Source organism: Ceratotherium simum, chromosome 6 (genome assembly GCF_057802395.1).
Source record: "Ceratotherium simum simum isolate JZ-2026a chromosome 6, ASM5780239v1, whole genome shotgun sequence".
Classification (NCBI taxonomy): Eukaryota; Metazoa; Chordata; class Mammalia; order Perissodactyla; family Rhinocerotidae; genus Ceratotherium; species Ceratotherium simum.
Genome location: NC_141905.1, coordinates 23347968 through 23492146, shown reverse-complemented (window position 1 = coordinate 23492146; position 144179 = coordinate 23347968).

Here is a 144179-nt window from a genome sequence, read left to right as displayed (position 1 = left end):
GAGGCCCGGAGGGAGAGGGGATTCAGGGCAGGAGGTCCAGCCTCCTACAGCAGGGCAGCCAGGGCTGGCCTTGTCCTTTCTGGGGTTGTGGATAAAATCCGGCTCTTTCTCATGTGGGGCTGTCATGGGTTCTCCGATGAGTCCGCTGCTGGGAACTCCATCTTCTCTGCTCTGGCTGATCACCTCCAGATACTTCCCTAGCCCCGGGCATCCAAGGGTCCTCTTGAGGTCACACTGCCCACCTGGGCCTGCTTCTTTGGAGGAGTTCCACAGCCAGCCCCTAGAACGCCAGTGCTCCCCTGAATCTTCGCTGGCGAGAGAAGGCAGCTCCCCTTCCGTGCGTGCCTCATTGTCCCTTCTGCTGCCCCAGACCCTTCTAGCCCCAGCTGCTTCCTTTAGACTTCTTGGCCATGGAGCAGACGCCTAGCACTATATTTCCCAAACTTTGGGGCACTCTTATCAAGCCCTCCACGAAGATTAATCATATCAATTTGACTGAGTTAAGGGACACCCTGCTAGCTGGTAAAACCTTATTTCTGGGTGTGTCTGTGAGGGTGTTTCCAGGAGATTCACATTTGAATCAGCAGACTGAGTAAAGAAGACCCACCCTCACCAGTGTGGGCAGGCATCAGCCAATTCCTCGAGGGCTGGAATAGAACAAAAAGGGGGATGAAGGGCGAATTCTCTCTCTCTTCTTGAGCCTGGCCGTCCGCCTTCTCCCGCCCTTGGACATCAGAGCTCCCGGTTCTTGGGCCTTCAGGCTCGAGGGCTCACATCAGCACCCTTCCCCGAATCTCAGGCCTTCGACCTCAGGCTGGGAGGTGCACCATAGCCTCCCCTGGCTCTCAGGCTTTAGGACTCTAACTCAATCATGCCACCAGCTCTCCTGGTTCTCCAATTTCCAGACAATACATTGTGGCATATCTCAGTCTCCATAACCTTGTGAGCCTATTCCCGTAATAAATCACCTTTTATATCTCTCTCTATAGATAAATAGATAGATAGACAGACAGACATAGATAGATAGATAGATAGATAGATAGATAGATAGATAGATAGATAGATAGATAATAGTTGGATAGATAGATCTATATGTATCTATGTCCTATTGGCTCTGTCTCTCTGGAGAGCCCTGACTAACATACTCTCCTTGAGAGCCTTTTACTAGGTGGGAAGTGAGGGGGAGGATGAATGCCCCAGCACCCCCATGCCTCCCCACAAGGGGACACTTTCGTTGGCCTCTTCTCTATCGCTTCTGGAGGTGAGTGGTGAGCTAAGGTCGCAGAACCTGCTGTCTCCTGTCTCCCCCGAAGCCCAGCTGGCCGGTCTAGCGCCTCCTCTGGAACTGGGGGCTACTCAGCATTGCTTGCGTGGTTTTCAGCCTTGGGCAGCTCAGCAAAACTGAGACACAAAGAGTCACATCTGCATTTCCTGAGCCTTTGCCACACCCTGAAGGGCACATCTGATGATTTCCATTCACAGATGAGGCATCTGAGGACTCCAGAGGCAAAGCCCCACGTACAGGCAGTGAGAGTGCTGAGACATAAGCCCTTGGCCTCCTGCCTTCCCCACAGGCCAGGCCAACTCTTTGGTGGCCATCTAAGAAGGACACTGTTAGAATGGACTGTGAGTAAACCATCAGCCCTAAAGGGGAAAATGCAGGTGGCTGTGTGTGGGGATGAGGACGTGACCAAGCCACGTGTCTTTAGTAAGCTCCTGCTGTTTGCCCAGGCTCAGTCCCTGACCTCAGTGAGTGTGGAGGCCAGAGGACCAAGACTGACCCACACGCTAGGCACGAGAGGAGAGCAGCATAAATCAGAGGCCCCACCTGCGACTCCATCCTCGAGGACCAGAGAATCTACAAGGGACGGAGCAGCCCAGGAAGCTCCCTGGGGAGCTACACCAGGGCCTGGGCAAGTCCAGAGGCCCCCAGGTGGGGACTCCTAGTATTTGGAATGTGATGTGGGGGAGACTCTGTCCTCTTCAGCCAGACACAGGCCCCTCCTTAACCAAACACACTGGCTAAGCCATCCGGTTTAGGAGCAGGCCGGGGCTGTGTGACCTCCGGCCCATTACCTGGCCTTTCTGAGCCCCTGAGCCTCCACTTCCACATGTTTATACAGTAGTCCCCCCTTATCTGTGGTCTCACTTTCCACGGTTTCTGTTACCCGAGGTCAACCCCGGTCTGGAAGGAGATGACCCCCCTTCTGACGTATTGTCAGAGGGTCAAAGGTAGCCTAACGCTATGTCACAATGCCTATGTCATTCACCACACTTCATCTCATCACATAGGCGTTGTATCATCTCACATCATCACAAGAAGGAGGGTGAATACAGCACAATAAGATATTTTGAGAGAGACCACATTCACCTAACTTTCATTACAGTATATTGTTATATGTTCTACTTTATTATTAGTTATATTGTTATATGTTCTACTTTATTATTAGTTATTGTCATTAATCTCTTACTGTGCCTAATTTATAAATTAAACTTTATCAGAGGTATGTATGTATAGGAAAAAACAGTATATACAGTCATACAGTCATGTGCTGCTTGACGTGGAAATGCTTTGAGAAATGCGTCGTTAGGTGATTTTGTCGTTGTGCGAACATCAGAGAGTGTACTCACACAAACCTAGAGGGTACAACCTACTACACACCTAGGCTATGTGGTACCAATCTTATGGGACCACCATCGTATATGCAGTCCATTGCTGAAACGTCATTACGCGGCGCTTGACCGTATAGGATTCGGTACTGTCCGCGGTTTCAGGCATCCACTGGGAGTCTTGGAACATGTGCCCTGTGGATAAGGGGGGACTACTGTGTAATGAGGATGATAATCATACCTCAGACCACAGGGCTGTGGGGAGAGTAAAATGAGATGATGCACAGGGCCAAGCGGTGTCTGGCACACATTCAAAATTACTTGACTATTAGCAAAGCAGTGCCTCCAGCTGTGTGCCAGGGTCCTGCACCCCCAGAGGGCGGGGACGGGGACCACTGAGCAGGGCCCCATCTGCACTTTCATGAAGGAGAGGGGAATGTTGTCCCAAGTGCTAACAGATCAGGAATTCACTCAACAACCACCCTCCTAAGGCGGCCTTGGACCCAGTAGGGGTAGTAGATGCCATCCCACTAGTAGATGCCCCGTAAGCACAGAGTCCCTAAGTATAGCTGATGAGAACAAAGCTGGTCCAAGGGAGAGCCTGGTTGGAAAGGGGGTCAAGTAGGCCTTCCCAGAAGAGGTGCTGTTGAGCCAGGCCTTGGAGAGTGAATGGGAGCCACAGGAAGACAAGGCAAGGGGAAGAGGGAGCAGCCTCCTCAGGGATCCCCAGTCGGAGGGTCGCTGCCCGGCTAGCGGGGCAACTATAGGTTCTCCGGCCACAGATGAGCGCAAGGCTCTGCTCCCTTCTCTGTCTGCCTGCCCCATTGCACAGTGCACTCGCTGGGGGCAGGACCAGATCCACCCTGGGTGGCCTTGGCCTCCAGCCTACTGCTGCCTGCGGTAGGTGCTCAGGAAGTGTTTGTCTAACTGCTCGTAGGCCTCTGGACCCTGAGCCGCCAGTGCGTGCGCCGGCTCTCCCTGGAGCTCAGAACCATTTCTTCATTTGCTCGGCGGTGTCTGTGGAGCACCCAGTGTGTGCTGCACCTCTGCGGGTGCTGGGGTACAGTAGTGGGCGGGGCCTTGGGGCTAAGAGTCTCCAGCAAGCTGACTGTGATGACCCTGGGAACTGGGGCCTCCAGCGGGCAGGGGCTCCCCAGGCTTGGTGGGGCCTGGCAGTCTGGAATCTTAAACTGCAGAGAAGAGGGGAAGCAGATCTGCAGGTGGGAATGGCGGGGACCACAGGTGGACTACATCAACTTTAAGGTCCCTTGTAGCCCTGACACACTCTGAATCCTCGACCCCTGCACACTTGGAATTAAAGGAGAATTCCAGCACAACTAAGGCCTGCAAGATTCCAAGTATAACAAGATGGAGGACCCTGGGCAAGTCCCTTACTTGCTCTGGACCAGCAAAATGAAAGGCCTGGGAAACGTGGCTGCAGGGTGCTCTTGGCACAGACATCTCCCAGGATCCTTGGCTCTCCTTGGGGCAGGGGAACCTCCTCCTAATGATGCTAACTTAACAGTGTCCACAGAGAGTCCTGGAGCTGCACTGGGTGTCCCCCAAGGCCCCAGTGAGGACCAGGCAGTCATCCAGATGGGGAAGGGGCCCTGGGGCCAGACCCCGGTGGGTGATGGGGTCTCCATGTCTGGCTGTGTGCAGTGCTAAGGTGTTGATGAGAATTCCAACCCAACACTTTGTCCCAGGCCCACGGACGTCATCACCCCGGCCACCTTCTGCCCAGCCTTGTTTCAGAAACTATTCCCACTCTGGCCAGGTCCCAGGTTATCAAGCCACTGGGGAAGACTCGGGCCACCTCCCCCACTCCCTGCTGCCATCCTCTCTTAGCAGCTCTGGCTCTTCCAGAATCTCTCCTGCCACCACAGCCACGCTCTGCACCCTAGTCCCTCCAGAGGCATGAACTCCCCTTCTCCACCCCAGTCAGGGGCATTTCCTGCTCTACCAGAACCCTCCCTCCAGTGAGAGATTTCAGATCACCTATAAGCCTCCCCACTACAGTCCACCTCTTTCCACAGGGACCCTGGACACCTGGACACGAAAGCCTCCTCATGTGCCCAGGGCTTTAGTATCTACAGAGCACTGAGCATTCATCACCTCCTCTGGCCTGACAGGTGGCAGGGCAGGTGAGCTAGCAGATGAGCAAAGCAAGGGGCAGAGACGGGAAGAGGCTTGGCCACAGCCTCACGGCCAGCAAGGGGCCAAGCTGGGATTTGCTCCCGCTTCTCCAGAAATCCAAGGCAGGACTTTTCCCACAGTTCCACACAACCTTCTGTATAGTACCTGGCGTGAGTGTTCGGGGCGAGGGGGCAGTTGTTGCAAACTTGTGACCCAAGGGCCCAAATGTTTCATTTGGCTAATAGCATTTTCTTTAACGTTGCATTCCAATGCCACTGGTGGGTCATACTACTCAGTTCTCCGTGAGCCCCACCGCTCTTGATGGTGTCACTCCTGCCTCCTTCATGAATTTCTATTGCCTGCCCTACTCTTGAAGGCATCACAGTTCATCACCCCAAGTGTAACCCCAGCGAGCTGTTCTTTGTGTCTGTGCCCCTCTACTCCCCCGGTGCTCTCTACGTTCCCTCCCAACCCTGCTCTCCGGGCTCCCAGTTCGATACTAACCTCCCAGCCCCATCTTTCCACCCATCTGGGCTGCTCCTTCCACTAGTGTGCCTTCTCCACCTTCCTTACCTGGAAAATGCTCATTCATTCATTCATCCCATGAACATGCACCAAACACATTATCCCAAGGCCCAGGCACCGTTCTAGGTGAGGAGAATTCAAGGGTAGCTAGGACAGGGTCCCTTCTCTAAAGGGGTCCGCAGCCTCTGTGGAGACACAAATACATAAGTGGACAAACTTAGAGGAATTTTTAAGTGTGGTGCTGGAGATAAGCACAGAATAATCCAGGCCTTGCCCAAATATCACCTCCTCCAGGATGCTTTCCTACCACCAGTCAGAGGCCCCTCCTGTGTGGCCCCATAACACCCTAAATGAGCCTCTAGTAGGACATTTATCACACTGTATTATGGATACTTTTAAGCTGGGATCAGAAACAAAGATATACGCATTTCAGTATCCCCAAGACTGAGCACAGGTCCCGGTGCCTGTCAGGATTGGTTGAACGAATGAATGAATGAATGAGTGAGTGAAAGCAGACCATTATCAGCTTGTTCCTCTGTGGGTATTTCTATTTTCACACTCTCTAGTGTGTCTATGTTTCTGTTAAACTAACTGTCCCCATGGACACTTACTGCCTGCCTGCTCTCTCCGTGGGGCCTCTCACCGGATCCTGGGGCCAGGGAACAAGTGGGATGTGGCTCCTGGCTGCAGATGGCACAGGTGGCAGGGCAGGCAGGCCCGTAAACACACAGCGGCATCAGGCAGTGCGTCCCGACCCTGTGTGGGTGTTTGCATTTCACTGGGGCCGTACCGTTTCCCCCTCGTCCCCCAAGTGAGAACTGGGAACAATGTGCCTGGCGAGTCCATCCGCCCCGGTCATCTGGGAGTGATTTCAATGACACAACAACCTGGCCTTGAGCAAAACACAAAATGAGGAGAAAAAAGGGAACTTCCGTCCCTGGAGTCGGAAGCTTGAGTGTGGCCCAGGGAGGCAAGGACAGGCTGGGAAAGTGGCAAGGGCAGAAGAGAGGGAACGGGCCTTGGTATCTGCCCCGACCAGACAGTGCCAGGGCCATACGTGGACGGGGATTGTAAAATTGGAGTAAATTGGAAAATAAGAGGTGCCAGCTGCAGGGTGACCAAACCCCGTGGGCGGCCGGCCCACTCCCTCTTCTCCCCTCCCGCCTTCTCCCCTCTGTGTCACCTCCCTGAGGTGCAGAGATGAAAGGTCTTGCTCCCCCAGCAGGCAGCACGTGGACGGGAAGTGGCATTTGGTGGAGCGCTGATCAGGGGTGAGAACACCACCGCTTCCCCAAATTGGTTTTCCGACAGTAAATTATAATTGCTCTAAGTGTTCTAGAACTCGGGGACTGAGATTAATTACAGCTCCGTATCCTATGGTGCTCTGAACTTTAAGCACAGCGTGGTGTGCAGATTGTTAATAAGAAGGAGGATCTGTGAGAACTTTTCAGATGAGCAGATAAAAAAAGATAAACAAATCGAATTGGCTTCTGCACCTGCCAGGGAGAGCCCTTTGGGCCTGGAAGGATGCTTCCAACTTTCCGACCTAGCCACAGATTGTATTTATGATGCTTGGAAGCACAAAGTGGCTCCAGGGAGGGGTTCCTGTGGCAGGCCTCCATCCATCTGGCCCAGAATAGATCCAACCATCAGGCTGGTCAGCCCCTCATGGGACTAACGAGACCAGCAGTCACAAACTTAGATGTCAGTAAAGTCAGGAAGGTAAAGTAAACAAGTGAGGCTTGCAGGCAGGGGCCACAATAGGGAATGGTGGAGACTGGGGAGCTGGGGAGCTGACTCCCTCAAGAGGCAACCTCATCTCAGCTCCAGCCAACCACTGTTACATGGAAATACGGCCCTGGGCTGAGGGGTCTTTAAGAGCAGAATTCCAGGTTTCTATGTAAAATCTTTCTATTTTTATAGTTGAAAGCTTATTATAATTTTAACATTCTTTATAGGGACAAATAAAATAGACCCATGCTGGAATTTGGTCCATAGGCCGCCATCTTGAAACCTCTACATCTGAAAGCAGTTTCTTCCCTCAGGTGAATGGTAGGTTTCCAGGGAGAGGAGAGCTTCCCCGCCCTTCTGCCTCCTGGTTCCTTCTCTGCCACTGCTTTCTTCTCTGCAACCCTCACCATGGGCACTGTCCTTATCTCTCATCCATCTTCCTATTAAATTTTGAGCCTCTTGACAGGCATGGATTATACACCCCTGTACCCAGAGCAACTAAGAAAAAACAAAGTAGGGGCTCAAACAATGTTTGCTGAATGAAGAAATAAACGTGCTGCACTTTTAAGCCTGTCTGCTTTTGCTCATTCTCTTCCTTCCACCTCAACGGTTCTTCATTCAAAGACTGACACATGCATCCTGTCCAACCCAATGTCCCCTCCATTCCTGTGGCCATATTTCCAGCTTCCAAAACTGAGATCAGCATCACCGAGGGTTAGAAGCAGAAGGGACGCAGAGTCCGTGGCCGCCATGGTTCAGACGAGGGAACCAAAGTCTGGCAGGAAGAAAAGATTTGCACAAGCCAAACTTTGAACTAGAAGCCCAGCCAAACCGTGAGTCTGGAGTCAGGCTGCGGGAGGGGGAAGCTCTGCTGTCTCCTGTCTGGGCCCTTCCCCCACCTCCAAGAGCTCTCACTGCCCACGCTTTGGGGGCCGAGCCTCCTCCCCGCCCTGCCTCATCCTGGGGAGAGGTCTGCAGCAGCACAAGGTCCCCAGGTCCCGCTTCCCCAGCAGAAGGCCTGAGAGCCACCATCCCCCCAGCATGCACTCAGCTCGAGATGTGCTGGGAAAGCCATTTGTATGATATAAAACAGAAATTACTACTTAGAATGTGAAATTAATTTATTCTATTAAACTATGTGCTGGAGCCAGGCCCCATGGCTACTCTCTCTCTGCTGCTGGGCTCTGAGGGTGGGGCCCACTCTGAGGACACTGACCCCTGCAGCCCAGTGCCTGGCTAAGGCCGTGGCCATAACCCACACTATCCCAGGGCAGCTGCTTGCTGAGACAGTGATATTCGGGCTGTTTCCTGGTGACAAGAAAGAGACTGGAGGGAGCAGCACGTTTGCGCTGGGGGCTGGCTGGCTTCCTTTCCTCCCTCCTTCTCCCGCCTGGAAATGCAGAGAAGGAACCACCCAATGGGAAATGGAGGCAGGCAAGTGTAGAGGTCAAGAACATGGGCTTTGGAGTAAGGCAAACACAATTTGAGGTCAAGCTCCAGGGTTTACTAATGCGTGAGCTTGCACCAGCCCCGCTATCTCTCTCTGCTTCAGTTTCCAGCTCTACAAAATGGAGATATTGAAAAGAGTACAAACCACTGTATTTCCAGGTGGAAGGATATTTTAGATTGTTTATTCCTAACAATGCTATGGGCTACGTTCTGCTATTAGAGGCTCCATTTTACAAATATGGAAACTGAGGCGCAGAGAGGCAAGTTGGCTTGTAAAAAGTAACACAGCCAGTAAATACTAGAACAACTCAAACAATGCTAGGCATAACTCTAAAACTCATGTCCATCTTTCCCTAATTTTTAAGAAACCATAAGCATGATTCAAAGCCCAGAAAGTATCAGATATGCAGAACAAAGTCTCCTTCCCATCGCCATCCTGCATCTCCAACCACCCTCTTCTCAATAACTACTCTTCTACCTCTCCTATTTTAACTTGCAGAGGGAGGAGTATACAAGCAGATACAAACACAAATTGTATTCCTGCCCTTTTATATAAAACATCACATATTACACATGTTGCTCTGCACTTTGTTTTTTTTTTTTTATTTTTAAATAATTTTAGACCCACACAGAAGTTGCAAAAATAATACAGAGAATTCCCATGTACCCTTCACCCGGCTTCCCCCAATGACAAGACCTTAAATAACCAGAGTACAACGATCAACCCAAGCCTGACCATGGTGCAATACAATTAAACTATAGACCTTGTTTGGATTTTACTGGGCTGTGCCTACGCCAACTTTCCAGGCTTTTGGTAAATAGCTCCATGAAGTTTTGCCATGTGTGTAGATTTGTGTAACCACCACCTCTATTAGGATTTGGGACTGTTTCATTACCACAAAGAAAATTCCCCGTGCTATCACTTCACAGCTGCACTCCTCTCCTAACCCCAGCCCCTGGCAACCACTAGGCTGTTCTCCATAACCATATTTCGTCACTTCAGGAATAGCAAATAATAAATGGAATCCACAGTATGTAACCTCTGAGACTGGCTTTTGTCACTCAGCATAATGCCCTTGAGATCATCCAACATGTTGCCTGTATCAATAGTTCATTCTATTTCTTTGCTGAGTAATATTCCATTGTATGAATGTAGCATGGTTTGTTTATCCATTCACCTGGTGGAAGCCCCTTGTGTTGTTTCCATTTTTTAGCTAATTCAAATAAAGCTGTTACCAACTTTTGTGTATAGGCTTTTGTATGAGCATAAGTTTTCATTTTTCTTGTGTGAATACCCAGGAGTGGAATGGCTGGGTCATATAGTTTGCGTATGTTTAACTATGTAAGAAACTACCAAACTGTGTTCCAGAGGAGCTGTTCCATTTTGCCTTCCCACCAGCAAAGTATGACAATTCCCGTTGCTCTGCATCTTCATTGGCACTTGAGATTGTCAGTAGTTTTTATTTTAGCCATTCTAATAGATACATAGTGGTACCTCATAGTACACCTTACTTTTTTGACTTAAAATGGTTTGGAGCTCTTTCTTTATCAGAATAGAAAGCTACTCGTTGTTTTTCTGCAGCTGCATTGTACTTCCTTGTATGGATACACACCAAAATTTATTTAACTGATCTCTTTGTGGTCGGCATTTGGGTATTTCCAATCTTTGCTATTTCAGATGTTTGAACCCCAACTCTCAACCACCACATTTAACTGCCTTTGCAAATATCAAAGGAGCTATGCATGTACATCTTGTGTTTTTCAGCAAAAGATTGTATTAGCAATTCTTTTGATTGCAAGTGAAAGAAATCTAACTTGAACCAGCTTAAATTATAAGGGCAAGGGATGGGGGAGTGATTACATCATTGATTGCAAAGTTGAACAACCAAACTGCAGGAATAGTGGGGCCAAGAGACAGAACGGGGGCCCCAGGTGGCACCAGGGCTCTCTCCACCTCCCTTGTCTCTCCTTTGCTATGTCTGGGTCTTTCCCCGCAGTGAAGACTGGCTCTGTCCACTGGGCAGCAAGTGTGGCCACCAACAGCTCCCAAGTGTTACATCTGATAGCTCCCTGCACTGTGGGGAAATTCCCTTTCTTTGCCAGATCTAAATCTAAGGTGTCAGAGAAGGGTTCCAGCCCAGTTTGGGGTTGGGGGGCAGTTCTAATGCAGTCCTGGCCATCTCAGGCATGTCAAGCAGTTCCTGAGATAACTGTGTGTGCAGAGGACGAACTGGAGAACAAACCCAAAGATGCAAAGATTTCTCCTCTCTTGGGATTTACCAATCAGATTCATTCCCACATCTCCCAACACAAGTAGCCACACTCAGCACACATTAGATGCTACAGGCATGCAGCTGGTCCTGAACAAGATACATGTCCATCAATCAAGCATTCTAGTAAATTGCCTCTTATTTCTTCTCATGCTGGGGGAACCCACCATTTAAAATAATTCCGTTAAATTCCTCCGTGAAGCAGGCTTTCTTCACCTAAATGCTCACAGCAGGATTTTCTTAAAGTGGGGCATGCCTGTAGTCCCAGTTCCTGGGGGAAACCTTTGATTTTCCTGACAACCCACTGAGAGAGGCGAGGATGCTACGAGGGCAAATGGTTAATGGACGTGAAAGCTTTCTGTGACCCACAAGTGGCATAGAAATGTAGGACCTCACCATGACTATTATGATTATCCTTATTTCATCTCTTCTTTGAAGAGCTTTACACTGTAATTTTGGAAGTGGAATTGGAGACACCTCTCTAACAGTTCAACCTCATACTTCTCCTCCAAGGCTCAGTCCTGGGTCTCAGAGCATCATTTCCCACCAGCCTATTGCTTCTATTAAATGCAACATAAAGAGATTTCTGCAGCCAGAGGCCTCCTTGGATGGGAGTATAGGGAGGCACTGATGCAGGGGTTTCCTGAGGAACATTTAACCATCTCTAAACTACCCTATGCCAGAACGGCCCTTTTTTACCCCAAATTTAGGGATTTGATTTAACAGTCTTCTTGGAGCACCTAGCTCTATGCCAAGCCCTGTGCCAGTTGCTGAAATCCCAAGAAGCCCACAGCCTGGGAGAGACAGTGCATCCAGCTAACTGTATGTCCAGGCAGTGAAGGGAGATGCAGAGATCTCCAGGACAGGGGATGGGGAAGGTGCTATGGGAAAGACCCCAGCTCTGACCTTGACAGAGAAGTGATGAGCATTTGAATGACACCGCTGACTGGCAACCTCAAGCCTTCCCCAGCTGCCCCTCAAATCCTAGGGCCCTTGCAGCTACACAGGGGTCCTTGTAGATTTACCCCCAAATCTTTCCTCTCCTTCTCTACATTTTCCTTCCCTTTCTCCAGATTCCTTCTCCCTGTTTCCCAGTGCCTTTGCCTCCCTTCCAAGTCAACCTCCATCCTAGCACTCTCCCATGCTTGGTTCTGCAGAGACTCCCACCACCCTCCCTTCCTCCCTTGCTCTGCTGGGCCACAACAAAGCTAGAGCCTTTGTCATAAATCAGTATCTCTGGAGGCTCAATCATTTTCATTGCTCTTTTGTGAACATCCCGTCATTCCTCTCCGTTTCACGTATTGGCAAGCTTGGCACTCACAGCACTTTTCCCGGATACGTCTCATTAGAGCCCTGCCGATGGCTTTCTGCCTTTGCACAGTGAGGCTTCTCCAGCCAATTATCTTGACCCCATCATGACTTTTGGCAGACACCCCAAAAAAGCAGTTAGGGTCGAATCCACATTGTCAACTGGGAGTTTCCTAGGACCTCACCCTCGTGTCCTTCCTTCTTCCTTGTTCCCCTGGGGCAGCATGTCTCCCGGACTCCCAGACACTGTGGCTGAGACCAGACAATGGCATGGATGGCCATCCTCAGCCCCTCACCCCAGAAAGAGGCTAAGGGGCTCTAACATGTTGAAGCAAACACTGCACTGGAGTCAGGAGGCTCTGCAATATTTGTGGTGCATAGAAGTGTTGATGAGTGTGCAAGAGTGATCAAAAGGAAATGAATTCTATTGAAGGGGTAACATCACAACAGTGAATAAACACAGACTGACCGGCGTCAGTGGAGTCGAGGGAAATATACAGGTTCCTAGGACCTTGAGGATGTACATACAGAACAGGGACGGGAATTGCTGCAGACCGTTTACATCCTTGCCACCTCAAGAGCGAGGTGAGCTGAGAACCTGATGGATTTGGACCCAGTGAAGCAGGGATTCCATCAGAGGCTGGTCTGCGCGTGAACTCCGCCCCCCATCTCCCCGTCTTGGAATAGAATATCACAATAAGAAAAACAACACGTAAGTGTAGTTATTGGAACTTGGATGTGGTCTAATTAGTTCTACCTTAGGAGCTGGGGAAAGGTCTGTGCTGTGGACAGAGGAGTCACAGGAGGAGCATCTGACAGCTATGTTCAGCTTAAATGGATCTTTGCATTGCATTCAAGAGGCTGTGATTTCTTCCACTGACTTGGGTTGAAGTCAGCCTAGATTATGTCACGTGGTCACACATCCACACAGTCCTACCCATTCTATTGATTGGCACTCCTGCCCTAAAGCACTTTGGTCCAGGGGCCCCTTGTCAGAAGGCTTCATTGCAGAGCACTTGTTTCAGTTTGATGCTTAAATGCTCTACCTACCCTATTGCCCAAGAGAGTTGGACCCACCTGGAGGGGGTTAGTTGGAATAAGACAGGGAGTCAGTAAGTGGAATTCACTTATTCCTTCAGATCTCAGTTATCGAGTATCTACCATGTGCCAGACACTGTTCCCGGGGCCAGGGAAACAACAGTAGACAAAACTCCAAAAAATCCCCGCCTTCATGGTGTCCATGTCCTGATTCCCTGAACATTTTCTAAAAATCAGATGACCCCATGGGTAAAATTGAAAGTGTTTTTCTTCCCTAAATCTGTCTGCCTTCCCTTGCACTCCCAGCTACAGAATGGTTGATACAGTAAAACCCCTAAGCCTTAAAATGTAATTTAGAGAGAAAGATAAATACGTTTCAGTTAAAGTGGGAACACTGTTAAGCAAATCCACTCACTATTTCATAGTCAAGAACTGAACAGCAGTTTCTATGTTAGGTATAAACAAGTTTAAAATAATTAGCATGACAACCATGCCAACACTGTTCAGGAAAAAAAACAAAAGAAAAATAAGAACCAGATAAGGAACTCAGTCTGGAAAAAATAAACCTGAATAACAGAAGAACATTTCCCCATTATAATAAAACTTGATAAAAAATAAAATCAAATAAATGTATCAAAATAAGAACCTAGGGGCCAGCCCCATGGCCTAGTGGTTAAGTTCAGCATGCTCCACTTCCATGGCCCGGGTTCGCTTCCTGGGCATGGACCAACACCACTCGTCAGTGGCCACACTGTGGCGGCGACCCACATCCAAAATAGAGGAAGATTGGCACAGATGTTAGCTCAGGGTGAATCATCCTTAGCAAAACAAAAAAATAAGAAGAAGAAGAACCTAAAGAATAGATTATTAAACAAGAGAATAACAACTTCCACTTCCATCCAAGATGAAGAAATGGGGACCAGACTTACCGTCACCTGAAACAACCAAGAAAACAGACAAAATATATGAAACAACAGCTGGCAAGACACAGGACAGGCAGCAGAGGATGGTGATCTCTAAAAGATGGGAAACAAATGAGATGAGCCTTACAATTGCCCCAGATACTGCCTACAGGGTTTCCAGGCAACAACACTCACAGGTGCTCAGACAGGGTGGGAGGAGTTCCTGTCCTCACCAGGCAGAATCCACAGGCATTAAATAGAGTACTTAAGAGGGTTTTGCTTTGAGTAGTTAGTGGAAAAAATTAGCTCAAGACTAAATTTTGCTCTGGTCATACCCAACAGATCATAAAAGCAAGATACGAAAGGACTGAGTTTTTATGAAACTTAAGTGCATCCCAGAAGAATGCTCAATAATATATACAGGAATACAAATCTATCTAGCACCAAATAAGATAAAAATTCAAAATATCTGACATCCAATAAAATCTATTGGAAAAGATAATCCATAATAAGGAAAAAATTTGATCAATTAAACTGACCTATGAATGACACAGTATAATTAATACACAAAGACATTAAAATAGTAATGATAACTGTATTCCATATGTTCAAGAAACTGAAGGAAAGAGTAATGGAGACTGAGGACATAAAGACCAAAATCAAAATCCTAGATATGAAAATTACAATGTCTAAGATAAAAAGTACACTAGATGCGATTAACAGCAGATAAATCATCACAGAAAAATAAGATCCATACACTTTAAATATAGCAACAGAAACTATCCAAAAATAAACATGAAGAGGGGCCAGCCAGGTAGCACAGTGTTTAAAAGTTTGGCATGCTCTGCTTCAGTGGCCCAGGTTCGCGAGTTCAGATCCTGAGTGCAGACATACACCACTCATCAAGCCATGCCATGGTGGCAACCCACATACAAAATAGAGGAAGATGGACACAGACATTAGCTCCGGGCCAATCTTCCTCAAGCAAAAAAAGGAAGAGAGGCAACAGGAGTTAGCCCAAGGCCAATCTTCCTCACAAAAAAATAAAAAAATAAAAAACAAGAAGAAATAAAATTTAAAAATAAATGAACAAAGCATGACTAAGCTGTGGGACAAACTCAAGTAGCCTAATAGACATGTCATTGGATTCTGATAAGGAAATAGGGGGAAGATATTTGAAAAAATAATGTTCAAAACTTTTCCAAATTTGATAAAAACTATAGACACAAAGATCCAAGAAGCTCAACAAACCTCAAGCACAAGAAACATGAAGAAAAGTACATCCAGCCATATGATAATAAAATGGCTTAAAATTAGTAATAAAGAGAAATTATAAAAGCAGCCAGAGTTAAGACAAGTGTGCATCATATAGAGAGGAATAAGGATAACAACAGATTTCTTGTCAGAACCAATGTGAGCCAAAAGTGATGGAAAACATCTTTAGAGTTCTGAAACAAAAGACTTGCCAATCTATAATTCTTTACCCACCAAAACTATTCTTCCAGAATGAAGGCAAAGTAAAGACTTTTTCAGACAAATAAAAGCTGAAAGAATTTATCACAACCAGGCCTATCATGAGAGTAATGGGAAAGAAAACCATTCAGACAGAAGGGAAATGATACCATAAAGAAATTGAGGGGCTGTCCTGGTGGCATAGCAGTTAAGTTTGCGTGTTCCGCTTTGGCAGCCCGGGGTTCACTGGTTTGGATCCTGGGCGCGGACCTAGTCACCGCTCATCAAGCCATGCTGAGGTGTCCTCCCACACAGAAAAACTAGAAGGACCTACAACTATGATGTGCAACTGTGTACTGGGGTTTTGGAGAGAAAAAAGAAAAAGAGGAACATTGACAACAGATGTTAGCTCAGGGCCAATCTCCCTCAAAAAAAGAAAGAAATTGAGATCTACACAAAGAAACAAGGAACACTGGAAATGATAATTATGTGAGTAGACATAAAAGATTTTTTTTATTATTTGAATCTATTTAAAAGATAATCGACTGTTTAAAACAAAAATAATCACAATGTATTGTAGGATTTATAACATATATGGAAGTAAAATGTGAAATGAGGATAGATCCAAGGCTGGAGAGGAGAAAGGAAGTACATTGTTGCAAGGTTCTTATACCATACGTGAAGTGATACAATATCAAATGAAGGCAGGCTGTGCTAAGTTAAAGATATCTACTACAAACCCTAAAAGCAAGACTAAAATAACAAAATAACTAAATAAAGAAGTATAGCTAATAAGCCAACAAAGAGATAAAAAGAGTTCCAAGGGGTACAATGAAGCTTTTGGGGGTGACGTATATGTTCATTATGCTGATTATGTTATTGGTTTCATAGTGGATTCACATGTCAAAACTTATCAGACTGTCACTTTAAATATGAGCAGCTCATATGTTAATGATATTTCTGTAAAGCTATTTTAAAAGGCAATAAAACAATGTGAAAAGGGAATTGCAGAGCCAATGAAACAAAATGAAAGCCATCATAATAACATTATAGAACCAGTAAATAAATCATAAAAAATTAAAAACAGATAAATGCAGATGACAAATTAGTTCCTTCTATTAAGTAGAGAGTTGAGAATGTGCTGCCAAGTTGTGCAACTCCAAGGAAGCCCATTCGTAAATCTTAGTCCATATTATGAATGGGGCCCTCTGGAGTTCTGCAGTCCACTGCCCTCGTGGCCCTATGCAACCCCTTTGCTTGAGATGATCACAGTGAATGTGGAGGAAAAACACAAGAAGATCAAGGAATATAGTGAGATTTTAATGGATCTGGAGGACAAAATTGACCTTTTATTGGAATAACTGATGGTTTCATAGTAGAAAGCATAATAAATGAAATAGAAATATAGAAATATAGAAATAGACATAAATTTTTTAAATCCCTGAAAAGAGAAATCATAGAATTTGTTGATTTAAAAAACAAAACAAACAAACAAAAAAACACACACTATTCCCAAGGGACTTGGGGTAAGAGGCAGGGAGATGATATAGCAAAATCAACATCAAGACATAGCCTGGCAATGCTGTTGAAGTTTATGGACAAAGAAAGAATTCTTCAGGCATCCCAGGAGGAAAGTAAGTATCAATAATCTGCAATGAAGCCCGCTGGCCTCAGAATCCTTGGTAACAAAGTATAATTCCAGAAGACCAGAGAGGAATATATCCAAAATTCTGGTGGAAAGAACATGTAAGCCAAGATTATTATATCCAGCCAAAACGTCATTCAAAAATAAAGGCCACAGGAATACATTTCACTAGGAAAGAACTGAAGGAATTATAGTACTCCTGATCTCTTGTTGAAAAGCTATTTGATGATGAAATCCAGCCAGTAGTGGTAGAAATCTAGTGGTAGAGACTTATTATTACCTCCCAATGTCTACTTTTCCTCCTTCTTTGATCAGAAGAATCTTAATGTTTCCCTGGGCACATTGTCACCCACCTGTAAAGCTACATTCCCTAGCCTCTCTTGCAGCTACTTATGGTCAAGATGTGAAGTTTTAGCCAACAGTATATAAGCAGAGGTGGTGTGTGCAACTTCCAGGAAGTCTAACGAAAGGGACGAAGGACATCCATCTTCAGCCCTCATCCAACCTGCTGCTTAAAAGATAGATGTGGTGAGTGGAGTTTTCAGCCATCTTAAACCATGAGGACAAAGGCTAAACCCTAATGATGATGGAGAAGTTGGCTAGAAGGAGCCTAGCTGCCTAAGAAATTTGTGGATCTGCCAAACCTTCTTTGAACTACTGCTTCAGGCTTATTTTATATGAAAAAGAAGTACACTTTTATTTTGCTTAAACCACTATTTTTTGTTGTTGTTCTATACAGTGGAGCCAAATTCTGATCCATGCACCAGTCAACTAACAAAAATACCTACATAAATGACTTAGGTACGGAGAAGCTGTGGGTGAAAGTACTAGTTTTATACACAGAGTTCATTAAATTCTTTTCTAAGACTTAAAAATTGACGAAATTATGCCTACAGAAGAGAACAGAAATGTTATAAGGTTTAAAATGTAAAAATAATAATATAAATAACGATATCAGGCAGTGAGAAGAGGGAAATGGGGGAAGAATAAGAGAGCTGATCTCCTCATCTCTCTCAGCAGGAAGTCAATCAATACTGTGTAAATTTAAAATACATCATTTTAAAACTGACTCCAACCTCCTAATGTTTTCTACAATCCCTTAGAGGGAATCTGTTAGAAAATAATATCTCTGTGCTGAAGAAATATTTGTCTAAATGGAGCAATTCCTCCCATTTCACTTTAGTTTCTTTTCTTCCTTTAAACTAAAATAAAATTAAATCTAATACTTTCTTATTAAAAAGTAGCTCATGTGGTATGATCCCATTTTGTGCGCCTATGTAGGGCTTTTATCAAGATTTCTGCATGTGTTGATTTCTGAGGGTTATATTCTGTGGGGATTATTTACCTGTTTCTTAGTAGATTTCTTAATTTCTTGAATTCTTTATAGTGAGAATATATTACTTTTTTTAAGATCAATGAGTTGATGGTGTACATTCTGCTGTACTCATCTAGGAATTACCAAGGCACCCCTCCACATCGCTGATTAATATTCTATAGCATGGATGTACGTTAATTTATTTAAACATTTCCTTACACATGAACATTCAGGTTTTTTTAAACATCTCACCTCACCTTCTTACATCATAACTTTTTGGAGCCTAGATTTCCAAAGAGGGGTTTCTGATCAAAATAACATGCACATTTTACACCTTAATAGTGAAAAGATTGTGCCCTAATTACACTCCCACCTACTAAGTATGAGAGCGCCCATTTTCCCTTTCCAGTAATGGATACTTGCAACACTTTTAGTTGTGCAAATTCAGTTTAAAAACTGGTATTTCATTGTTATTTTAATTTTCATTTCCTTGATTCTTTGTTAGGGTGAGCCTTTTTTTTTTATTTCTATGTTATTGGTTATTTGTGGCTTTTCCTTGTCCATTTATCTATCAAGTTATTTGTCTTTCTCTTATCAACTTGTAAAAAGCTCCTTTTAGATAAAGGCTATCCATTTATTGTAATACATATTATAAATCTTTTCTTCAACATTTATCATATGTCTTTTGATTTTCTTTATGGTACCTATTTCCTGACATAAATGCTTAATTTTTATGTGGCATATATCACTTTTACCATAACAGTGAGGTCATTTAAAAAAAAAAAATGCTCAAAAAAAAACCAGAAGCAATGCTCCTGCCCCATTGCATCACTTCCCACCCCCACCCCCACCTTTGAAGTCCAAGTTCCCCAACGGCGCTGCGCTGAAGAAGCCGTTCAGGAAGGCCGATGCACTGGTCCATTGACACTGCCCCTCCTCCTCCGGAGCCTGGATCCTCCAAAAGGGCAAGTAGCTCATAGTTACTGTCTCACACACATCAAGGGGCCTCTTGTCTCTGAGCTGTGCCTCTGCTGTTTCTTGCTCTTGGCCAAAGCCGAGTTTCATCCAAGACTCTCTCGTCCTCTAGGGAGGCTCCCCTGAAGCCCGCCTTCACGCACAGCAGCTAGGGGACTCTCATCTGGGAGTCATGCCCTGAGTCCACCTGGTGTCCCTCCACTGTGCACCTGGATGCGCTCCTGCCTGCTGCCATGCTGCGTCGTTGGGTCCTAGGCCCTATGTGCTGTTACTCATTTTTAACATCCCCCCTGACCTGAGCACATATCTGTTGCCCTTGTTAAAATTTTAATTATCTGTTTAGTCATGTCTCCTAGACTACCAGCTCCCTGAAGGCAGAGTTATGTCTCCATCTTTGTGTCCCCAACTCTTGCGCGGTGAGATGAAAGGATGAATGAACAGAGGAGAGTCCTTCAGAGGTCTGTCAATACAAGAGTGTCCGGATAGTCTCAGCAGAGGGCAAAGGCTGGACAAGATGACTTCTAAAGCTCAGTGACATGCCCACCTGATATCTAAAAGAGGCCTCACCTTCCCTTCTCAGTACCTCCACTTCCAACTTTCCATCACAAAAATAAATGAAACAAGACAACAAAATAAAACACACACAGGCTATTGCTTCTCGTCTTTCTGTCATCACGTATGTTCTCAGCTATTCCTATTCTTCAAATCACTCTCAAATCCATCCATCCTTGGAGTCCCTGAAGACCACGATGAGGGGATAATATAACCACCTTACAGAAGAGAAGACTGAGCCTGGGAGAGGCCACATAAGTGGCTTGAATCTTGAGATCTGGGATAATAAATCACAGCCTTAGCCACTGGAAACAACTCCAAGATATCTACTTGTTCAATGCTACATCTCTAGATCGGGAAGGTACTGTATCTTAAAGCACCGTCCCATAATAGCTTACCCATTTTCTGGTTTGATATTTCAAGTACCTTGGGATATGAGATTCCAGAAATCAGGTATGCTCCAGTAATTAGCAGCAAATGGTTCTATCTGTGAACTTTCAGCAGTTTGCCAAATGCCTCCTAATCTGGCCACCTTAATATAAATTGTTCTAAAATATTATTTTATGAATATACAGTATCCAATAACAAATAGTATCTTTTTGTGAAATTAATTTCAATTTAGCCTTAACTAATACTAAATTGCTATGGAATTACATATTACATACACATTACTACAGAAAGAAGTTCATCATGATTAATGTTATTACAGTGAACACCAAAGGAATTAATAATGATTTGCAGTTATTATAAAATGGTACTGGTGTAGGAAAAAAGGTTAAGTCTAATTAAATTCTGGCAACCACTTTAGGGCTCTGCAGCAATGAGGATGCTGGGTTTTATGTTAATTAATTCTATATGAAAGGTTGCTGAAGTGTTTTAATATTGTTCAAAGAGCCACGTTTTACTACCAGTGTGTGTTTTGATTTTTTCCCCACAGTGACCTGTTGGCATGGGTGAGGTGTTAAATTCTTGGGAATCACCAGGTGTCAGGAGGCTGGGGGTTTCTTATTCTGATCTCAGAGTCATCACGCTTGGTGGTGAGACCAGTGTCTCCAGTTCCCTGCAGCAGCTCATGCTGGAAAATGGATGATGTTTCTTTAGAAGTGGACCTTGGGTTTCCTGAGTTGCTTTCTGGGTTAGTCACGGCTCCTCAGTTGCTCCTTCACATGGTGGAGCGGGCAGCATGGACATCCCAGAAGGCCCCCACCTTGCCTAAAACAGGACTTGGGTAATACAGTGCCTGATCTTCCACTATCATGCATGCAAGTCAGCATGGTGAGCTCAGGATTTGGGAGAATCTGAGGATTCAGTTTTCGTCATGGTTCTGTAGCTCATTTCCTTTGTAACTTGGGGCAAGTCATTTAAATTCTGAGTCTGAATTTTTTCAGACTTCACAGTATTGTCTTCAGGATTAAATCAGAAAATGGGTAAGAAAGAGAGGTGGGAACCTCCAAGAGCTAAACAAATTAGTGTGGTTATTTGTGACCTTGCCCTGGGTGAAATTCCACTCTTAACATGTCTAATTCTGATACCCAGCCTTACAAGTGCCTCAAAGATGGGACCAGACCTTAAATTTACATATTCCTCCTGTTTCATGCCACACAGAAATATTTAATCTAATATTTCAAATAATGATATTTGGTGGGAACTTGTTTTCATTAAAGCAGATCTTCAATTACTTGATTTTGTAAATTAATCAAAGCACACAAGTTGGTATCTCTGGTTGTCTCATTTCTGCATGCCAAGGGCATCACTAAAAGCCTGCCACAGAATAAGTTAAAATGACAATTTTATTCAAGTAAATAAATTTTAGTTGAAAGAAGGAATGGATGGATAGGTGGATGAATGGATAGATGGATGGATAAATAGATAGATGGATGGGTGAATGGATAGATGGATGGGTAAATAGATGGATGGATGGCTGGATGGATGGAGGATGGGTGGATAAATAGATGGATGGATGGATGGATGGATGGATGGATGGATGGATGGATGGGCATCCTGATTTCTCTGACCCAATACAGACATAGCATTTGTAATAACCCAATCAAAGTCAAATCTGAATCCTGACCTGGCCTCAGTGATCATTCTTCCAGTCTTGTGGGCATTGGTGGGAGCAGGTCAGGCTTTGACAGATCTGGCTTCCACATTCCCACTCCTGAGCAGTGTTCCTGTCACCCAAATGCTTCCCCAACACCCAGCAACTACTTGCTCTCCAATATCCGTTTCTAATGCCATAAACCCTGGAATCCTTCCCTGAGTACACATCCCCATCCACCATGACCTTTCCCTCCTTTGGGCCCACAGAAAGGAAATGCTAGCCCAGAGGGTCTCAAACTTAGGGGCCTTGAGAACTGCCTGGAGCGCTTGTTAAAATACAGCTTGTTGGGTCCCATCCTCAGAATTTCTGATTCAGTGGGTGCAGGATGGGACTTGAGAATCTGCATTTTAACAAGCTCCCAGATGATGCTGTTGCTGCTAGTCTGGGGACCACACTTTGAGAACCTCAGGTCTAGTCCATCAGTCCTTGTAGAACTTACTAGAAGTAGTAACTTTTTCCTCAGAAGAGGGTTATTTTGAGTCAGGCGTTTGTTGAAGACCCACATGGCATCTCCTTCCTGCCTTTCAGCAACAACCCAAAGATGGTTCCATTACCACCCTTGGCTTTCAGAAGAGGCCGCTCCTTTCAGAGGGGAAGCAGCACAGTCAAGGTCACGGGGGTCCAGAACTTCTCCCGTTTCCCTGGGCTGACAGTCTGGCTGGAAAGGCAATTGCCACATGAAAACAAAGCATTTCTGCCAGGAACAGTAGCTGATACACTAGAGTACCTGATCTGTGAGCTCCACAGCGTCTCAAAAGTGGTTGCTGGGCAATGACAATAGATCGATTGAGGGTCAAGTGTGGAGAGGACCCTGGAAAGGAGAGTCTGGCCCAGATCACCTGACCAGCTCTGTGACCCTGGCGGGTCAGTTAACCTCTCTGGGCCTCCCAGGTCATCTTGCCCAAAGCTCTTACCCTCTTTCCACCTCGGACTTCAGTGCGTATACAGGTCTGCGTCTACAGAGCCAGGACCCTCCATGTGCCAGGACCATCTGCGAGCCTGGTAAGCCGGCTTTCCTCTGGGGCTTCAAGCCCTCCACACCATGCAGGACAGCAGGGAAGGGGGCCAGGGCCGCCTCTTTGGTCCCTTTCCATCCTTCAGCACCAGAGGCATCTAAATGATCCTTCTGTGGCTATTGTAGGGCCAGGGAGGAAGTTACCAGAAGCCAGAAACGCAGACAATCAGTTCCTGATTAAAGGGAAACCTATTGTGTGGAAGTTACAAAAAAAAAAAAAAAGCGCTGTGGCTCCTCCAGTGAACGCCACATTTGAGAGCTGTGTCATCAGCCTCAAATCCATTCCGAGTCCATTAGCAGCCCGAGTGCCGGCGCTGAGGCCCCCAGACTCCTTGGAACCTCAAGAGTGAATCTCTGGAGAGCTGACTCAGCCCTTTGTCCTCTCAGAGGTAGAAAAATTGGATTCCAAGCCACAGAGAATGGCGGGTCTGCATCCAGAAGCCAGGAGAGACAAAAGACTGCTGCCAAAGAGGGGGGCAGCCCAAAGTTCCCATCTAGAGTGAAGATGGACCCAGGGGAAGGGGAGCGGGAGGGAGGGCGAGAAGTAGGAATGGAGTGAGGCAGGGCGGGAGGTGGAATTGATTTACTTCCCAGGACTCCATGGCAGGCACTGTGCAAGCTACGTCATTAATCCCGGCAACAGCAAGCTTTCAAGGTAGATATGATCATCCCCATTGTACAGTTGTCATAACTGAGGCTCAGACCATGGAGCGACTTAAGTAACTCGGTGGCTTTGGGCATGACGCAGCATACATCCACATTCAGACGTGTCTAATCTCGAAGGCCATGCGTCGTCCAGTGCCCCATGTGGTGCTTTGGGGTTAGCTGCCAAGAAGGCTCCATAACGCAAGAGGAGACAGGGTGCTATGGTGAGTGGCCCTGGACAGCGCATCCAGATACCCCACTAAGTCTCATCAGATCCTGAGCCCAGGAACACTGGTCCCAGCAGAGAAGTGTAAGCAACAGTCCTTGAAAAGTCCTCCCTGGCTGTGGGAGTAGAGGATGGACATGCTGTATGTCTGGTAGTGCTCCCCACTAACCCACAGGCAGTAACGCTTCCCTAAGCTCAGAAGCGAAGACTGCACAACTCATGGGCACTGAGGGCCAGTCTCACCCTTAAAACAAGCACAGATGGAGACAGGCCTCTAGGTGAAAATTCCCTGCTTTCTGGGAAGTCTTGCTGACTCTCTCCAGCTCACTAGGCTGATTCACCAGGCTGACTCCCATCCTCCAGGTAGCTCCAGGTGTGTACCTGTAATCTAGTACCTGAATGCATCTTCAACTAACCCTAACGGGGTGTGATGTGCCTCCCACCCTACTGTGCGCATCTTAGGGAGAGGATTTTCTCTTCCTCAGCTCCGCATCCTCCTCACTCCCCTGCCAGTCTGTGCAGGGTATAACAGAAAGAGACAAGACCAGAGCTGTCAGATAGAACTGTCTGTGCTGTCCAACATGGAAGCTAGCAGCCACGGGGGCTACTGAGCGTTTGAAGTGTGGCTAGTGCAAATGAGAAACTGGCTTTTAAAGTTTGCTTTATTTCAATTAATTTAAATTTAAATAGCTACAGGGCTGGGCACTCCATAAATATCTGTTGGGGAGAAGAGGGGAAGGAAGAAAGAAGGATAAGAATAAGAGGAGAAGAAAGGGAAGATGACAATGAGAATAAAGAAAGTACACTTAGAACAAGAAAGAAAGGAGCCGGTAGGGAGGAAGGGAGGGAGGGAAGATGGAGGGAGGAGGATGGGAGGGAGGAGGGCAGCAGGGAGGAGGGAGGGAGGAGAAAGTGTGTTGATGACTGCTCCTGTCACACAACAGAAAGGCAGGCTGCTGTTGGTGTCTGGCTGACATTCGAGCTCTTCACTGTTCTGCCTTGGAGTGATGGAGAAGCGCAGACCAGCCTGAACCCAGCCTAAGCCTTCTTAGCTCTTGGGGAGCACGGCTCCTGGGAGAGCCTACGTTCAAGGATCTGAGAGAACATCAAGTGCCTATTGCCCTCCAAAGCCTCAAAATAGAACCAGAGACTCAAGAGTGCCAAACAGAAAGGGCCCTCCCAGCTCACGCACGCTTCTTGTTGCACAGATAGGAAGTGAGCCCAGTGGTGTGAGATGGAGCTGAGCAAGGTGTGGAGTCCCCCCTGTCGGTGTGTCGGGCCTGCAGGCTCCTGCCCCGCCCCCACACCCACCCTCCCTCCCTCCATCCCCACGTTAGCAATATACTTCCAGGACACTCTAATGAAGTACATCTTGAGTCTCCTTTTCACGGCTAATGAGGAGACAACAAGAATTTGACTAATACCAGTACAATTACTGGAGCAGTGAAGCAAGGGCCTCTGATTAGACGTGATAATTTGCAAGGCTGGGCTCTTCACATTAAGTTTGCAAACAGTTTAAAAATCACTTCCTCTATTTATCCAGCTAATCCCTGTTTAATGACTCCAGACCCGAGGAAGAAAAGGGGAAATGTCTCTTTAAAAATAAATAAATAGATGCATTCAAACGCTAACAACCCCAACCTTCTTTCCCCAGACAGGAGAGATGGCAGAAGTGCCATCCGATTGTCATCGTTTCAGGCAGACTCAGTCAAGATTTCATAGCTCCGAAGGACTTTGCCATCCCCAAACAGTGGTCCTGGAGTTTGCTTCAGCCACTAACCCAGCCCGACCACGCCTTCCCGTGACTGCTTATCCAGCGTGGAAAGACACTGTCGTCTCCCTGTTGATGGGTCTAATGGCCTGATTCGGCAACTGCTCTAGGTGGTCACCACTCCCCAGATGTTGTTGAAAGGACGGACACAGGTGAAATTCCACTGTAGCAGAGGGTTCTCTATAATCCTACAACTCAAAGTGTGGTCCCCGGTCCAGCAGCGTGGGCATCATCTGGGAGCTCGTTACAAATGCAGGACCTCAGGCCCCACCCACACCTGCGGATTCAGAACCTGCCGTTTCATAAGCTCCCGGGTGACATGGATGCGCACCGACATTTGTGAAGCCCTGCTTTATGCCATATCATTTGCCTGACTCAGAGGGTGACCTGGAGACACATGGTTCTGTTGATTTCCATACTATCGATTCTGTAGATCTGTGCTCGTCAGGGTGCATTGCACAGAGATTTATAGTAGGGATTATGCAAAGGAAGAGGGTATTTGGGAAATGCTGGGTTAAACCAAATTAAAATTATTAGTTTACTGCAGGTTTTATAGTGTCTTTATAATACCAACAAGCACTGTGATGTCCATGAAGGGAGGCACCGTGTGCAGTGTTTTCCAAACCCACTTGAAGCGGGACCCCCTCTTGGTGGTGGGGCATCGCAGGTTCCCAGCCACCCGCTGGCACCAGTTCAGGAACAGCGACTACGGGCAGTGGGTGATTCTGTGAGACACATATGGTTCTCCGGTCCCAGCCATGGGGTGGTCTCCTCTACAACAAAGGTACCTCCAGGAAAGGAAAGAGAGGGGCTCCAGGGGTCTGTCCCAAAGCTTCCCTCTCCCATCACCTTCCTCCAGCACCCTCAAACAGAAAAACCCACCCCATGTATCAAGTAGCTAAGACCATCAAATGCAGGCCTTTGGAAAGGAAAAGGATCAGGAGGTGGGAGGCAGGGGATTCCACCCTCTTCTTCGTAATAATTCACCTTATAGGTGATGGCACTCAGGCTATTTCTCCTCCGGTTCTTGTTGAACTAAGAACTGCTAACATGCCGTATGTGAGGCTCACGTTGTACCAAGAGCTTTCTGTGCTTAGTCCATCAAATATCCATGAAAGCCTGGAGGTAGCCTCTCTCAATGGCCCATTTTACAGATGAAGAAGATGAAGGCCACCAAGGTTATAAGGCCTGTTCAAGCTGACTCAGCTAAGCAAGCAGTATCCCCGGGACTCCAACACAAGCAGACCCGCTAGGCCCTGCTCTGCCCCACGCAAAGTGTGAGGGTACTCAATTGTAATTAACTCCTAATTAACACACACAAGCATCCACATGCTCCAATATATGACTCTAGTCCCCAAACACTCCTACGCAAAATTAAATTCAGGTTTGCTTACATACAGGGGTATACATATATATACATCTACAGGACAACATACAGTGAGATTTCTTTTGCCTGCAAAACTTGGAAATCACAGAACTGGGAAGAGCTTGGTACAATTTCCAAAGCAAACAGCTCATTTCATCCTCACTACGCCCCTAAGGGTAAAACAAAAGAGGTGTTATCCCCCACTTCATGGGAGGGAAAACAGACCAGAGGGAGGAAGTGGCTTGTCCCAGACTCACCAGGCCCTCACACTCACCAAAGGGGGCCCAGTGTGAATTTGGTGTGGATCTTACGGTCCCCTGGGGCTGAGCCCACACTCAGCCCACCAGAGGGGCTACCCACCTCAGACCATTCCTCCTGTTCATGCAGCAAAGGAATCTATAGGCCACCAAGGACATACAGAACTCTACAACTCCGTCTCCAGGAGAACACAAGAGAGTCGACACCAAGAGATCATGGAGGGAAGGCAGTGGGTCAAATGTGTTTGAGCCTTGACTATCATACACACATATGCACATACACACACACATCTATGCACACATACACACATGCCCGCGCACACACACGTATACACACACACTCGGCGCTTGTGTTTTGCACTGACCCAGGTGTTATTTCAGCTGCCCACTTTGCAGGATTTCGTGTACAAGCCACCCCGCTCCCCTGCTGGCAGAGGCCAGCCTTAGCCAATGAACACTAATGGAGATGGAATGTGGCCCACGGGCAAGGCCTGAGAGGAACCGAGAAGGGGCCGTCTTGAAAGAAGACAGGAGGAAGCTTGGGAGGGGAAATGCAGAGTGAGAACGAGGGAAAAGACCAGGCACTACCAGGTAAGGAGGGTGCTGGGTAGGGGCAAGCTGAGGCCTGGACGGATGCCCGGACTACTAACCAGAGGCCCTGGAATCCACCCGAGTTGGGCTACAGGTATGCCATGTGACCTTTGCCCTTCTCTTTCCTGCCTCAGTGTGTCCATCTGTACAAGGAATCTGTTGAATCATTTAGTGGCGAGCTTCCGTGAGTCTGACTCTAATCCTGGCTTGTGGCTGGAGGAGCCACTGTTGGCTTGAAGCCCTCTGCCCAGTTCAGGGAAGGAGAGGAGTCCTCCTGGGGAGCCCCCGGTCACGTATGGGAGAGCTCAGGTATCTGGCCCTGTGGAGAAGTGATACTTCCCTCAGGGAGCTGCTGGAGTGCAACTGTGTGACCTTGACCAAGTCACTGTCCCTCTTTGGGCTCAGGAGCTGAGCTGGCTTCTGAAGACCTAGGACTAAGTAGCTCGCTATTCTCCAGCAGTGTGACATCATGAAGAGGAAGGATTCTAGACCCAGACTGCTCTGGGTTCAAACTCTGGGTTCAAACGTCATCACTTACTGGTTATCCCTGCAGGTGTGTTATTTCATCTCTCAATTCCTCGGCGTTCTCCCCTGCAAAATGTGAACAGCATTGCCGCCCACACGGGAAGGAGGGAAGGAGCTCGGAGACCTTGGGAAGCAGCTGGCATTAGCAGGCCTGCACAGAAGGAGGGGAGACTCTCACACCTGTGGTTGGGGTTCCTGGAAAACAAATACAAAGGAAGCCCAGCTGGGGCATCAGCTCGTATTCCTGGGCGCCTAGGTTTAAAAACTCAAATGCCTGAAATACCTAGGGCACAGCCCTTCCCACAAAGTACCATGCAGACCTCCGCGTTACCAGCGGGCTGTGATCTCCAGGTACGTGGTTTGATGGGAAAGAACAAGGCGCGGAGCAATGCATACAGACTGTCTGCTGGAGAAGGAATGAGGGAGAGCCAGATGAGCTATGTAGCTGCTTATTTCTGCAAATAGAAACACTGGATGAAAAAACAAAAACCACGGGGCTAAAGTTTACTTATGAGGGCAAGAGGGCATGGGGAGAAAGAGGCAGGGTTGGGGATGAGTATACCTTTTCATTTAGTAATCACTTCTGCGTCATATTCCAAAATATTCAAAAATAAAATAAAACAAAGCTCAAACTGCCAGGGAGCAGGCAGACAGTTTGGGGGACTGGCCTGAGCCGACCAGGTTCTCTAATCCAGATGGACAAGCAGACAGACAGATAAACAGCCCAGAGGCCAAAGTCCCTGAGGGCTGAGGAATGGGCCAGTCAGGCAACCAGCACTGCCGCCACCTCCACCCCGCCCCGCCCTGCCCCGCCCAGCCCAGCAGGCAGCCCTGCGCCCTCTCCCCCACACCCCTGCTGGCACAAGCGTTCCAGTCCCCACTTCTTCCCGGAATGAATGCTTTCTCTAAGCTCATTGCAAAACATCCTGGCTGGAGCTGCAAATGGGAATCCAGAAGCACCCCCCGGAGAGAGGTAACCTGCTTCCTGAGGACATTCCGGCCTGGTGTGAGGGCCTGGGGCAGGAGAGGGCAGAATGGGCCAGGCTGCCGTTTCCAGCCAAGCCCAGGCCGCCCAGCGCAGCCATGCCCTGACGGGGTGCCATATCTGGGCTGCACCAGCCACCCGGGTTCAGGCAATGTGCAGGGTGCTGGGAGAGCTTCCCCACACCCACTCCAGACTCACCCCTTGGGGCTTGCCCACCTGAGAGCCCTCTCTGAACAGCCTCAAGGGCTGTGCAGGGCTTGTTGAGGGAGAGGAGAGAGGGGGCCCCCATGGGAAGCTCTTTCAGGCCCCTCCCCCATCTCCCCAAGAGTATGAGGAGCAGCGTGTCACACAGCAGAGCACTGGGCTGGTAGCAGGGGGCCTGACTCATGCCACCACTTAGGCATGTCCCTTCTCTTCTCTGGACCTCAGTTTCCCTATCTGTATTAGGAAGGGAATTTTTAGCCTAGAACTCTATTTTCAAATGTCGTCCTTGCTTAGAACCTGGCATGTCAACAGATCAGTGATGACTCTTGTGCGGGAGGTGCATGTGGAGCAGAAGGCTCAGCCCAGTGCCCATCGCCAGCCCCCAGGCAGCTCCTGGGCACTTGGTTGGACCTTTGGCTTTCTTTGCAATCCCCATCCCTAGTTCTTCCTCTTCTGCACACCTCTCAAATGTCAGGTAGTCATAAAGATCCTGACTCCTGCTCCTGTTCCTCCGTGAACTCTCCTACGGGGCTCATGTCTCCACAGCACACAGACCCACTGCTTTGCCAACGACTTTCAAATCTTTGTCTTGCTGAGCCCCACACTTGAGTGCCCACCACCCACTGGACACCTACCCTAGAGGCCTCAGGCATCTCACACATGACTTGCCCAAGAGGAAAAACACCTTCTCCCCATGTAAACCAACTCCTACATAGGTTCTCATCTCAGGATGAGGGTCCCCAGCCACGCTAGCATCCAAATCAGGAACTCTGATCATTTCTCTCCCTCTTACCTCCCCCCATCCAAATCTATCCTATAATCAAATGCTGTTAAATCAGCCCTTCCTCTTCATCTCACCTCTGTTGTCCTGGTCACAGCTTACCATCACCACCACCATCACCATCATCATCACCGATACTATCACCATCTCACCATCATCATAACCACCATCATCACCATCATCCCCATCATCACCACCATCAACACCACCATCACTATCATCACTACCATCACCATCATCATCACCACCACCATCATCATCACCACCATCACATCATCACTACCACCATCACCATCTCACCATCATCATAACCACCATCATCATGGTCATCATCACCCTCATCACCACCATTAACACCACCACCACCATCATTGCCTCCATCACCATCATTGCTACCATCATTATAGCCATCATCTTCACCACTATCATCATCATGACCACCGTCATGAGCATCACCAGCACTTTCACCATCTCACCATCATCATAACCACCATCACCCACCATTTTCACCACCATCATCACTTTCTTCATCAATATCATCATTATCCTTTCCCCCTCCCAGGTTTCCCATCCTCTAAAGATGCCCTTGCTGACCAACCCTCTACCTGGCATGGATGTTCTTCCTGAATCACAGATAGGATCATGACCATCATGGTTTGTAACTTCCCACTACCATCAGAACAAAGTTCAAATGCCTTAGCATTTGGCCATTCACAATCTGACTCCAACCTAGTGTTCCAACCCCATCTCCCACCAAGCCCACCCTGTACCCCAACAACACAAGGCTCAGCCTCACCAAACACTTTCGTGAGCATCCCATAACTTTCTACCTTTGTTTTGGAACATGCTCTTCCCTCAGCCTGAAATCCCCATCCCCTCCTCTGACTCTTGAATCCTACTAATCCCTCAAGGCCCAGATCCAATTGCCTGCCTCTAGGAAGAAAGGATCAGTCTCTCCACCTGGGTTCTGAGTCCTTGCCCTAACTCCCACCCAAGTATCCAGTCATGTTGACAGCAACTGACAATCCTATCATTGTGCTCACTTCCCCACCAGTCTGTGAGCTCAGAAACCCATGGACTGCATTTCTCTTGTTGGTATCAGCCTTGCCACCATTCCATCCCAGCACTGGCCTGGCACAGGCCAGGAGCCTGAAAAAAGTCTGATAAATAGGGAATGAGAAAGAGAGTTGGCAAGAATGGAGGCAGGGGAAAAGAGGAAGGAATTCTTCCCTAACTGTGTCAATAACAGGCCCAGTATCTTTTATTCAGAGCCCAGCCCAGGTCCAAATCAGCCACTTCCCTAGGGCCAAGCTCCAGATGATAGGAGAGGCCATGGAGGCCACTCCATGGAGAAAAGAGTCTCTTATCTTCTCTGGTTCCTCCTCAAACACAAACATCCTTACAACCCTCCCAAGTCATGCCTCAGGAGGGGGTTGCAGAAGGCAGCAGAGGGTCCTTGGCACCCAGAAGCCTAAGTCATGGTGCTGGCCCGGCTGCCTGAGCTCCCCACCTTTGGTGCCGTGTCCAGACTCTCAACACGGTGGGTGACTTCATTCACTACTCACAAATATTAACTCTGCACCTGCTAAGTGCCAGGCCTTGAACTAGGGAGAGGAATTCAGCAGAGGTTGACTCAGGCTCCTCCTGCTTTTTTTGAATTGGATTTTGGGCTGAAGACAAGTCACCATTTCCACCATCAGCACCACCATCACCACCATCACACCCTTCTACTCTGCTCCAAGAACTGGCTGCACCCAGTACCTCTCTATATCACCCCTCAGGAAAGGCATCCCATCTTGTTTAAACAGACCCTTGGAGCAGGCCACTGTCCCTAACATTCTCAAGTCAGAAGCCAGCATTTCTTCCCTGGTTCTAGAAAAGATTGCCTAGCAGCCTGACCTTGGGCAGGAGATGTGACCTCTGCACCCTCTGTTAAAGAGGATCTTCTCCTTCCTCAAAAGCCAAAAGCGTAGCTTGACTCCTACCCCCAAGAGGCCCCAGATCACTCCAGCCAGAGGTGCCACTGGCTGCCACATCTGGGGGCCACTGGAGCCTGGGCAGGGATGGGTGAGAAACAGTGGCACATCTCTCCAGCCCTGCCCACAGGACTGTGGCCACAGCCTGGGCAGGGAGGGGGCTCCAGCTGAAGGAAGAGAGGGCACTGTGACTTCACCCCACTCACTTCCACTCCCCTCTCTTGACCTTTGCCCAGAGTGCCAGCCCACTGTGGATCCTTGATAGGGATTCTTCACTAAGCAGGGACCTCCTCTTTAACAGAAGAGGCTTTGTGTAGGTCTCCCGGTTCCCCAAACTCCTCTCTCTGGAACCTCGGGGCCCAGATGACAGCCAGCTGCTTACAACGTGATGCTGCTCCTTGGAGGTCACCAAGGGTCCCAGCCTTTTCTGGGCCAAATATGAAGAGGAGACACCACGTCAAGGGGTTGGAGGGACTGGTGAACAAAGACCAGGAGCACAGAAACCAGGAACTGGAAAGACAGGTACACTCAGCTTTAAAATAATCATTGCGAAGTGTGAAAATGTAGTGACTCCCATCTTTCAAGGGGGCAGGGCATGACACCAAGCTGCCTGGGTCTCTGAACTCGGTGTCATGGCCCTGAGATAGCACCCATTTTGCAGACAGGATACCGAGGCCTAGAAAGGAAAGCTTTGTATAAGGCCATTCGTCGGACATGATGCAGAGCCAGGCCAATGCCCAGACACCTGCTGTCAGACCCACCTCTGAGCAAGGTCCAGCAGTGCTGGGCAACCTGTCACTTCACTTCAAAGCTCGGTGCTCCTCATTGGGCCTCTTTGGGGCTGGGATTTGGGTGTGTCCACTGGCTATTGAAGGCTCAGGGGCACAGCAAGACTTCCCCACCTGTAGGTAGCCTTGGGACACCTGGCTCCACACTCTGAGCATGCCAAGCAGGAGAAGGGCCAGGGCCAGAGGCTGGAGAAGCCCACTCAGAAGTGTGGGCCAGCCAGGCTCTCAGTCCCAACCCCTTTCCTACCTCCTCCCCACTCCTGAATTCCCCACTCTGTCCCTGTCACCAGCCCCTAACCTGGCTCACCCCCTCCTCTGCTCACTCACTCTTCTGCCCTCTTTTTCAACACCTCCTGATTTCCCCAATTCTCCCTGCCTCTCTTCCTTGCCCCAACTTTCTTCTCTCTCAGTCTTTCTCACTCTTTGTTTCCCTCTCTCTCCTTATTTCTCTCTCTCTTTTTTCTGTGTTTCTCTCTGTCTGGCTGTGTGTCACAATGCTCTCTCTTTCTCCCCTTGTCTTTGTGTGTGTGTGTCTCTCTCTCTGTATCTTCCTCTCTGTGTGCGTCTATCTCCCTCTGTCTATCTCTCTGTCTCTTTGTCTGACCAGGTGAGTGGGTGTCATTGTCTCTCTCCCTCTCTAGACACGTTCCTCCAGACTGACTTTGTCTCTCTCTCTCCTTCTCTCTCTCTCGTGTGTGTGTGTGTGGTCACGTGCGCTGCGTTTGTTTACCTCTCACACAGCGTTGCAGTACAGTTGAGAATGCACTTTGGCCTTATTACCTCATTTGCTCTTGACGACGATTCTGTGAAGAAAGCAGGAGGGAAAAGGCGATAGGGATGGTTACTTCTCTCTGTGTCCAAGATCAGAGAGCTTGAGAGACTGTTGAAGGTCACACAGCTGTCGGGGCCACCTCCCGACAGGAGCATCAGCCAATATTGCTTCCAGTGTCTGAGTGCAGAGTGTTCTGGCCTCACACAGCGCCTGGCGCCGCTCAGCCACCTCCTTACATGGCTGCAATGAGCTGCCTGAGCCCTGAACTTCTCTGGGCTTGTTCTGACCCAGATTCTTCCAGATCAGCCAGCCTGACTCCAAAGGGACAGCTCCACTGTCCGCAGATGTCCCCTGGTGTGCCGGTAAGCAGCAGCATGGTGATTCCTGGAAGCAAGTCTCTGGGGACCATGGCCTGGCCCTGCAGAGTGGTGGGGGGCAGCCGGTTCCTGGTGGGGACGAGCAGCCACTCGGCTGTGCTGGCGAGCGGCCTCCACAGACAGCAGCCCTGCCCCAGAGTGGACGGGACCCTTGCCCTGGGCCTGGAGCGCGGCCAGCAGCAGGGCCGCCCAGGAGACATCTGCACTCAGAGCAGCTGAGGATGCTTCCCAGCACAGAGCCGCTGCCTGCTGGCCCACTCCTCGGGGGGGCTCGCCGGCACCTCCAACACCCCATGTCCCACCCAGGCTCAACATCTCCTCCTGCCACCACTTCTGAGCCGCTCCTGCTGGACGTCCCTTAGTGGAACAAAAAGCACACCTCCCCTGGTACCCCAGCCAGCAACCTGGAGTCCTCAATGGCCCCCCAAAACCCCTCACCAGTAAGCCAAGCCCATTAGAGCCACCACCAGTCAGACCTCCTCCCAGGTTCTCCCTCTCCCCGCTGCTGCCGCATGGCTCTCCTCTGGATTTCTGCACTTGCCTCCCGCCTGGTCTCACGTCTCCGGGCCTGCCCTCCCTGTCCACTGCTGCACAAGAGCGGGAGAGGAGCGAGGGCCTGAGCTCGGCTTCTGAGGCCAGACAGACCTGGACTTGTGTTCCTGTGCCACTTTAACTAGGGTGTGACTTTGGGCAAATTCCTTACTTTCTGAGCATCTTGACATCAGTGAGCTAACCCCCTTGACTCTATTCGCATGCCTACCAAGTGACCTGCCAATTATAATTTGACTTCCTCCTAGAATCATCTCCCAGAGAGAATATGCTGAGCAGGGTGGTGAGGCTATTCTACTCAACACGACTCGTGTAGCTCTCTTTGTAAATTCATTATTTGATATTCTTTTTTACCAAAAAATAAAATAGAATAGAATAGAATAAAATGACCAAATTAGATGAAGAAATCTGAGGACATTCGCATAATAACAACAACAATACAAGTGATGAAGGCAGAGAAAAGGAGAGCATGTGTGACTATACTGCCTTCAAACGCCTGGAAAGCTATTAAAGAATAAGGTTCATGTTTGTTTTTGCAGCCTTAAGACGCTCAAGTAGACAGATTTAAATTGAAGTAAATAAGTTCTACCTTGCTAAAAAACTAGGTAGTGAGGTGCCTGTTACTGGAAGTATGCAAGAAGGGGAATGTTGCAGAGAGGCGTCATTCTTGAGCCTCCCCTCTTCCTTTCAATTACTAACACATTCGCTCAATCATAAAGCACTAAATGACTCTTAAATCTGTCTGTCCCACTCCATCCCCACAGCCACCGCCCTGGGCCAAGCCACCATCCCCTCCTGCCTGGATGACAACAGCAGCTCTGGGATGCAACCCTGCATCCAAGCTTGCCTCCTCCCCTTCATCATTTCCACAGAAATGAAGCCAGAATGGTCTTCCTAAAGCAGGAATAAGCTCAGTGTGTTTACCTACCACAAACCCCCAAGGCCTCCATTGTCCTCCGTGTAGAGTCGGAACTCCATAGTGTGGCTGCCAAGACCTTCTTACCTGGTCCTGGGCCCCTCTCCATGCACTGTCACCACCCGGGACCCCACACAACATGCCCCGCCAGACGGAACTACCTGCTACTGCCACTGCTGCTGTTACCTCCTCCTTCCCCTCCTCCTCCTCCTCCTTCGCTCTCTCTTTCTCTCCCTCCCCTCCCCTCTCCTCTCCCCCTCTCCAATTCTTTGGCTGTGCAGACTCTCTTTGCCTGCAACACTATTTCACCCATCAGGAAGCTGACTCCTAATTGTGCATCACATCTCAGCTTCTACTTGTCCCCCAAAAAGCCCTCCTCGGTACGCCACACACGCACCCAGTCGCAGCTAGGCTCCTGTAGAAGCCTGTATTTCCCTGCTCACAGCCCCTATCACGCTGCATCCTACGTAGCTAGTGCCTCCCCCTCAAGTAGAAGAACCACGGGTCAGGGCTGTGCCGGCTTTGCCGCAGCGCCGCCCCCGCCCCGCCCCCCCGCCACGCTGACTAGGTTCAGGAATGGCTGGGTAAAGATGGGGAGGAAGGGCAGCAAGGCAGGTCCAAGGAGGAGGCCATGCGAGCCGGGCTGGACGCTGCCTTTGATGTCCAGCCTAACCTGCCTTTCTAGAACTCAGTCCGACCACGAGGAAAGACCACATGTCAGACCCATGAGGGGCTCCCCAAATAGCTTTCTGCACTGCCGCTTGGGCCCATGGCTGCCCAGGGAGCACCTATCACCCCCTGCCAGAGGCCAGGCCAGGAGGCGTGAGGAGAGCTCTGCGGGCCTCTGCCCATTTCCTGGGATTCTCAGGCTGTGTTTCCCCAGGCCGGAGGCAGGGCCCCGGACGCCCCAGCTGCTCCTCAGCACCGAGGCCTCTGCGCACCGTCTGGAGTCCGTCGCAGCCAGGGCTGCGGGGAGCACTGGCTCTGACTGCACTATCTCGGAGACTTCAGGGCCTTACATGTATGCCCCAGCTGGATCCCAGGAACCAAGGACACAGAAATGGTCCTCCTCACTCCCTATGTACCCATCAGGGGCCGCAGTGCAGGGCTGAGAGGAAGGGAAGCACCTGACAGGCAGGACCCTTAGGCCACAGCTCCCCATCTGGGCCGCAGGCCCCGACTCATAGCAGGAGGAAAAAAAAGCCAGAATAACTGCCTGGTCCCCTCCCAGACCCAGTGCACTCCATTCCTGCTATGACCACCACTAACTCATGCTTACAGTGTGCCAGGAACAGTTCTACACATTGTACGCGTATAAGTTTATTTAATCCTTGCAACAACCCTATTGAGCAGGTGCTATTATTAACCTTGCTGGACAGACGAGGAAACTGAGGCACAGAAAGATTTACTTGCCCGGAGTCCCACAGTTACATGTGCAGGGCCAGAATTTAAACCCAGACAGGCAGGCTGACTAGACTCAGACTCTACTGCTCCCAGAACATTCTGTGAGCACTATAGCCAGAATGAAATGACCCACCCAAAGTTGGGTCCTTCGGACTCGGGCAGTGAGTGGCGTTGGTGCCATCACAGTGGGCAGTTTTCCCCACAGTCTCTCTTCGGGAGCATCGCCTTCCTGGGTGCTGAGAACTGAGAAAGGATATCTCAGCCATGGAGGTGGAAAAGAAGTTTGCAGTCCACCAGACACCGTGGGAGCCATTCCGGGCCCTCATTTTTTAACACGGTAGAACTGAACAAAAGGATTACGAGGAAATTACAAGAATGACAAGGAAAGAAGGCAGCAGATCTGGTCCCGGCCTCGGCTCCGTCTCTCACGGTTCACAGCCCCCAGCTCCTCATTCCTCACAACTGGCCTCGGTGTCTTCCCTTGTAAAACGGGTGATAAAACCAACTCACAGTGAAAAGAGAGAGATTTAAGAAGAGAGAGAGACAAAGTGTAAGAAGGGCTTGGGCCAGGGCACATGGTGGGCCCTTGATAAATACGCCTAAGTCTGGATCTGAAAGCAAAGTGGACACAGCCTGAGCCGTCCCCAAGGAGAGCTGGTGGCTTAAGAAGAGACAGCAGAGCCGATGGAACGTCCGCAGGGAAGGAGAGCAGTGAGGCCCATGGAAATGTGCAAGCCATGGAAGGGGAGGGGACACCCCTAGAGGGACAAAGGCCCACAGGTCCCCTCTTGGCTTGAAGCCACCTTCGTAGAGTCGAACGAGAGCCCATTCAGCCGGGCGGTTTTAGCTTGTGACAGCCAGGAGAAGGGGCTCCCGCTCCGTTATCCTCCACCCCACTCTTGAGTCACAAAGAAAATACAATTTATCTGGATTGTAAATCAGGGGCTGGGGACTGGGGAAGGGGAAAGCCTGAATCGCAATTCCCAAGGAACATTCTACAAAGCCCACCGAGGGAAAGTCTTTCTCCGCAGCCGTGGACAGCCGCCACACAGGAGGTGGCCAGTGCTGAAAGCAACTGTCGCAAATGGAAAGTGTGCCCACCCTCAACATTGAGCACACGGGGACACTGGGACCACAGGAGGGAGGAGGACCTGGCCGGCATCCCTGGGTGACGTGGTGGCAGAACTGGGCTGCCCAGTCCAAAACTGTCTCCTCTCGCTTGGGCCAGATGGAAATAAATCCAAAGGAGAGGACCCTGCGATAGAGTTCAAGAGCAAATCTGTGAGTTGAGAGGATCCCAGGGCTCCGCCTCTGAAAGCCAGGAGCTGTGGGGACCAACAAGAAGACTGTGCTTTGTGGTGGAGAGATGAAGGGGTATCAGGCTGCCTACTTCAAACACCGCTGCCTCCCCTACCACTGATAGGGGTGAGGCAAAGCTTAATCCGTCTGCCCCCCACTTCTTCATCTGACAAAGGGGAGGAGGGGTTTCTGCTTCTGAAAGTTGCTGGGAAGATTCACTGGGATAACTTGTACCAAAGCGCATCCCATGCCCGGCACCCACTGGTTCTCAGCTGATGCTCGAGAAGTACAACAGATCCTCAGTCGAGGGTTCCCAGACGCCTTGTGGGAACCGGGGCATTCTACTGCATGCTCGGGCAGGCTGGATGTCTGAGCCTGGCGTCTGCCGTGGCCTGACAAGGCACTTTCTCCTGTGGTCAGAAGTCCAAGACTGCCAAGTACGTTACCCCTCCTGCAGGACAGGACGGTGCAGTGGGACAGGCACTGAACCAGGAGTCAGGACACAGTCTCCATCATGCGAGCTGAGCAAGTGGCTTCCCCTGCGGGATTCCGTTCCCCATCTGCAAAAGGAGATCTTTGTCTTTTCGCTCTTCATGTGCCGTTGCTTTTCTAACATCACAGTGTAATCAGGAATCCTCTCTGCTCCTTCCTAAGGCTCGTTTCCTCCTCTGTGAAATGGGGTCACATCACCTCCCTCTCAGGGTTGTTCTGGTCCTAGCCTGCTGTTGATTCACTGGGGGCCATGGTACCGGCAGCACAAGTCTTGTTAGGGGGACTTTTCCTTCCAAATGCTGCTCCTGGACATTTCCTCAAAGATAGGAGTGGAGAGATGTAAGTCACAGAGGTGAGTACCTCCTCAAGCTACGCAACAGCAGAACTCACCCCTGCTTCCCAGGTACCCCTAATACCACTGGGGCCAGCAGACCAGGACACAGCATGCCCAGTGCTATGAGGAGAGAGAACACAGGATAGGAAACCACAAGACAGACACTGCCATGACTTCTCTCTGGGGGGACAGGAGAGTCTGCCCAAGGCCCACTGCTACCTCAGTACTCTGGCGCCCGGTGGTCAGTCTCAGCCCAGACCCTCCCCAAAGGCCAGACCCTCAGCCAGCTGCCAGTGGGCCTCTCTTCCCGCCTGCACCACGGACAATTCAAACTCAGCTCAGCCAAAACCCAACTCACCATCTTCCCATCTGCTCCCTGATCTGCCTGTCGATTCTCAGGGAGAGTTCTACCATCCTCACACCAGGAAACTCGGCAGTCGCTCCTACTTCCTCCCCTCCCTTAGCCCCTTCTAACTGAACTCCTCACCAACTGGGTCCCACAGATTCTCCTTAGCCCTCCTTCCCCATGCCCACTGAAACCCTCATTCAGGCCCATCATATAGTGGTCTGTTTCCTCTGCTAGACGGGATTCCTTGAGAGACAGGCAATTTCTTACTCAACACCTTACCCCCGAAGCCCAGAACACCGGTACCCAGTAGGCACTTCATAAACGTTTCTTGAATAGAAGAGTAGATCAGGAAGCCCTCCCAACAGAGGCGACACTTGAGGAGAGTCTGTAAACATGAGTAGAAGTTAATCCAATGGGCGCAGAGGGAGGAATGTTGAAATGACACCCTCTGCCCCTATCCCCCAGGCAGAGGGACCATCCTGGTGGAGCCTTGGAGAGGTGACAGGATGACAAAGTGGTGAGTCAGGACAGGAGCAGGCTGGAGAGGCAGCGGGGCCAGATCCTAAACGGCCTTGAATGCCGCGCTGAGGAACGTGCTTGAGGAAGGCTGGCTTTATTTACTTTTCTTTTAGATTTGTCTTTTAGGCAAAGAGCGCTCTGACAGCACTTGAGGAAGACAAATTGTGAGACCAGACCAACACTTGGCTCTGGAAACCTTGCCCTGGCCTCTCATGAGATCAGATTTCCCTGCTTTGGGCCAAACTCTTTAAAGCACTTTGGCATCGGGTGAAAGATTGTCGGGGCCAAAGGGCTGGCGGGGGGCAGCTTGGATGGTGCCCAGGGTCACACTCGTGCATTGCCTGCCTCTGCTCTTATTCCCCATCCTAGTGGCTCTTCCGAAGCAAGGAAACAGGGCAAAGGTGGCTGGACTGGGCACAGGGATGGGATGGGGACCAGGGGTTCCACCCTACCAAAGACTTCTGCCGAAGACTTCTGCCGCTACAGCTGCAGACTGGTGGTTCCACGGTGGTTAGAACACACCATTCTTGATGCCTTTGCAAAGGGCTGGGGGTTGGAGCAGCCGTCACTGCTCTGACTCCTCCTCTAGGATGTCTCAGCAGCCCCCACCCATCCTGCCTCCTGGAGCATGGGCCTCCTTCTAGACAAACGATGCCATTAACCACATGGAAGGAGAGCTCATGGAGACTGTGACCGGACATCTGGGCCACTCAAGTGACCCCAACATCACTTCTCCTCCTCCTTCCTGCATCACCACCCCAGCTGGACCTGGCCTGCAGCACACACGTATGGTAGGGACCTCCCCGGAGGTCTTGGGCAGCATCTCTGCCTGCACCCCTCCACCCCCTCCGCTGACTCGAGCACTCACTCAGCTTTGCAATACTGAATGACGCAGCTGGCTGTGCGCTCACGGAGTGTCTTGAAGCTGTGCCTCCTTCACTTGGGCGCCCTGAGCTTGGGACGAGGCAGGTGCTCAGTAACGTTCTCTCAGCCCACCAGCAGGAGCCTGGAAGGAAGGGTGGGCGTGGTGGTCGGGAGACGAGGGGCCCAGCTATGGGGGGGCGGAAACGGTGTCAGCCAGGCTTAGATGGAGAGGAGAGTAGAAATGACCGTCTGCGTCGGTGGTCCTCAGTCTTGCCTGTGCATCAGAACACCTGGAGGCTTGTTCAAACACAGACCCACCCTGGATCTCTGGATTCAGCAGGGCTGGCTGGGGCCCAGGAATTGGCATTTCTAACAGGTTTCAGGTGATGCTGATGCTGCTGGTCCCAGGACGACGCTTTAAAAACCAGCCTGGGTTGAGTGAAGGTGAAGCCAAGAATATAGAAGAGGATGAAGAAACCAAAAAGAGGAGGTGGGCTGCAGCCATGCTGTGCAGGGCATTCCAAGGTGGCTCAGGGCAGTCACAGCCATGAGCAAGGACAGGAGGACAAGGGGAAGAAAGCAAGAGAAGCCCTGCACCCAAAAGCCAGGAGGCCAAGACACCAACAGCCCGGGGTCTGAGTTCTCCTCTGCCCCTGACTCTGCAGCACCAGCCAGCTCCCCCCGGAAGGTTTAAGTCCCTTCCTGTGTGAAAGGCACGCAACCCCCTGCCCTGCCCACCTCGTCAAGGGGCAGGTGCGCCTTGCAAGGAGAACGGCCATGAGAGGGTTTTGCAAACTGGAAGGCCCTCAGCAGATGTGAGAGCGATTATTATAATCCCCCTCCCCCAGATGGCACAGGCCGTTTGCCCCTCCTCCGCCTGCCAGGCCCCTCTCGGCGGTCCCCGGGGGCGTGAAGGGCCTAGGCCGGTCTCTGGCTGCCTCCAGGGCCCCCAGCCCGGGCTGTGTGGGCCAGCCTCCAGCTCGCAGGGTCTTTTCTTCAGGTGCAGGGACCCAAGTAGCTGTCAGCGGGCGGCTCCTCGGCGGGGCACCTCAGGCAGGTGGGGGCGGCGGTGGGGGGTGCTCAGCGCAGCCCGGGAACAAAGGCCGGCTGGGAGCTGGCAGGGTGCCATCAGGGTTCAATGCACAATGGCCTGGGGGCTGGCGGCTTCGCTCCTGGCCGACATTTGCATAATGTCTGGGGCAGGAACAGGTGCCCGGTCAATAGGCAATTGTGAGGCTGTTCTGTCAAAAGAGAAGGGGCCTGTATTGAAGGCTCGGCTCGCCTATTGCAATGCAAATAGCATTGAAAGCAGACCAGCTCAGCTCGGGCTCCCGGGAGCTCGAGCTTCATGAAAGCCACGGAGCCGGGAGCCGCCGGCCGCTGCCGCTGCTGGTGCCCGCTTTGTCTGAGGCCAAAGGGTGGCATCGGCAGTGGGGGCTGGGAACCCGCAGCAGGGAGTGCGAGCAGGCCAGCCTGCCCATCCAGGAGGGCTTCCTGGAGGAGGAGCTGATGTCATTGCACTTAGCCAAATATTAGAATGAAGCTTGGCAGCTTCTTTGAGGAGGGCCCCAGGGTAAAGTGTGTCAATGCAAATCATCCATAATCAATCTACAAATCAAAATTGGGGTTAGTTTATTACGAGCCAGGTCTGAAGACTATAGCCTGGGGCCTTCCTTCCCCAAGGAAGGAAGGGCACCAAAGAAGTGGGGTGTACAGAGTGGTTATATACCATATTGGAACAAAGAGCATACATCACATATGACAGGAATATCTCTTTTACTGCTGTCACGAGATGCTTAGCTGGCACAGCAGGTCAGTTGTCAGCAGGTCGGTGGTCACAAGGTGAGCACAGTAGGTCGGTAATTAATACTTGGTTCCCAGGAAGAGATGCTTATCCCTAAAAAAATGCCGATATGAGGGGAAGCTACATCCCTATCTCTAAAGGCATCATTCTTGTCTTTGGGACACAGTAAATGTTTAAAGCAGATGTGCGATGCATGCTCAATAGGCCACGTCAGGCCTTTCTGGAAAAACAAGGTCAGATTGAATTAGTTTTAAACTGAATGGCTTCCTAATATACTCCAATATGTCCTATTTATTGTCCTATTGCTTTTCATTTATTTATCAGGTGCTACCCTGGCTGGGTTTGCCATGGTGAAATCTGCAAGGGCCCCCATGCCAAGTCACCCCCCGCTTCTCTCGGCGTGGGTCCTAGCCCTGAGATTCTGGGTCCTTTCTGTCCCAGCTAACGGGCACGGAGTGCCTGCTGTAGACCGGCTCTGTTGTAGTTGCGTCATTCAGTCCTCACAGCAAGCCCTGGAGCAGGGGACAGCATTGTTCTCATTTAACAGATGAGGAAACTGAGGCACAGAGAGGTTCAAGGTTCAGCTAATATGTGGCAAAACGGAGGGAAGAACCCAGGCCGGCTTATCCCTTATCCACTGTGCCAGGACTGCCAGCAGGATCCTCTGCCTGTTTCATGAAGGGACTTGAGTCCAGGGAGGGGCCGGAACTGCTTGCCGACTGGACCAGGACCCACTTTCCTGGCTCCCTGTGCCGCCTGGTTCTCACCTCGTGGCTGCAAGCAGGTCAAAGAGGGAAAGGGCTCCTGTCCAACTAGGGGATGGACACAGGGATGGTGACAGTGGAGGATGACACCAAGATGATGTTTTTCCCAACATCAGTGATGAGGAAACACTTCCCCTTTACTTCATAGAAATATTCCCAATGGTGGGGACTTTTGCTTGGCAGCTGTGTGGTTTTCCCTGGAATAGCAGGGCCTCAGAAGCTGAGTTCAAGTCCCTGCTTTATCACTTACAAGCCAGATGACCTCAGATAACTTGCTTCTGCTCTCTGGTTCTCAGTTTCTTCATTTGGAAAATGGGGGATTATGAAAATTCACATTCCAGGGATGTAAGAAATACATACAAAGGCCTCCATAGAGTAGGTCCCTACTGGTGTCGCTCCCTTCCCCACACTGTTTGCTCTTCGCAAGCTGGTGCTTCAAAATATTCCACCTCACCCAGTTTCCTGTTGAGATGAAGGAGCACAGCGTTTGTGTGGGTGTGAATGTATGAAGTCACTTGCTTGCATTCCATTGACTTTGCAAGATTCCTTCCTTCTTTTTTTTTTTTTTTTAATTTCTTGAAAACCTTCAGGGAACTCCCCAGTGAAAGCCATTACCTGCTGCACAATACTTGAGATGCTTGAACCAGATAAAAGGGAACTCCCCATTGAACTGGGACAGCTTCAGGAACTCTCCAAGCTCCTCCCCAGAGCCTGAACCCTGGGCCTCTCTCATCCAAGACGTCAGAGAACATCAGAGCTCATCTGCTCATCAATGGACAATAGATGTCTTCTCCCAGCCACTCTGATAGATCAGAGGTTGTGTTGAGAAGGATTCTGAAGCAGCATCCAGGTGCTGCAGGAAAGAATGCTGTGATCCACTAATGAGGTCTGCCACGGGCACTGGACAGAACCGGGGCAGTCTCTGTGTTATACTTTGTCATCTGTGATCTAGGGGCTACACGGGGAAGACAAACTCAGAAAAGAGAAATGGCTTCCCCACAATCACATGGTGACAATGTTAAAGCTGGAAATCTTGATTTTCTTCTGTTTTAAAAAAATGTTTCCCGAATGTTTTACAGTGAACGTGTCCTACTTTTGGAATTTAAAAGGTAATAAAATATTTTCAGTTGAAAAGTTAAATAAAATCAAGATGACCTTACTATTACCATGAGAAAGGAAGGCTTAGAGGGGTCGGGGTAAAGCTGGGTAGTTGAAGATGAGATTAATGGTGGGGATGGTTATGTCATGATCAGTATTGCTGGTGTACTCGAAGAGTGCTTTACAGTTTCCAAACTGGGTCTCATCTACTTATCCAGTTGGTCATCCCCAAATTGCCGAGGAAGCAGGAAAAGCAAGCTCTATTTACTCCCATTTCGCATATGAAAAAAAACAAGGCACGGAAAGTTGATGGGACTTACCCAAGGTCACAGAGTGAGTTAGTGGCAGAACTGACACGTGAACCCTGGTGTTAGACTTTGGCAAAAGTCAGGAGGAAGCCCCAGGGAGCCTAGGGGGAGCCTGGAGACCTTCCATTCATAGCCAGGGAGGGTCACAGCCAGCCTGAAGCCAGTCCACCGCAGAGCAGCGCGTCCAGCCTGGGTCCCGCACAGACCAGCTCACCCTGGGAGTCTGGGCCTTCCCCAGAGGTAAACAGAGCGTCCTCCGTTCCCAGGCCCCTCCCACCCCCCTCAGCTGACCTCATCAGCTCCCTGGACACAATGTACCCTTCTTCTCCTGCGTGCACCCCTCCCCCAGCTCTTAATTAAACTCGCCAGTGGTAGTCTTCACAGCGGAGGCCCCTGCAGAGCCTTGTTCCTGAGCTGCGCGTTGTCTCCCTCAGCTACTGGGGCCAGCCTCCAGCGGGCACCCATTTCGCCCCAGCGCCCAGCGTCTGATAGGCCCGAGACCTGGACACAAACGGTGAAAACACCAGTGTCACAACAAGGAGAACCCGGGTTTCTCTTTCCTGAATGTCGGTGAAAGAAACCACAGCCATTGACGGGTTTGTTTCATGAGAAGTCAGATAAACCCATATGAATAGTCAGAAAAGGAAGCAAGCTCTGGTAGAAAGATCTGGAGTCTCAAAGCAAGGATTTAAGACCTGATTCTACCGTGGATAAACCAGGTAGCCTTAGGTGAATTGCTGCCCTTTGAGTCTCAGTTTTCACATTGATAAAATGGGAGTCGTAGAAAAATGCAAGCAAAGAGATGATAGGAAATTGCAAACCAAATGACCGGGAAATTTCGACGCTTGGCTTAATTGGAGCCAAATGCATCTGCCCCAAACCCCAACTAGAGGGAACCTCCCTCTAACTCATCCTGTTACAGCCTCTAAGAAGTCTGCCTCTGACCTCTGCTGTGTCCTTAGAAGAGAAAAATAGGTCATAAAGAAATCTGCTGTGTCTCTTTCACTGGATAAGAGAGGGACTCTTGTAGCCTGCGGCCGCAGCTTGGTAGAAGATGGACCGATGTGTTGGTGGGAGCTTGCTGATAAGATCTTGCAATTGCATCCATTGACTTAATTGGCCTAATACTTGAAGTTAAAGGGGCCTGATGCTTGGCCACTGGAATCAGGATTCTCACAGACCAATGGGCACACAGAGCGATATTCAGAGCTCAGGCTCCAGAGACCCATGGACTTGCATTTGAATCCTGACTCTAAGCTTCGCGAACTTAAACCAGTTACTCGACTATGCTGAACCTCACTTTGCGCGTGTGTAATAGAGTTAATTCCACCTGCCTATCAGAATTATTGAAGATGAAATGAGCAAATGCCAGGGAAGGCGGGTGGAGAATCAGGCACATTTGCTCTCCCCAGACCACTCTTCCCAGCCTCCAGGAGGTTCTTCCCAAATATAACCTATGTCCTAAAATATAACCTATGTCCCACGTCTGCTTAAAACCCTCAACAGCCCCTTACTGCAATAAAATCCAAAGTCTTTAATACGACACGTAAGCCTGTCTTCATCCATCCCCTGTGTTTCTTATCAGCCGCATTCTTATGAAGACTTCCCAAAACTACGCTCCAACCACGCAGCTGCCTGGTCGCAGATCACGCCACGATTTCTTTAGGCACCAGCCCGTGCAGGCCCTTCCTCCATTCCTCACCTAACCCACTCCCAGACCTCAGCCTCAGCTAAGAGAGTCAAGGAAGACTTCTCCTTTGCTTTTATCTTTTTAAAAATGTGAATGATAGTTATTTTTTTGAATAGATAATACATTCGCAAGATTCAAAATCCAAAAGGCAGAACGGGGTTTAGAGGGACAAGTCTCCCTCCTCCCCATGTGCCCCAGCCTCCCAATTCTTGGCTCTGCTCCCCAGAAGGAGCCATTGTTCACAGGTCTTTGTCCTCCCAGAGGTAAACTGGGAATAAGCTGGGAATAATATATACATATATGTCCGTATGAATATATATGTCCATGCTACGTATATTGTACTGCACATAATGCAATTGATGCTACTATTTGTACATATATATTCATTTTCTTCACTTTTATACAAATAGTAGCACAATTTGCTTTCTAGTCCATTGCATGCCTTGCCCTTTTCACTTAAAAATGTATCTTGGAGCTCAATGCACATTAGCGCATAAAGGTGCTCCCTATTACCTTTTCCTATGTGACTGCAGAGTTCAATTGTACAAATCCACTATAAATTATTTAGCCAACCCCCTCATGATGGATGTTTAGGCGGTTTCCAATCTTTGACGATACAGAAGACCTTCAGTGAAGCATCTTGTACACATAGAACAATCTTGTACAGGCAGAGGTGGGATACGTTTCTGGAGGGCGGTTTGCTGGGGAGAGGCAGTGTGGGGACACTGCCAATCCTCCTCCAGAGGAGCTGGTCTAATGGCTCTCCATGGTATCTGCCACCGCCCAACAGTATGCACCTGTCCTACCCCCTCGTCGATGCACTCTTGAGCAATCGAGGGGTGGGGAGAGTGGTGGCCTCTCAGTGACATTTCCATGGTCATGTCTCTCATCGTGAGTGAGAGTCAGCCTTTTTCACACGTCATTGGTCTTAGAGCCCTTCATACTCCCTTTTTGTGAGCTGTGTGTTCCTATCCTTTGCCCGGATTCGGGTTGTTTATTTTTCTTAATGATTTGTAGGAGCTCTTTATTTACCAGTGAAATCAATCTTTTGCCATGACTTGAATTACAAATATTTTTGGTCCTCTGTGGAAAGGCTTCTTAAAGAAGGTGATACTTCAGGGAAATTAGGTACTTCTTGTCCATGCTCAGTGACTGCTGAAAGAATTGATCCATAGGAGATTGAATGAATGAATGAGTGAGTCAATCAATGAATGAGGCTCGTTCCACCCAGCTTGTTAGCCAAGTAGACAAACCAGAAGACCTGCCTCTAGCCATGAGCAAATGAGTGAGATCCCACCTGGGCTGCCCACCTGAACTAAGGTTCCCAAAGTGGGCCCACAACCCCCTGAAGCCTCCTTTTCTTTCTCCCTGCACACAGTCCCCTCTTCCTTGGACAGCCCTGCACATCAGCCAAAGCTGCACAGGGCAAGGAAGCAGGGCTGCATCTCCCATTACAGAAATTCGCTCTCTTGTCGGCCTGTCAGAAACAGGGAATTTATGGCCTCATTCACTTTGAACAAAACCTGTTTCTGGAGATTTTTATGATGGAAGAGTAAGAAAAGGGGTAAAGTGAGGGAGGAAGTGTCGATGGGAGGGACGTGGCCCAGAATATATAATGTCGCACAGAAAAGCGTTTCGGCAAGAGGCCAAACGTGGGCTCGGGGCATCCCTGGTTTCTCTGGCAACCTTGTTCCCACATGGGCGGAGAGTCATTTGTCATCGTGTGCAAGGGAGAGACTGGTCTCCATCCCAGGCAAGGGGCTCAGTCTCTCCCCTGCATTCAAGCCCCCGTGCTCTGGATCCCGCATCCTCCCCTGGCCCTGCCACACTGCTCTCCTCTCTGCTCAGCCCAGCTCCAAGTCTGCCCGCTCTGCTCCCTCCCGGAACCGCTCACCCAACAGCCACTGCCCGGCTCCTCCATGTGCGTGCCAGCCAGAGAACAAGGCCAAGAGGGCCCTCGCCTCATGGAGTCCACCCTGAAGGGAAAGAAACCACACGAGACAAGAACTAATGGCGCCTGAGTACATACTATGTGCCGGCTCTGGGCTGGCACTCCACAAGTGTTAGTTCCTGCAAACCTCCCAATACTCCATGGGGTCGGGACAATTATTATCCCCATTTTACAGAGGAAATGATGGAGGATTGACAGAAAAGACGATCAACTTGCCCAAGGTCACAGCTAGGACTCGAACACGGGCAGTCTGATCCTGAAACCATCAACTCAGCCACCGCGCCCTACTGCCCAACACATGTCAGAGCTTCAAGGAGGACTCCACGGGGAAGAGCTGGGCCCTGTGGGTGCTCGTCCAGGCCAAGCTCCCCAGCCCAGCTACTGGGAGAGACCTCCCCAAGGGTGCTCAGGGGTAGCAGGGAGGGAGGAGAGGACAGAGCCTTCAAGGCCGTAGGAAAAGCCAGTCCAGTGTGGCTGGGCGACAGGAAGTGGTGCAAGTTTGGGCAGGTGTGGGCAGGCTGGTATAGGCACACCAGACATGGGCAGGTGTGGACAGGTGTGGGCAGGTGTGGGCAGATATGTGCAGGTGTGAGCTGGCCGGGCGTGAGCCTCCTTCTCCTCTCTCTTGGGCGATCCTCCCAGCCTCCAGATCTGCTTCCATGGACCCTCTCCATAAAGCGCCCAGCTTTCCTGCTTCTCCATTCCCTGTGGCTCCCATTCAGCATCTCTTCCTTCCTTCCTTCACTCACCAGGCCTGCCGTGAGCCTTGTTGCGTACACCAGCCACTGGGAATAGGACCATTAATGAGGCACATGAATAAATCACAGCGTCTTCTAAAGAGAAGAGCAGTTCTAAGTGCTATAATAAAGTGGTGTGTGAGTGCAGAGGAGGGAGCAATTAAAAGTGTCTGGGGAAGGAGGGCAAGGTTCGGAAAGGCGGTCTGAGGCGCTGACACTCCAGCTGAGCCTGAAGGGCTGGCAGACAATGGCATGAGGGGCGGTTTCTTCGAGGGCCGGCTGCCCTGGCAGACAGAGCAGGCTGTGTTCTAATGGGGGGACAGAGGTGGAGGAGAGGGAGCATGAGGAGCCTTGAGTCCCCAGGAAGGAGTTAGGGTTCCCTCCTCAAGACTGGGAGTTTTTGATGGAGACAGGGTGTGCATGGTCAGATGAGCATGCTAGAAAGAGCCCTTTCACAGCAGCAGAGAAGAGGCAACACCTCTAACCTGGGCTCCCCACCACCCCCTTCCGCTTTTTCTCCAGAGCACTTATCACCAGCTGTGTATTTTACTGATGAGCTTCAACTATATGAAATGGCCATGGTTGTAGGTCAAGATGGTGGACTATTAGCCAGTTCAAATAGTTCAACCTCTTATTTTAGCTATTGTTCATCCCTCCACCTCCCTCTCCACCCCGCCGTTAAAATTTGCGTTCCACACACAGAAGGATTGTAATCCTTCTTTTGTTCATGGCTGCATCCCCAGTGCCTAGAATAGCACCTGGCATAGAGCGGCTACTCGTCAAGTATTTACAGAATGAAAGAGTGAATGGATGAATGAATGAACGAGTGAAAGAACAGGGATAGCCTGGGAGGGAGAGGGAACTCCTGAACGTGGAAGCTCCCAGAGGCCAGAGATCTTACCCTCAGCCACAGGAAGCCACAGACCCAGCTCTGCTCCTCTTACTTTCTGAGACACTCCGGGCAAGGAACTGACTTTTTTTAAGCTTTGGTTTCCTCGTCAGTAAACAGGAACAAGGGCAGACGCCGCAACTGTTTCTTATTAGGATCATACCAGAAATCATGGGAAATGTTCCACCCAGTCCCAGGCATGCAGCAGGCGCACCATAAATGCTATGTCCTTCCCTCCTCCCTCCCTTCTTCACACACCAGGGTTTTGCCCTGTGCATACCCAAAGACCCACAGAAGCAAGATTTTTTTTTTTTAACGTGAAAATTGAGGTATTTTGAGTTTGACGAGAGAGAAAATCCACTCGCAGTGAGTGTGTGGGGTGAGGGGTGGCGGGGGGGCCGAGGCGCTGTGGTGAGAAGCAGTGGACACTGAGGGAGGGTCGTAGGTCCCATTGGCCTCGGCCCCTCACTGGCTCTGTGGCTCTGAGGTCACTCAGCCTCTTCAACTCCTGCTAGGTCGTGAGAGGGAGGTAGACCAGCCCATCTTGAGGTTCCTGCAGCCCACTTTCTTGAGGGAAACGTCCTTTTAAAAAGCTCCCCGGGGGGCCGGCCCGGTGGCGCAAGCGGTTAGGAGCGCGCTCCGCTGCGGCGGCCCGGGGTTCGCTGGTTCGGATCCCGGGCGCGCACCGACGCACTGCTTGGCAGGCCATGCTGTGGCGGCGTCCCATATAAAGTGGAGGAAGATGGGCACAGATGTTAGCCCAGGGCCGTCTTCCTCAGCAAAAAAAGAGGAGGATTGGCGGATGTTAGCACAGGGCTGATCTCCTCACAAAAAAAATAAAAAATAAAAAAAAAAAGCTCCCCGGGCTCCCTAGCATCTGAGCTTCCATGGGATCTTGGGAGTGGAGAGGCACATGTGCTCACTGAGAGGGAGCTGTAGCTGACTGAAGAATCAGGATGGTCGTCTCCACCCAGCAAGGGCCCGCCCACCTCCTTCCTCAGGCGAGTATCTCATCCGCCACGCTCTCGTGGGCGGCCGATGGGAGCCGGCCTCCGGGAGTCTGAGCCCTGGCCGGCTCCTACGGAATCAGCTTCCGGGGCATGCAGACACAGCAGATCTCCTTCACGATGGCACCTCCACCCCTGTGTGCCCTGTAGGTGCCTGACATTATGACCGCTTTTGATTCCATGTTTTGACACAGCCATGTTAGTGAGGAGGCGTTTTGACTCAGTCTAAAAACCAAACATTCGATTTTCAGCTATTTTTTTAGTCACTAAGTAAGATGTGGAAACCACTGTCACCAACCCCCCTCCATCCATCACCTTTCTGTAGCCGTCACCTGGCCCCACTCTTGAGGTGGGGACCAGCAAAGGGGTGCGAAACTGGGATGAGATAAGAAAAGGGTTTGGGGGGTGGTCAGGGATTGTCAAGGGCCCAGGGGTGGGGCACATTATTTAGAAGTAAAGGACAACGATTTTCATTTTGACATGGGGACTTTGATACAGCCAAATCAAAATGTTCCCCTTATCTAAACACTTTCCTCTGTGCCTTCTGGGAGACTCACCCTCTCCATTTCGAGCAGAGCTGTAACCTAGTAGCCCAGGCAGGAAGCTAACAGGGAGTGGCCAGGCCTGGTTGGGGCAGGCAGGACAAGCCAGCCCCAAAAGTGCTAAGTAGAACCTCTTGGGAAGCCTTCCTCAAATTACTGATGAATCACAAAACACCCATGCACTCCCTATTTCACTTCGTCTTCATCAAAGATGGAGAAACGGAGCCTAGAAGAATGTCCCCAACATCCCTGAACTAAGCCAGAGGGGAGCTGGGAACTAAATCTGAGTCCCGTGATTCCACATCCCAAATTCTTTTGATCTTCTTGACAATCCTAGAAGGTGAGTTATACTAGTGTTACCCCCATTTTACAGGTTAGAAAGTCGAGGCTCAGAGAGTAGAAGAAATCTGCTCAAGGTGGTCCACTTTGCCAGTGGTTTGAGATCCAAACTCAAGTCTTTGAACTCCTGACTCAGGGCAGGGGCACCTTCTGGTGTCCTGGGGTAGGGACGGTGGTTGCATGTGGGAAGAGCTGGGGAGTTGACATTGGTGGGGACAGAGATGCAGAGAGCCGGGGAGAGTGAAGAAGCCAGCCCCCTGGTTTACTCAGAGACCACTGACCAATGTGCCAGATCACCTCCCCCAGCAGGCAGAGCCCTTAGTGACAGTGGACAGCCCCCATCTGATCCAGTTAGCATGCCCGGGTGACCACAGAGGCCACCGTGGAACCCAAACCCCATGTACGAAACCGCCGGCCCCTCCAGCCGTCCACCCACCCAGGTGCTCACACTCCCTCTGCCCATCAGACAGATTTATTAGGAGCAGCAGTGGGGCCCACGGGAGCCCAGTCACAGCACCCCCCATCAATCCCAACACGGGGGCTGGCGGGAGACAGGATGTATGTAAGGTCATTTGGAGATGGAAAAACTCATTCACAGCACTCCCGAAACAGCCCATCTCCGCTCTGCAGCAATTGCCACCTTCTTGGCCCTAAATCAAATTCTGCTGTGAGAAGCAAACTCAATCTTCTCTCTCCCAAGTTTTGCTTTTTATGAGATCGGCGATAAATTGGGGCGTGGACAGAGCAAAGGCACCGAAGGTCACCAGAATCGGGACATGTCTGTGCGGCCTGGATGAGGTGGAGAGGTGAGGAGAGGAGGGAGGAGAACATGGGGGTTGAAACGGGGCTGGTGGGCACAGGAGCATCCCACGGCCCAGCGGTCTGTGTGCTGGGTTAGTACCGAATGAATGAATGAACTGATGAGGACATGCTTCCTGACTTGGTGCATATTTTATCAGGTTAAAGAGGAAGCGGCTCTGCCTGCCTTGTTAAATGCAAACTGTGAGAGCGCTCATCCCCACCTGTGGGGCTGTGATTATGGGGGTGGTGGGGGACAAGGGACAATTGACCCCTTCAGGGTGTCAGAGAAGGTCTCTGAGATGAGGAGATGTTCAAGCTCCCCGCACCCAGTAAATGTGGGTGTTTCTCTGGCCTTCCTGGTTGGGCTCTTCTCTTTTCACTCTGCATCAGGATTCCCAATCTGGGCCCTACCGACATTTGGGGCTGGATAAGTCTTTGTTGTGGCCTGTCCTGTGTATGGTAGGTTGTGTAGCAGCATCCCTGGCCCCCACCCACTAGATGCCAATAGCACCCACCAGTCGTGACCATCAGAAATGTCTCTAGACGTTGCCTAACGTCCCCTGGGAAGCAAAATTGCTCCCAGTTGAGACTCACTGCATACATGCTCTCCTGAGGTCTAAAACACCTGAGGATGGCCCCTCTCCCTCTCCAGCCCCTGGCCTCTCTGCTAAGCTCCCTACTCGTCCCACGGGGCCATCTGCCTGCCAGACATTGCTCCCTGGATGGTCACTCAAATGGAGGGAGTCTCATGACTGGAGGCACGGTCCTCCCCCAGGCCACCCCACCAACCTCCTAACCACACCTGCCCTCCAGACCTGATCCTCCTCCTCCTCTCCTAGTGGATGGACCCTGGGTCTGTCTGAGCCACTGTTGTTCTAATAGAAAGCTAGTCCTCTCCACTCACCTCCACTAACATCCTGCACCAAGTCAGGGATCAAGACCAGTGGGGTCTACCCCTGGACCACTTCCCAAACTGGTCCTACCCCCAGGCTCCCTGCCACAGGCTTGGTGAGGGCCCACCTCTCACTCTCCCTACCTCTAGACATGCCCCTTTTCAATCCCCCATCCAGACCTGCACCCCGGGGAACTTGCTAAAGCACAAACGTAGTCAGGTCCGTTGTCTGTCAGTGAAAGGTCCGTGGGTTCTCATTGTCTCCGAGTTAAATCTAAACCCTAGCGGCCCACAGAAATAGCTGTTACTGTCTGCGCTGAGCATGCACACACAAATTTGTACACACACGCGCGCACACACACATCGCGTGGCCTATGTTCCAGCCATGATGATAATAACAATACTCATAACAGCCAACATTTGCTAAGAACCTTTGGTACGCTGGGCACTTTTCTCACCATTTTAGACGGTCCTTTATTTAAACCTCACAACCACCCTGTTGGCAAGTACCCCTATTATCTTCATTTTACCATGAAGGAAACTGAGGCACAGAAAGACTGTGACAGGAAGTGAAGGGCAGTACCACTGTGCAACACTCTTTCTCAATCCTGGACGTGCAAGGGCCTCAGTCTGCCAGGAATGGTCTTCCCACCCAGCCCCCGTCCCCTGGAACGTCGTTTCTCCCTTCAGACTTGCCATAACTCAAGTCCCCCCGTCAGAGAAGCCTTCAGGCATGGCCACGTTGCCTTCTCCAGAGGCTGAGGTCCCCGCTGACCAAGCCCTGAGGCCTGGGCCCGGACAATGTGAGCGGCTCTGATCCGCCGTGCACACAGGCTGGGCCCACAGAAGGCGCCCCCTCTCTTGCAGAACCCAGGCTCTCTTCCGCTGCTCCGTGGAGACCAACCCTTCTCCATCCAGGGAACCTCCCACTGGACTATGAGCTGGCCAGTCCCAGGTGGCATGTTCAGGGTGGGCTTCTCAAAGAGCCGGTCAGCCTAGCATCTGCACCTGCCTCTCTTTTCTTTTTTAATTGGAATTAGCCAGAGTTTCATTCTGTTGTTTGCATCGAAGAGCTGTGACAGGCACACTCTTCTCCTCGCCCGTGTTTGCAAGTCTGTCTTCTCTCTCTTCTAGAAGGTGCCATCCTCTGTTCTCTACTTTTCGAAACCCTTCCAGGTCCAGCCTAAAGGCCACCCACCTCCAGGACGCCTTCTCTGAGCACACAACACGGTGTCTTTGGCAGTGAGTGGCGTCTCTGCCATTTCTTGCCTCTGTAACCTGAAGCAAAATGCATGCAGGTGTCTCATCTGAAAAATGGCAATAACAATAATAACCATCTCCTAGGGCTCTGGTAGGAACAAAACGATACTATATAGAAACAGGCACCGATGGGATAATTTGTCTGCCATATGATGAGAGTTCAACAGATGTTTATATAAAAAAATCTTAAAATAAGCAGTACACATAAAGATGGTAAAGCATGGCCTATGTGATAAGCAAATGAAACGTCTTTCAGTGCAAGAGCTATCACTTACCGACACATTGGGAATTTAGTAAAATAATCAATAAATGATCATTTATTGGATGATAAGATGCATTCCCTGATTTCCAGGAAACTATGGCGTTTGCCAGCAAGTCAAATTTGTCACCGTCCTCCTTGGCGTCTTTCTGCGTCCTCCCCAGGGGAGATTGTATGTGCAGGTGTTCAGTGAAGTCTTGCTGGTTAAACACCAACAGAGAATGATAATTCCTCCCCATGTCTACCTGAGAAAGACGAAGGTGAACGAGGAGGCGCTGTTTTTAGGGGTTAAATGGGAACAGATCCCAAAAGGACCAAACTCCAGGAAATCATATTTATCCACCGGCAAGGGTGTTAGACTAGAAGAGGCTCACGGCACGGGGACACCGTTCTCCAGCACAATTTATACCCACGCGTTTTGCCAATCCCAAGGAACTAGATGCATGGAATGGAATCCAGCCTACATAAAAACCTTCTGAGGATGTGCCCAGCTCCTTTTGTTAAACAAGAATTGTGATGCAGCCGACCTTGTCTGAAGTGGGTATTCTCGACTAAGACTGGGGCGACAGCACAGCCCGTTTGAGGACACAGCCTGGAAGGAACATTTCGCTATAAGGGAATTGTCTTGGTTGTGTGCTTATTGGAATGGGATTTAACCACTGTGGGTTCAAGTACCGTGATGGCCTTTGCTTTGCTAAGCAACTACAGGCAAGTCTCTTCCCCTCTCTGGGCTGCAGTGAGTTACCTAATCCGTAAGATGAGGGGTTGGCCTAGACGACTTCAAAATCCTTTCCAGCACTAACATACTAGAGGTCAAATCCTCAGCCTAATGTTTAGTTCCAGGCAACGGTGTGTGGGGGGGGGTGCGCGTGTGTGCACATGTATGTAGTGTGGGTGCATGTGTACATGTGTGCATGTGTGTGCATGTGGGCAGATGCAGGCACGTGTGTGCATGTTCTCGGTGTCCTTTACCTTGATTGATACTGCCTCATATCAGATGCCAACAGTAAACACAGACCACGGAGACTTCACTTCCAGCCTCAACTGCCTTCAGAACACATAAAGGTTCTGGGACAAGCATGACACCTCTAACATGCATAAATATGCCTGGCAAGCTTTGAGCCCCAAAGGTCTTTTTTTTCCTGGCAGGTATGCTAAATATGTCCACATAATTCTGTGACAAATATTATGTACAGCTTTGCTTAACAAAAATCAGGTGTCTCATTTACCCAGGAAAGCTGATGTGCCATCTGATAAACAAGGCTATGAGACTAACTTTTGTTTCTGAATAATTGTATTCTGATGGCTGCATGGACAGACCATGAGAAAATCAAATTATTTTTATACAGTAGACAGAAGTAGAGTTAAATGCGCACGAGTAGCCACTAGAATTACAGGTGAGTCTTTCTGGGAAGGTAGCCTCTTTGACTCTATGTAAATAACAGAATAATTTGAAAATTCATTGTTGTCCCCATCATGGTGTATTTTTAGGTGAGCTGGTCCTTTATCGCTATTTGGAGCTTCATTAAATAAAGATTTTTAAAAAGGCTATCACAAGAGCCTTCTAAATATTCTAAATATTTTTTTTCTCTATCATCCTCCCCTTGAGTCCACGTTCTACCCACACCCACAGTAATCGACCTAAAAAATAAATAAATAAAGTGGTGTCATTCCCTTTCTCAAAAATCACCACTGACCTCTATCAGTTGGAATCCAAATCCTCTAGTGTCCTTCAAGGCTTCTCAGATTCTCCGACTCGCCCTCCCGTTCCTCAGGGAGGACACGCTAGGCTCAGCTTTAGTCACGGGGAACCGCTCACCATGCTCCCAACACTACCAAGTTCTTTCTCTCGCTCCCCCAAGCCTTTGCTCGTGATATGTTGTCTACAAGAATGGCCTTTCCCAGCCCTTTATTCACCTAGGAAACTCCGACCCCTCTTTAAGACCTGGCTCAAATGTTTATTCTTCAGGCTCCCCTGAAGAATGTCCTCATTCACTTGGTCAACAAATATTTGTTGCGGGTCTCCGGTCCCAGGTGTTAATGATACAGAAATCAACAGTGAGGACGATACATGGACACACTGATAGGTCGTTTGGAAACCAGAAGATGTTACCAAGGAAGCAAAACAGAAGTCGCCAATGTAGCTGACCCTGTGTGAGGTGCCAGCGCCCGGCAGGCGTTCCCAAGTGTTGGCGGTGTGAAGGGGTGCTCGGGGTGGGTGAGTAATCCACCTGGGACACGGGGAAGCCATGGGGCCCTTCCGAGAGCTAGTGAAAGCAGCTGTGGGTGCATCCCATGTGGTGCCACTGGGAATGTCACCCCAACCCAGGCAACAGGTCTGGCTGCTGGTACTGCCACGGCCCAGGGGAGGACGGGGCCCTGGACTGAAGCTGAGCCAGGTCAGGAGCTGGCCAGGCAGGTGGAAGCAGACAGTGAGTGCTCGTGGGTGCCTGAAGGAGTGTGCTGAACTCACCCTCGGGAGGGAAGAGGGAACTCCGGCAGCGGCAGGATGGGTGGCAGAGGCACCGGTCCACAGTATCCTAAATAACCAGCGAACGGATGGTGGACTTGAAGCTCCACGTGAGCAGAGGCTCCTCCGCCTCGGTCAACACGGCTCCCTAGCAGCTCTGGGTCGCCGCCTGGCATGCAGCGAGCACGAGGTGCATGCCTGCTGAGTGAGCTCATGAGTAAATGAGCAAACACAAATGAACCAAAGAGCACTGTGCAAGAACTCCCAGGTTGTAGAAGTATCAGATTTTGCTTTTGGTGCCTCCCTCAGTTTCCCTTTGAAAGAGAAGTTTGTTTCTGAGGACAGAGAGACAGGGGACAGACGAGAAGGGGAAATGGAACCACTCGAGAAAACAAACCAGGAGTTGCCTTCTTTCTTCTCTTCTTAGGCCAATCAAAGAAAAAGGAAGGGCCTCTCAGGGTGTCTCGTAGACCCTCGGAAGTTGAGTCCCAGCCTAGCACCCAGGAGGCCCTGGATAAAGGAGTGTTGAATGCTCTCAATGGAGTCTTCTTCTCTGCAGTTGTTTTAAGAGCATGATCTCTTCCCCTACCCCAACTCCCCCTGAGTCACCCTGCATCTGTCTTACCGTGACCCCACTAGCAAGCTTCTGGCTGAGCTAGGTGCCTTGTTTTACGAAATGCTTCTCCTAGTAGGAAAATATCATTTTCAGAGAGACAGAAGTCAGTGAAATATAGCCGTGACCTAAAGCCCTGCTTAGATTCTCTGAAGAAGCCCAGAAAGCTCCATTTCCCAGCCCTGAGGAATCTCATTCCTCTTTCCCATCCAAGGAGCTTGGAGAAGTCCTGCAGGGCAAAGTGCACACCAGTCAGGGAAAGGAGGGATCCTGGACCTCAACGAGGGCTCAGGTAAAGATGAGGGATGAATCAAGACTAGCCCAGACCCCGGACCCTGCGAGAGACTCAGGCCCATCCCTCCTGTCAAGCAGAGAGAGACCCACGGTGGTCACACGGTCTGCAGGGAATCCATGGCACAAGGAGGGAGGAGTTGGGGACAGGATGGGAAAGGTGGGGGGGTAAGTTAAGGAGGATTGAGACACGGGGCTGAGGAGTCTGACTGAAGTCAACAGGTACTGGGGAGCCATGGGAGCCTCAGGAACAGAGGAAGTACCAACCCACGGTCAGCCAGAACGCAGGGGAGAGACAGGAGTAGAAGACCAGCAGGAAGCATTGCGACAATCTGGGGTGGAGACTACGCTTGAGGCCAGAGAGCCAAGACCCTCCCCAGCTGAGTGTCAAGTATTCCAGCGGACCGTCTACAGACATGGGACTCCACCACGTGTTTGGAGAGGGATTAGGAAGCAGCCCTTTTAGGTCCTTGCCTTATCTTAGGAAAAACTTGTCCCCAGAGAGCAAGCAAGCAATGCGGGGCAGGGGGAGGCATTTGCCTTGGATGCAGACAGTCCAGGGTTGGAGCATCATTGGAGTCTGGTCATGACTCTCTGTAGGCAAGGATGGGGTTGGTCCAAGCCCCGGGGTGTCAAGTGTAACAAAATGCCCATGGCAGGGCTTTACAAATGTTTGTTGACTGAAACGTTTCCTCTGTGTCTCTGAGTCTTGGTCCTTTCTCCTGCAAGATCCCTCAGTTTGGGATATTTGTAACGTACTTGGAACATGGTAGAAACTCCACAAATGGTTTCATGATTAATTATCCTTCATGGGAAGAAAGTGATCAGTAGAATTCAAACTGTGAGAGAGAATTCACACCTGATTGAATGTCTGGATCACAGAGTTCTGAAATTTTTGTAGCACTTTACTTTCCAAAACTCGTTCATGTCGATAACTTCTGGTGGGTCCCAATTGCCTGTGGTTAGTGTTGAGATTGCCCCTGGTAAAGGGGTTAGTAGCTTGCCTGGAGTCACATGGCAGGTCAGTGGTGGGCCAGGTGTCCTACCTTCCAGCCCAGGACCCATCCAGGCCTTTACCACAGGACTGCTGGCAGAGAGCTCAAAGATGGCAGAGTGACCTGGTGCTGGAGGGGCTGTTGTCTCAGCATACTGGCCCTCTGTGGGGTGAGGGAGCCAGAGCAGGGCAAGGCTGGGAGAGCAGCGAGGAGGCGGGACCCAGAGGGACTGCACACAGAGCTCGAAAAGATGTATCCACCTTGGCCTTGGTTGAGGGTGGTTTCCATTCGTAAGATGGCGAGGTGGCCCCTGGTGATTCTAGGACCCTCCAGGCAACGACGCTGCACTTGGGTAGTCTCTGGAGCCAGTCTGAGATTTGGGATGGGGGTGGGAGCAGGTACATCCCTCCAAGGTATGTCTGGTATAAGATAGAGAGGGATGGCACAACTCAACCTGGCAAGATGGGGTTCAGAGCCAGGTCCCAGGCTCAGGGAAACTGAGGCAGGATTTCCATCTTGAGTCATTACAGCTCACCTCAGTCCTGCAAATTCTGAGCCGAAAGCTACCCAACTAGTTCCAGGCCTGCCTGCTGATGGGGCTGACCTGCCTGAGGCCTATCGTCTAGTCCGATTTGTCTGCACCCTCCATCTTCAGGGAAGGACCATGGTGCCCAGGGCAAGCCAGTGCTTCAGAGAAGCCATAGCTCATACTACATGAACCCAACTATCCACAAGCACTCCAGGGAGAGGTCGGATGGGTTTGAAGGTCAAACAGAATTTGTCTCTTTCGATATCACACTATTTAACTCTGCAGTATGTAACCACTGGGGGAAGCTGGGGGAAGGGACATCTCGTACTGTCTTTGCAACTTTCTATGAATCTAAAATTATTTCAAAATGAAAAGGTACAAAAGTATGGAGTCATGACATTGGTCTTCAGCACCTGAAGCCAGTAACCTGATGATCCTTCAACAATCCCACCCAGCTTCTAAGCAAAGACTCTGACCCAGTTAGGACCTTTTCAAGAAGAAACTGTCCCCACATTCTCCTCCTCCTCCTTCCCACCACCACTGCTCTGAGTCAGACTTGCATTTCCTTTCACCTGGACTCTTGACCCCTTCCTACTAGCCCCCTGTCTCCACTCTCCCTCTGCTGTCCGTCCCCTACATCACCACCAGAAGGGCATCTCTAAATCTCAGCTCTGCTTCTAACTGTCCAAGGGTCCCTAATCCTTTTGGGGTGAAGCCAAGCTCCTTAGCAACTCTTCAAAGCCCATCACAATGTGGTCTCAATCCACATATCTTTCCAGCTTCATGTCTCCACACAGGCCCCACCGTCATTGAACCCCAGACCCCACATGCTAGCTGCAACAGACCACCATCAGTCCTCAAGAACACTACCAACTCGTCCAGCCTCTCCTCCTTTGCCCAAGCTGTTCCATCCACCTGGTAGACTCTTCCCTAACCATCTTGCTCCATCAATCCTCCTCTTCCTCAATACTTAGCTTAAATTCCTTTACTACCTCAACCCCACCCAGTGGAAGCACACCTTCCTCAGGCTTCCAATGGCTCCAAGGGGTCGGCGCCTAAGAAAGGCACAAGCAGGCCCCGATCCTCCATCTGGTGTGGTACACAGTTGGCTGGGTCCCTAGAGGGAGTGCCCGGGGGACCAAGACCAGCTCTGGTTCACCATTGCCCCCTTGGATGTCTTGCCCATTAGACATGCTGGATGGACATTTCTGGGAAGTACTTGTTGTTGAGGGAGACTCATTTTTCAGTGCAGAGAGTCAACATTTGGGTCCCAAAAGAACTGTGCAGTTGTTTTGAAAAGAAGGAGTGAAAATTACTGACCTTCAAAGCAAATTTGAGCTGAGGGTGTGTCTGAAACAAAACACAAAAGGGAGGTGGGAGCAGGGAGGGGACACGAAGACCTTCCAGCTGTGCTGGTGCACCCAGGAGAACATCTTCCAGAGCCAAGAGGAGGTGGAGTTCAGGAGAGGTGGGAGCAAACCCTCCTTCCCTCCTCCTTGTGGTCTCTCAGGATGCTGCGGGGTGTTTAATCACATTTTTCTCGGGATGTGGGTAGGGACTGGCTTCCTCTGAGCACGTTTCCCTGCAAAGGGTGCCCTGGGTCCCCGGAGAAAGGCAGAATGTGAGCAGGGCTCCATCAAGCCAGGCCAGCAAAATGGCGAGGCTGGCCGGCCGCATCGATCCTCGGCGGGTGGGAGGAGGGCCGGCGGGGCCAGGCCTGCTGTGCTCAGCAGGTATCTCATCTGCTCTCTCCTTGGCTGCGCAGCCTTGAGAGTCTGTTTGCAATTACAGCCTGTTTTGATTATTAGGTCAGAATATTCATCTCTATGGGCTTATGATAAAAGGCCCAGGCAAGACGGCATTTCTCATTTCAGACTAAGTCTCCCTCTCCTTCTGTGGGTGTGTGGTTTTTGCCTTTTCCTTGTTTAACCAATTTATTCAGTTCTTGACTCCAGGAGGGTGGTGGCTGCAAGAGGCACCCCAGAGACTGTGAATGCAGTGGCCCTGCACGGCGGGAGTGGGAGGCCTTGGCGGCTCCCTTGGAGCCCCACCCAGTGAGGAGGCCAGAGCTGGGCGGGCTTTTGACTCATCCAGAAGGCAGCTGGTTGCCAAAAGCAGAGCCTGGTGTTGGGAGAATCTCCTAGAAGCCCAGGCCTGGGAGGAACTGTGAAAGTCAACTGTCCAATGTGCTTTGTGTGGCACATGCTGTGTTGATTCTCCACATCCCCACCAAGTAGTTAGGCAATTTCTGTTCCCGTTCCTCCAGGGATGGGGAGCTCACTACCTCCTTGGGCCACCTGCTTCAATGGTCATCAACTCTAGAAAGGAGAATGCATCCTTTCTTATAACAACAGTGAATCTTTAGCTTCTAAGTCTTCTCCAGGCCAAATATCCTTGTTTCTTCAACACACTGAGTTTGCTATGGATTTGAGTCACATTACCATCCTGAGCAAATGCAATGTCCCCCATGTGGCCTGAACACCCAGAGTAAGTGGGAATTTTACCTCCCTCCTTTCCAATATCCTACTTCTTGGTAGGATGTTAATAGAGCCTATACTACTTTTTGGCAGACCCAGTTCTAGACCTTCTAGACCAAAGGAGAAAGTGCCCTCACTGTGTAATCACTGCTCCTTCCTCCCAGGGAAGCCTCTTCATCTGTCCTCATAGCTGAGGACCCTTAAGATGAGTTTGTGGCCCATTTGTCTTCACTCCGTGGCTCCGAAGCCACAGAGGAATCTTCAGGACAAAGATGAAAGTGGGCAGAAGAGAGAAAGGGAAGTCACTGTGCTCTGAGTCCCAGAGTAGTCAGCACGCTTTCCCGCCTCCAAGAAGTGGTGGCCTGATTTCTGGAGGGGGGCGAGAGAGACAGAGACAGAGAGAGAGGTCATGGTCTCCTGTAGAGCCCTTGAGGACTTACAACAATCTTTCTCATCCGTGTCAGTGTCACAATAACAACTCTGGGAAAAGACACTTGTGTTATTTATATGATGACCATTTTGCAAAACTGAGATTCAGAAAGCAGAGGTTACTAAGCTAGCAAATGTTGGCCCCGGGAGGGAGACATAGAGATTCTTTGAGTCAAAGCTTGGTGACAGTCAGATGGGCAGGCCCAGAGAGTGCTGAGCAGGGCGGGACGACAGCAGCAGCAGGTGACAGGACGGCAGGATTCAGCCGGTGTGGACTGGTCCAGGGCAGCCGGGACCCCTCCTCACAGTGGGGCAGGGGCCATGCCAGCATGAAGGGCCCTTGCAGGGCTTGTTCCTGGGCCTCCGGGGTGGAGAGGAAGGGGAGAGGCCAAGGGGCTGGCAGGGTCCCACCTCCCTCCCACCTGCCCTTGGAAGGATTCTTCCTTGGTTTGGGAAATCCTCTACCTTTCTCCATGTCCCACACGTGGTTTCAACAGAGACCTGGGGCACGCACCAGAACTGGCTGGTCCCTAGGACCCTTCCCCCACAGCGGTCCCCCTCCCTTCCCCGCTCCCACCCCTCTCCCGCCCCTCGGCTCTGGGAGCTCAGCTCCTGCTTCTCTCCATTCCCGAGGAAACTCAATTATGAAACCACAAACAACACTGGCCCTCTTATTTAAACCCATGCACACATGTAGCTGACTCCCCCAGGCCGAGCAAGAGTTTCCAACAGGACCGCCAGAGAGGAAGGGTGTGGTGGGGCCTGGGTGGGGGGACAGCACTGAGACAGGTCCACGGGCTGGGCTGGAAATGTTTGCAGAGGAAAATCACTATCAGGGGTGACCCTAGTGAAGCCCGATGTGGGGGTAAAGGGGTGTGTGTGTGGGGAGGGGACGCAGAATGCACGCTTGGTGAGTCTCGGAGAGGGGGGCTGGTGAACACATTTGGGTTCAATAACCATGTTTCCAGGGCGATCGTACACCAGAAACTATGCCAGGCACATTTACATCCGTTTGACCATGGGATCTTTACTCCAGTCACTCTGAGAGGCGCATGCTCTTTTCATTCCCACTTTATACACAACAACGAGGCTTCAGAGGTTAAGTGCCTTGCCCAACATCACTCTGCTTGACACATCTCCACTTAAAGCCCTTCTGTGCTTCCCTGTGGCCTATAGAATAAAGTTCCAAACCCCTAGCATGGCAGGGAAAGCCTCGCCATGCTTTCTGACCCTTTGTCCCCGCGGGACCCCCCGCCGAGAATAGGTGTTCCTTCTCCATCCGGGAGCCCATAGAGCCCTCCTCTAAGCCTCGGGTCAAATGGCTCCACGTTTGGGATCTCTTTGTCCAGACTCAATTGAAAATCCCTCCTCTGTGCTCACACCTTGAATTGCCTCCACCCTAGTGCTTGTCATCCTGCATTCGAGGGCCCTGGCCGTGTTCCCGTGTCTGCGCCCCGTTCCTCATACTTAGGGGCCTGTCTTTATCCTTACTGCACCAGCGTCTAGCTCACGCCCTGAGTGTGGGAAGGAGTCAACAAAATCTGATGGATATATAAGAGATGGCTCATGCTCAGTCACCCCCAGGCAGACGAGGGTGCTCTGTGAGGATGGGACTTGCTGCAGTGACCAGATGGTCAAGCTGTGGCAAAACCTGATCCCAGCATGCTTCATGGTTTCAAATTGGGCCGTCCACAGAATCACCTGCAGAGTCCCACTTGCTCGGTCTGCCCTGAGGTCCTGGAATGTGTATGTAAACGAGCCCCCCAAGGGCTTATGACACCAGCCTGGCTGGGGCACCACTGTGCATCCTTGCTCTGTCCTTCCCACGGAGTGCTGAGCTTAGGGGTGAGAGGAGGTTCTACATGACTTGGTCTCACAAGAGGGAGAAAAACCAACCAACGCCTCTATCAGCTGAGAACCTCACAGTCAGGACTCATGGACAGATGGGGAAACTGAGGCCCTGAGAGGGGACAGGCTTACACAGTGGGTGGGGGCGGAGCTGGGACTACTCCTCAGATTACTTGTCCCCTGGACCCTAAGCCCAGTCTTGTAGCTGGAATCGCAGTCAGAAGAGTGAGGGCATTGATGTCATGAAGGAAGCAGAGGAACGGGGGTGAGGTGGGGGTGAGGCTACACAATGCTGTCGGCTTTTGCTGTGAAACCCACTCGCTGCCTCACTTAGGTAAATTTATTTCATGTTTTCCTCTTTCAGTCAGCCAAACACACTCCAACTCAGGCATCTCTCGTGAAGCTAGAAGGAAGGGCAGGAAAGAGTTAGAAGATTCCATTTTAAAATGAAAAGAAAAAAAAATTCCTCCTTGCCCTTTCGCTCCTTCCCCTTCCCTGAAGGGAAAAATATGGATCAGAGATGTTTCCAGTTGTAGCATTTGCTTGCAGCTCCTATGACTGGTGTCTAGCTCCTCATGGGCACTGCGAATTTATAGCTTGGCTTCTCTGGAAGTAGCTTCAGGGAGAAAGATGGTGGAATTTTATTCTTGCTAATTTAAAACAATAATAATTGTTCACGCATTAGGAAGCATTCCTATTAAATCAATCCAATCTTTCAGAACAACTGGAATAGAATGAAGCCAAATTTCCTGATGGAGCCTCTGTTGGCTTTGTGATATTCATCTGTTCATCCAGCCTTTTGTTTCAGCAAATGATGGCTGAATGCCGACCACAGGCCAGCCCCGTGCTAGGCACTGTGCGTGGGAAAAGGGGAGACGGCAAAGAATGATGTGGGTGATACCTAGACACAGGGGTGATTATTCTCAATAGGAAATAAGAGGATAGGGGTCTACACCACTGTACAGTGGCTGTGGTTCCGGGGATCAACAGGGCTTGCCTTGGTGACTGGGGACATGGTGGTGTCTTTCACTAACACCAGGAATCCAGAAGGAGGATTGAATTCTGGGGAGAAGTGTGGGTTCACCTAGGCATATTTGTGTTTGGTTTGCAGTGAATATGGGGTAGATATGATAGAATCAAGTCCAGGATGGGGGTGGGGATTGGCATAAGAGGAACCAAGACTTGAGTAAGACAGGAGGTGAATAGGAATTTGGCCTCCTCAGAGAAGGCAAGGGCGAGAAAACTGAGACCTAAACCCAGAATCACACTGGAAGAGAACAAAATGGGGGATGGGTGTCCGTCTCCATTTGGAGAACAAACCCAAGGGGTCTGGCAGGGATAATGACAGCAGCCAGAATTGCTAGGCAGTCTGCATCAAGGAGTGAGATTGATCTCAAAGCTGTGAGTCTGTGCTGAGAGCTGGTCTTCATTTGGCTCCTTGTACATGTTGTGAGGTAGACCAGATGCGCACAGGCAATTGGGACCTGTACTGGGCTCCATTTGAGGAAGCTCATTCATGGGCCCTGGTTCATCCAGGAGGCGGTGTCCAGGGGGCAACTGGATGGAGCAATCACCATCTTAGAAGGAAGGTCTGAGCTAGCAAGAAGCAAATTTGAATTGTTTTCAGAGATGCCACTGCATAAGTGGTGCCTCTGGGTTATTCTTTTAGGTGAGCATGATAGAACAGAAGAAGCTGGCTTGGGGAACCTGGAACCGAAGACCTCTATGGCAGGAGGACCATATATCCTGCTCTGCCAGGGACGGTCTTGGTTTGTGCCTGTGTTCTGTGTAAACATTAATAGTGCCCCCTTTCAGTTGCAGAGATCCTGTTTGGATGATAAATGGTATTGTTTATATTACCATGCCATCTGGTGCGTGCCCCAGGTCTCTGTTGAAACCACGTGTGGGACATGGAGAGAGGTAGAGGATTTCCCAAACCAAGGAAGAATCCTTCCAAGGGCAGGTGGGAGGGAGGTGGGACCCTGCCAGCCCCTTGGCCTCTCCCCTTCCTCTCCACCCCGGAGGCCCAGGAACAAGCCCTGCAAGGGCCCTTCATGCTGGCATGGCCCCTGCCCCACTGTGAGGAGGGGTCCCGGCTGCCCTGGACCAGTCCACACCGGCTGAATCCTGCCGTCCTGTCACCTGCTGCTGCTGTCGTCCCACCCTGCTCAGCCCTGCCAGGCCCACCCTCTTCCATGGACGGAAAGGCCACAAACAGCAGACTATTATGTATAACAGAATTTTCGTGAACATTGAGAAGTTGTGGGAAACAATTATAGCACAGAGCAGAACAGGAAACAACTTAGAATGGATGCTTTGAGGGGTCGCAGGAGACTGACCCCCGGCTCCTCCCACAGGTCTAGCCTGTGGCTGGGGGCTTTCTTCCCAACACCAAGAGGTCCCTTCCACCCTCCCTTTGCTCTTCTCTCTCTCTCCTTCCTCTTGAGTTTCCAGGGGAGAATTCCTAACTACTGCAGAGAAGAAGGAAGGAGGGAGGAATGGAGAAATGGAGGGGGGTTGGGGGGAGGGCGAGTAGTCTGGAAGCCCATTATTTCACCAAATCTTTCCCCTAAAACGTGGGAAGTAAATACTATCTCTACTTTACAGGTGAGGAAGCATGGGGCTCAGAGAAGCGAAAGGAATTGCTCAAAGGTGCAGATTTAGGAAATGGTGGAGTCAGCTCGCTTTCCACCGGCGCATCCACCCATGCACTCAACAGATATTTAGTGCCCTGCTCAGAAGCAAGGGCTCCTGGCCTCCCGGCCCTGAGTCCATTCACAGCCCAGTAGGAGAAGCCTGGGAGCAGGGAGCCTCCGAAGGTGGCCGGCAGGAGCTTGGGCCCTGCGTCTTCACCTTTCCAGCTGGCTCTGGCTGGCCTGACATCTCGGGGAGCAGCAAGCCATGGGCACAGTAAGTTCAGGGAGTTTAACAAATGTTTATAAAACCTTCTCATACACAATTAATGATCCTTATTAGGACCTAAAAAAGCAGTCACTCGTGCCACGTCCCAGCTTTAAGGAGATTTTTATTATTACACGCTACTCCACAAATTAATGAGCGAAGCCATGGCCCATTTGTCAGCAGGGCCAACACCCAGGGATGCTGGCGGAGAGGCCTTTGTCCTGGAGCTGACTGGGTCAGATTCCCCCCTTCACCTGCCGTCCTCACCACCCCAGACACCCACCACACCCGAGCTACCAGCCCACCAGCTGCCACTCCCGAAAGGGCCCACCTTGAGGCTGCTGTGGCTCCAGATCCCTGTGCCTCGGGCCTGAGCCAGAGCAGGCCCCGGCTGTCTCTTCCCTGAGGCTCTGGGTGAGGTACTTCCACATCCTGGGGGGGCGGGGGTATGAGAAACACAGACGCCTGGGCCTCAGTCCCCAATCTGAATTCTTAAACAGGTGCCCAGCTGGTTCCGAAGACCAATATTTGGGAACCACCAGGGCCTGAGACATGAGCCTCAGATGGCTGCGTGCCAGTCCTGGCTCTGCCCCAGGCCGTATGACCTTAGGCCAATCTCTTCGGTTTTCCTCCGTGTCCCTATTTGTAAAGCGAGGATGTCGTATCTGTCTCCAAAGGGTTTTTGTAAATACAGCGTCATCTCATATGACCAAAATGCATTTTGTCATGACGCTGCCAAATCATGGAATCTTAGCACTTAGAGCAGGAAACCACCAAGGTCAGGGTGAAAAACAGCCGGTGGAACTAGACAGAGGTGGTGGTTGCAAAACATTGTGGATGTATGAAATGCCACTGAGTTGGCTAATTTTGTGTTATGTGATTTTTACTTCAATACAAAATGGTTAATTTTATGTTATGTGAATTTTACCTCAATACAAAAAAAAAAAAAAATCGAGTTCCTTTCCATCTGAAATGTGACATGCTTACCCACCTCTGAGCCTTTGCCCAGGCTGTTCCCTCTGCTTGGTTAGCTCCTGCTCATGTTCAAGCTTCATCTTGGAAATCATTTCCTCCAGGGCTCCTTTGCTGGTCCCCCAAGGAGGTACCCTCTAACGCTGTGTCCCCAAGAGGGGATATTATCACTGACTGTTTAGGGTCCACTTGCCGGCACCTCGCTAAAAGACGGGCTTTGGTGATGTGGGGGGGACAAGTCCCAGCCACAGCTGCCCCTCATCTGGTGCATAGTAGGCACTAAGTATTTACTTATTGAATGGAAGATCTGACTCTACCCAGCCCTGGTTTTCGAGACGAAGCTGGTGTGGCCCAGAGGAGGGGCAGGCCCTGCCCCAGCCACACAGTTGCTGAGCCAGCAGAGGAGCTGGAGGCCAGGCCGGCCCCATCCCTGGAAGAGGCCCTTTGCCTTCCCCTTCCCCGTCGGCAGCTCCCCCCTGGGCGGGAAGCACAGCCTAGACGCGCCTGAGCCTCTCCCTCCCAGCCATTAGCTAATCTGGCCATGGCCAGTGTGCCAGCGCCTGCCGTCTGCCCTTCCTGTTTCCCCCAGACAGGGCTGTTTACGTTGTCAAGGGCTTATCGCAAACAGGCAGGCAGAGACCCGTGACCTAGGGAAACTTGTCCCCAGAACCTCCTACTAACACAGGGTCTCAGCCCCTGGGACCTTCGGCTTCCATGTGCTCCTGCTGGAGACTGCGCACACGCAGGGCCTCAGTTTCCCCACTTCTGATATAACAGACGCACAACCACTAACTGATTGAACACCACTGTCAAGTGAAGTGGCTAAGGGATGGGGCTCACGATCTGACCACCTGGGTCCAATCCCAGTTCTCCTACTCACTGCGGGACCCTGAGCAGGTGATTTCGCCAAGGCGTGCCCTGTTTCCTCTCTGTAAAATGGGTATGATTCTAGGACTGACTTTCCAGGCGTGCAGTACTTGGCGGTGCTTAGAATTGTGCCTGGAGCGCCAGGAGCGCTTATGGATGAGAGCTATGATTTTTATACTCCATGAGCTGAGATCTGGTTGCCCCTCCCTCGCAAAGTGGAGGGTAGTAGCATGTCATGGGTGACCATTGGGTGACCGTCAGCCCTTGGCCAGCACTGGTCACCAGAACAGCCAGAATCCATGGAGTGCAAGCAGGGAAGGCCTGGATGTGAGCCCTGGCTCTAACGCCTTTCAGCCACTTTGACCACGGGGGCACCATGAAAACAAAACAAGGAGTTTACAGAGGAATTGCCGGAGACACAGAGAAGGCTGACGCTGCCCTCATTCGCCCAGCTAAGCAGAGGTGGCCAGCAGAGCACAGCAGGGAGAATCCAGGCCTGGGGCAGGGGTGGAGTCCTGGCTCTGCCCAGGTGGTCTTGGACCAGTCACTGCCTTCGCTGGGCCTCCGTCTCCCCAGCTATAAAACGGGCACATTAATCCCTACCCTGTCCAACCCTCAGAAGGGGCATGGTAAATGTGAGGGAGGGGCTGTAAGCTGCCCCTCCAGGCGGGTAGGCAGGACCAGGCACCTGCCAGTCACCAGACATCATCCCCACCCCAAGGACAGACGCCCAAAGTGCTGCATCTCCAGCCACGGCCTCTCCCTGGGACCCCAATATGAATCACCCAACGGGCAGATCCACTTGGCTGTCTCAAAAGCATTTCAAAATCAGTGGGGCCAAAGCAGAACCCTTCCTTCCTGCCCCACCCTCCAAATCTGCTCCTCTCCCAGTGAACGCTACTCCCAGCGCGCACGCAGAGGCTCAAGGTCACAAACCTGCACATTATCCTCAACAGCTCTTTCCCTCTCCTCTCACATCCATCCTTTCAGCAAGGCCTATCAACTTTGCCTTGAAAACACACCCCAAAGCCACGTCTCTCCATCTCTGTTGCCAACAACCAGGGCCAAGCTGCAGCCCTCTTGACCTGGATGGTACAAGAGCCTCCTAACTTACTTCCGACTCCAGCTCCCAGGCCCCTACCTTAATTCGTTTTAAAAGTAATTGGATCCCATCACTTCTCTGTTTAAAACCTTCTTAAGTCTCCTGGTTCAGTTAGAACAAAACACAAGCCCTCCCCTGCCCTATACGCAATCCAACAACTGCCTCAGGTCCTACAGCTCTCTCTCTGGCCCCGTCCCACACACAGGCCTTTTTCCTTCCCTTGAACTCGTCTTCCCATGGCTGCCTGTTTCTTATCATTGAGATCTCAAGTTCTCTCAAGATGTTCCCATCTCAGAGAGGCCATCCCCACCACTCCAGTAAGTACCCGATCTGTGACTCAAAAACCCCTCAGACTCTCCAAGGACTCTGCATGGTGAATACTCACCATCTGACATTTTCCTTCTTTGTTTGCTTTGTTGTCCCTCTCACTCCCCACAAGGCTGAGGGCAAGAAGCATCCCCGTGGCTCACTACTGTGTCCTCACATGAGCACAGAGCTGGGCACAGAGTAGGTGCTTGGTAAATATTTGCTGACTGAATGAAAGACGAGATGAGTGGGTGAATGAGATAGAGCTTCAAAAGGTCCACACTAGATACAAAGGGTTACCCAGAAAGGGGACCCGAGGCCTTAAGTGAAAAAATTATTCTAATGGAGTCATCTCCCAGGCGACATCACAGGAACAAATGACCTTATACTGCCAAGTCTCAGCTATGCTGTTTCTTCTGCCATGAATGTTCCACTCCCTCTTCACCTGACTGCAAAACTTCTACTTATCTTTCAATGCTTAACTTCTATCACCCTGTGACAAGCCTTCCCTGACCCTCTCCCTCAACCCGTCAAATCTCTCATTCTTCCTTTGCATTTCCGTAGACCCCCCTCCCACCTCTAGCCGGCCTTTTGATCTGTACTGCCTTTTCATCTGTGACCCCTCAGGAGCTAGAGCCGAGGCTGAGCCACATCTGGGTGCCACCACGGAGCGCAGTGCTTGGTACAGAATTGCCATTCAGTAAAGGCTTGCCCATGATCCCTGCAGTCAACCAATAAGACTATGCCAGGCTCTGGGGAAACGGTGATGTAAAGATGAGCTCTCTGCTCTCCAGGAGTTTGCTTCCAACCCAAATGGAGAGACAAAGATGGCCATATGACAAGGTAATCGCTTTAATGGAGATAAACATAAAAAGTGCAATGGGATCACAAGATTAAGCAAAAATAAATCAAGTTATAAAATGACACATATAGTAGGACATCATTTATGTAGAACTTTAAAATATGAAAAATCAACCTATGTATGGTTTACGAACACATAAATTCATGGTAAAAAATAAAATAAAAACATGCATGAGAATGAGAAACGGCAACTCTGGGGAGGAAAGAAGAGGGACAGAATTGTGGAGGTCCATATATGGGGCGTCAACCATGTCTACAGTGTTTTGATTGTTAAAAAGAAAAATCTGAAGTACATATGGCATAATATTAAGATAAAGTTGCGGGCCGGCCCCGTGGCTTAGCGGTTAAGTGCTCGCACTCTGCTACTGGCGGCTCGGGTTCGGATCCCGGGCGCGCACCGACGCACCGCTTCTCCGGCCATGCTGAGGCCGCGTCCCACATACAGCAACTAGAAGGATGTGCAACTATGACAAACAACTAATCTACTGGGGCTTTGGGGGAAAAAAAGGAGGAGGATCGGCAATAGATGTTAGCTCTGAGCCGGTCTTCCTCAGCAAAAAGAGGAGGATTAGCATGGATCTTAGCTCAGGGCTGATCTTCCTCACAAAAAAAAAAAAAAAAAAAGATAAAGTTGGGTGGGTGGTCCATAGTTGTTTGTTATAATATGCTGGTAGAGTCTAAGGTTTGAAAAATTCCAAGATCGTTTTATATTAAATACAAAGTGATTAAAGAAAAAGCGTCCAATCTGTTGAATGAGTGCCTGATGGGTAGAAGGGTGGGTGGATGGATAGATGGGTGGGTGGGGGGGTGCATACATGGGTGGTGGGTAGATAGAAGGATGGGTAGATGGATAGGTAGTGGGTAGTTGGATAGGTAAATGGATAGGTGGATTGATGAGTGGATGGGTCGAATGAATGGGTGGCAGAAACAGTGCCAGAGATTCTCCAAGTTTACCTTATGTATTCCACAGTTATTGAGTACTTGACTACATGCCAAGCCCCAGGCTAGTCCCCGACCAGGGTGCATACAGAATTCTGACAAATCACCTCGTCACAGGAGCTCAAAGTTTGGGCCAAGATCCAGGCCCAGCAGGGAGACAACATGCAATGCTGCAGACAGTGTGGTCATGGGTGTGTGTCCACTATGCTGAAGGGCCAAAGTGAAAGGAGGGACAAACTCCCACGGGGGCTTCTCCACAGGGGAAGTAGAATTTCTGCTATGTCCTTGAAGGATGCATTGTTCTCCCAGAGAAGAAAGCGAGCCTGGTGTCCCAGGCAAAGGGATACTTGAACCAGGTTGGGAGGAGTGAAACCATGGAAAGTCTGGAAGGGCTACTAGCAAAGGAAACGAGGTGGAAGGGGGAAGAAAGATAAAGCCAGCAAGGGGAATGGAGTCCTGCTGTGAAGTGTCTGGATCATTACGCTGGTAAGTGAGACTTCACCCACAGCCAGAGATGCCCAAATATGCCCAAGTGTCAGAATCATCTGATTGGACTGGAAACGGGTTAAGCCCAGGAATCTGTTTGGATCAAAATCTGCCCTCCATCAGCCAGGACCCTCCACACCCCCCAACTCTGGTTCATGGAGGGGACCAGTGGTAACTGTCTCAGCTATGGCCTGGTCCTTAAGGGCAGGACTGGTAGACATGGCAGGAGCTGCCTCCACGGGCCCTACACATGTTCATTTCACATTGGGTTTGATGGCCCCAGTACCTGGGCATGGGTCTGCCAGGGCTCCACAGGGGAGGGAGGTGGGGAGCCCCCGTGCGCGTCTGCACATTGACCCTGATGCAGCACGTTTTTATCTCACCAAACAGTTCTCCAACAAGAATCTTTATTGCTCGGCACAGTCTCCCAGCTAACTAGGAGAGCATTTTTCTAATTACATTTCCCTTGAAACACACCCGGGTTTGAGTTAACACCTCTTCAGTCTGCCAAAACCTAAGTCATTTTAAAATTAGTTCTGGAGGTTTTGCAAAAACCCCACGGGGACGCAGCGTTCCTTTCCCACCAAGTTGTGTGCTGAAAACTCTCCCCAGACACCAAGAGCGATTTTCCTTGGAGACTATGTGGAGAGCGCCCAGGGAAAGGCCCACATCCTGGCCCGCCAGGCTCTCCTCTCACTCAGATCTGTTGAGCAGGCCCCGCAATGCTGCACGATCGATAGAATCATAAATGCATTTTGCCCTAAGCAGTCTCTGATACTTTTAAAAAAACATACGGATGGGAGGGAAATGTGATCCATATGGTTTTGAATCATTAACACTTAAATCGTCAAAATAGAGATTTTTTTTCTTCCTGGAGAAATTTCATAGCCAAGGCGCCTTTAGCGGCTCTTTAATAAACTGTTTAAAATTCTGTTCTTCACATTAAGACATGCAAGTACATGGCAACGTATGCAGCACACGTATGCACGTCCCACTAACTCTGAGAGGGCATCATTGGGAAACACAGCCCATTAGACCCCATCCATTCCCAAGACAGGGTGGTTAAAAGGCCCTTGTGGTACCTTTTGAGCATTGGTGGTCAATGAAATCTACCGAGTTCAATTATTCAGGCTGAAGAGTTCCAAGGAGCTTTGGAGCTCATCTGGACATGCCCTTTAATGGTACAGATGAGAAAGCTGAGGCCCAAAGAAGGCTCAGACTCTTGAACAGTTGGTAGAAGTCACAGAGGAGTATTTCAGGGCAAGGAAACTGCATGAGCAAAGTGCCTGCTGCTGTTGTCCCATGTGACTAAATGGTAGGGTGTGAGGTAGGGATACAGGCAGGAGAGAGAGGCTAGGGACTGACCATTGAGCATATCCCATGGCTCCCCATAGTCCAAATACAGCAGCCTCCTCCTCTACCCTGTAAGTCAAGTTGTGGGAGAGGGGACCATCTTCTCCATAAAGCACAGGTGAGAGCCTAACTCTTGAAGCAAGGGAAGGGATGGCTTAGAAAGGGCGATACGTTAAAAGATCATTGTAGAAGCTCTTGGGAGAAATGGTGATGGCATGGACTTGATGATAGAAAGGAGGGAGCAAACCTGAAAGACGTTTTGGAGAGAAATTTGATAGGATTTGGGACCAAATGAGCGTAGCCAGCAATGGAGAAGTGGTATCAGAATTCTATCAGTTTCCTGGGGCTGCTATAACAGATTGCCACAAACTTACTGGCTTAAAACACACAAATTTATTTAAATTTATAGTTTTGGAGGCCAGAAGTCCAAAATGAGTCTTACAGGGCTAAACTCAAGGTGTCAGCAGGGCTGTTCCTTCCGGAGTCTCCAGAAGAGAAACCATTCCTCGCCTCTTCCAGCTTCTGGTGCTTGCCGGCAACCCTTGGCCTGTGGCTGCATCCCTCCCACCTCTTGCTTCCACTGTCACATCTCCTGCTGCTCACTCTGACCCTCCTGCCCCTCTCTTATAAGGACCGTTATGATTTCAACAGGCTCCCCCGGACAACCCAGGGTGATCTCCCCATCTCAGATCCTAAACTTAATCACATCTGCAAAAGGATTAGGACATCAATATCTTGGGGCAGAGGAGAGACACAATTCAGCCCACCACAGGAATGAAACCCAGATTCTGATTTTGGCAACCAAGTGGTGCTTTCAACCTAGAATGGAGGAGGTTGGTGGAGAAGATCATAAGCTTGATATAGAAGATGCTGATTCTAATTAGAAGCTTGGGAGACGCCCAGATATGGCCTGATAGGCGATGGTCCATGTGGATTCAGAGAAGGGGATGGAGGAGTGACCTGAGAGTGTGACTTTCAGGTCTTCAGAAATGTAGACCTAGCTGTATTCATAGGAACAAACAAAACTTTCCCTATTTCACGCTCATTATCTAGGCAATGAGGGTGAGGGTTGAGGCTAGAAAGCAGGGAAGAACCAGTTTTGGACATCAGACAGAGAAATGGAAACAGCGAGAGAGCTGAGGCGGCAGCCTCCGGAATTGAGTCGGTTTGTATGCAGAGGGCAGGGCCCCCAGGCGTGGGGAGAGGTTGGTGCCTCAGAAGAGAGAGCCAGTCTCAGAGGGGTCAGGACAGCACAGGAGAAAGAGAAGGGAATGCCGTCCTTCCTCCTTTGCCAGCCCAAGAGAGGAAGGAAAGGAGAGGGTGGGCACCACTGATGAGCAGGTTGAAGATGGAAAGAAGAGAAGTTGGTCGCTATTTTGTACAAAAACAAGAGACAAGGTCCTCAGATGAGAATCGGACCGGGAGAGGCTAGAGGTATTTGCGGGGCTGTGGGAGAAAAGAAAAGTCTGCAGAGTGACTCCATGCAGAACCCAGGCCCTCTCAGGCTTCCGGTCTCTCAGTGGGGGTCCCAGTTCTCATCCCTTTGTACCTTCCAAGGTGTGAGGCTGAGAAAATGGAGCTTCTGCAGGCCAGCTCAGAGCCTGGTCTCCTCTGCCTTCCCGTCTCTGTTCATCCAGGGGCAGCGAGCACAGGTTGAAAGCCAGCAGCTGATTAGACATGAGGGGAGGAGGGGGGCAAGAGCTGAGAGCAGCTCCTACAATGTGAAGGAGCCCCCCTGCCTCCCCGACCAGGAAACTCAGCCCTGGCCTCCCTCCCACATTTCCCAAAGCAGATCTCAGTGCTCTGCATGACCTCGGCCAACTCACTCCCTGTCTCTGGGCCTCCTGATGAAATGCGAGACTTGGAGGCAGTGACCACCAAGGGCCTTTCTGCCCTCGCGGCCTCCAAATCACAGCCTTGGATACAGAAGGGCTGTCTGAGTTGCCACAGGGAGCCCCAGCCTCTTTGGAGACGGGCCCAGGCCTCTGTCATTGCGTAAACATGATGCAGGCCTGTTTGGTGCCACATAGCTGTGGTTTTCTGTTTTCTCCAGCGGTAGCTACAAGGCGGGGGCTGCAGTTGAGACGGCCCAGCGGGGAGGGATTGGGCCGGAGGAGGGCAGGAGAGAGAGTGCTGCTCTGTGCAGCCTCGTCTGCTCCTCTGGGAAAGTTCGCAGAAGGGAAAAAACAGGCCCCCTTCCTCCACCTCTTCCACCAATCCCAAAGGAAGCGGACACTTTCTAGCTCCTTTTAGGACAGAAAACACACTCTCCAGGTTATCCCACCTCTTCTTGGGAGCAGACACCTTCACACAGGCCTCGTGAAATTGGCCCTGGGCAGGTCTTAGAGTGAAAAAGCCACGCCCAGGGGATCAGACGAGGGTGAATCTGGAAGCCCTCAGCAGAAGCTATCACAGACCCTGCCAGGCAAGCTTGTTATTTGTGTATACGTCAGGACGCCCAGACCCTCGCAGGGCCTGGCACACAGTAGGCCCAGATAATCCAGCATTGATTAAGCCAAGCAGAACTGAATCTGGGGAGAATACAAGACCATCCTCGAAGAGAAGAAATGGCCATGGAGGGCATGGTGGATGTGGTTGATGCCCCACTTGGACCCCCTTGCCCCGGCCGTGGATCCCCGTGCCCCAGCTACTGAGTGGGCAAATGGCTAACAGTACACACTGCACCCTTCTCCACAGAACTGCCCTTGGCTGATGGGAGATGTCTTGCCAGAAGATGCCGGGGAATTTGCCCATCCCTCCAAAGGGTAGCCCTCCACCCGTGACTTACAGATGCTGAAGATCAAATCCCAGCCCCCTCGCTTCAAGCTGAGACAAATCGTTGGTGCAATTCACACTCCAGAGCTCCCCACCGGATCAGGCTAAGTGAATGTCACATCTCCGCTTAGCTCCTTCCCTCCCCTCCCCTGCTTCCCTCCTTGCCTTACGGGTTTCTCCTGAGAACTCCCCCTCACCTGGTGGCAGGAGAGAGCAGAAGGCATTTGACAGCTGCCATTCTGCAGGGTCAGAGTTCACGGGTGCAGCTCTGCACACCCAGGAGGGCCGACGTGCAGCAGCAGATAGAGCCAGAACACAATTCAGCTGGTGGAAGCCTCAGAGGCCACCCAAGGCTGCAAGGAACTCAGAGCCACGGGGGCTCCAGCACTGCTGACCAGTTTGGCTGGTCAACTGGGGACCAGCACGGACTGAAGATGGGGGCCAGCCGACAACCCAGACCAGTGCATCAGAAGGCGAAGAAGCTGAGGTCCAGAACAAGGCCAGAGGGTCTGAGCCCGTCCTGACCAAGGACTTCATCAACCCGGCAAAGCCCTCACCTGGACAGCACCAGGGCTACCAAACTCTACAGACATTTACCACAAAGGCAAGAGCATTATAGTAGTAACAGTAATACATATAATGTATTGAGTGCTCATCCCGGCCAAGCCTACTGCTAGCACATTGCATTGAATTATTTTATTTAGTCTTCCCACCATTCTAGGTACGTATTATAATCTCCATTTTAGATAAAATGGTGGACGTGCCCACTTGCGTAGCACATGTAGTCAGGAAAATATATATGTCCCCACTCCTGCAGCCCCACGTGTCACTGTTTCCATTAGCTATTGAAGAATGAACGCAGCACTATGCATGGAACAGTTGCTTAAGGATGCTGCCCTTAAGACAGCAGCAAGGACTCCTGCTCCCTTGCAGCCCTGGCTCGCCGGCCCTGGCCCTCCCCTGGCACTCCAGCAGCCACCGCCCGGCAGCCCAGAGCCAGCAGAGCCAGCACCCAGCATGCAGCCACCTCCTGCCCAGGTCCCTCAGATCTCCAAGGCTGTGGCTTCTCCCCTCTCCCCGGAGGGAGCTGAGCTGGTTCTAGGGCCACATCAGGGAAAATTTGTGCCAGAAGCCAGGGCTTCTTGTCTGCTTCCCAACTGCCATCCATGCTGGGAGGGACAAATTGCCCTGAAGCTGTGACCTCTGACCTCCTTCTGAGTGGTCAGCTTTGAGTGCTGGGCTGTAGGGATGCAGATGCCCTGGAGGGCACGAGACACCGTCAGATATTCCCCAAGTGGCCCACACCCTGCGACTCCAGGCTGAAAGCTGAGTCCTACAGGAGCTACTCTTTGCTCTGAAGTCCTCTGGGAGAAGAAGCAGGACTCCACGTAGCTTCTGGGACACCTGGGTTCCTATGGTCTTGTCTCTGTGGGAAGTAGGCTCCCGGTCCTCACCTCTCCACCACAGCCCTGGGAGCACCTACACTACCTGCCAAGGACAAAGCCTCTGTCTCCTCTTCCATGAAATGAGAGCACGTATATGAGTCAGCATTGTAGGCTAAGCTGTGTAACAAATAAATCCCTAAACCTCAGTGACTTCACAGGATATCTTTACTCTCACTCACATGAAGGCCAGCCTCAGGCAGGCAGCCCTCCTTCGTCTGCGGCTTTGACCTCTCCTTCTGGTGCAGAAGAGCGAAGAGCGGGACGGCCAAGGCGTGCATCAGTTAACTGCCTCAGCCACAGGGGCACATCCAGGTTTTGTGGGCCTGGAACTTATACAATTTAGGGGCTCTCTCTAAGAAAAGTTACACAAAATTTTACACGTAAAATGCCTACAGCTGCTCCAACACCATTGTACACAGAAATTACAAACACAAAATACCTGTGGCCTCCCAGAGAGGGGGGGCCAGGGCAAGTGAGAGCCCTGGAGCCCGTGCTCCGCTAGCTTCAGGGTAAATCAGCATTTGCTGGGGCTGGAAGTGCCACATGCCTATTGCTCACAGCCCATTGGACAGAACTAGTGCGTGGGCCCAGTCTCAGCGCAGACGGCTAGAGTGTGCAAGGGAGCCCCTGGCTCTTTGTGAACGCTAACTCTCTCCAGCAGCATGCTGGGTGATGGAGGCTCAGAGAGTGGAGGCAGAAGCCCTATGCAAATGAGAGGTCCAGAATTATCCATGTTTTTGCCAATGTGCCTCCTGAGGATGGCGTGAGGGAGGGTGGGGCAGGGGAGCTCTGCCCGTCCCAGAGTCAGGAGGACAGGGCTCTAGTCCCAGAGCTGTCTTTTCTCAACAGTGAGAACCTGAGTGGCTCATTCAACCCTCCGAGCCTCGCTGGCCCCATTGCCCAGGTATGTAAACTGACCCTGACAGCCCCACTTAGCTGTAAAGAGAAAACAAGATCGAACGCCTAAAAATGTTTTGCAATATAGCCCAGTGCTGTGCAGAAATGAACCACATTTTCATTCTTTTCAGCAGGGCAGCTCTCTCATTCTTCATTACGGTCACCCAAAATCCGACACTCCCTTGTCCCAAAAGCTCTGCCCACGGGCCCTGGGGCTGCCTCAGTTGTGGAGGCAAAGGTTAGGCCTCCCAATCTCCTCTTCTCCAGGCTGGGGAGACAGGCCAGGGCAAGCAGAGCATACTTAGCTACTGCACGAACTTGCTGGATTGTCCAGGAAGATTCTAGAACATTAGAGCTCAAACAGCTCTCTAGTGGTTAGCTTATCCATTTGTGGGTGCTGGCAATGTTCAATTCCTCCGGGAGTCCCCAGCAAGCATTGGCAGGACTGTCAGAAAACAGCAGCTGGGTTATTACGGGCAGCGTCCTCCACCCCCATGGCACCCCAGTAGAGCTGTTTTTAAATCTTCAGAGGCCCCCCACAACACTCTCACTCTAGAATGTCATACCACATCACAAGAAACACATCAGAACGCGTCTATATCCCACTTCAGATATCATTTACATATAACTTCATAGGAGCTGAGTCGAATTTAACAAGTTGACATGATGTTACATTATGCACATATTCAATTAAACATCAATTAGTTTTGATTTTGCCATCATTTTGTGAAGTCAACCGTTTTTTTTCAGGTGTCAAATATTCTTGGGAGGATCATAATCTGTAGGCCTTGGGCTTAGGGTGCCCATGGATAAACCAGCCCCTGGACACCACTGTTCCTGGTGGGAACAGCCAAGCTTTTCTGTCCTGTCAGAGGACCCACTGCCAAGTGGCCTGCCCGTCTGTCAGCCCCAGTACAGGTGGCTTGTGTCTCCCAAGTCAGGAACTTTCCCTCTGTCCTGCCCCAAATGAGGAGCCGAGAGTCCACGGAGGGACTGGGTGACTATGGGGACTACCAGATCCCGTGGCCAGAGCAGAGAAGGAAGGAGGAGACTTGTGGGCTGTCAGGGGGGTCCTTGACAACCACCATGAGAATCTTATCTTGGCCAACGTCACAGAGCTCGCTGTGGCATGGTTTCTGCCTCTCTGAGCCTCAGTTTCCCCATCTGCAAGTGAGCAAGCAGCAAGTGAGGGAGGGGGAGGCGAGTGCTCTGTAATCTCTCCCTTATTTTTTTTTTTAATAGAGATTTTTTTGAGGATGATTGGCCCTGAGCTATCTGTCGCCAATCTTCCTCTTTTTTTTTCTTTTCCTTTTTTTCTCCCCAAAGCCCCAGTACATAGTTGTATCTCCTAGTTGCAGGTCCTTCTAGTTCTTCTATGTGGGATGCCACCTCAGCATGGCTTGATGAGTGGTGAGCAGCTCTGCGCCCAGGATCTGAACCAGTGAGCCCCAGGCTGCCTAAGAGGAGCACACAAACTTAACCACTACACTACTGGGCCGGCCCCTGTAATCTCTCCCTTATTTTCCAGATTTATAGAACTTCAATCTTATAGTGTGATGTTTATTCTGGCACTTTCTATTGCAGGGTATCAAGGTCAACACAAGTGAGGGGGTATCTTTACCCCTGAAAAGTCGTCACTTGTGAAGGAGTGGCAGGTAGGTGCATATGGATGTGGGGACAGGCTAGTGTATTCATGAGTAAACATGTACGAATCCTGGAGAAGTGCAGGCACGTGTGGATGGTGTGTACCATGCTATGTGTGTGTGTCATGTAAACATACATGCTTGTGTCACGTGCATGTAGGAGGTGTAGATGTGTGAGTGTGCATTTGCGCCTGTGCGAACATGTACGTGTGCAGCACAGCAAGGGCCGGGTAAAAGGGATGGCATTAGTGGGCCCTGCGTCTGCTCTACCTGCCTGGTTCCCGGTTACCGAGAACCCTTTATTTCCTGCTGCAAAGTGTTCCTGCTGCAGCCATCAGCCTGGTCTGCCCTTTGCCCCCACAGAAAGGAATTATCGTCCTTGAGACCTAGGCCAGGAAGTAGCTGACTCTGCCAATAGGCACCAAATGCATGTGAGTTATGCTTTACACAGGTCATTCCCTTCCCTGTCTTCTCCTGATCCCCAGATGAAACCTCTGAGGTTAGTATTATCATCCCCATTTTGCAAGTGAGCTAACTGAGGCTCTCCCAGAGGCCAAGCGGCAAGTGAGGAGAGGACTTGCGTACAAGATGTCCCTGATTCACCTGGTCACCTGCAGAAGGGCCCTTATGAATGTGGCTCTTCTTTTGGATACATTTCTCTGACTTCTTCCCTGGCCGGTTAAGATCCAGGGTCAGGCAGGAGCCACGGTCAGTGTGGGGTGCCAGGCAGGGGTAGTGGGCAGCGGCCCCAGCCTCACAGGTGGGGGGGTGGGACAGAGCCACAGCATCCGGTAAGCCAGGCTGCTGAGCACTGCAGACGTGTTGGGTCTCGCCTCAGCCCGAGGCTCTCTGGGATTAGTAGCTACAGTCATGGAGCCAGGGAGCCATCTCCTTGGAGCAGCCAGGCAGGGAGGGGCAGGGCGGAGATGAAGGAGCTCCTCATGGGTGGGAAGAGTTTCGGGTGGCCCCATGCCAGAGCACCTGGTGTCACTGGTCCAGTTTCCAAGTCTCAAGCAGGAGCATCACTGGTTCTTTGAGTCTGCTACCCACACTGAGCCTACAGCCCAGAAAATCTGCCAGGCACGCTCGTCACCTTGTCCATCCTCTCAGCAATCCTACCAGGCGGCTACTTTCATGCCCATTTTGTGGATAAGAAAACTGAGGCCCATGGAAATTAAGTGACTGACTCAAACACACACAATGAGTTAGAATCAGCAGCAGAAGAGCAAAGCTCTCATTCCAGCTGGGTCTCAGCAGAGCCCAGAATAAGGCGGTTATTGGTCATCTACTAAGTGTCAGGAACTGTGCCAGGTACTTCTCAGGTGAGATCTCACTTACACCTCACAACAACCCAGTGGGGTGGAGAATATCACCTTCATTTTGGAGAAGAGGAAACAGAGCAGTTTGTTTGCTTGGCCAAGGTCACAAAATTAGAAGGCAGCAGAGTTGAATCCCAATCCAGGAATGCCTGCCTCAAAAACATCTAATGCAGCCAGTGTGATCTTCCCAAAATACACATCTGACCAGGCCTCGCTTCTGCTTCCCATTGCTCCCTGGTGCCTCGAGGACCACAGAGAATGCTCAGGAGCCTTAACCTGGCATTCAAGGCCCTCCACAGCTGGGGCCCTAGCACCGCTCCTTCTCCTTCAGCCCAGCCCCCACCCTGCAGCCACAGTGCGGCGTTGCCTTGAATACGCTATATATTTGCTGTGCTCTGGCCCTGGCAAAGCCTGGTCCATCTGCCAGAAATGCCCTTCGCTCTCTTCTCTGCCTGTCAAATTCCCATGCCACATGGTGGAATCAGAGAAAGTGTCCTAGAGGAGGTGTCATTTGAGTTGGAGTCAGTTAATCCTCTGGATTCATGAAATGATTTTCACATTCATTACAATGTGATGTTGCTGAGATGACATTGGTATTTATTTGAATATCTGGTCCCCAAACTGGGAACGCTTTCAGGGCAGAGATGGTGAACTGTTTATCTCTGTATCCTAGCAACTGGAACAGGGCCTGACCCAGCACAAGTTCTCACCTAGAGTTTGTGGACGGATGGATGGATGGATGGACAGATGGATGGATGAATGGATGGATGGGTGGATGGATGGATGGATGGATGGATGGATGGATGGACAGATGGAAGATTAGATGGATGGATGGTTGGATGGAGAGATGGGTGGATAAGTAATGTAATGGATGGATGGATGGATGGATGACTTGATTGGAAGATGGATAAATTAATGGAGGAATGGATGGAGCTTGGAAGGATGGCAGAAGAAGGAATGGGTGACTTACTCATATCGACAAACACAGAACTATTTAGCACTGACACAGTATCCTGAGCACCCTCTCTCCTGTCTAATCTCATCACACTCAGCCAATAACAGGAGAAGCCTCCTTTGCTTGCATCCCTTACAACTTTTTGTTCCAGGTTGAAAAAGAGCTGGCAGACCCCTCTGGGCAAGGAACAAAAAAGTGTCTCAGATGGGGTGGGAAAGGGACCCGCACCCCTTTTGTTGAGCTCACATCCTGGAAACAGGGCTGCACTCTAGGAAGAGACAGGGCCTGCCCCGTCCCCTGAGATGAGCTAAGCAGGGAGTAGCCACAGTTCCATCTTTCCATTAGCTAAGAACTCTTCCAAGCCTGGCCTCTCCCAGCTCCAAATTCCACTGCCCAGGATGATTGGAGCCGGGGCCTGAGACCAACGTTGCTTCAACCCCAAACCCAAAACAACACTGGCTGGAGTAAGAGGGGCTTTGGGGTGAACATTCAGGAGGTGCAGGAGCAGGAAGAAAGTGGACTAACATCTGGAGACAGCTGGAGGCAGCTGTGCCACCATCGGGGGGCGGGTTCTGAGAGCAATGGTTCCGAACACGGGGTTGTGGGTGTGAGTCCTGTCGGGGAGCACACGGGGCAGCAGCACGGGCTCCTCTGAGGAGGCTCAAGGGCACTGGCTTCTCTCTGGGTTCCACCCCACCCCTTGGCGTCCCCACCCACTGGGCAGCCTCACATCTGTGAGCAAGACCCTGCCAAGTAAACAGCTGCAGCCCACGCTCCAATGCTCCCCAAGCCTCACACTACCCAAACAGCCAAAGCCACATCCCATCGTCCCCCAGCGCAGGGCCCGAGGGAGGGAAACGCTCATTAATCACAGGGAGACGGCTTCCGGGCAGCCTCGAAGACAGGCCAAGGAGACCGAGGCTGGGAGGGAGCTCCCCACAAGGTCCCAAGGGAGGTCAGGGCTCCCACTCTGACCCAGCACAGAATCCATCAGCCAGAGGCTTGTCTTCCGGTGCCCAGGGAATCCTCGAGCGCTGGCTAGCCCTGGCTGTGGCCTGGGAATCAGGAGAGAGGAGGGATGTGTCTTTCTGCCATCATGCCTTCCTTCCTCCGTCCACTGAGGCATGGGAGAAAGCCTCTGTGGTCAGGTTGGAGTCTTGGTTCTTTGTCAGGCTTTTGTCTGGTTGTGTGACCTTGGGCAAGTGATTTCTCCTCTCAGGGCCTCAGTTTTTGCAAACCGGGGAAAGAACTCCAGCTCTCCCTGTGTGCACGTCCTCAAGTTAGTCCTCACACTGTGCAGAGGGCTCCTGCTGATGCCCACGCCCTCCATCCCTAGAGCCACAGAATAGAGTTGGCTGTGGTCCTTGGTCCCATCTGGCAGATGGCTGCTACTGGGCCAGCATGGCGTTTTTAAAAACTAGGGATTTGATTGTCTTTGGTGGGACGTGCAGTTTTCAGTCAGACACACTCATCCTCTCCACTGCACATTGCCTGAAACCCACCCCTTCTCATACTTAACTTGCCTTCACCATCCCTGGAATCCCTCAGGATGGGCTAGGTTTTGCTGCAGGAACAGCCAGCCCCCAAATCTCATTGGCTTAACAAAGCAAAGTCAATTTCTCATTCATAGGACAGTCGGACCTGGTCTGCCAGGGTGTCTGCGTCACGTGGGCCGACACAGGCTCCAGCCTGCCACGTGTCTCCACGGTCACCAAGGCAGGGAAGGAAAGTGGAAAGTGACACTCCTGCACTTATCACTTCCACTTGGAAGCAGCACTCTTTGATTCTGCTCCCATCCCATTGGCCAAAGCAAGTCACACAGCCTCACCTCCCCATGATGGGGACAAGGAGGGCCATCCTGCCACATACACCAACCAGGATATCTGAGCAGCCCTAATGACTATCACACCTAGAAGGGAACAACTTGCAGCCTCTGGTAGATTGAGTGAGGCTCCAGCCTGCAAACTTTGCAGGCACAGAGCAGACTCAGAGCAGCTCCTTCCCCTCCTGGGACAGCCCTGAGCAGCCACCCTGGGGCCCAGCATGGCAGCAAGCCTGGGATGCTGGAATGCCTAGGATGCCAGGCCCCGGGAGGGTGCACTGATGACTGGTGCAGAGTCCCTGCCCCAAAACTCACGGTCTGGTTGGGACACACGTCACAACATGTGATGCTTTTGGTTGGGTTCTGCCTGAGTGCCTGTTACATGATGGGGCAAGGGGGGCAACAATCTCAGCAATGCTTCCCCTGGTCCCCTAGGCAGAGGGGATGGCATTCAGGATGGGTTTTGAAGGAAATGTAGGTGCCTGTCAAGTGGGTGAGTCAGAGAACAGCAGTAGTGACGGCCCAGAGGAGGCAGGGAAGGATGCGTGGTTTGGAGTGGCCTCAGTGGAGTGGGCGTCGGGGAAACAGAGAACGGAGCTGGAAGAGAAGGCCAGGCCAAATTGAGAAGGGCCTTGAACATCATGCTAAGGAGCCAGCTCCTGTCGGAATGTATCTTGGGACAATCTTGTGAGCTCCTTGAGTGGGAATTCCAAGCTTCAGAGAGAAAAGATGGAACTTTGGCAACCTTGACTTTCTTAAGCACTTACTCTGTGCTGGACGCATGCTCAGGAGGCCGGTCATCTCATTGCTGAAGCCTGAGAGCAGCTCCATAGCATAGGGCTTATCATTGCCCCATTTTACAGTGGGGAAACTGAGGCCCGAAATAACACAGGTGGAAAATCGCAGAGCTAGGATTGGAAACTGGGTCTGGCTGATCTATTAGGACACTCCTCAGCACCCAGGCACAGGATGCTTCAGAGACATCTTATTTTCCCCCAAATCAGATGTGGGAGGCATCACCATCCCTATTTTACAGGTGAGGACATTGAGGCCCAGAGAAGTCACCCAAGACCAAGTGGTCAGCAAGCTGGCAGACCTTGGGCAAGTTGGGATTGGGACCCAGGTGTGCCTGTCTCCAGATCTGGCTTGGCAGGGGAGTCAGCCTACGCAGCCCCAGGGGTCAGGGCCCTTGGAGAAGCCATGGGAGAGAGCAGAAGCTCAGAGCAGTGGCAGGAATGAGGACAGACATCTGCCAGGAGCTAAGTTTCTACTCACCACATCTCCCACCCTCACCCTGCCTTTGGCGCCAAGGGCTATGTCCTCCTCTGGGAGCACTTGAGCCCTCATGTCCCACAGGGATGCATTTCACTGTGATAATCAGAAGCTCACAGGCCATCAAACCTGGAGCTGGGCCAGCTGACCCCTGATCTCACTGTGTGACCTTGGACAGATTCCTTATTCTGTCTGAGATGTGTAGGGATACCTGGGAAAGAGAGCCTGGAGAGTTCCAGTGCCTCTCCCCAAGGTCACTGGCATTCCTGGCTCAGCCAGCAGTGAGGTGGGCTGGGCTGAGCTGGCTGCCTGGGGGACCCAGCAAGTGACATCAGGAGGCAACAGCCCAGGACAGCCAGGCAGGGCTGGTGGGCCGAGCACGGCACCTGGGGGGTTGCAGCAGGAGTCAGGCCCTCCACAGGCAAGGGGAAGGGGATCAAGCAAGCGATTTTTCAAACAAATCTCTACTGAGTCCCTCTAGTGTACCATACTACAAGAAGCCAGGTTCCACCATGTCCACTCCACTGGGGAGGGCATTGAGGCTCAGAGGGGATAAGAGGCGCATTCAAAGTCACACAGCTTAAGTGGACATGCTGGGACTAGAAGCCAGGTTTTCAAATCCCACACCACCATCACATCCTCAGGGGTCAGGGGCAAGACCCTAAGGCCAGGCAGGAACCAGGATGTGACCCAGGCATGAGAGACAGTCCCAACTTATGACTCTGGAATTAGAGAACAAGGCAGAGGCTTTGAGTCTTGGAGCAGGACAGGCCAAATCTCTGAGTTCCACCCTGGCCTGGGGCTCCTTAAATTCCTCACCCTGTGGTCAGCTCAGGGCAAAAGGGGTGGGCAATCAGGACACACTCTCAAAGAGAATTCCCACTCTTTAGTCAGCCACATCCTCAGAGGGCCCTCCCAGGTTGCTTGCACACTGCCGGTGACGGAGGGCTCACTCCCCCAAGTGCGTTCTACCTCCACTCTTGGTCTTGAGAGAAACGAACCAGGGATGGGGTAGAGGGATTATGCTCCAGAAAGGGGGATGAGATGGCCTTCCAAAGCCCCTGCCTTCTCCAGCCCTTTCCTCTCAGCCTCCAGATTACCACGCACAGCTCCCAGGTGGGAAACCACTGCCTACTAAAGATATACACTCCCAGCAGGTGCTAGATCCCAGGGCTGTCTCTCAATTCCCATCTGCCTGGTTGGAGAATCATCTGGTCTCTTGGGCTCTCGCTTCCCCCAGCACAGGCTGCTGTAGGCTTCTCTTCTGATTTCCCCCAAGAAGTTTACCTCAGCCTGTGACCTTGGGCAAGGCCCTCCCACCTCCAGGCCTCAGTGTCCACATCTGTCAAATGGAGGAATGACCTCTAAACGTGTACCCTCCTAACTGGCAAAGATGCCTCAACTGCCATCTTCCAGATGGATGGAGGGAGCTGGGCAAGGCCGGTGGGCCCCTGGCTGAGGCAGGGAATGGCAGAACAGACCCCAGGCCCATTTCACCAATGCCTGCTTTGTCTGGAGCGCTCAGCAAGCAGGTGAGTTCATTTTCCATTAAGGACAATTATCTCTTCATTTGCATATGCTAAATGTGACATTTAAGGGAGCAGTTCCTTCCCACCCCAAACAGGATAGAAGTCCTATGACAGGCAGGCAACCTGCGGTTGGGGCCAGAGGTATAATTGGCTCTTATTAAGGGAAGATGCAGGGAGATACAGGTTTTGAAATGCAAATGACGGCATCACTCTTTGCACTGAGGCTGAATGGAGAATGATGAGGGCCAGGCTGGGCACGTCCCAGCTCCTGTCTGTCCACATCTGGGCAGGACAGGCCTCCTGACCCACAGAATAAGAGAGAGAGGGGCTAGGCAGAGAGGCGAGACTCCAGCCTTCCTATGCTGCGTGGAGCTGACAGACCAGCACCTCACCCTCCCCAGCAGCCCCGCCCTCAACTTGGCCTGCTCTGCTCTGCTGGGAGCCCCTCTCTGCCCCATCTGAGTTAAGCAGATTCTGCTGCCTAAAGTGGAGTCTCTTAGCATGTCCGGCCTTGGCTCAGACACCCTCACCAGTAGCTTCCACTCTGGCTACTGCCAAATTTCAGCCACAACAAGGAGGACGCAGGAGGCCCTGAATACCCCACCCCACACTGGGCTTCTGCCAGTTTCTGCGCTTGAGATGCACGTCCCCTCTTGCTTGCCTGGCAAACTCTCACTTATATCAAACTAGCTTAAACGGTGCCTCCTCTACGAACCTGCCCGAGTGGGCCAGGCTGAACGAATGACAGCCTCCTGTATCTACAGCACTAGCCTCCCCACTGGGGCAGAGGGCCCTGGAAGCATGTGCACTTCTAACTCATCTCTGTGTGCGAATATCTGCTCAGAGCTAGCTCCCCAAAGGAGCTCATAAGATTTGGTGGTGCATGGAAGAAAGCACAGATGGATGGATGCTTCTGTGCACACTTATTACAAGGTTTTACCCTGCACTTGGCTTAACAATTACTTATAGCACCTCCCGTTCTATAGATGGGAAAAGTGAGACTGGGTGAGATAGAGACTCCGCCCCTAATTCAATGAGGGAACTTGGATAAGCAGGGCCTGGAACGCGGCTCCTGACTCCCCACTCAAGTTGGATTGCCGTAGCTGGGCACTGAAGACCTCCATGATGATGGGAGCCTTCCGTCGGGCCACCCTGTTATGTGGTGCTCACACGTCCTGACACGGCTCTGACCTCCTGGGCCTCTTCAGATCCAGCCACTGACCCTGAGGCTGATCTTGAGGATGTCGTGCCCTCTCTTGCCAACCACTGAGTCCCACCTGATTACTCCATATGCAAAGCAAGTGAAGTCACAGGCCTTTCCCCAGCCTGGCACTAAGAATGAAAACTATAGACTCCCGGAGACACGTGTTCCTAATCCTCCCTTGCCCCGGACATCCAGAGCTGCCCTCTACTTTTGGGAACCCATGGGTGGGAGAAGAGCAGGCAGGACCCTGGACCCACTCTGCCCCCAAAACCCTGACCCTGGCCCCTAACCCTGTCTGCCTTTACCGAATTACACCTCCCGACCATCTGCACCGTCTCCTCCCTGCACGGCACGGGCTGAGCAGACAGTCAGGGTTCAACTCCCATATTACTGTTCGTGATCTGTGAGACCTGGGGCAAGTTTAGAACGTATCAGAGCCTCAGCTGCCTCTTCCGTGAGTGGGGACGACAAGGCCTCCCCCACAAAATCATCGCGCTGTTAGTTAAGCTAATCCATGTGAAGGCCCTGAGCAGGTGGTAGGTGCTCAGCGACGCTCTGTTCCCTTCCCCTTTCCTCCCCTTGACCTTTGAGGTGAGAGCTCAGAGGGACGGAGGCCTCTGTAGGAGTGTGGAGGGCAGACACCAGACCCCAGTGTCCCACTCCTCCGTCCCCAACACATAGTTGACACTAGAAGGAGGTCAGCAAAAATCACAGACCTGTCCGCTCCCCAGACATCTGCCAGAGGCACATTCCACAAAAGCAGGTGTTTAGGGTTCAAAACTCTCAGTAGGCCACATTAAGACAGATCAGGGGACAGAACAGCATCCCAGAGAAAACTCTGGGCCAGATGCTGACTCTGAGCTCCCTTGCTGCCTGCCAAGCCAGTGAGATCAGAGTGGATGGGCTACACAGCAGCCCCCTCACCTGGCTGCACATCCAATCACCTGGGTCTGCTTTCATCTCCCAGGACTAATTAAATCCAAATGCCTGGGATAAGGAGCCAGGCATCAGTATGCTTTAGGATCCCTCGGTGGTTCCAGCGTGACTCAAACCTTGGGAACCATGGGGACACAGGACAGGATGGTGATTGTGGGCAGCTGGCCAAGACTTGACCATGTTCAAAGTGGTTTCTTATCCTCACCGTCATCGCCAGCTGAGGAGCCACATCACTATACCCATTGTACAGAGGAGGAAAGTGAGGCCTACGAGGTTGCCGTGCCTCCTACAACAGTCATTGTTAAGGCTGGGGTGAGAGACGTCTCCGGACCCTCAAAGCTGGACTCTTCCCACATTAGCACAGCTACAGTGGGACCTTGGGGATAGTCACAAAGAGACAAGGACCCTGACTTCCAGAGGCTCCAAGGTTCTGGGAGACATGCCAACCTTTCCTGGGAGGAGGTTCTGACGGTGGAGGGGGGAGCGGAGCAGCAGTGTCCCTGAGACAGGCAGCGAGGGCTTTGCATGCTGGACGCAGGCCAGCACGTCAGGCCAACTCACACCTTGGCCCCAAGTGGGCCCTGGCTCCACCCCAGGAACTTCTTCATCTGACTTTTCTGTGGTATGTGGGGGTCTGTTCCGGGACAGCGTGGCCCAGACATCGCCTCTTTATCTGAGTCTTTCCTGACACCCTCTGATAACAAAGAAGGCAGCTTAACAGGGAGCCGAAGGTTTACTAGGGATTTCAGCTTCTTCCTCTAGGTCTGTGTTGCAAACACGGCCATTCACATACAGCCCAAGGCACCGTTGGCAGGGAAATCAGAGGAGCCCACAGCAACTCTGGGGCTGGCTTACCTCCCGCCCACCCCCACGTCCTTGAAGACTGTCAGCAGCCACCCGTCCAGCCCACCCCCTCAGTGGCCCATCCACAGGGGACAGAGGAACGGGGAGAAGACGAGGAGACCAGCCAAGTTGCATAGCACAGAATGATGCACTGCCTTGCAGCCACCCAGACCACAGTTCAAGTCCCAGCTCTGCTGTATGCGCTTGCTGGATGATCTTGGAGAAGCTGCCTGACCCCTCCAAGCCTTGGAACTCTAATCTGTAAAATGGTGGTGATAATAATCCCTATCTCCAGGTATCTGTGACACTGGGATGAAGTAACATCCATGCTGGCTGCGGGATCCTGGACATGTTATTTTACCTCCCTTTGCCTCAGCTAACCCATCTTTAAAATGGGAATGATAACGCCTGTTCATAGAGGTGGAGTGAGGATTAAATCCACTAAATGAATTAATCCACATAAAGTACTTAGAACAACATCTGGCCTGTCCCAAGCATGCAAGAATTATTCCCTGTTACAACAGTCCTAGCGCAGGGCCTGGCACACAGTAGTTCCTTAAGAAACAGCTGCTTCCTTCCTCCTCTTCCAGACACTTTCGGGATGTGCCGAGGGCAGTCAGCTGCCTTCCTCTGATGCCTGGTGACTGGCTCTGAGCCAGCTCCTTAACAAACTGGAAACGTTGCCCGCTTTCTCTTCTGCCTTTTCATGAAGCGATCGCAGAGAGAGGCGCTGACCCTGGGCAAAGCACTATAAATCACCGAGGGAGAGCTTGGCACACAACCTGTGTCCCACCTCCCTGCTGTGGCCAGGGCCCACCTAGCCAGGCATGGTCTCCTGGCCTCTGATTTTTCACAGGTGGAAGATGCCCCCAGGGCAGAGGGAGCAGCAAGGGCCTGGATGCCCTCGAGGAGTGAAGAATCACGGAGACTGGTTTCCAAACTCCAATAGCACTTAGTAAGCACCAGCCCTGTGCCGGGCACTGGGCTGGACATGCTGGCAGCGTGTCCTCTGATCTGAGTGCAGCCCTGAGGAGCACGGTTCCCAGCATTTCTAGAGGGGAACCCGAGGGTCAGAGACATCAGGGACCACCAACTGCCCTTGGAGAAGTGGAATAAAGGGAATTTGAACCCATGTCCTGTGACCCTGTGTCCCCTATTCATCATGCCACACTCTTCAAATATCGAATCGAAGTTCCTGCAGAGGAGGTGTCAGGCTCAATGAGCAAAGCTGGGCGCCGTGGAGTCACTGAAAAGCAGATTTCAGGTCAGAATAAGCACCATCCAACGGTCCAAGCTACCTCGAGATGAAAAGAGCTGCCTTAGGGGTAATGGGCTCCCTGTCCCCAGGGGAGTGCAAGCTGGGACTGAGGAGGGGTGCAGAGGCATTTCTAAGATCCAGTAAAGGAAACACTAAGGTCCCTTCCAACTTGGAGTCCATGAAATTCACTCATTTGACAAAGCAGCCTTGAGCACCCTCTCGGCTCTGGCCTGGGCACTGGACACAGGAAGGACGAGACAGGAAACGCCCTTGCATCTCGGAGCTTGCGTTCTAGTTGAGGTAGTGGCGGGGACAGCAAAACAAGCCAGAGCTCTGAAGAAAGCTAAATAGGGTGATGGGACAGAGAGCGAAAGGGACGGGGAGTGCTCGACCTCGTGGGCAGGGAGAGCCTCACTGAGGAGTGTCGCTTGAGCCTGGGTGAAAAGGCCAGGCCCACAGAGACCCAGGGGAAGAGAATTCCAGGCAGTAGGAGCCCCATGCAAAAGCTAGGAGGTGGGAGCAGCGGGGAAGTCAGGGCAGAGAGAGGGGAGCAGGGATGCCAAGGCACAGTGGGCCACGAGGGCGCAGAGGTGAGCAGGGCCCGTCCCACAGGCCGGACCCAGCAGGTCCAGGGTGCAGGTCCCACAGGGGGTGCCCTGCTCTGAGTTTGTTTGTAAATCTCCTCCTGGCAGCTGTGTGGAGAAGGAAGCACAGGGGTGCAAGAATGGACTCACGAGGCCCAGTTAGGAGGCCAGCTCAGTCACCCGGCCCACAGAAGACGAGGGTGTGGATGGTAACGGTGATGGTGGAGGTGCAAAACATGGAGGGATTTGGGATCCAGGTAGAGTCAATAGAATTGATTGTCAGCAGGAAAGAAAAACGAGGGATCAAGAGTGACTCAGGCGATGTGGGAGCCTTCACAGAGACTGGCCTGGGGAGAAACCGAGAGTCCATCTAAGCCGTGATCATTTTGGATGGGCTACCCCTGAGGGTCCGCCCAGCCACCTGGGGTTAGTCAATGCCCTCCCCCCCGGTATTTATCCCCCCCAGGAGATGTGGGACTTAATGCCAGCTCCCCACAAAGCAAGAGCTAGAGGAAGGAGTCCCCCTAGTTCTAAGCCCTCTCAGAGCACGTAGGTTTGATCAGGCCTGTCTGGGGGACTACGTCTACAGTGCCCGATGGCTGAGCCCAGTGGGGTGGGTGTCCAGTACACCAGACTGGAACTCCTGGCTCCCAGATGGCTGTGTCACCTCAGGTCAGAGGCTCCCCCACCCCAGGTGGCAGGTGTGACTGCTGTTGTCATTCGGACGTGCAGAGGCCTGCCTGGCTCTAACCTGAGCTCTTCCGGGAACAGGAAGCATAGGCCACCCACTGACCCTGGCCTGTGAGGTTAAGGAAAGGACGTCTGGGACAGCTGCCCTCCCATCCACTAGGCTCCTTCAGTCAGAGGAGGTGACATCTCCTGCTCAGGTCATCTGCCCGACGCTCAGCCTCCCCAGAGAGGGTCAGCAGCACACGGCTAGCAGGAACCTGGAGAAGCTGGGGCCCAGCAGCATCTGGAGTCAGACAGACAAGGGTTCAAACGCCAGCTCTGCCGTGTACTCAGGGTGTGACCAAAGGGAAGCCGCTGGTGTGTTTATTTGTTAAGCACCACTTTCCTCATCCATGAAGTGGGGATGGTAACTACGAATCTCATAAGGTTGTTACGGAGATTAAACTCCCCTGGCTCACTCCAACTTTTCCTTCACTCGTGGCATCTCAGAAGCTCTTCCTGGCTCCCTGGACTGGAGGGAGTTCGCTGCTAGGTCATCCTGTCCTAGAGTTTGTCACACCGTGTGGTAACCGATGGGTCGCAGGTGTATCTCTCACTCTGACTGTTGTGTTCACCATCGTGTCCCCAGAGCCTAGCACAGTGTTGGCCATGAGGTTGATGCTCAGTAAACTTTTGAATGAATGAATGAGTGGGTGGACAGCTGAGTGAATGAATGAACAGATGGATAGATGGATGAATAAATGGATGTAAGAATGAATGAGTGAATGAATGAACAAACGAATGAATGAATGAACAAATGAATGAATGAGTGAGTGAGTGAGTAAGTGAGAAGCTGTCTCCTCAGGCCTAGCCAGCCTCCAACTCTCTGGAGAGATGTCTCTCAGGGTCTTGTCACCCTGCATCAACCAGGCAAGGCAGCAGGGCTGGGCTAGAGCTGAGCAAGAACCCCAGCTTGGACCTGATCTGCACCTGATCCTTTGGGACTTTGTGTGATTCCACAGTTCGCTGGGAAGCTGGCCCCCAGGGTCTGAGCTGGGAGAAAAGGTCACAGCCAGGAAACAACCCTGAGCATTTCCCCCAGTCAGACCTGGGCCTGGACGCAGCACTGACTGGACAGAGGTCTGAGGCACTGAAGCCCAGCCTGCCCACCGTACAGATGGAAAACCTGAAGCCAGGGAGGGCAGGGACATCCGCAAGGTCACAAGGCAGTCCTTGTAGTGGCTGCTAGAACAGGCCAGGTTTCCTGACTCCTGCGCACTGCTTGGTGTGTTCAGGGAGAATGGGGGCAGGGAGCCGTGGGCACCAGGCCTCCCATGGCAGCTCGGGGCCTGAGAACTGCCTCCAAGCCTCCTCCAGGAGCCCAGCTCCCACAGATGCCCCGCTGCCGTTTGGAAGCAGCCAGCTCCAAGCAGGCAGATGGCCGGCAGGCCCCTCGCCCAGCCCTTGGGCCCAGATGGCAGTCCTGGGCACTGGGTAGGACGTTGCAGCAGCGGCAGCAGGAAGCCCACTGCCCGCCAAGGCCCACGGAGGCCCATCAGAGAGGGAAGCGCGCCAGCTTCAGCCGCACGGCCACCCTGCCCTGCCCCCTGGGGCCTGGTGTTGCTCAGAGGCCAGGGAGGCGGTGGGCATAGAGGCAGGGGTCAGCCCACACGGCAGACCTCGCCTGCCCCTCATCCAGGGTGACACCACTCAGTGGGGGCACAGCCCAGAACGGCAACTCCTCCCAGGGGCGGCCCCACCTCTCGCTGCCTGCTTGTCTATGACCAAAGGAACCGGGCCTCGCATGCTGCCCAGAAGCTGAAGAGCCCCCGTCAGGCCTTTGCGTCGCCAGTGGGATCTCTCAGGGTAATAATTGCCAATATTTCTTGAGGGTCTGCGATTCACTGCCTGCTGTTCTAAGAGCATTACAAGTACAAATTCAAGCCCTGAAACAACTCTGTGAGGCAAGGCTATTATTACCCCATTTTACAGATGAGAAAACAGAGGCTCAGAGAGAAGTAACGTGTCCAAATCACACAGCTAGGAATGGCAAAGCCAAGATTCAAGCCCAGGCGCCTAGCTCTGGAGCCTATGGTCCTAAGCACCCCGCAGTTCTGGCCGGGCCCCCACTGGTGAGTCCTACACAGCACAGTGCAAGGGGTGCAGAGGGACCCGCTACCTTAGGTTCAGAGGGGTGACTTGCCAGATAATGAGCTGCCCGTCACAGGTGCTCACCCACCAGGGCTGAAATTCTCCAGGCAGGGGCCTCCTACAGCGGACCAGGACAAGCCTAGGTAAGTGCTATGAGATAGAGGGAAGGGGCGGTGCTGTGGAGGACAGGCGTCTCCCAGGGTGTCTCTGGGAGAAGGCACAGGGGACCCTAGAAAAGCAAAAACACACATTGACAGCCAAACTTACACTCAGACGGCTGCACCCTCGAATGCTCACGAGCATGAACTCACAGACACATGTGGGCATATGTGCACACACCCGTGAACACAGACACGCCCAGGCCATCTGAGGAGAAGTAGGACACTATGATGACCACACGACAAGCCTGGGTGCCCGTAGACTGCAGGAGGCGGTGCCTGGTCTTGACATTTGCCCCCAGGAAAGCATGAGGCAGCCCCGTCCCCTCTCTGAGCCTTGGTTTCCCCACCAGTGCAAGGAAGGGGTTGCCTGAGGTCATCTCCAAGGTCTTGGGCTCCATGCCACCTGGCCAGTCACCTGCCACTCTCTGTCCCCAGAGCCCGGCAGGGAGCTGTGACTCAGCAGCAAGAAGCCGTGCAGGAGCCCCCTCCCCCTCAGCACACACAAAGGGCATCTTGTTACCGCAGCCTGCCAGCAGGCTGGGCAGAGAGCTCTGGGGAGGTGAGAGGCCAGGAGGGAGCCTGTGTCAGCAGGACTCAGGGGAGGGCTGCCCAGCCAGGGCTGCTGGCCACGGCCGCACTGGCCTGCACGCAAGGTGCTCTGGGTGGGCAGCCCCGAGTGGGTGGCCGCCAGGAGAGGCTGGCTCCCCGGGCCTCTGCACGGCACGCTGTTTGTTAAGTTCCCTTTTTCATTTTTAAGTTACAGTCTGAATGAGCTTCGCTCTCCGGGCGGCTGCTGCAGACCTGGAATTTCCCAGTGGTATGGGGCAAAACCCACAGCCCAGGGCTCCAGCTCAGAGCCTGGGAGTCTCCATTCTGCACGATCTGAGATATGAGCGCCCTTTGAAGATCACAGCCAAGTCAGTTTTCCCTGTCTGTAAAATGGGTGCTGAGCTGGGGGGGTTGGCAGTGGTCACCTGACTGGGAAGCCCCGACACAGGGAAAGGCATCCTGGAGTCACACCAGATACCATCTTCACCAAGCACTGGGCAGAACTTGCTGTCAGCTGTCTGGCCGCCCCAGCCCGTGGTCCAGCACCTTGCTCTATGGCCAGGGGCACAGATATTATATGCACATGAATGGTGCTCCCAGGGTTGCACCCACATCATGGTACCCTGAACTTGCATGTGTGGGCATTTCATCTTCCCAGCACCCATTCATCTCTGGTTCCCCAGAAAAAGGATTCTGCATTCTGTCAGGAAAACTTACATGAAAGGCTGTTACAAACTGTAAAGTGCTGTGAGCTGGTTATTCCATTGGATCCTCAAAATGCCACCCATCTCACACAGTTCTTATTCCCATTTAACAGATGAAAAACCTGAGGCCTAGAGGAGCGAAATAGAAGATCCAGGACCTGGGTGGCTTGATGAGACACGAGCACCAGGCCTGTGGTCAGAAGAAGTGGATTCAAGAGCCAGACAGTTTAGAGAGATGTGGACAATGAGCCCAGAAACCTAGGCTGAGAACAGCAACCATGGTGGGCACAGATGCTCCCTCTTAGCTGTGGGCTTAGGGACAGCCACGGCTCCATTGTCAGGCCGAGGAGACCAACCAGCTTGTGCAGACGCTCTCCGTTCCTGCAGATCCTGGGAGACCCTGGCACACAGGCCTTTCTTTCAGGCAGTGATCAACACTGGGGGCTCAGGCTGCGGGTGCACCTCACTCAGCCCTCGCCCTGCCCTTGCTGCATCAGGGGCCCCGAGGACATAAAGCCCCTCGTGGGCAGGCCCTTCCCGGGGAAAGGCGGACTGGTGCAGTCTGGATGCGGCGCTTTCTGCCAACAGAACTTGCCGCAGGCAGCGTGAAATGAGGAGCAACTACACGTGGCCTCTGGGGCCACATTTGATAAGAAGAGCTGCAATTTATTGGGTCTCTACTATGTATGAAGCACTTTAAATTTGTTATTTACTTAGCAGCTATTCACTGAGTGCCTTGGAAGTGCCAGGCCTTGGCTGGGTACTAGGGATACATGGCCCTGGCCCCCACAGAGCTCACAGTCTAATGGGGGGGCCAACCCTAAATAGAGGCTCCCACAAGAACCAGTGACTAGGGAGGGCTTCCTGGAGGAGGTGACATTGAGCCCAGGCCTTCTGAGGGATGAATAGGAGCTAGCCAGGCAAAGAGGAAGGGAGAAACTCTTCAGGTAGAGAGAACCTGAGGCAGGAGGGAGTGGACACAACGGCACCTATAATTTCCACAATAACTTTATGAGATGGGAACAGATGTCCCATTTTATAATTAAGGAAATGAAACTCCAAGAGGCTGAGTCACCACAGACCTCACACATCCAGCTGGGGTGCATGACCCGGACCTCACCCCACATGCCAGGCACTTGCAATCCCCAAAGCCTGGCACCTGAGCCCTGAAGCTAAGAAGCAAAGGTTGTGGAGGGAGAGGCCCAGTCTGTTCACGCCCACAGCCCACATGCGTGGAGGTGAGTAGGGCTCTCCTTGCAGGGTAAAGACCCAGGTGTGTTCTCTTGCAGAGCAGGGTGGAGACCCCCGTGACAGGACCAAGCATCTGGCTTTGGAGCTGCTCACAAGGTCCAGCAAGGCCTCGTCCCAGAACCGCAGGCCCATTCCCACCCTTACAGCCTGCATAAAGCGTGGTGGCCTCCGCTTCTCACAGACGCTATTGTGAGGACTACAGATCCTGTGAAGACAGCAGTGGGGAGAGCCCAGGGCATGCACAGAGCAGAGGCCTTCTCCAGGCAAGGCTTCCTGGAGGAGGTGGCCCTGGAGTTGAGCCTTAAGAACCAAGAGGATTTCAAAAGGGCCAAAATGGAGCAGAGACGGGAACTGCAGGCGTGGAGAAGAGGAAGCAAAGGCATGGTAGCGGCGATGCCAGCACCCTTCAGGAGACGGCGAGCAGGGCCCAGTGCCCAGAGTGTCCCTCTCAGGGACCACCAGAGCCCCAGCTCCAAAACTGCCCGAGGCCCCTCGTGTGCCACACCCAGACTCAGCAGAGCCCAAAGGGTGCAGTAAGAAGACGTGGCCTTCCCTCTGGCTGATGCAACTCCCCTGTGTGCAGGGCACGGCGCCAGGCTCTGGGATATGGCTGGGGACCTCCCAGCCTCAGCCCCTGCCTTCATAAAGCGTGTGGTGTAGCCGAGACGACAGGTGTTAAGCAGCCACGGAAGTATGACAAGCTTCCAAAAGAAGCACGATTCCCTCCACCAGCCAGTCATTCCTCCATTCAAGGGCTAGGCACCAGCGACGGAAGGAAAAGGCAGACGACGCGGTGGGGGCCACCCTCACAGAGCTTAGAGTCTGCAGAGTTGCACTCACACCGTGCCCCATCCCAGACCAGGGAGCTGGGGCAGCAGAAGAGGGAAGGCCAGCCTAGGGCCGCAGGTGCTTTGACGGACATCAGCGGCCCTGGCACTCTCCTAACACCACAGCTCTGTGTTCCCGGACGTTGGTGTTGGTGTTCCCCGAACACAGACAGCCACATTTAATTTCCATAAAAGCTTCTTTTGCTTACAAAGGGACCCTCCAAATTGCCCTGGGCTGCCTCTGCTTTTAACTTGGGACAGTGGGGGGTGGGGGGCAGGGCGTGTTGTTCTAGTGGTTTTGGGAGGATGACACTTCAGCCTGGAGGGGCAGGAGGGTAGGCCTCAGCTGACTCAGCTCCCTCATGTCCTCACTCTCAGGAGAGCCAAAGAAGCCTTCACCAGCCCACGGGGATCCCCAGCAGGACCCACCACCGCTATTTACTCCTAGAATCCAGGAAATCTGGGTCCTCCCTCTGCCCCATTGCTCACTTCCTGTGCTCCCTTCTTCAGATGGATGTTCAGCAGGACTCTGAGCTGATTTGAGTCTGACTCCAGCCCTGCCTACTGCCTGTCAACTTACCACAGCTCTCTTTTCATTAGCTAACAGACTGTTCCCGCCCCTACCTCCGTGCCCAGCTCAGCTGCCTAAAATCCCATCTGAAGTCCATGTCCCAGCTTTCTTCTTATTCAGGAAGCCACATGAGACCCACATGGTATTAGACCTGTTCCTAAAACGGGAATGGTTAATAAATGTCATCCCACAAAACTCCAAATCACTGGCATCAGCTTCCTGGAGGACTGTGTTGAGAAGGACCCTGATGCTATGCATGGGCCCAATGGGAAAGAGTGTCATGATTGATTAGTGAAGCCTGCTGTGAGCACAATATGGGAAGAAGGTGCCACTGGTTTGCCATACCAGGCCAGATTCTTTAGCCATTTTAGGAGGGGCAAATACGGGAAGTGTCAGTTCCCAGTCCTATGCCCTGGCATGCTCTCTGCTCAGCCTTGGGCCGGACTCTGTGAGGAAACCCAAGAGGAAGGAAAAGTTCTGCCCTCTGACCCAAGCGGTTGACAGCAACCAGGAAGCAGGCAACATTGAAAGCACTGGACTGAGAGCTCCTGAAGCACTCAACGCGGTCCTGAAGGTTCTGAGTCCAGAGAGGCGAAGAAACTTGCCAGGGAGCAGCACAGCCTCCAGAACATACCTGTGGAGTTTCACGAAGCCACTAAGTAACCACACGAGGTGCTGCGTGGCTAGGCCCCCAGAGAGAGAGGCAGCAGTCAGAGCTGCAGGTCGGAGGACAGAGAGCACAACTGGGCAGAAGGCCAGGAATGTTCCCTGGTCTGGTGAGGGGGCTGGGCTTTGAAGGGGGTTAAAGTGATAAACGCAGGGGAGGCCTGGAGGCGGGGGTGACCCTGGGGCCAGGAGGAGTGCCCTGTCTCCTGACTTGCAGTCTGGGCTGCATCTTTCAGGGCAGAGAGTTAGGCTGACTTGGTCCAGGATCCCCTTCACTTCCCAACCCTCTCCCCCCGACTCCCCACATAGAACCTCAGAGAGGCTCTGACCACTCAAGACCAAAGGAGGTCCCCGTACACCCCATTATTCTCATCCCAGCACCCTGACTGTTATAATCATTTGTAATTCCTTCTTGTATGTATCCGTTCAAGTTGTTTTGTCTGTCCCAATGGCCTGTGAGCCCCAAGAGGGTAAAGACTCGGTCTGTCTTATTCTCTGTCTCCACAGCCTGACACAGAGCAGCAATAGAACCGGTTCAAATCAGGGTTGTTCAATGAATGAATAAACTGTGGTGGGCTGGGGCCACACACTCGAACACTCGCAGGTCCAAGCAGATAACGTCAATGAGTGAGGTACACAGGTGGGAGAATCCAGTGCAGGTAGCACCCACGTGGCACATTCTCCATGACGTGCTCAGGGCAGGCATCACGGCCACACCTTAAGTTGTGTTTATCTGACACATATGTAAATTGTTTACATGTAAACACAAGGGAATACCCTTCATGTCCCCAAAGAAATACACACTTCTCCATTTTGCTAGAGAAAATTACACTGTCTTTTTTTGTTTTCCTACCTTTGCTAGAGCTGTGAGTACAGAGAAATATTTCCCTGCCCCACGGAAAAACAACAGGCCGAGTGTGATGACATGTGGTAAGCGACAATCGACCTCAGCATCAGGTGGGGCAGGAGTCCTCAAAGTGGGTCCCTGGACCAGCCGCATCAGCATCATCAGGGAACTTGTTAGAGATTCATTCTCAGGCTCACCCCAGGCCCACCGAAACAGAAATTCTGAGGTGGGGCCCGGCAATGTGCGTTTTAACAAGGAGGCAATTCTCCTGCACACTCAAGTTTGAGAACAAACACAATAGGGAGTGACGGGGACTGTGGTAAACTGGAGAGCACGTATCCTACCCGAGGGGGCCCCCCGCTGCTCAGCTCCAGCCCACAGGTGCCACATAGAAATGTGAGCCCCCAGTGGCCAAATCTCTCAACTATTCAAGGAAGTTGAAAATCCACATTTTCATGTGAAATGTTTTCCTTCTGAAGTATTGACTGTTTTTTTAATCTCATATAGACCAAACAACTCGTCTATAAGCCAAGGCCAGCCTGGGCACAGCCAGAGAATGACCTGAGGAGGGGAGACTTCTCCCAGAGGGAAACCCCAGAAAGATGCTGAGGGTCCCACCTGTCCTGCCTCGATGGGCCTGGCTCTGCAGGCCAGGCCCAGCCCCCATGCTGCCCTGGGACTCAGAGACCCCAACTACTTTGTGGGACTGCTTCTGAGTCCTCAAATTCCAGACGAGTTCCACAGGGCCCAGCACCTGTCTGGGTCAGAGGATGGGGAGGTAAAAGTCTGGCCTTGATGCTCTAGGCCAGGGCAGGGCTGGAGGTGGACTCTAGTTTTCTGAGCCCCTATTCCATGCCAAGCCCAGTGCTCAGGGCTCACAGGCATTTTCTCCTTAATATTTGCAACCACTCCATGAGGTAGGGGTAAGTATGCACATTTTAAAGAAGAGGAAAGAGAGGTTCAGAGAGGTTAAGTGACTTGCCCTAGGTCACACAGAAAGTGACGAAAGCCAGGCTATGAACTCACATTTACCTGCCTCCCAACCTATGTTGATCCCATCTTCCAAACTGCCTGCCAGCTGAAGGATGGGAAGGAGGCTGGGAAATGACCAGGGCTGGCCTCTGCCCCCAGAGGCTGCCTCCCCTGTCAAGGCCACAACCAATGGCACAATTCCAGTGCCAGGAAACCAAGTACAGCAAGAAGGTACTGGCAGTGAGGCTGCAGGAGAGGGTGGTAACAGGAGTGTTAATAGGGAGGGGGCAGCAACCCTGTGCCCTGCTTCGGCTCCAGGGGGATCTGTCCCTGCACGCAAATCTCCAACCCAGAGCTAGAGAACTCGAGGAGCAGGGCCGGCTCAGGGAGAAGGAGCAGGGCCAGAGCCGGCAGGGTGCTGGGCCCCACCAGGCAGCAGGGGCCTGGGCTGGAGCCTGAGCCACAGCCTTGCCTCCTTCTCACCAGCCTTCCTCCTGAAGGCCCAGCTGTCAGCAGTGGCCCTGGGGTGGACCTCCATGAGGGTGTGTGGTTGCCAGGGAAGCCAGAAGAAATGCTCAGCTCCTGCCCCTGCCTCTGACCCTTGGGGCAGGCCCCTCTCTGTGCCAGAATCCCCCAAAATGTCTGGGCTAGCCCAGGCCCTCCCCCCAAGCTCAAGAGCTCATGAGGGCTTCGGCAGGCCAGGCCCTAAGTGCCCTCCCCACAGCGGGGGGCTCACTCAGCCTGGGCCCTGGTCAGACTCTGCTCCGCCTCGCTCTCGCCAGGCGTGAGTCAGCGCTGTGAGCCTGCGTGTGGCCACAGCTGGCTGGATGCTGAGGCCAGCCAGGCCAGGCCCTGGAGGTCTGCTGGGGCCCTGGGGCCTCACTAATGGGGAGAGGTGGCCCGGAATGACCCACAGGATCGCACGAGGGAAAGGAAAAAGGACCAAGCGGGGAAGTAAGCACAAAGCAAGACTCTCAAACCTTAAAGTGGTAGGAGCAAATTCAGCCAGAAAAATGGTCACACAGCACACACACACAGGCCACCAGCCCTGACACAGACACACACTCTGGTGTAGCCCACACTCCAGACATGCACCACGTGCACACACATCCCATATGTACACGTCCTCTCAGTGTCCCTGCGTCTGCAGCACACACGAGACACGCGGAGAAACCACACGGATAAAACTCAGTGCATGGGCGCGCGCGTACACACACGTGCGCGTTCCCAGAGGGTGAGCCCACACAGCGAAATCGACCCCACACAGCAGACGCTCACAAGCATCGCTTGTCTGTGGTGTATGGCTTTTGTCAAACCCAAGGCGGTCAGACTCACAGCCCTCAGCATACAGGTACAGATAGGTTGGGGGACATCAGGTCACACTCACGCATTCTAATAGCCATGATGCCTGTGAGGCCTGTGGTCGCGGACAGCCTGGTAACCGGGGTCCTGCGCACCCCTCCCCACCCCAGCCCACCCCCCGCGGGCGCCCAGACTGCCCGCGCGCCCACCCCAGCCAGCCTGGCTTCTGTGCCCCGCCAGGAGGTCGCAGAGCTGAGCGCGGCCAGGAAGTCAGTCGGAGTGACAGCTCCCCCACGCTGTTTGTTTATTCATGACTCATTCGTCTCCACAGACTGGCTCTTCTTTCTTTCTGGAGGAGGGGAGAAAGGAGCGGGAGGGAGGGCGGGAGCGAGGGAGGGGGACGGGAAAGGGAGAGAGCCAGACTCCACAATAAACAATAAGGCAGCTGAGCCGGCCGGGGCGGGAGGAGCGCGCGGGGCGCGGGGCCGGGGCGCCCGGGGGAGACGCGCCCCGCTGCCCGCCGGCCCGCCTGGGCTTCTGCGCACACAATCCCGCTCCTCCCGCCCCGCCCGGCCCGGCCCGGCCCGGCGCGGCCCGACCCGCCGCCACCTCCCGGCGACTGGGCTGGAGCAGCAGTAATTGGATCCGCGCCGCCTCCTCCCGACTCCCCGCCCCCAATCGGGGAGCCGGATAAATGCCGGGTACCTTGGCAAAACAGTCGGATCCAAACCTATTATTTGGCTAATGGACTTCCCTCGTGCGGCTCAGCAACACCCTGCAGACTCCCCCTCCCCCTTTCCCAGGGATGGTCCCTGCGCCCCTGCATGCCCCGGCCTCCCCACGCCCGCTGCAGGAGGGGCTCGGCCAAGGCTCCGGATAACTGGAGGAAGCGCAGCTCTGAGCCTTCAAGGGCCTCATTGTTCTGCCTCGAGGGGCACATTGAAAATGCTCCAGGATTTGCTTCCTGTGAAAACAGCCTGGGAGGGAGGGGGCGATTCACGGTGGAAAGATATTATCCTCCTGGAAGCTGCCCAGATTACACAGGGAGAAAGGGTTGTTTTGATTGTTGCTGGCTCTTTCTTTCTTTTTTCCTTTTTCTTTCTTTCTTCTTCCTCCCCCCCCCCCCACCTCCTTTGCTACCCTCCCTGGGCCAAAGATGAATCTTTACGGCTGTTGAGCAAGTTGGAAATGTGGGGCTGTTTTCTGCATAAATAAGACTGATGAATGGCAGAGCCAGATATAAAGTCTGATTCAGAGAAATTCAAAAGAACGCAGGGGCGATGAGGTGGGCAAATCCAAGAAACTCATTTCCCCAGCATGCCCCTCTGAGTCACATCTTGCACCATGAGGGGAAAACACATCACGCCACAATATGTCACATGCCTGCAGCAGAGGAACAGGCCTGGTGGCAGACTACACTCCATCTTCCTCAGCCTGGGTCAGCATGTCCAGTCCCGCTCAGGGCCAGGTCAGCTGGGAAGAGGCAGGAGTCAGCCCCACCCAGGGTCCCGTCCAAAACCCTGCTCTTCCCCCTCCCACCTGAATGACCTTCAACAATAATAATAGCAACAGTGAACACTCGCATAGCACCTACTGTGCACTGGGCCCTGTTCTTCGTGTCTTGCATACATTACCTCATTTAATCCTCACCGCACCCCTAGAAGGCAAGTGCTTTTATTATCCCTATTTCCAGATGAGGAAGCTGAGTCCAGAAAGGTTAAGGAACTGCTGGACACAGCTTCTAGGGGAGGGGCCAGCCTAGCAGGCTGGCTCTCAGGTCCACAATCTTGGCCACTGTGCGGACACTCCTGAACCTCACTCTCCTCATCCAGAAACCGACACAATGACACTGACCTCATTAGGGGCTGGGAGGATGCATTAAGAAAACCCAGGCAGCGTTCAGGACAGCGCTGAACATTAGCTCCTCTTGAAACTGCCATTGTTTTCATGTAACTGGGGACAAATTCTAACTCATAGGCGCGTCATGAGGGCCAGTACAGACTGATTAAAGATGCCCTTCCTGGCACCGTGCCTGCCCCCTTAACAGATGCCCACGAATATTTGTTTTCTTCTCCTTCCTTTTCCCATCACTTCTCACCCAACCTGGAAGATTCTTCTTGTCTCAAAATCCCCCCACGTACCATCCATCAGGGGAACCATATAGGCGCCTCTCCCCACATCCTCACCCCCTACTGCCGCCATGTCAATGTATATGGAATTTTCCACTGAAAGAGGCCAGAGCACTGGCCTAACCTGGGCTACCCTGACCACTATCCTTTCCATTTCAACCCCTCCCCCAGCCCCTGCCCAGCTCCACCTGCATGACTCCTGGTTCATCTTCTACTGCTCGGCTGCGTCTTCTTTCCATAGCCTCAACACCCGTCACGTACTCTGAAGTGTACTGCTGATTGTGTTATTTTTTCTGTCCTGCCGCCCCCACTAACCCCAGCTAGAATGCAGACTCCCGAAGAGCAGGGATCCTGGATTTGTTCACTGGTATATACTAAGTATGGAACACAGTCCCTGTCTCATAGAAACCCTTGATAAATATTGTGGAATGAATGAATGGGCCTTTGCACGGGCTCTTGTTGAGCTCTCCCCACACACACACTTTTATTCAGCAGAAAACTCCTACGCGCCCTACAGGCGCCTGCCTCTCTGATCCCTTACGCCGTGCTTATCACCCCTGCCTCCTTGGTGATAGCTCACAGTGCAGCCTCCTTTGGCCGTCTCTCCCCTCGGCACTCTGTACCTCACCATGCCTGCCCCACCTTCCTCCCCAACCCTCCTCCTGGGCCCTTCTGGAGCCCTGTTCCTTTACGAAGTGGCCTCACTTCTTCTTGTGAACACAAGAAATATTCACAAGGACGCTTCCCTCTCTCCTTGGCCTTGTGACGGAAACCTTGTGACTCCTTGTCCCCTCAGTCCTCCACAGGGAGGCTGTTCCTGTCCCCACATCTCACTTCCTTGAGTGGCCCCCAAGGTCCCCACACCCCTTCACATCCCGGGGGTGTTTCCAGACCATGATTCCATCAACCCCACACGATGGGGGTATTTCTCCTTCAGGGTTCATGCTATTCGACTCCACTGCCTTCTCCCTCTCTTCCTGCCTCTCAACCCCACCTTCCCAGTCACCCTCTCGTCACCCCTTGACCACGCAGCCCCAGAGCACTGTCTCTCTGTCCCCCTTCCGAGGCCTGCCATCAGCGTCCACGGGGAGCCATGCAACACCTGGCCTCTCCAGAGCTTTAGCCCCCCTCTCCAGGGAGTCAAGCCCAGCCCCCAGTCCCACGCCCTCCCCGCACAAGGCCATCACTCACAGTGCTCCTCTTCTTCCGTGTTGACCCCAACATCTCTTTCCCTCTGCCCACGTTCTCCAACTGCTCCAACGGTGTGGTCACCTGAATGACCCTCCCACCAGCACCCCTGATTCCTTTGTACCCCACCCTTCCCTTCATCACCACCCTTCCCTTCATCTGTCTGGCCTAACTTCCCCAGGGTGGGGCCAACCCAACCACCATCTTTCTACCATGTGCTCAGGCTGACATAACCCAAAGCAGGAAGATTTGGGACCAGTGTCAGTGTGAGGTCTCCAGTCTCAGCTGGACCCTCCACATGAACCTAAAGTCCCCTGGCCTGCCTTGGCCAGCTTCCTATTCCCATTTCCCTCACTGACCTTCACCCCTCCCCTCATGACCCCTGTCCCTTCTGCCCGCCTCAATTCCTAGAGAATCTGACTTCATCAAAATCATCAGGGCCTTCAGGTGTGACCTGCTGCCCCCACCCCACCTCCAAACACGACCCCACACCCATCCTGACTACCCTCTGTCCAGAACCAGAGGGAAAGGAAGGTCCCTCTTCTGCCCTACAGGCAACCCTTCCACTGTGTGCTGGGCCCACCTCTTCTGGAACCTCTGTCAATTACCGGTTCTCTCCTGGGCCTACAGATCCCCCTCTATTGAGACTTCTCCTTCCACCAAGCCTGCAGATATGCTTAGGGCTCTCCCACCGACAGAAACTTCCCCTGACCCTCGCTGCCCCGGGGGCCTTTTCCAGCCTTTCTCTCGCCAAAGGTGCTGCTGCAGCCAAGTTACCCACACTCTCAATCTTGCAGCCAGTCCCCACTGGGCCTGCAGGATATCACTCTTTCTGCGCAGCCTCCCACCTCTCTGTCATCCTTAATCTCCTGTGGGGCTCTGCCTTCCTCCGCCCGCCCCCTAAAAGTCAAGGTCCACCGGAAGGGACCCCTCCTCTCTCTCCACCGCCTTGCTGCCACCTCACCGCCCCTCTGGTTGCCACCACTGCCATAGGCTCATCATTTCCACATCTGCATTTCCAGCTCAGGCTTCTCTCCTAACCTCCAGACCCTGGGCCTCCGGCTGCCTCCTGGGCTTCTGTCACCCCCTTCACACCTCATGGACACCTAAGACTCCCCATGTCTCAACCTGAGATCAGCCTTGTCTTTAGGACCACCTCCCCGCCCCCTGGATTCCTTGTGGTGGGGCTGCGACGCTGCTCAGCCCCTGACCAGACCAGCCTTGACCCCGCCCTCTCCCTCATCTCCCACATCCCATCAGTCACTCCGGCCTGACAACTGGCAGTCCTGGATGTTTCTCAGCTCGTTCCAGTCCCCTCCCTCCCCACTACCGCAGCCCAAGGTCAAGCCCTTATCCTCTCTTCCTGGCTCATTGCAACAGCCTCCCCACCTCCTGCCTCTGCTGCCTGAGTCAGCCGCCTCACTGCTGCCAGGGCCAGCGTGGAAAACGCAAATCCAAACAAGCCACCCTCCAGCTTAACAAACCTGCAGGATGAACGCAGACTGCTAAGGGTGACGAGTCAGGCCGCGGACCTGGTCGCCCCCCTGCCCCCAGCCCTCCCCTGTCCTCTCCCTCCACGCTTGAGTTGGGGCGTGTGTTACCACAGCATAAAGCAGGAATCACTTCACACAGCTTCGTGCCTCCCTGGTTTTGTTCACGCTGTTTCATCTGCTGATGGCACCCTGCCCCTTTTTCACTTTGCTTAATTCTCCCTTGTCTTTCGTGACTTATCTCAGGCGCCTCCTCTTCCAGGAAGGCTTCAATGACTACCCCTCCTCCCGTCCAAGGTCAGATGCTCTGCTCTGGGTGTAGAATTATTCTGTTAAAAGTGCTTGTTTAGCCGGCCCTCTCCTCCATAAGTTATAAGAGTCTTTCTTGATACCTGCATCCTCAGCACCCAGAGCCTAAAAGGGGCTCACAGAGGTTAGATGGAGGTGAGAAGCGTGCTGGGCACACAGCACGTGCCCAGCTAATGCCCAGCTCTCCTCCTCAGGCCCTGCCCTGAGCAGAGGCAAAGGGCAGCTCCTCCCTCTACCCTTTGAAAGTATTGAAGGTGCTATATAGTCTTTCTTAGTTTGGCCACCCTTTCCAGTGGGTAGTGGGGGGTGAGTTGGGGGACGCCATCGCAGCTTTTGAAACACGAGTAATGTACAATTTTTGGCCACATCTAAGCCAGATCCTCCACCTGACGCTCAGTCCCAGCTTTCCACTGGTGTCTTGCTGCCTCTCCCCTTCTTCCTCCTCCATCCTCAGCTCCGGCAACTCCCCTGAGCTCTCCCTAACTCGGTTTAGTCTCCTTGCATAGAAGCAGCCTGGGGCCAGGAAAAATGCCCCACCAGGGAGCAGGAAGCCGTGTTCTACCCCTGGTTCTGCCACAGCCCCCCGGTGTGATCTTAGCTGGTGCCTCTCCTCTCTGGGCCTCAGTTTCCCTCTCATAGAGTGAAGGATAGGACCAGAGGACCCCTCAGGCCTTCAAGCTCTGCATATAGAATTCCTGGAGGCTGTGAATGAAGGTGGGACCTGGAGGTCACCAAGGGACTCATGCAAAGTCTGTGTCCCCGTCCACGGGGCCCCCAAAGACACACCACCTCTCTGCCCTCCTCTTTATGCGTCTTGCGCTTCACCTCCGGCCACAAGACATCTCTAGCTGTTAAAAATATAAACAAGCCAGAGCTGCCAGGTCCAGCTACGATGGCTCTTCTGATGCGAGGGAGGAGGGGGGCTATTTTTGTTGCAGTCACTAAGCTTGAGTCTAATCCAGGAAAATCAAATAGAGACATGACTTGGCCCATCTGAGCTGGTCTGACCCCAGAGATGTGGGTCAATGCTTGTTGTGGTGGCATTTGAGGGTTTCATGCCAGCATCACAGAGCGAGAGCCGGCACACGGGTTGTGCGTGCTCAGCCGGTCGGCTGGATTTGGTGGAGGATGAGAGGTGCAGCCTGCACAGAGCTGCAGGGTGGCCCCAGGGAGAATAGGACAGCCACCGCGCTGGGGAGGCAGCCGCACCTGTGCCCTGCCGCCATTGCCTTCCTGAGGGCGCGGACTGGGGGCACTTGGGAAAAGCTCCATAGAGGAGGCAGGATTTGAAGATGCGGTGAGGAGCAGACAGGGTCAAGAAGAGCCAAGGCACGCTTTTGATCAAGTCACTCCCCTGCTGAAAGCCTTCCTTGGCTCCTGCTGTCGAGGGGATAAAGTCCAGACTCCTCGGCTGGCGTACATAGGCCTTCTCATGCTGACCCCAGTGTGACCCCTCCACACCGGCATCCCTGGGCTGCCCGCCCTGTCCCACCCTCCCTCACACGTCCTGGGTGTCAGCCTCCTGGACTGCTCGCAGCTCCGCAAATGTGCCAGGTTCTCTCGCTCGCCAGTGGCTTTGCAAATGCCATTCCAGGTACCTGAGACACCCTTCCCACCCCTCCCCAACCCACCTTTATCTCTTCTCTGTGGAAAACGCCTTCTTGATCTTTCAGGCCTGCCTCCAAGTTCCCTTTCTCAAGCGCCTGCCCCAAGCCCCGGGCTGGGGTGGAACCATTTGTCCTCCAATTCTGAAGAGCAGCGCTTTAGATTCGAAACAAATAAACAAAGCTGTGCTCCAACAGAGACAAAAATAATCCCTGTCAGCTAGGAAATGTGTTGCCACCTGCGTCACAATTGCTCTCTCACCTGATTCTCACGGTCCGTAGAGGAGAAAGGGACAAGTAACATAGTCAACGAGCAGGCACCCGAGGCACAGAAACCTCAGGGAGCTTGCCCACGGCCACTAGGTCATTCTCCAGCCACGTCCCGCACAATGTTGGCTGTAGATTCCAGACCCGAGAGGGTAGACTCAGGTCTGACTCAGTTTGCCCATCTTTCTTTTCTCCTCAGGTGATCCACTCGCTCTTTGAGGGCAGGGGCCTCGCCCAGGTCACACGGTGTCCCCTAGAGTGTCCAGCTCGGTCTGATGATTTCTGACAGAGGGGTGGAGTCTGAGCAGTGCATGGGCAGAAAGAAGGGGTCCCCGCTGTGCTGACCAGAGCAGTGTGTCTGGGGCAAGTGGGAGAAAGGGCAGTGGGCCGGCTGGGGTGGGCAGGGCGAGGCCAGCAGGCTGAGCATGCAGATGCATGGGCAATGGGGAGCCGCTAGAGGATGTGGCTGCTTTGGAGGGACTCCTAGCCAGAGCCCCAGTGGAGGAGCTGTCACTGTAAGAGGGACTTCCCGGCTCAGGCCAGAACCAGCCCCCCGCTGCCCCCAGCTCGGCTGCAGCCCTATGTGCAGACTCAGGAGAGGCTGCTCCCTCCCCAGATGAGAGATCTTTGAGGTGGTTGTTATGAGAATCCAGGATCCACAGGGGGACCCGGGGGTCCACTCTCCTGAGGAGAGGCTGGGCAAGAGTAGCAGACCCCAGAGTGACAACCTGAGTGTGCCACCCCATGGGCTTCCTGCAGCCCAGGGTTGGAAAGGCTCGGCTCCCTGGGAGACTAGGAATATAAGGTCCTCACAGAGCAGAGGGAGAAAGAGTGGGGAGCTGGTCCTCCCCTTCCCTGGCCCTGCAAGTCCCCCATCCCACCAGCCCCCGCGGGAGGGAGGAGTAGCTCTCTCTGCTGCCTTGGCCCAGCCCTGCTCAGGAGAGCTCTCCACGCCCAGGCAGACAGCTCCCCAGACTGAGCCGGCGCACCAGCACTTCTGAAGACGTGGAGGAGAGGTCTGGATTTACTGAGATAACAGTCTGCGAGGAGAGCCAGTGGAACGGGAAAGGAGATGCCTCTGAGGGGCCTGCTGGGGCCGCAGACTGGGCGCCCAGCCACGCGGGGAGCTCTGAGCAGGCTGCATTCCTCCCATGCCTCAGGGAGGTGCCCTGTCGGGGGCAGCTGGACCCTGCACTTGCCCCTCCCCGGTCACCAGCACCACACATAGACTGGGGCCCCAGCAGGGGGCCCCGGTCCAGCTGATGCCAAGACACCTGCCAAGAGCACATACACCAGTTCCATCGTGGGTCCAGCACAGGCTCTCCACAGCCAGCATCACAGCCAGCTCCCTGGCAGGGCTCCCAGAGGCCCCGCACTTCTGACCCCACGGCCACTCTCCCCATTCTCTCTCAGGCTGACATCTTCCTGGATCCCCACCTCCAGGTGCTTGCACCGGCCTTTCCCCTGCGCTTGGATGAGGGTGGCCAGGTAAAACACAGGATGCCTAGTTACATTCAAATTTCAGATTAACAATGAATGAGCGTTTAGTATAATATGATCCGTGCAATGCTTGAATTCAGCTGGGCATCCTGTATTTTTATTGCTAAATTTGGCAACCCTAACTCAATCCCACCTGTAGTGACAGGTGCTCTTCCTCACATCTAGTGACTGGGCCCTCCTTGCTTTGCCTCCTAAGGGCCTCTGTCTTCCATCCTGTTCCAGTTTATCAGTTACTATGTAATTAACTACTCCAAAACTTAGGGTCTTAAAACAAAAACTATTTTACTGCACTTCACGATTGTGTAGGTCAGGAATTCAGGGCTCCGCTGGGCAGCTCTTCTAGCCCACCTGGTGTGGGTGGAGGGCTCTCAAGTGATATTCAGCTGGTGGACGGCCCAGCCGAAGGTTCATTTGGCCTCATTCACACGTCTGGTGCCTTGGTAGTGATGCCTGGAAGGCAGAACTCAGCCGGGATTGTCCCCCAGAGCCGCTGCTTGTGGCCTCTGTAGCATGGAGGCCTTGGGCTAGTTAGACTTCTTCCATGGCAGCTCAAGGTTCCCCCATGGAGTGTCCTAAGGGACCCAGACCAGCCTCAAGGTTTCTTATGATCCAGCCTCAAAAGTTGCAAACATCACTTCTGCCACATTCAATTGGTCAAGCAAGTCACTAAGACCAGCTCAGATTCAAGGGTCAAAACTTAGACTGCACGAAACTGGTGCAGCCTCTATGGAAAACAGTATGGAGATACCTCAAAAAATTAAAAATAGAAATACCTATGATCTAGCTATCCCACTTCTGGGTATTTATCAAAAGAACTTGAAATTAACAATCCAAAGAGGCTTATGCACCCCTATGTTCATTGCAGCATTATTCACTATAGACGTGGAAGCAACCTAAGTGTCCATCAACAGATGATTGGATAAAGAAGATGTGGTGTGTATTTATATATATATATATATACACACACATACACACAAAGGAGTACTACTCAGCCATAAAAAATGACAAAATCATCCCATTTGCAACAACATGGATGTACCTGGAAGGTATTATGTTAAGTGAAATAAGCCAGACAGAGGAAGACAAACACTGTATGACCTCTCTCATATGTGGAATATAAACTAACACACGGACAGAGAGAACAGTTTGGTGGTTATCAGGGGGAAGGGAGTTGGGGGGTGGGCGCAAGGGTTGAAGGGGCGCATTTCTATGGTGACTGACAAATAAGAGTGTACAACTGGAATCTCACAATGTTATAAACTATTATGACACCAATAAAAAAAATTAGACTGCACGTCTTGATGGGAGGACTAGCAAAGAATGCACAGCCGTCTTTAGTCTGTCACACATCGCCCCCTCTCCATCCCCTCCACATGGCCCTGGCTCAGACCCTCATCACTGGCCTGTACTCTTTCTGGTCTCCTTCTGCCCAGTCTCTCTGCTTTTGCCTTCTGATCCATCCTCCCATTTCAGCGACCACAATACTTCATTTGTCTAAGATCCCAGGCTGACCATGTCACTTATTGCTTAAGCATTTTTAGTGGGTTCCTTGTAGACTCTAAGCTCCACAAAAGTAAGGACCAGCCCTTTTTTTTTCCACTGGGGTATGCCCAGCACCTAGCACAGAGCCTGATACGGAGTAAGTGCTCAGTAAATGTTAGTGCAGTAAATGCCTGAATGGATGAGCCCCAGGATAATGTCCAGATTCCATAGCCTGATAGTCACAAGTGTTTGTAATGTGCCCCCACCCGTCTTTGCACCCCGCATGCTTCTTCCCTTGGTGACTTCTTATTGGCTGTTCCCTCGGCACAGGCTGTCTTGCTTGTAAACTCCTATGCGTCATTTATACCCCTGCTCAAGTGTCACCTCCTATCTGAATCCCTTCCCAAGCTTCCTGCCCCAGTTCCCATAGCTTTTCCCATGTCAAGCAATAATTTATTGATTAATTTATAACTTATTTGTCTCAAACATAAATTCCCTCTGGGGTTTTGGGGGCTCCCTAAATACACAGCATGGATGAAGGGCTTCCTGAGATGGACAGCCTACCACTAAGTCAAGCACGTTAATAAACATTTTTGGAAAGCAATTAAAATGCCTCTCCCTTCTCTCTGCCTGTGCAGCATCCTCCAAGGCCGTGACTAAGCCTCACCTCTTGTAGCAGACCTTTCCTGATCACCACTCCCCACAAATGTGCACAGTGGGGTACCCGGCCCTGACTCTCCATTGCAGTAAACCTTGTTTGACGTTTACTGTATACCAACGGGCAGCACCATTCAGTCACTCGACTAATATTCCCGGGAAACCACTAGCAAGCAGGGCCTGCAGTGGGTGCCGGGGACTGTCCCCTCTGCACGGAAGCCATAGTCTGGTGGGGAAGACAGCCACGTGAACAGCAATGGCAATGCAGAGCCTGATGGTGTTTGTCAGGGGCACCCCCAGGAGGGACCTCTGATCCCGCCTTGGGTAGGAGAAGGTTGCCAGAGAAATGAGGTCTAAATTGAGACTCGAAGGAAAATAGACATTGGCAAGAGTGCTTCAGCATAGGCAAAGGTCTGGAGGTAAGAATCCAGTTCAGGAAACAGTTTAAAGATATATTTTGGCTGGAACATCAAGCAGAAAGAGGGAGAGAGTTAAGGCAAGAGAGGAAACCAAGGGCCAGATAATGAAGCACCTTCCACGTCCAATAGGACGTTGGGGCTCTTTCACAGAAGACAATGATACTAATAATTAGTTACAGCTGACCTACATTGACCAAGTGCTGTGTGCCAGAGAGCTTGCCTGCAGTCACTCCTCCCGACTGTGCTCTTAGGTGGGAGCTATGATGATCACTCCCTATTTCCACAGAGGCAGCCAAGACCCAAAGCTACTCAACCTTCATCTGAGGTCCATGCCTGGTGAGAGATGAGCCAGGGCTTCATCCCAGGCTGCCTGACCCCAGAGCCTACACCCACAAGTGCCCTGTTACTGATGGGGTAAGCTCAGTGGATGGATAGGGAATGGTCTCATTAGCACATTCATGGCCCTTCATCTGGGCAGGATGCAGCACCACCATCATTAGAGCCAAAGAAGCCCTGAGACTCCCTGAGTTCTTCCTGTGCTGCCTCAGTCTTCTCATCTGTAAGATGAGGGGTACGGGCAACTTGAGCTGATGCAGGGAGGGGCCCTCTCCAAACCTCCCTCCACTTCAGCCTGCCAGCCCCTCGGGGGCCGTGTCCAGACTTGCCTTTCACTGGGCTCCCCCAGGGCCCCCAGAATAGGGCCAGGCCTCTGCCTCAAGAATACTAGGCCTGTTTCTGCTTCATCAGAGCAAGCTCAAAGAACCCATCCTCCGTTTCTTATTGGGTACCCCTTAGCAAGCAGATGCTCCTCACCCCACAGCTCCCTGCAGGGGTCAGACAGAGAGGAGGGATGAGGTTACCCAGCAAACACCACCATGCTAGGCCCAGAATGGCCCACCAGCTGGGCATTGTGATGGTGCACATGGCACACTCTGCTGCCTTGGGACCAGGCCCAGGTCACATTACCTGGCCTCCCCAAGGAGGAGGCAGAGGTGCCAAGGAAGGGAGGGGCTGGCCCAGCTCACGGCAGGTCTGTGGCAGGTCGGGTCTGGATGTAGGCCGGCCCCTGCCCCGACAGCTAGCAGTCTCCTCTGTTCTCACGTCATGATGTGCTGACTGGGAGGCTGACTATGGTCATCTGTTCACCTGGTCATCCTCCAAGGCGCTGCTGTTGCCTCTCCAGTCATTCAGGGAGAGGGAGCCAGCACCCCGTGAGTCTGGTGTCTACAAAGCTCCCTGCCAAGGGCTCCAGGCTACCCTTGATGAAGGCAGGAAAAGGCCGTAGCCAAAAGCCCCTCAGCATAGTGAGGGTGGAGGGAAGAAGGGCGCGCAGCCGGATGGGTCTGGGTTCAAATCCTGCTCTGCACTCCTAGCTGGCACCTGGGCCAAGGGACAGAACCTCTCTGGGTCTGTTTCCTCATTTCAGAATGGGAATTCCTGCTAATTTCACTAGCTGTGATAATGGCCTTGTGGTTATGGAAGACAGTGTCCCCAGATCAGAGATGCACACTGCCAGTAACGTGCCTCGCGCGAAGTCTGGGGTTTGCTCTGTCCCAGAGCTGCTCAGACGCTACTGTGCACTCGACTTCCTTGAGGCTCTAGTTAAAAGGCAGATTCTGATTCGGTAGGTCTGGGGTGGGGCCTGAGATTCTGCATTTCTAACTACCAGGTGACACCCAGGCTGCTGGTCCACGGACCACCCTTGGAGTAGCATAGGTTTAAGATTCTTCAGCAACCGCGCCAACAAAAAAGATAAAAGCAGGATGGAACTTGATAACGATGGAAGTTGGGGAGCAGGATAAAAGGAGTTCATTATGCCCTCATTACTTTTTTGACATGTCAGTTGCAGGGCATGGGGAGGGAATGAGGAGTGACTGCTAATGGGCACAAGGTTTCTGTGGGGGATGATAAAACGTCCTAAAATTAGATTATGGTGATGCTTGCACAACTCTGCAAATATACTAAAAACCACTGAACTGTACACTTTAAATGGGTGAACTTTAAACAATAAAGCTGTTAAAAAAAATAAAAGAACAGTAGCTTCTTCATGGGTTCTTGTGAGGAAGAAATGAGTGTATGTCAACTGCCTATTTCCCTGGGGGGATTCAATAAATGAAATTCCCTTCCTCTGGAAGTTTGGATTTTCATAGACTGGAGTCTTTGAAGCAGGACCCACATGTATCTAAAGCGAAGCCAGCAAGTCCCTAGAGTTCATGGCCAAGGCATGATGGGTTTCAGAGACAGACGAGTGTTGGGAGGCTCCAGGAAAATGTTAGGGAAGGACTAGAGGAATGGCTCTCCTTTCCTGGGCCTCATGTTCTGGGCCTCCTACAGGGATGGCTAGACCCCCACCCCACCCCCAGGGTCTGAGCCCTTCCTCCATCCTAGTGATGGAATCCAGCTGAATCCAGGGTTCTGATGACTCTGTTAGGTATCTTATCCCTCAGCCCACGAAGAGCTTCTCCCCTCAACCTTCCAGGCCCAGTGCCAAGGCCACCTCCTTCAAGAAGCCTTCCCTGAACTTCCATATCCCCAGATTTGCCTCTCCCTTAGAGAAGGGTCCATTCTCCCCAGCCTGAGCTATTAGGTTACACAGACTGGCTCTGGAGGACTCAGCAGGCAGCTGGCACTTACAGAGGCCCTGCAGGTGCCTGCTCTGGTACTAGGCCCCCACTGTTGGGCATACATCGGGGAATCATTCATTCACTCATGCATTCATTCGTCCTTGGCTAGGCCTGAATCTCAAAGATCGCCTGCCAGGCAGTTTGGTCTCATACTGCTCACCTATAGTGTGCCAGCCTCCTTGACTTCTCACCCTGACTCGGGCAGGGGAGCCTGTAGAAGCCGCCTGGTGTCATGGGTACCCTGGATGGAGACCAGGGCCGGAAGCCAGGAAGTCTGGGTCTTCTTTGACAGGATGACCACAGGCAACAGGCTTCACCTCCCTGGGCCTCAGTTTTTTCATCAGTGGAATGGGGATAAAAGCCACACTTGCTGCCCTCCTCCTAGGACTGCTGGGAAATAAGAAATAATAGCTTCATCTGGGAGCCCACCCAGCCTTTAGAAATGCTCTCCCGCCTATGAGGTCAAGCAGCTGAAGGGCAGAGAAAAGGGCCTGGACTGGAACAAGCCAGCCCCACTTCCTTCCCCTGCAGAGCCTCAGTTTCCCCTTTGTCATAAGAAGATGACAAGTCCTCCTCACAGGACTTCTGGGGGGGGCGAGGCCTGCCAGGACCTGCCAAGTCCAGTGGAGCCAGAGCTCTCAGCCAGGAGAGGAGGAGAACAAGGAGGAAGTGGGGAGGAAGCTCCACGCATGTTTTCTGGAGAGAGCAATGGGCCCTGATGGGGCAGATCAGGGCCAGGAGGCAGGTGGGCATCACTCCTTCAGAGGACTGAGAGCTATGCCTCTGGTACCCAACTCCCTGGGTTCAAGTCCCGGCCTCACCACTTACAGGCTGTAGGACACAGGTGTTTTGTCGTTGGTTCTTCATCTGTAAAGTGAAGATCATAATAGCAACACTTCATAGGTTGTTAAGAGGATTTGTTCAGTTAGTATAGGTAATTTAGAACAGGGCCTAGCGCCTATAAATACTATGCCAGTATTAGCTCCTCCTGTTCATTCATTTATCAGGCTCCTACCACACCAGGCACTGGGACCACGGCCCAGAACAAGGCCGAAGTGGCCCCACCCACACAGAGCCAACAGTCCAGCAGGACAGACAGCCCAGACCAAGGACTCCTGAACCAACAGACAGTGAGAGACTGTGGTAGTGCCAAGGAGGAAACAAGCAGGAGGGTGAGCTGTCAAGGAAGAGAGAGGGAATGTATCTTGTGGCAGTCAGGGAGGGCCTCTCTGAGGAGGTGTCCTTTTGGCTGAGAACTGAAGGACACAGAAGAGCCAGGCATGAAAAGAGCAAAAAGAAAGGGAGTCCAAGCTATTGGGATGGCTTGCAAAGATCAGCACACCAAGAAGAGAGCAGCAGCAGAGGGGCCAGGCCACCCCGTAGCACATGCCAGCCAGGCCCAGCTGCCACCTGTCAGTCTTGCCTGCCTCCACCTTGCCCCCTCTCACTCGGGGCTTTGCTCTCCAGACAACTCCAAACAAACAGGTCTGACCTTGGACCATGTGACCACTGATTGGTCCCTGGAGGACAGGGCAGCACAGGAGCCCTGGGCTCTGGACAGGCCAGGAAAGAGAAAGACTATGCCAAGAGGGGAGGCTGGGGGCAGGGAGCACCCAGAGAAGCCCACCAAGCTGGCTGCATCCCTCAGGGCAGAGCCCGGAGAATTCTGATCTGGCGTCACCGTCCCCATAGCAGCCTCTTGGGGCTGGGAGGGAGTTCCAAGAATCATCTAGTCCAACCTTCACTGGGCACCCACACTCCATCACGGTGGGCCCGGCAGGGGGCTCTTCAGCTCCCTCACGCACCTCCAGTGATGAGTGCTCATGGGGCCTCATCTTGAGCCTGGAATCAGCCTCCTCCGGCCAAAGAGGCCCCATCTCCCCCCTCTGTCCTGGGACAGCCCCTCCCACTCCCTGCCATAGCCCTCTCTCCCAGACCAACAGCTAGGCTCAGCCAGTGGCTCCCTCCTGGTGGAATGTGGCATGGCCTCTGCTCTGCCTCGCCTCCTCCCCAACAGGGCCAGTCCCTAGCCAGGGGGAAGCACAGGGGGCCATCCTTCCTCGGCTGTGCCCTGTGCTGCCCCGCGCCCTGGGCCCATCTTCCTACTCAAGTGAAAGTCTAGTCTCAAGAAAGCCGCACACCTAGGGTGATGGAAACGGGCTGTATCACGACCGCGTCAATGTCAATGTCCGGTTGTGAGATTGTGCTGTGGTTTTACAAGGTGTTACCACTGGGGCAAATTGTAAAGGGACATGGGACAGCCATCTGTATGATTTCTTAAAACTGCATGTAAATTTATAATTACTTCAAAATAAAAGGTTTAATTAGAAATAATGTGTAAAAGAAAGAAGCGTAACAATATGCAGTATTTTTATAATTATTATGACTCTTCCTGGTTTTCTTTCTTGTCTTCCCTCTCTTCCTCCTCCTCCCTCAGGCACATGGATTTGCAAAGATGCCCTCAGACTCCTAAAGTAACTGAGGGTCCATGGCCACAGATACCCCTCAAGGGCAGCCCCAAGCACTGGGAAGTTCCAGACACAACACCCCCTTCAGCTTCAGCCCAGGTGCCCTTGCGTGGCTCAGCCTTTCTCCTGTATCACAGCAGAGAGAATCAAGTGCCCCCATTGTACAGATGGGGAAACTGAGGCCCCGAGGGGAGGAACAGACTTCCTGCGGTCAGGCACACACAGTGTCTTTGTGGCAGGGCCACTGTGTTTGTGAGCTGGTCTAACTCTAATGATCAAGGCACATGTCTAGCACAGAGCAGGCCCTCAGCTCATCGCTCATCTTCATCTCATCCTTCCTTTCTTCTTCCTGCCTGCCTTCTTTCGTTCAACCTTCCTTCCCTCTGCCTTTCCCCTTTATTTTTTTGCTTCTCATCTGAGTACTTAATCAGACGCAGAAGGCAATGTTCCAGTTATCCAGTTCTGTGAAACAAACCACCCCAAAAACCTAGCGGCTCGAAGCTACATGGCCGTTTACTTTGCTCATGAATCTGCGTTTAAGGCAAAGCCAGGCAGGGAAGGCTCATCTCTGCTCCACGCAGCACCAGCTAAAGCAGTTCACCTGGAGGCTGAAGGATGCACTTCCCAGATGGCGACCTCCCATGGCTGGCAAGTCGGTGCTGCTGGGGGCTGGAGGCCTCGGTTCTTCCTTACACAGACCTCCACATGGGCCCTTCACGGGCTGCCCGGGCTTCTTCACAGAGACAGGAGCGCAAGCTGCTGATTTCAAAAGACCTGGAAACTGGCACAGCATCACTTCTGCCTTATTTTATTGGCCAAGAACTTCCAGAGCCAGACTCAAAGGTAGGAGCATGGGTCCCATCTCTCAATGCGAGGAGTATCAAGACATTTTGGTTTTAAAACCTCCACAGCATGTAAGATGGATATAGAAAAATCAGTTGTACTTTTATCTACCACCAATGAACAATCTGAAAATAAAATTTAAAAAAACAGTTCATTCACAATAGCATCAAAACGAAAAAAGTATTTTGGAATAAATTTAAGAAAAGAAATAAAAGAATTGTACACAAAACTATAAAATACTGTTACAAGAAACGAAAGAAGACCTAATAAATGGAGATCTAAGTAAATGTTCATGAACTGGAAGATTCAAAATTGTTAAGATGGCAAATTTCCCCAAATTGCCATCAGAATCCCCATCAAATCTCTATCAAAATCTCAGCAGGCTTTGTTTTGTAGAAATTGACAAGCTGATCCTAAAATTTATATGGAAATGAAAATAACCTAGAATAGCCAAAACAATTTTGAAAAACAAGAACAAAGTTGGAGGACTTATACTACTAGATTTCAAATTTCACTATGAAGCTATAGTAATCAAGAAAGCATTGTATGTATTAGAATAAAGATAGACGTATAGATCAATGCTACAGTATAGAAAATCGAGAAATAAACCCACATATGTATGGTCGATTGATTTTTGACAAAGTGCCAAGACAATTCAATGAGGAAAGGAGAGTCTTTTCAACAAATGATGCTGGGACAATTGAATATTCATAAGCAAAAAAAAAAATCTTAGATTCTTACCTTACACCATACACAAAATTAACTCAAAATATATCATAGATCTAAATATAAGAGCTAAAACTATACAACTTATAGAAAAAAATAGGAGAAAATCTTTGTGACTTCAGGTTAAGCAAAAATTTCTTAGATATGACACCAAAACATGATCCATAACAGAAAAAATTGATAAATTGGACTTCATCTAAATTTAAAACTTTCACACTTAAAAAGGCTGTTAAGAATATGAAAAGGCAAGCCACAGACTGGCAGAAAGTGCTTGCAAATTATATATCTGATCAAGGACTTATATTGAGAATATAAATGAAGAAATTTTACAAATCAATAATAAAACAAACAGCCCAATTAAAAGAAAAAGATTTGAATAAACACTTCACCAAAGATATAGGAATGACTAATAGGCTCATGAAAAGGAATTCAGTATCATTAGTCATTAAAGATATGCAAACTGGAGACACTCCTACATACCCGCTTGAATGGCTCTAATAAAAAAGACAGACACTAACAAGTGTCAGAGAGGAAGTGGAGAAACTGAAACCTCTATATGTTGCTGGTGAGACTATCAAATGGTACAGCCACTTTGGCAAACAGTTTGGCAGTTTCTTAAAAAGTGACGCATACCCCCAGCATATGACTCCTAGGTATCTACCCAAGAGAAATGAAAACTTACATCCACGTAAAGACTTATCTGCAAATGTTCATGGCAGCATTATTTGAAACTGCCCAAACTAGGAACCGACGCTAATGTCCACGGTCTGGTGAATGGATAAATGAAATGTGGGATAGCCATACATTAGAATACTACTTGGCAATAAAAAGGAATGAAGTCCTGACACCTGAAATAAAATGGATGAACCTAAAAAACATTATGCTAAGTTACAGAAGCCAGGCACAACAGATTATTTATTGCATGATTGCATTTGCATGAAATTTCTGGAAAAGGCAAAACTATAGAGAAAGAATGTGGATCAGTAGTTTCCTGGGGCTGAGGGCAGGAGCAGGGATGGACTGCAAGCAGGCCTGAGGGAACTTTGTGGAGTGATGAAAATGTTCTAGAACTGGATGGGTGACACCTGCACGCTATAAATTTACTAAAACTCATCCTACTGCACTTCCAATGGATGACTTTTATGGTATGCAAATTATACTTCAATACAGCTGGTTTTTCTGGAAAAAAAAAAAAAAAAGCCCCAGCAAAGAGCAAGCCTATGGAAGGGACTCTAGGAGACCCTGGCGTCGGACTGGCTATTGAGAGGCAGAGTGCTGGACGCAGACTCCAGAACACAGACAGACTCCAGAACACAGCCCCACAAAGCCCCTTAATCAAGCCTGCCCCCTAGATCCTCTAGAGCCCCAGGGCCGTGGACAGTTCAGAGACCTCTTTACCAGGCTCCCTACAAGTTCATCATTCACAGATGTCTCGGTGAGGAAGGAAAATCTTTGGAGACCCCCGTCCAATCTCCATCTCATTCAGGGTCCCCTCTAGCACAAATGGGGCTTGGGCCCCTCCAGCACCAGGAGGCTCAACTACTTTTCTAGGCAGCCCTTGCCTCTCGGAACAACTCCAAATGTTCAAAATGCACTGCCCACCCTTGGACAGGACATCTCCTGTGAGCTCCTACAGCAACGTGGGGCCGGGAGCACTGGGGTATATCTGACTCCCCAGCCCGTAGCACTGGTCTGACAATTCAGATTCTAGGTTTGGGCTGAGGCCCTAGCACATGTATTTTGAAAAAGTCCCCCAGATATATACAAGGCAGGCACACAGAGACTGAGGAGCACTTTCTAGGACAATGAGTCTCATAGTATGATCCCCGGACCAGCAGCATCAGGAAGTTGTGAGAGATGCAGATAATGGCCCCACCCCAGACCCACTAAATGGAAATTTTGACCCCAGGGACCTCCCAAGCCCTGGCTTAACCAGCCCTCCAGGTGATTCTATGTATGCTGAAGTATGAGAATCAACGTTGTCCTAGAAAGCCTGATTTGAAAAACAGACTGGATTGAGCCTGGGATGGAAGGTCCCGAATGTCTCACTGAGCCTCGCAGTTCCACTCAGCAGCTCTTGGTTTGAAAGACACCAATCATGATGCTTTGGGGGCCATTTCAGTTTCCCCATAAAGAAAAAGCATATGATTAAACAAAAACCCGACCTGAAGCTTTCCCTCCGTGAGAGAGGTGATGGCGGGTGATGGCAGCCCATCAGTCCCTGGGTGACAAGCACAGTGACAAAACATCAAGGCAGGCCAGGCAGGCCGAGTGTTTGCCCCTACACCTGTCAGGCCCTGCCCGGCACGCCAACAGTGCCCAGGGCCAGGCCGCCAAGGCAGTGGGGGTGGTGAGTGGCCGTTGTTCCCGTCCAGGCTCCAGCAGGCACAGCGGTCCCGACTAATGACACCAAGGTCTGACAGCCTTCGAGGAACCTCTTTGTCTTGCAGCCCCAGCCAATGCCCATAATTGATATGGATGGCAAGGCTGCCACCCTCGCCCTGGCTGGCAATTAGCGCCCGCGTTACCGGCTGTCAAGAATTCCTGTTGCTTGGGGGGAGTGAAGGCTTGTTAGGTTGCGGGGCCCATGTGGCTCATTATGCCAGGGGCACAGGATCCCCCGCCCCCAGGCTCCTTTGATCACTGTGGGGTGGGGAGGGCAGGTGAGCCGTCTTGTCACTTCCACTCACTTTTCACGAAGGTGGACGGAGGCTGCTGCTGATAGCTTCCTCGTCCCCTTCTCCTCCGGGTCCCTGAGTCCTGCACAGAGTGACCAACGGGGAGGGCTCTGGAGGGGCTCAGACTGAGCCAGAGAGAGGAGCAGCCGTGAAGGCCAGATGGCCTGGGGGGTTGTGGGCTTGGATGCCCCCAGCCTGGTCAGTCCTGTGTAGCCTTTGGCAAGTGTCCTGTCAGAAAACAAGAGATAGACCAGATCAGAATTATCCAAACTACTGGTCACACTCATTAGTGGACCATAGAACTAATTTCATGGATCAAGACAGCATTTTTAAAGCCGAGAAAAGAATGGAACAGAATAGAGTAGAATAGAATGTCAAACAGTCATTAAGAGTAAATATTGTTTCCTAAAAATTTTGTTCCAATTATGTAGGTATAACAGGTATGTGTATACCACTGGGGTGCAATGTAAAAAGTTTTCTTATTGTGGGTAAATAAAGTTTGAAAGATGCCACATTGGATCAGCCCCTAGTTTCTACAATGCAGCTGAACACTCCTCTGTTCCAGAGTGCATGGACCCTCAGTCTATAGGAGAAAAGCCAGGAGGAGACCAGGAATGGAGGAGGCCCAGACCGTGGCTTCAGGGACCTTCCACTCTCATTGGAGTAAAAGGTAAATGGACCAGAGAGAAGGCCTTGTGAGACCCAAAGGGCCAGGCAGGGTCTCATTCATTTCCTGGCTCCCACCTGCCCCTCCTTGCCCAGGTCCTGGCACAGTGGGCCCCCTGAACACTCCTAAAAGTGTTTTCCAAACTGGACCAATGTAGGGGGAGGAACAGCCTTCACTGGCTGTTTTGTGTGTGTTGGCCTCCCAGCTGGCTCCCCCTGGAACCCATCCGGCCGGAGTAAGTGATGTGGGGCCTCTTTCCTGGATCTACGCACTTGAGGAGGAACATGCACAAATGGAGTGCACCGCTGTGACCTCTATGATGCAGTTTGTGTGCACAGAACTTTACAGTGCACTTTATCAGCATCGTGCTGTTTGACCCACAGGCAACACACCAAAAAATCCAACCCTGTGCGGTAAAAACTGTGGGAACCCTTACCAGCTGGGGCCACGTTCAAGAATGATCATCAACTGACCACTCCCTTGCCCTCTGTGGTTTACAAAGCTCTTTCTCATGCATTCCTCCCTGTGACATCAGGGTCCCCATCCCCAGTTTGCAGCTGAGGAAATGGAAGCTCAGAGAAGTGCAGCAGCCTGCCCAATGTCACACAGCCAAAAAAGCAGTCAAGCTGGGAGGCTGCCCAGCCCTGCCCAGTCTGTCCACTGGTGTCTCCCCTCTCCCTCCCCCCATCTGCCAAACTTCCCACTCCCGGGTCAGTGTGTGATCTGACAGCCTGTGCCATCCCTCCCCTTACAGACAAGCATAGCTATTTTGGAAAATCCCTGTTGAGCTAAGTCAGGTTCGACAGGGTCCAATAAAGGCTCTATATTTTTCTCTCTGCTATTAAACCATATTTTATTTACAAGGCTAAAGCCCCGCAAATCACCACTCAAGCATCCTGCCCCACACTGGCTAGGCCTGTATCCACCAGCATTCCTCCACTGGAATATGAGATGCCCACCCCCTCCCCCTGCTATACATAGTGAGGATATGTCGGAGCTTATGACTATTATATTGTATCTGTCTTAAAAGCCAGCCCCTCTTTGCAGACACAGACACTCCCCAGCTCACATTTATCAGTTTTATTCCTTTAATGATTCAAACTTGTGCTGTGATGTGCTACTCGGAACGGAGGATTTTATGGATTTAACAGTTTTATTAATTTAAGAGGTTTCCACTGAGCGCCAGAATGGCTCAGTGTGACAAAGAAGGTATCATAAATGAATTGATTTGTCACGTATCAGAATGCGATCCAGCAGTGATTTCATTATTGGAGTTATTTTCCTCCAATTATCTGCAAACTTAAAATGCTAAAGAGCAGCCCCCTCGCCCCCCACCCCCAGCAGCAGCCATCCTGGATCATTTGAGCAGGAAATAAACGCAAGGCAATGGCCCAAATTTGCCACCGTATGTGGAGGCCACCCAGGCATCCTTCCTCGCTCAGCCCCGCCCGCTGTGGGATGTAGGGTTTCTGCGTGAGGCTGCGGGCACAGGCCGTCTGCAACCCCACTGTGCTGCGTCCAGGGGACCAGATCACATCCTCAGTGGGTCCCAGGGCCTGGAGGAGCCTTGCTATCCCGTTCCCTCACGTGGTCCATAGACAGGCCAGGAGAATGGCATCTGGCCACAGCCTCTCCTGGCTGTCCAGGCTGTTAGACTTGGGTAGGGTACACAGTGGAGTAAGCACTGGACAAGAAGCCTGGCTGGACGGGGTCTAGTCCTGGCTCTAGTTCTGGCTCTGTCCTCGCCTCACCCTGTGGCCCAGGCAGTTCCAGACCCTAATAAACTTTCCATAGTATCCCACTGTGGCTGCACACTCTCACATCGGGGCTGCCCCATGCTCCTTCTTCTCGGTCTAGAAGATGCTTCTCCCATCCCCACCCCCTCCCTTTGCCTCCCACCCCTCAGCCCAGCTACCTGCTGCTCTTCTCCTCCATCCTAAAGCCCAGGCCGCACTCACCCAGACCTTGAGTTCCCGGCTCTGAGCCCTTCTCTGCCAGCCTGGCCCGGAGTCCTCTGCCTGCCTGGAGACTTCTCCTCCCAAGCCTCAGTTTCCTTGTAAGAGAACTCTAAGTTCCCAGCCAGGACTAACTCCCCTGGCTCTGCAAGGTCCCCGAGACCCTCATCCACTGCTGAATTTATTTGTTTGTCTATACCACAAACAGTAACCGTGTGTCAGGCACCCATCAGGGGTCAGGGAGAGAAAGTGATATATCAGGTGGCTCCTTGTCCAGACAGGGGGACACGACATGGGGCCCAAAGCCAAGAGTGACGAGTGCCCTCACTGGGCCACTCAAGTCCTGGAGAAATTCTGACGGGGCGGGACTGGGGAGCTCTGATCCTCCATGCTCGTCCACCCTGGCTCTGTGCTCTCCCGCCTCGGTCTCTCTCTGATCAATATGGGACCATTCAGGCTTGCCACGGGGCCCAGGCAGGGAGGGAACAATAGGGCTCAAGATGACAGAGTGGGGGGCAAGCAAGGTGCCACACCAGAATTCTCACAGGCACAGTGACTCCTGCCTACTGCCCTGGCACAGAAGACCCAAGCATATTCCACTCCACTCAGTTTTAAAGAGAAGGGAAGGAGCAAGAACCACTTTATGTGACACACCTACTAAGCTCCAGGAACGTGCGCGGGCCCTTCTCATTTCCTCCTGATTTTACAGGTGAAGAGAGGAAGGCCCAGAAAGATGGACTGACCTGCCCAAGGTCACACAGCTGAACCCAGCCCAGGCCTGGAGGGGCGACTCCAAAGCCCTCCAGAGAGGCGTCTCCCTGCCCCTCCATGCTGCCCACTTAGCTCACACCCCCTTCAGCATCTGCCCAGAGAAGCATCCAGAGGTTGCAGGAGAAGCAGAAGGAGAGGAACAGTGTGGTAGAGGTAACTCTGTGGGCGCACAGGGGCCCTAGAGCAGACCCAGCTCTGTCCCTCGCTCATCGCGTGCCCCTAAGGGGGTCACCACTCTCTCCTCATGTGTCCAATGGGCTGAGGCTGCTGCCAGGACTCTGAGAGTTTTGGAACATGTGGAGGAGAAAGTCCTTGGTAGACTGTAAAGAGCTGTGCCCATGAAGCCAGGGTGACTATGGGGGTCAGCAACCCCAGGGGCCAGAAGGAGCTCTTCTTCCAGGTCACCAGAGTGCACCCCGGGAGTACACTCGCCTCCGCTCCTGGCCTCCGGTGAGTCAGGGAGCCCAGGCCTCTCCGAGTCGCTCCACGCCCTGAGGAGGGTGGAGAAGAATCCCCACATCTGCTTGTTTATCAGGGAAGCTGTGATCCTCACAGCCTCAGCCTCTTTCCCAAGAGCCAAGAGGAAATCAGAGAGTGGCAAAGCAGGGGGCAGGTGGGGCCTCAAAAGGCACAACACAGGCTTTCCTGAAGTGTCTAGCTAAGCTGACAGCCCCAGCTCCGGGAGATGAGCAGAGACCCGAGAGCAGGGCTGAGTGCCCCAGCCTGGGGGAACCAGGGCCCCCAGAACTGGCCTGCGGGACTCCAGAGCTATCCCAGGACATGCTAGTCCGCCACAGCCCTACAAAGACGGCCCAAATGGAACCTCCATGGTTTCTTGGGACCCAGCTTGTGGTCTCCGGTCTAAAGCCCCCTGGCAGTGAGAGCCAGGGCCACTAGGCAATGCTTGAGTTGTGAGTAGGAGCCAGGTCTCCTGGATCCCAGTCCAGAGATCCAGAATCCTGGGATCTCAAGGCTGAATCCATCACTGCCTTCTGCAGTGTCCCTCTTCCCTTACAAGAGCCCCTCCGAAGAGGCCTGCTGCCCAGGGTCTCAGTGAGCACCTCAAATGACAGGGAGCCCGCTACTCCACAGATAGCCCATTCCGTCTTCCTCCAGCTCAGTTAGAAAGTTCTTTGCACATGCGCATATGCATGGAAACCCACTCACTCTTCACATACACACGTGCGTACATTCACTCCTAGACACACAAACACATGCACGCACACTGGTGTGAACATGCAGATGAGCTTGCACCATACACATAAACACACACTTTAACACCACACTCCTACACAATTAGCCCCAATGTGCACTCAACTCAGATCAGCCATGCAGACCCTCCTTCTGCCTGCCCACCCCTGTTCTGGAGTGCCCGAGACTCCATCAGGCTGTGGGCAGCGCCTGACAGATGAGCTGACACTGTTGAGATACGGGGAAATGACTAGACTCAAGGTGAAGTGCGATTTCTGCCTTACACCTCAAGTACTTCATTACCCCCCTGACCTCTGATGGCTAATAAAGGGTCTAATTCCTGTGGCACTAAAATAGCCTCCTAATGTTCACCAGGACTATCTCCTAAAATTAATGCCATGACAAGTAATGAGGGTCTCCATTAGCTGATATCTGCATGTGGACATTCTCATTTTCCCAGAGTGGGCTAAAGTCTCAGAAAGCCCCCCTTCAGGGATCCTCCCTTCCCAGGTTCCAGACGTGGAGCAGATTAGAAGGCACTAGAACTTGTCACCAGACCACCACAGACAAACAACTGCTAGCCAGACACTCAGGATAACAACTTTGACCAAAGACCACCAGTGACTCCGCCCCAGAGATGGCAGGACCGGCCGGAGGGCCCACGGTGTCCCTGAGCTAACTCGGGCGAGAGCATACAAATGTGTCCGCATTGGGACTCCTGATGTGAGTCCTGGGTGTCCCTAGGAGGTCGTAAGTCACTCAGCCCAGGGGAAGTCCATGAAGGCTTCTCAGAGGCAGCGGTAGTTCAGCATCATCCTTGGTCCCTTTGGTGTCTGCACGAATCAGATTGGTAAATTGAGTGCAGAGATGATGAGGGCCTCCATCTTTGCATTCTTTGACAGTGGTACTAATTTCTAGTTCCTCCTAAGATTCATTATTTCATCTGATTTACTATTTGGGACACAGACAAGCCCTCCAGGCCAGAGCCATTTACTCTCCACCATGCAGACACACATTACTTGTCAAGTTCTGACTCTCACCAGCTCCTACCAGACTGCCAACAGGCAATGCCTGAAAGATGCTGAACTAGCAAGAGCCATCCAGGTGACCTCCTTCCACTTTCTCCATGACCTCCACCCTGAAAATTCTCCCTTCCCACCTTCTTACTTACTTCAGGTGTCAGATCAGAAATCTTCTCCTCTGGGAAGACTTTCCTGATTGAGGTACTCCTGCTGTATGCTCTCACAGCCCCTGAACAGCCCCGTCAGTGTACCTTCCACGTGGGATTTTCTAGTCAAACTACTTATTTCCCTCCCTACCAGACCGTGAGCTGCACGAGGCGGGACCCAAGTCTTCCTCTCGTCTCCCACACTCACAACAAAGGCTGTGCATAGCTCACCTGAGTAGCTCTGTCTCCATTATTCTATTTGATCTTCCAACTGTCTTAGGAGGCAGAAAGGTTATTCCTAAGATTCTCATTTCACAGATGGGAAGACTGAGGTTCTCAAAAGGGTAAGCAGCTGCCCAGCCTCACATGTCGGTAGCAACTAGTACCTGGAGGGCTGCGACAGAGGCATCTTCATCAATGCCAAGTCTGGTTCTCTCCTGGGGCCCTGGCACCCCTCGAGTCAACGGCTGAGTTTGAGACAAATTGCTGTGTAAGAGGGATTGGTTCATCTCAACCGTTATGCTGCATCAGTCCTGTTTTCTGAACAAATGCTGAGCTGAGGTGGCCCAGCTACCCAGGCCTGGCACGTCCCCTGCCCAGCCCTGCGTTTGCAGCTGGAGGGTGAGCCCCCGCAAGCTCAAACACAGATGGCTTTTAAAACAGAGAGCAGACCCCTCCTCTCTCGGAGGACCCATCCAGGGATCTCCTTGCGCCCCCTGAGGAGAGAATCCTGGTCCCTTCTCAGCCCTGCAGGATGCTCTCTTGCTCCCCAAGAGCCAGCCCACCACTGCCATTTTATCTGCTGTCTGTGTGCGACAGTTTCCTTCAGGACCTGCCCAGTCCCAAACGCGCGCTATCACCGGTGCACACGAGGACCTGAGCACGGGGGCTTCCTCTCTGGGGCATTCCGGGGCCGCTTATCTGGGCTCAGTAAATCCAACCCTGCGTCCCCCTTCCTGTGTGGACGTCAGCCCACCGACCAGCGGTATTTCCCAGAATGTCCACACTGCACGACCAGCGGCACAGCCCCACAGTTCTGCTTCCTTTCGGAAATCCTAAGGCACAGGGAGATTGAGGGGGTGGGGGGCACTTCGAGGAAGCTCCTCCGCTGCTGATGTCCCAGAGCACCTTTCCTGTGTGATCGATGGCGTGGGCTCTCAATCATCCTTTAGCCCTCAACCTAGTTGTCACTTCCTGATGTCCGCAGGAAGCTTTCTCTGATTACCAGCACGGCCCCCAGTCAAAGGAGTGTTCTAGTTCAGTGACACGGCTCAGGATTTGAGTCCAGGGTGGCCAGGCACAAAAGGCTCCATTAGACATGCTCAGGGATTCGGACGTGATCTGGAGCTCCACAGAAGCCACTGAGGAATTGTAAGCAAGGAAGGAGGATTCGCTCAATTGTGCCTGCGGAAGACCCCTCTGTCTGAAAGGTGGGGAAGTGGTCAGAGGGAAGGGCAAGTGGGTGGAGGACAGGCAGCCGGGAGATGATGACAGTGACCAGGCAGGTCGGAGGTGGTGGCAAGCTGTGGGAAGGGGCAGTGGAGTGGGAAGGAAGCAGGCAGAAGCAAGGGGCCGTAGGACGCAGGACCTCCCGGTCGCTGATGAGATGAGGGAGCTTGGGGGACAGAAAGAGTTCAGTGGGCCCTCCAGGATCTTGTCTGGGGGACTGTGTGGGTGGTGGGGCATCACTAAGCTGGCACGCCCAGGGTGAGGTGAGAATTCCCTGAGACGGCTGTGAAACCTACATGTAAACCATACCGTCCTGCTCAAACAGCATTTTCTTGGCATTTTAATAAAAATTTCCACTGTGTGCAAAGTTTAGTCAGGAATTCCCAAGTCAGCTTCCAGAGGCCCTGTGCACAGGGTCCCTCTGATGACCTCCCTCATCCTGCCTGGCTCTGAGTCCCGGCTTCTCTGCTCCTCCTCCAGGAAGGAGGTTGACCTCCCACCTCTCGGGGCCTCTTCCTTCTGCCTCCCACCAGACCCCCTGTGGGTTCAGAGCTACAGAGGTCACCAAGTCCTTTCTGATCCAGGGGTCGTCTCAGCTGCACAGTCGCCCTGCAGGGAACACCACACCCATTTCACCCCCCCGGAGAGGAAAGGGCTTGGCCCAGGGCATGGCCTGGACTGACACCTAGCTCTGCAGACAGCTGCTTCAGGGCCCTCCCTGTGGCCAGGTGGCACAGGGCTAAAAAGGAGGCTCGATTCTGGGCCATGGAGGCTCGAACCTGGCTTTGTGACTCACTGGCTGATGCCGTGAATGATTTGCTTAACTCTCTGTGCCTCAGTTTCCTCATCTTTGAGAAGGGGATGTTGACACTGGGGAGACTGAGGATCAAATGAGTGGCTACAGGTAAGTGCTTAGCCCAGTACCTGGCCTAGGGTAGATGTTCAGGGAATTGCAACAGTGGTTGCTGCTGTAATTTCTGTGCCCAGGGTCCCTCCCTGGCCTGGGTGAGGGGAAATAGCCTGTCACTAAGTCTGGCCCACATTCAAGGGGAGGGGGATGAGGCTGCACCTTTGAAGGGAGGGGTGTTGAAGAATATGTGGGTACGTTTTAAAAGGCTCACATTTGGCACCTACACGTGATGAAATGTGACCTAATCGTTATTAGCCATGGTCGCAGCTGAGCTGAGCATGCAAGCTGGCCTCACCCCAAAACCTTTGCTCATAAGCACCATCTCAAGGCCGACGCGAGGCCACACCTTCTGTCTTGCAGAGCAGCAGCGGGAACCCCTGTTATTCCAGCACCCCTGTGCCCTGACCTCGAGGGAACCAAATCTGCCTCCTCCAGAGCCTGCTAAGGGCTGCCCCCACTGTCTGCTTGCAGAGTACCCCCACTCAGTCTGAGAGGCGACCTTGCCCACTGGCTGCCCAGTGACGCTGAAGAATGACACGCTCCCTGTTCAAGGGTGCGCGCGGGCCCTCATCGCAGAAGAGTAGTGTCTGCAGCACCCCGTCACAGATCCTGCATGCGGGGTCAGCACTCTGCAGAGCGCAGGGAGGCCACAAGAGACAGAAACTGCACTTGACAAACTCTCCAGGCAGCCAGGCAGGAGCAGAATGAAATCAGAAGGGAGGGAGACGGGCCCGGCTTCCTCAACAGGTGCTGAGTGGATGCACCAGGCTTCAGGAGAGGGAATCTAAGCGGGAGAAAATTGGTGGCCTTGGTCATAAAGGGGATTGATTGGCTGGGGACCTGTTACGCCCGCCACGGTCGGTGGAGCGGCCTTGGCTGGCCTTGCTTCCTGGAGGAAGGGCGCCCTTGGAGACTTCAATTCACCAGGGTTCAATTAGCTAATAAGTTGTGGTGGGGCAGGAGGGGGCCTGTGGAGGTTTTCCAATTATGAGCACAAGAGAGAAGGCTTCGGGGACACAAAAAGGCCTGAACCTGACCCTTGTCCATGGGAGGGAGAGAGAGCTGGAGAAGAATATGCCTTGGCTTTGGACTCAGATGGAGCTGAGTTTCACTGACCTTCTTAGGGGGTCTGCTTCCCCCCGAGACTGCTTCCCCATCTGTCAAACAGGAGTGACAATCCCGTTTGTTGAGAACCTATGTCCCGGGCACTGTGCTACCTACCTCACTCAATCAGAGCCGTCACCTTAGGAGGCAGCAACTGTTGTTATCATCAGCATTTACAGGTGAGGAAACTCAGCCCAGGGAATTAAGTAAATTTTCCTGGGTCCCACTGTGAGTTGCATACCAGGAATCAAATGCAGGTGGCCAGCTCGTACCTAAACCCTCGGCCACGCCATTCTCTGCCTCTTGCCCTGCCACACATGTCCATTACTCAGGGTTTGTAAGGATTCAAGGAAATGTACTAATAACAGCAAACTAGCAGCACTGTCTATGTGCTGAAAACATAGTAAGAATGTTCCACATGGTAACTCATTTAATCCTCACAAGAAACCTGGGAGATAAGTACTACTGTGACCTCCATTTACAGATGGGGAAACCGAGGAACAGAGGTGGAGTTACTCACCAAAGTCGCCAAGCTTAGAAGCAGCAGAGACAGGAGTTGGGTCCAGGCAGTCTGGCTCCAGAGGCCTGACCTTGACCCTGTGCAAATGCGAGACAGGGCCTCGCTCGGTGCCTGGCACATGGCACATAGCCGGGCACAGTGAGGGGCAGCCCTTCTCCCTAAGAGAAAGCCGAATGCAGTGAACGCTGAGGAAGTTTCCCCCACGTGCCCGCTGCAAGCCAGGCTCCAGGAAGGTTCAGAGATGTGCCCTGCAGCCCCAGGCCTCCAGGGGCTCCCAGCCCGAGCCTGGACTCAGACTCAGAAATGCCTCTGGTTCTGGGAAGACAGAGGGAGAGCTGAGAGAGGAGACCATGCAGCGTGTGGGGGCTTCTTCGCAGAGGTGGGCTAACGGGCAGGTGGGAGGAAGGCAGGTGGAGATATATCCCGAGAAAGGGAGATCGTGCTCCTGGTGACCTGCCAGGCTTGGATAGGAGTGAAGAGGTGAGAGACTCTCAGACAGGCAAGGCTAAGGCGGCAGACAGAAGGGAAGTTCTGTCCAGATCTCCCACTCCAGAAAGTCCCGCAGTGCCTGGCCAGGGACGTGGGTCACAGGGAGCAGCCAGCAGGTGGACAGCTTCGGAGAGCAAGGGGAAGGAGCAGCCAGCTCCACCCCAGCCCGACGTTCAGGCTCAGGCCAGCCCCTACCGCTGCCCAGGCAGGGGCCCTGGCCCTTACTCCTGAGGGGTGCCAGCTCCTCCCAGTCGTTTTTGCTCTCATCCTGCAGCTGCCTGGGACCCTACCCCTTAAATCATTACCCCAGATCATTAAACTGGAAGTCCGTAATGCTGACACTCCCTCGGAGAGCATTTATCTGCTAAGTCATAAAATCACCCCGGACAGGAATTAACGATTGGAGATGCCTATCCCTCAGCCTGCTCTGGCCTGTGGGCATCCATCGTGGGGACAGAGGCCAGCTTCTCTCCCCAGAGTGGAAGTGGCTGGCTGCCGCTGCCAGGTGCTTGCCGTCAGAGCTGTGACAACTGTGGAGGTAAAGGTCAAGCCCTGCAGCCCCTCCCCGGGGTCCCAAGTGGCTCAGCAGGCCACCTTCCCAACAAAGCCGTCCAGGACTATCTCCTCACACCTGACCATTCCGACCTCCATTCCTTTGTATGAGCTGTGCCCTCACCAGGATACCATCCTGTCTACCCGTCAAGGCTCAGCCATCTCCAGGGAGCCCTCCCTGACCATTCTGGGTACAGAGCTACTCCCTCTCTGACCCACGGGACTCCCCCTTCCTCTGACATTCACGTGGACATCTCAGTGCATCCTGTGGCTGCATCGTGATCACTCAGCCAGACTGGATGCTCCCAGAGGGTGCAAATGCACTTGCTTCCCGTCCCCTGCCCCTTCACGCTCCCACACCTAGCACAGGTCTATGTACCCAGTAGGTCCTCGAAAAGGGACCATGGCACTCGATTGTTCGAGCTGCATGAGGGCAGCCCTCAGTCCCTATGCATGAACGGTTGTACGCAGCCCAGAGGAGCCGGCCCAGGCTCCTTCTCAAAGGGGCTCTTGACCCAGACAAGGCTAAGGACCAGTGCAAGCCAACGCGGACAATGGAGACCTGGCCAGAAGTTAGAGGCTTTCTTAGGAGCTAACAGTACCTTGGATGGCAAAGTCTTCAGGCACCCACCTCTGGCTCCCTAGAAAGAGTGGTGATCCACCTGAAGTCACCTGGAGAAGGCTGGACAGGACCGTGGATCCCAGAATGTGGTCTGGGTCTACCACCAACTCTCTGTGTCACCCCAGGCATGTCCCTGACCCCCTTGGTCCCAGGGTGAAGATGATGAGCAGCGTATAAATCCGCCGGTGCACTGGCAAGCTCTGAGTAGAGTACCCAGGCCAAAGGGTCCATCTAACCTAAAACCAGAAGTATCTGGGTTGGGAGAGGGCTCTGAGGGCCCAGGGGGCCTCTCAATCCTCCTCGGACACAGGAGCTAACACATGTGCTGCCCCTCGTCGTCCAGCCCTCCCTGCAGGCTGTGGCTGCCCACGCACTCTCAGGGAGGAGGCGAAGGCCAGGCCAGCTTGCCAGACCCCTAACGCCCTGGTTCTGGCGTTCACCCCCCCCCAGGCCCAGTGCTTCCGTAGACTGAGCCAACTCCCAGGCAGCAGCCAGTTTGGCTCACAAGCGCTCTTATCTGTTCCGAGCAGCCGGCACCCACCCACCCACCACCACATAGAGCTTCCCCTCGACCTGTGAGTCACTGAGGCCTGCATGCTAGGTCATCTGGTCCAGCCTTGCCCGGAGCTTTGCCCCAAGATTCTCTGTGGGGATGAAAAGAGCCCAGTACTCGGCAAAGCTACACAGCGCAGCTGGCCTTGGAGATCCAGAGCCCATCGCAGGTTACAGGCTCAGACAAGGCTTCCAGGAGAAAACAGGACAAGACTCTTAAACACCCTATGTGTGTGCATGTGTGCGTGCGTGTGTGTTTTATGAGCACGGAGAGAGATGTGTGAAGACACAGCCCGGCCATTAGCCTCGCTTGCTCTACAAATTACAGAGGTGGCGGCTACTGGCATTTGCTTTATACGACTCTCCACTCCTCGCTGGTTACAGTGAGTATGCACTTCCTTTGAAATTAAATCAATTATTTAAACAAGGAAGAGTTAGGAAAAGAAAACTGTTTAACTTTGTTTAACCAGCATTTCCCAAACTTATTTAATGATGAATGGTTGTTTTCTGTAATGCCTAGAAGCATCCACTGGCACTGGGGATGTGCATGGAATATACTTCGGAGAAAGATAAACTTGTCTAGTTTTTAATAGGGAAAACCATGGTCTCTTTCGCCTCTGAGAGCCAGAAAGAGGAAGGGGCTTGCAGAGTCCAGATGCCTGTCAATATCAGAGCAAGCCTGGAGCCTGCAGCTCCCTAAACCCCAGTCCAGGCCCCGCTGCCCTACACTGTTTCCTCTTTGAGTTGGGGTGAGCTGCGGGCAGGGGCATTGAAGAGGATGCAGCATGACAGGAGAAACACCTGTAGAGAGACAGTGACGTGGCCACAGAGGAGTGAGACAGAGCCAGTGCTGAGGGGCGGGGGCCACAAGCCCTCCTGGGAAGGAGAACTGAAACTCAGGTGGTAGTGTAAAGCCCTGACATCCCGCGGTCGAGGACCAAATCCCCACTCCAGCCCCTTCCAGCTCTGTGACCTGGCAGATTGTTTAATCCCTCGAGGCATGAAATAGGGGCTGGGTGGGACGATCTCTAAAGTCCCTCTAGCCCAAAATTCTAGGATTCTGAGCTTCACAATGATCACTGTAGGGACAGTCCTGTGAATTACTACCTCCACTTTACAAATCATGTAACTGAGACTTGGAAAGGGTAATTGACTTCTTCCAGGCCAACAGAGAAAAAGCGGAGTCCAGGGCTGCCATCCTGCCACTGGCCTCGCCACGGGGACTTCTCTGCTTCGTGGCCTCAGGAACTGCTGCTTGTGTCTGAGCCAGCCCTGGAGTCAGGCCACCCGGGTTTCAAGTACTGGCTCCACCTCTTAGTAGCTGTAGGTTTGGACAGTCAATTAACCACTCGGAGCTTCAGTTTTCTCCTCTGCAACTGGGAATACTCCTTACTGGTTATGTGGCATAGTCCATCATGTCAAATTTACCACAAGGCCCAGCACACTTAGGTCTTTGGAAAATGAAAACTATTATTGTTACTAAAACCGTATAAAGTATCCCACGGTTGAGAGGAAAAGGAGAGGCAGGGATTGAACTCAGGGTACACTGGCCTGGGGGTCCGGAAACCTAGGGCCCCAGACAGATCCCAGGACTGTCTTCCACAAACTGAGCCAACCCCCAGGGCAACAGCCAGTCTGCTGCCCATGTGAGGCTCCTGTTTGGAGCCTCAGTTTCCCTTTCTGTAACAGGAGGGGCTGGACTGGACAACCTCCAAGAGGCCCCAGATCTATCATCCGGATGGAATAAGGTCCCCATGAGAAGCCCTTTCCCACCCTGGGCTGGAGATGTTTGCCTCCAGCAGCCTATGATCTTTTTCTGGGAGGTGGGTGTGTGGATGGTACATCAGGAGAGGAGGATAGGGCAGGCAGAGGAATAAAGAGAACATGAATGGGGCACTTCCTGGATGCCAGGCACTGTTCCAGGAGCTTTCCACAGATGAACTCATTCAGTCCTCAGTACAAGCCTATGAGGTCCGAACTAGCTGACCCATTTTACAGACAAGAACACTGACGTCCAAAGAGATTCAGTAACATGCCCACGGTCACAGAGCTGGTGAAGCAGGATTTGAACCCAGACCTCCCAGTTCTTCGTAGCTCCCAAGACCATGCTCTGGGCCACTGAGTGGTGGTGACGCTGGGTCTCCATGCAAGACAGAGACACACAGGGAGATGGGAGGAGGAAGAGACGGAGCGAGCGGAGCAGTGCACAGGAGAGCAGGTGCAGCGTCCCAGGGCATGTTTTCAGGGAGGGGAGTGGGAATCCCATCTGGGTGCCTATCACTGGCCTCCACTCAGGGCCTGCTGAGTTGCAGGGTCATTGTACTGGGGCAGGAAATGCAGAGCCCTCTCCCTGTGGGGCTGCTGCCCCGTGTCACCAGGAAGGAGGAAACACTTGCTGGCCTGAGAGAACAGCTGGGCCTAAACTGCACTGTCTAGTGGCCATTGGGTGGGGAGGTGCTCCGCCCACCACTGCCCCAATCACTCCAGTCCAGCAGCCCTGCTACAGCCACGCATTCTGTGTGGTTTGCTCCCAGATGCCACGTGCGGAATGTTTGTCAGCTCTCGACACTAATATTATTTAAGGCCCAAAGTCTAATGTAAGGCTTCCTTTTAGCAAGATTGTCTCATTCAGTAAAACTCCCTGTCTCTGTTCCCTCAAGGTAATCACGTTGATGATAACACATTCCCAGCGCTGTGATTTGATCTGGGAATAGAATTAGCACACAGCCTTGCTTCGTTGTCAGGTTTATTTTTTATTTTTTCCCCCTAGAATAAACAGACAGGAAGCCAACCAGGTGAAAGGCAGTCCTCTACTCCCCTGGGGCTTTCAGTCCCTGGCATCCTTACTGAGTCACTCCCTGTCCTCAGGAGTCATTCATTCACTCATTCATTCATTCACTCTTTCATTGATTCAATCAACAAACATTTCCCCAGTGTCACACCCTAGGCTGTACCCAGGCTCTAAACTGGGGAGTTGGGGACTAGGACAGAAAAGCTCTGTCCTCAAGGAACAGACAACTTAGTGGAATGACCCTGCACCCCTCATCTTCCTGCGAGTGCTCCCCACCCTGAGTTGGCACCAGTACGGCAGCTGGGAGGAAATCTGAACACTTACTCACATGGAAGTGATGCTGAGAAAGGAGACCTGGGCTCAACGGAAGTCCCTGCCCCTGGACCGCTGTGGTCTCAGGCAAGTCGCCTGATCCTTTGAGTCTGTTTATTAGTGGGCGGGAAGGACACAGTGAGCACGTGGCTTAGAGTCAAACAGAGCCCGGTTCAAATCCCAGCTCTGCCTCCCACTAATTGTGAGACCTGGAGAAGTCACTTCACCCCACGGCGTGGTGCCATCGTCTGAGACATGACCTGCTTCACAGAGGTGTTGGAGGCAGGGCTGGGAGGAGAGGCACGGACGTCAGAGAGGAGCTCACCCCCGGAGCCCCCTGCACCGGCATGGCCCGAGAGGGCAGGCCTCCCGACACTCTGTGCACTCTTAGGAAGGAGGAGGATGAAATGAGATAACGCAGGTCAAGCGCCCGGCTCACGGTAAGCGCGCGGTGTGCTGTCGCTGTCATCGTCCTCTCTGCTGTTACCCACCAAGTGAGAAAGGAGAGCAGTTTAAAAACTCGAGGGGCCGAGAGGTGGGTGTGCAGACTGATGCTTGGCTGGGGATTCTCGTCTCACGAGCTGTGTGACCCAGGCGAGTCTCTTCACCTCTCTGGCCTAGGTGTCCAGCTGTGGAGCAATATCATTCCTAAACCTGACGACCCAGTGCGTGTGAGCAGGTGGGAGGGCACGTCACTCATGCCTCTGTGCCGTCTGTCACATAGCTAGTGGACTCAGGGACGGCTGGGGCCTCGTGGGCCCTGGGGAGCCTCCCAGCCTGGGGACGCCACAAACAAAGTCACACAAGACCAGGATCTGAGCCCAAAGGCAAAGGGGGGTGCTCGAGGGCTCCAGGGGAACCGGGCTCCGGGCTCGGCTGGCCCTGCCGCACAGATGAGCTCCCGACCACACGTCACTAGAGAGGCCCTGGAAAAGGTCGCAGGACATGGAGCCAGGAGTCCTGGGTTCAAATCCTGCCTCCTCCAGGCACTCGCTTTGGGACTTGGGGCACTCTGAGCCTCAGGTTCTTCCTGTGACGTATGGCATGTCAGTGACGGTCCCCGCAGGAAATGGTCATTCGGGAGGGTGACTGGAGATAGTTTAAGGAAGGGACTTCTAAGAAGCATGCAAGCTGCTACCACCCCTAGGGCTAAAAATGGCAGGGGAAGGAATGACCCCAGAAACCCCTGTGAGCTGACAGCTGCCGTGGAGAAGACAACAACCCAACAGGAGCTGTGGCGTTGGGTAGACGCACATGGTTATTACTGACCCACGGTCCAGCAGGGAGAAAGCGTGGAATGTTTGTTGATTGAACCAGTAAGCGAGTAAGTGGATAAATGACTCTGATTTCCAGCTGATTCATCCCGTGGCAGGTCACATTTTCTAAATGGCTGTTTCGGTATCTCTCTTCAACATCCCATTCTTCTTACAATGGGTCTTGAATGCTCCTTGAATCTGAGCACAGTTGTGATTACAGCAGAAGTGACACTGATGTCTGTTAGGTCATAAACAGCAACACAGCTTCCACCTGGCCCTCTTTAGGATGCTCACTCTTTGAAGCCAGCCACCATGCCGTGAGGAAGCTCAAGCAGCCACATGGAGAGGCCACATACAGGTGTTCCAGTGGACTACCACACCTGAGGTCCTGACCCATGGTCAGCATCAGTTGTCACAAATGTGAGTGAGTGAGCCTTCCGATGATTCCATCCCCCAGCCTTTGAGGCTTCCAGCCTGAGGTCCCAGACACCGAGGGGCAGAGACAAGCTGTCTCTGTCTTGTACTTTCCAAATTCCTGACCCATGGAATCGATAAGCATAATCAAATGGTGGGCGTTTTAGGCAACAGTGTTTGGGGTAATTAGTTATACAAATTGTTTGCTTCAGTCCCTAGGGGCCATCCTCTCAGAGCACAGGGCAGGGAGGAGAAAGGTAGAGAATGTTTCCATTCGTATGTTTCCATTCGTATGGAAAACAGAGAAAATTCTGCACACGGATGGAACATTCAGGGTGTTAGGATCCAGGACCTGATGGGTGCTCCACCCAGCCTGGCAGAATCTGAAAACCCATTCTTATGTGGAAGGTTAGTCCCGCTAAGCTGCACTATTGCCCCAGCTGTCTAAAATTTTATATCTCCCGCCTGTCTTCCCCATGCCCTGCCTGACCCAGCCCTGCCCACACTGCCAGAGAACCGGCACACCCATCTTACCGGGTCACTCCCTGACTTCTTCTTTGATTTTTTTTTTTTTTTTTTTTTTGGTGAGGAAGATCAGCCCTGAGCTAACATCCATGCCAATCCTCCTCTTTTTGCTGAGGAAGACTGGCCCTGAGCTAACATCTGTGCCCATCTTCCTCCACTTTATATGGGACGCCGCCACAGCATGGCCTGACAAGCAGTGCGTCAGTGCGCACCCAGGATCCAAACCCGAGCCACCAGCAGCGGAGCACGCGAACTTAACTGCTACGCCACAGGACCAGCCCCAAGTCACTCCCTGACTTCTGACCCAGGCTGCCCTGCATCGCCAGGGCACCCCAACACAAACTCCTGGACCAGTGGGAGCTCTGCACACTCTGGCCTGGCACGGGAAAGAACAAGGGGTGGGGGGCACTTGGAGGGACTGATCTTCTCACTCTGCCCTACACACACCAGGCACATGCACACCCTTTGTCATCCCCTCACCTGGAATTCCCTCCCTGCCACTCATCCATGCTACCCCTATCACAGGACCTTCAAAGAATTAGCCCACTGCTATGGACTGCATGTTTGTGGCTCCCTAAAATGCTTATGTTGAAGCTCTAATCCTCAATGGGATGGTATTTGGAGGTGGGGTTTTGGGAAGGTAATTAGGTCATGAGGGTGGAGCCCTCATGAAAGGGACTAGTGCTGTTACAAGAGGAGACACAAGAGAGACGATAACTCTCTCCACCATGTGAGGAGGCAGCAACACGGCGGCCGTCTGGAGGCCAGGACGAGGGCCCTCACCAGACATTGACTCAGCCAGCACCCTGATCTTGCACCTCCAGACTCCAGAACTGTGAGAAATAAACGTTTGATTGTTTAAGCCACCCAGTCTGTGGTATTTGTTAGAGCCACCCTGGCTGACTAAGACACCCACCACCTACCACCCTCCCCCTTCCAGGAACCCCATCCAAAGACACACATGGTTGTAATTTCCCTGAAAATGCCAGCGGGAGACTTTGAGGGCAGCATCTGAGTAAGAGAGCTAGCGAATACAAGACTTGTCTCCCCAGAAATCTAGAAGGGTCTTCTCTAAATCCACTGTGACTTCCATCGGCTGCCTGGGCAGGGCTCACAGCTGTGTGCTAGGAAGTCACCCGCAATGCCACCAAGTACCCCCCACACCATGCCTCCACAGCATCTTATATACGCTCCCCAGCCCGAAGCTCTCGGTATCATAACGAACAGCTTCCTGCACCACGACTGCCCCTGGAGCAGGGCCCATGGCTTCCTATCATTCGGAATAAAACAAAAACCACACGTGGTATTGCAGTCACTGTTAATAAAAACATTGCATTTCCTCGTTTGATCCCCACAGCAAGGCCATGAGGAAGGTGCTAGTGTTACCATTTCACACATAGGACAAGCTCAGAGAGGGGAGGTGGCTTGCCCAAGGTCCCCGAGGCAGTGGGGACCAGAGCTGGGACTCAGAGCCAGGACTCAGAGCCAGGTCTGCTGACTCCAAGGCCAGTGCTCCCCCCAAGTGATGGCTCCTCAGCTCTTCATCTCCAGCACTGAGCACAGGGCTGAGCACAGCCCACAGTCACTCGATAAATATCTGTGGAACTGAACAAAACCTTAACAAATTCTCGTTCATGAATAAAGCTCTGATACGGAATAGAAACCAAACCACCTCCGTGATTTCCAATTCAAACACCACTGTCCGCTCCGCGCATTCTGATGCGCTGATGTCTTTTGTGTTTTGGAGGGGTTTTGTTTCCTTCAGCAACATGAGTCGGCGGCAAAGAGGTGCACAGAGGCCCCTGGGGAACAGTTTCTGCAGTGTTTCAGATGTGAGGTGGGGAAACGTTCTAGAACAAATAGGTTCTGGCTATCACAACAGCACTGAAAGGGAGGTGGGCAGGGACTCGGGCCCCCAGAGTCAAGGGACATGTTTGAGGTCACTCAGAGAGAGGGGGCCCACACCAGCTGTCTGGCTACCCAGGCAGGGGGCTGCCATTCCCCGGTTCCCACCACTTCCAAAGTGACCAGCTCTGAACACTGCGGTCTCGTAGGAAGGACAGAGGATGAGGCTCTAGGGAAACCATGTGGCAGCCTCGCTTGATCAGAGGGCCAACCTCTGAATTCTGGCAGAGACCAAAAAGAAGCTTCCCCGTGGCAGAGGCCTCGTCATCCCCTCTTACCCCCTCCCACCTCCCCTTCCCCATTTCTGCCTGCAGCAGGCAGATAATCAGAGCACGTGGATGGAATCTCCTAAAACCATGCAGCTTTGCAAAGGGAAGGGAGGGAACTTGGCAGGCTGTACATCCTCTTGGCAACTGATGACTCGACCTGGGCATGGGATTCTCAGAGGGCTGTGGCCCTCAGGTGGTCCTCCTGGCCAGAGAGTGAGTGACTGGAGACCCCCTCACCCCAGTCTCCATCGGAGAGTTAGGCCCCCACCTCTGGGATGGAAGGAAGTGTGGTAGAGTGGACCCAGCCCCAGGCTGGAAAGCAAAGGCTCTCTCATCGTTTGACTTCCTGTGTGGCTTTAGGTAAATTGCCTGTTTTTGAACCTCAGTTTCCCCATTCATCAAATGGGGCTCATGCTACCCACCATCG